Raw genomic sequence first — 135,837 nt, forward strand, 5'->3', positions numbered from 1 at the left:
CTTCCTTCTGCTCCTGCCTCTCTTTTCATTTTCTCTTGCCAATCACTTTCTTCTTTCTTGGAATCAGCAAATTCTTTTCTCTGATTTTGATGTTGAACTGTTTACCTACCTACAGCTGTTTTTCAAAAAGGATAATCACTGCATTTAAATTGAGTATAAATTTCCAGGCTTTGATTACATACAGCACTCTGAATTTTACACAGGCAGTAAAATTGGAGACAGTAGGTTGTTTTGGAGTTGCAAGTGTGGAAAGAAAATGTTAGGAAGCCTACCTGATCAGAGCTCTTAAAATGCAGCCAAAGCAAGTTTCTTATTGGGCTACCCAACTGGAGACCAACAAAAACAAGACATTTGCACCTAACATTGAGATATCCAAGAGACTGGACTAAAAAGGTTAGGAGAGATTTTCCCCTTCCTGCACTGGAGAACATCAAAATAGATGGATATTCAATATAGAAACTTGTCTTGATCACTGTGGTCATTAACCATAGCTGTTCATGAAAATTCTGTGTCCTGAAAGATGAGATAAATGTTTCCTATTATCTCGATCACACAAGCCTGGGGGAAATAAAATCTTTTTCGTTGGTTAAAGGACATTGTGGCATACAGTTTCTGCCATTACCTTGTTGGTGTCTTTTCACATTTTTTGTCAGAATCAGAAAACCTAACACAGGAATCAAACAGTTTTGGTAAACTATTTGAAACTTTGGCTATAAGTAAAGGGATATGGAAATTTAAACTTTTTCTTTAATATTTTTAATGTAGCTAGAAAAAAGACTGAAGTGGCTTTTGAGTTTAGGCTGGACTAAAAAGTAGGTATTGGCCCTCCCTCCAAGCACAATATCAAGTGCAGAGTCCACTTAGTACACTGTCCCAACTCCAGTAATGAAAGGCAGAAAATGCTTAGGGAAAATTTATAAGAAATAGGGTAAATAAAGCATGGATCTTCCCCTTGCAGCTCTTCCAATTCCTTACTGCACACTTAATCTGGTCCTTCATTTAGGATATAATCAGCCAAGTAAGACACCAAAGTTTTGCTGCTCTCAGGGTGTCACATCCAAACAACAGAACAACCCAGCTTTGGAAGGCTCCTCTTTGCAACTCAGTGCTGTTCATTATTCCCTTATTGTCTGCCCAGCTCAGCACACACAAACTGCAAATAAATGATGATAGGAAAAGATTAATTCTGGGACCAAGAAATGCCTTATTTTTCCAGAACTTGTGGGTTTAATCCAACAGCAAACTCTGAGGCTGCATGATCATTGCGTTTTCTTGAAACAGTAACACATAATTCTTCACTCCCTGCTCGATTTATTGACTGCAAATATCAGCCTGTATGCAGGTATTGTCATCTGATACATTTGTTTTAGTAGTAAGTATAAAATGAATTGACTACTAGAAAATGCATATCTGTTTCACAGCCAGGCTGCAATACAAAATATATTCCCAGTTCCTTTATTTATTATTTTTCGTGTTTATTAATATATGATGTCTGAAACTATTAGTCTTACTGAAGCCAGCAGGATTGCCTGGGCTAAGGAGCACTTTAATCTACACAAGGTTATCAAACTGCAGTCTTTGTGACCAGCCTAAATTTAGGAGGAAAATTATTGCAGCAGCCAGAGAGCAAAGCAAGATGTGAAAGATGACAGGGGAGGGTGATGCTGCTGGGTGGCACAGCAGCAGGAGGGGCAGCGCACAGGGCTCTTGAAAACTAGTCCTCAGCTGTCTCCCCAGGGCCCCTCATCACTCAAACCTTACATGATTACTAGCTATTCTGGTCACTTTGGCTTTAACTGCCTTTTGCTCTGGTATCCTGGTTATAAACTGAGGGTGACACCAGCAGTTAATTCTACTTGGTTGTTATGACAATAAGTATATTACGTGTTCAAATACTGAGGTGAGTAATCCAAGAAGTCCATAAGGAAAATGATAAATCTGCATTTAGTCCAGCGCTTAAGCAAGGTGCAGGAAACAAATGAAGGAGCATACTGACAAAGAGCTTTCCTTTGGAAAACAGAGTTGGAGGTTACAGAAGTAAATCAGTCATCGCAAGTACAGAAGTGGAGGCAGCTTTACACACATGTATCTCCCCGCAGTGTCTTAATTATTGTGACATTGTTCTTTAATTTTGTGTCCTGTTCTGGTCAAAATATGCATCTCTACTTCTGTGGCTTCACAGAGATTTAGGAGTATATTGTGTATGTCTCAGTAAAACTGACCTTCAAAGGAACCATCACACCACAGCTTTCAGAAAAGATCTTAAGTATCAGTCTAGAGCTGTTCAGAGCTTGGGTACAATCTGTTCCCTTTGCAGGGATGTGCCCACGGCGGCAGCGCAGTCCAGCTAATCAGCAGTGACAACAGCACATTTAAATCATGAAGAAATTAGAGATATGATGAGGGTGACAGGAACCTTCTAATGACATGGTTGCTTTAGCACAGGGAACTGATGCTGACACTTGATGGTGCTTGGACTAGAAATGAAGCCTTGATGTGGTGAAGCAGCGAACAGTGAGAGACAAACTGGTTGCCAGTTTGTGGAAAGTAGAGCCATCATAGTTGCTGAGTGTAGTACTGACAAAAACATCTTTGTTTCAAAAACTTTGACATGCACAAAAGCAGGAGAGGAAAAAAAAAAAAAACCACTAAATCACCTGCTGTTCAGTCCTTCTGAAGTTAAAGCAAATGAAATTTTTAAATCTATTGCACCAATGTCTCATTGTCAAATGTCTCTGAGATATTGGTATGAATAACACTTTTAACTTCAAGTATCAAACTATTTTTCTATCTGTTTCTGGGTGATGTAAATACCTGCCAGAGAGAGACCACCAGGTAACATAGATTAGCCAAAGTGCTTCTACAGCTCTGAGATACTGAGGCTGAGATGTAGAAAAGAAAGAGTGATAAGAACGCATGAAAGTGAGTACACATAAAACAAACAGAAGTCTGTAGCTTTAATTTTTAAAGGATACAGTCCTTGTTTCTGGCCACAGCATTTTTGCATTCTTTCCTGGCACAGCCAGGGGTAGTCCTGACACAAGCAAATCACTCTTAATTGTAGGAGGTGCCTTGCGAAAGAGAGAAACTTGAAGAGGTCTGAATCTTTAAAAACTGTTTGTGCAGAGTGTAATCTCTCTGAGGAGAAGTCCTGTCTCAGCAATTGGGAAGGAGCTGTTGCAAGACACGTTTAAAGATATTGCATTTGTTTGTTTGTTTGTTTTTAATGTCAGATACCTTTGACAAAATCATAAATAACCATAGGAGGCTCCTGCCTGATTTTGGTCTTCTGAGATTTGTTTGTAGTAGGACAGTAGAGGAACCACTTTATCTCCAGGAGTCCTGGACCCTGGCACATATGTCTAGTAAGTGTAGGTTAGTAACTTAGTGATGCAGCCCAAGTCATCGTGCTGGTTTGAAAAAAAAAAAAAAAGAGAAAAAAAAAATTACTTACAAGGTATTTTTACCAAGTGAAGTATTGCATAAAGAAAGGAATTATGTCACCCCTTATCAACATCTGAAAAAAAAATATATACATCTATATAAATTTTGGATTTCTATATATACATATCTTTATATTTAACAAGAAAAGTGTTACATATTTGTCAGGGAAATTAAGGTACATTTTCTCCAATAAGAAAACCAAGCTCAAAGCCTACAGGAAGTTTATTTTGTGTAGAGCTTAGACACTGTTAAATGTAATGTGAGAGTAGAAGAACTGCCAAATTTCACAGGAGGGGTCATAGCCAGGCATTTTATTATTTGTTTACACTATAAATCCCTACGTAAGTCTCCACAGTTAAGACATGAAAATGCTATAAAAACTTGCTAGGGTTTTAAATGCCTTACTGAACGGAAGTAAGAAAAGCAACAAGCAATCCAGCTCAATCTGCAAATGTGTCCTGTAAAATTGTTGATAAAAGCCATTTCCTCCCAAAGCAGAAGAAAATTATTCTCCCTGGTTTAGGCAATCCAGAGGGAATTCAATGCTGAAACTGAACTCCAGGGATTCACTTGTGGTCCCATGTTAGCACAGCAGTAGGAAAAGAACATCTTAACATTGCAAATGGTGTTTGATACACCTAAAGCATCACCTTGATAGCTGGGTGACTGACACAGCTACCACAGCCAGAATTGATGAGGGACCATGTACTTCTCTGACATTTCTACAGCAAGGGTCAAGCTGATCCCTGGAAGGGCAAGTACTGAGAGCTGGGGAGCTCTGGCAAAGAGTTCTCCTTCTCAGAGGAGCTGGCATCATCTCTCAATGCACCCACAAAGCAAACTGACTGCAAGGATGTCATACCTATTAAAATTCAGGTAGTTTTCAAAATCTCAGGTTCGCCATCAACCCTGTCTTATATTTTGCTTCTGTTACATTTTTTTCCCTCTCTCTCTTTCCCAGTCTTTTAATTGTGTTTTTCCTTTTCCAATTTAAAACAAAGACAGATCACTTACCCATGTTCCCTGATTAATGCAAGTGCTCACTGGGAAAGACCTTTCTGCAGCCTGACAGAGAAGCAGTTGGTAGATTAACAGCCCATCTTTTGACAAACTTTACTGAATACAAAATAAAAGGAAGAGGATAACTTTTCAAAGACATTTTAATTTGTGTATTTAACTTTCCCCAGCATTTAAAAAGGACTCTAACAGCAGAAGTGGGTGAGAGCTGGTTGGTGTCCCTATGGCAGAAAGCCCAGCTAATGAATGGGGTGTGCTCTGTAATTATTTCATCTGAGCTCCACCACCACCTTTGGATTTGATCTTGCACAGATCAAACTGATCTTCTCTTGAGGTGAGAGGACAGAAATTTGTGTTCTTGCTTTTTTTCCCTTATTCTCTGGTGTAAAGAACATAATCTAATATTTTCTTACTTCTAAGTTTCCTTCTTTCTAAGTGTTTCAATCTGCTTCAGCCTTACATACTTACCTATGGTAATTTGTAATACTGTTTTATACTGTGTGGTTTCAGTTCAATTAAATGCCTAAGTGTTTAAGTGCTTTCCCATACAGCAATACCTGAATACGCTAATACAAGCACTTGTGTTAGAACTTCCTTCACTGAACACTGTAAGCCAAACCAACTAACCCAGAAAAGTAATTTTTGCATAGTTAGGCAATAAAGTACTTTTTACCATGCTATTAAAATACAGCTAAAAAGCAATAATAAAGAATCATAATCCAATTACATTTTCTACAGTATTTCACTACACTGCTACAACTTGACAAAAATAGTTTGTGTCATGAAAGACACGTCTAAAGGGAAAGTAATCATATGTTAGTTTATTTTATAAATAATATGCATTAATTCAGCCAAGGACTGCCTGATAGACCTAAATAAATGGAATACATTTTTCCCCCAGGTTATCCTCCTGTAGATAAATCTCAGTGCCAAGAACAGGACTGACAAGTAGCCCTGATTTCAACTGGTCTACTCACATTAAAGAAAATTATTTTCTTACACAGCACTTACTGCATTGGTTCTTCAGGTATCAGGCTGTGACAATGACACAGGAAACTGAAAACTTCACTGCCTTTCTTGCACCACTGAGAATTGCTACATACAGAATCTGAAAAATTATACATATATAAATCCATATACATAATTTGGAAATTTATAAACCAGTTCCATACCTCTGTAGAAATACCTGGCATAGTGGAGATTAATTATCAAGATACGTGTATATTCCCCTCACATCAGGACTGACAGAGCTTGAAAACCCATCTGTCAGCAAACATTGTGGTGGATTGTTATTGTAGATATTAAGCCAAGATGACCATATCTAGTCCTGTTTAGAGATGAGGTGGAAAATATGATGATCACTTTCCTGATAGGCAATAACTTCTTGTTAGTAAAGCCATCAGAACCATCAGGTAAATATGTAGTTCAGTACATAGCATAATTTAAGGCATGCATATTATTTACTCAATTGCCTGTTACAAGTCTGGTTTGTTTTAATCTGTTCTATCAGTCAGTGGTTTAGAAATTTCATTACATTGTTTTTTTTGGGTTTTTTTCTGAAAAATAAATCTCATCTCTGTCATACTGACACTTTTTTGAACATTGTTTTTCAGATTATGTTAAAATCCCCTGAAGTTTCTAGACACTCCGAAGGTGATTACCTAACAAGCCATTTTATATACTCAGGTGTCATACTTCTCTTCATTCATATACACAATTTTTTTGACTTCCCAGGGAGAGCAGCTGCATAGCTGCATGAGAAAAGGCCCTACATCAGTAAAATATTATTATTCAAATACTGATTGAAAAACATCTGATCAACCTGTCATTTTATTTAAGTTCTGAAACTAAATCTTCCACACAGCACAACAGTCTGACTTTCAGGAGAGTGAATTTATTTCTAATAACAGAATCCTTTAGCAGCAGAGAACATAACTTATATTTTTATGAAACTGAGCTAAAAAATAACATTATTTCTGAACTGAAACCCCATGTGTTGTGTTTCAGCATAGAACAAATGGTTTTCTCCTAGTTTGAGAGAGATTAGCATGCAGTTTACAATAAGCAAGAAGGGTCAAAACATATTTTAGATTTAAAAGAATCTCCTTTTCCATTGCAATTTATGTAATATCCTGGCTTCTGATGATACACCAACTTGTTCTTCTCTGTCAGTTATTCTTTAGGAACCTGCTTCCTTGTAGGAGATTTATAATGATAAAATTTAACTCTGAAATTTAAAAATACCTTAAAGTATTCATTAAAATTTAGAAGACTGCCAGTACCATCATTTCTGATTGAAATGGTCAAAATCAGAATCTGTTAATGAAAGGTAACATGTAATTTATTTTCTTCTATGATAAAACTTCATGTGCTCTCATTTTTATACTACAAGAGGACTTCAATTAAAAGTCTGTCTTCTTTCCTAGACGTAAGAACAAAACACTTAAGTGCACAGAGGAAATGCAGCCCTGAGCCCACCTTTTCAGTAGCAAGATATGTGGTTTATATTTTTCTAATATTCTCATCATGAATTAGCTGGAGTCAGTTAAATGTGGTGATCAGTGAAATACTGCTCTCCACTTGGTGTTGGAGGGATTTAGGATGTGGAAATTAGAATCTAGCAGAAATTCAGAACAAAACAAAAAAAAACACAAACCAAACAAGTAAGAAACAAACAAACAAACAAAAAGAGTCAAATCCCACAGTTCTGTGTTTCAGTCTCCCAAACCCACATGGAAAGAAAAGCATCCGCAGGGAAATCACCCTGCAAAGTCACATTATCTTGGTTTTATTCTGTGACACTGAACAGATCGATATCTCTCTGCCTCCAGCGCAGTTCCTCCATTTTCTCTTTCTAAACTGTCCCTTCTGTAGTCAGTATGTCTCACTACATGCCTCCAAAAATAACATCCCCCATCCTCTTTGGTAACTTCCTTCACAAAATAAAAATAGCTCGCAATTAAATACTAAATGAAACACTCCTTAAAGCATCTTGGGATGCAGAGGACAATAATATCACTCTCCTGTCAGTGGTATGAGTGATGCAGAAGAAGTCAACAGCATTCCACCAGAGCAAAATAAAGTACCATGGAAGAAGTCACAGGCTTACAGTGTTCCCCTGTATGCTGCTCTTGACGTTCATCAGCTAGTGATACCCCCACCCCCCATTTCTCCCTTTATAAGAGGGACATAAATATAAAGGCTCTCATGAGAGTTCCTACTAGACCTGCTTATAAGTGTTGCAGAAGAGCTGGACTTTTTGGGTAGTTCTTGCTTGATTTAATAAGAAGTAAGAATTTAAAATAGTTTAATTTTTTTTCTTAAATTGAATTTTCTTTGAAAGGTGCTAAGGACTACAGCCTCATTTGTTCCCTTTACCAAGCAGAGTACCTGAATTCACTTGCAGTCCACTCACTTGAAGCAAAAAGCCAGGTTCTTTTTGTAGTTCTTGATCTTGTTTTAAACCCAATTGTTTGCTTCTGCCAACTCGTAATTGCACAGAAATGTTGATGCCTGTGACTGTGAAAGGAGGTTTTTTATCATTGCATCTAATGACTGTTCTGCTCTGTTGGTGATTATTCATTTACCTCTTACGTTCACAGCTCTTGGCAGCAGTTGCTAGAAGACTCGCAGCAGTTCAGTGTTATTTCCTATATGTCTTTCACAGAATCATTTGTTTACTGTTCCAGGAAAACATCAACATCATAATGCAATTTATTTCTCTGATTAATGAGAGAAGTAAATCCATCCATTTTTCTAGCTTACATTCATTGTATTCAATAAGCTACAGTTGTAGGTATTCAAGAATATTTGACTTGATAACACACCTTGAAATTTTTATCCCCATGTGGAAAAGAAAACATTTTTACATTATTAGTCTCACTTTTACCTACCACCTGCTACAGGAAACAGAAATATTAGGGAAATAATTTTGCAACAATAAAATACGTTTAGCAAAGTGATATTTTCTCTTTGTGTATTCACTGTGACCCATGAGGAGGCAGCCAGCTTCTGTCTGCCATGGGCAATAGGTTTATCATTAGGGAATATAAATTACAACACTCTCTTTGTGGATCCCAAAGCTGTGCCCAAAACACTGTCATCCACTTCAGAGACTAAAATTTGCATTCCCTAACTAGTCCATTCTGAAAGTCCATTTAGTCAAACAGTCTTTCTCTATAAGGGCTGTAGAATTAAATGATTACTTAGGAAATGTGAAACTGCCCAAAATGAGCCCTGGTATTTCTGAAGGCAGTGCCATGGACATAATTGGAAAGATATGTCTTTGCAGAATATACATTTGATCCAATCAGTACTGGTGTAAAGTATGAGACTGAATTTTAACTGACATCCTGACACCCTAAATACTTGGATGACAGTCTGCAGCCATAAGAGGCACTCATACCCCTGCCTTTGTTTTTACCAGACAGTTTTACACTTAAAAAGAAGTTAATTTAAGCCTTAAAGATAAAGCTTTTTCTTGAATTTTTAGAAGGAAGAACTTAACTGCTTCTTACTGAATAAGTAATGATTCAATACATCTTAATCAGAGCATGTGTCCTTCAGAGAGTGAAGGTCTTGTGAAATTTTACCTGCAGCCCATTTGTAATGTCAGTTTGACAAAGTTCAGCACTTGTTTAGTACCACCAAATATGCAGACTCATTTCATCATCTTCTCCCTTACGCTTTCGCTGAAGGACATAAAGTTACCAGCCCAGATCTCTTGTCTATTTTGAATAGGTATCAAATATATAATTTCTCACAGCACTTACACTCATTATTTACTACCTCCTTTCTTAAATGGTCTGATATGGTACTCAGTCACTGTTGATCAGTGGGACTGTTTTTATACTGTTCTCCTGTATAACTTACATGGAGCTTGGCATCTTTGGCCCTGGTTTTCCACGACAATGGAAATACCTGTTCAAGTACAAACTCTACTGCAAAGTGTTTTAAAAGACAGTTGTTGAAAGATAACTCAATTTTCATTGTTTAGTTTTTTCTGCCTAAAGAACTTTAGTTTTCTTCTTCAAGGAGTTAATCTGTTAATTAGTTCAGCCACCCATTCTTCTTCAATGAAAAATAATTGATTCCCCAAAAGCATTTCTCCACAACACTGAAGGATTTTATGAGATCCTCTCCATTATTATGGGGTGCTTTGATGAGAGTCTTGTGATGGGCAGATGTCAGCATACCATGGATGTGGTCATGAGCAAACTCTGAATCCAGAGTGCTGCAACAGAAGCTGAGAGCTCAGCAGCCCAAAATCTTCTCTGAAAAATAGCCAGTTCCGTATAGCAAACAAAAACCCAGGATTTTTATTAGGAAAAAGTAATAGATTTACTTCTCAATGAATATTATCATCCTGTAAAATGTCTCTCAGGACTGATTTCGTGGGTGTGAAGAGAAGGTTCAAAAAGACAAATTTTGCAATGCAAGTGAATAATCGGACACTCACCCTCCCTCAGTTTTACTCTTCATAGTGGGCCTCATATGGGTTTTGCTGGCATGTGATGCAAGGTTCTGGTAATTTTAAGTAGATTTTTTTAAAAGGCTGAATAATTTCATGCAATCATTAACCACCTCTTGCTGCTTGGCATGCTGAAATAATAAGGGTAATTGAATATCATGCTTCTGGGTGTAAGCTAATTGCCTGCAGGGCTCTGGAAGGATATTTCTTTCCTGTACACCACATAGTATAATTGGATAGGTAATAGGCCGTATGGGAGCCTTCCACCTTCCTCAAGAATATCAGTGCAGAAGGTAAAATGTCAATTTAGATGAGCAAATGATTTAATCCAGTATGGCGAGCCCCCTGCTCCTATGGTGCCATGGTGAGCAACTATTTGGATTACAGGATATACACCTGCCATTGTGTAATGAGGTCCCGAGTAACCTGGGTTATTATTTTTAACCTGAAACACCAGTAAAACCACCAAACTTCTCAAAATTTTCATTTCTATGGCAACCTCCATACAAAGTATTGTTCAGTTGTGAAATAATTTGTATTTATGCTTAAATGAGAACCAAGGGTGACTATTCCTGGTTTTATAAACATACCATCCCCTGAATCCCTTTAATCTTCTCTATGTGCTGTTAAATATCAGGTAATGGAGAGGCACAGTGTGAGCTCAATTAGGTTAAAATCTTATCGGTGTAATTGGGCAGGATGAGCTGTATTAGCTTGCCAAATAGGACTCAACACTGAAGTTATTTACTCAGTTTTATATTCTTCCAAATGCAATTAATTGCATAATTACTAGCAACTAATATTTATTAATTAATGGGGTTCCAACATAATTGCATGCGATGGACACCACCAAATGAGTCCTTTGAGGTGACTGGAAGGTAGGGAAAGGGATCATTACCATGAATACCAAATCTCCTCAGCAGACTGACTCACCTACAAATCACATTCAGGAGCAACTGGAAAAATGGTCAATGCTAAAGAGGACTCCAAAGCACACACTGCCATACACATGGCCTCAGCATGGGATGCTGGGTCTTATTAAATCTCAATAACCTTGGTAATAACAGGACTCTCAAAAAGCTGTCTACAAGCTGCCTTAAACAAACAAAATTTCACAGACTTCAACAGATTTCTGTTCCTTTCAACTCTTTTTTACTAGCTAAACACTCTTCCCTACAATTTCAGCTAATTGGGGTTGAAATCTCTCTGTGTAACAAGGCCTTTACTCTGGCGGTTGTTTGCCAAGAAGCCCTGGCCACGCTTTTCAACACATCACTGCTCTGTTTTCCTCCCTTCACCACTGGAACAGCCTCTATCTGAGAGAAGCAGGCACATGGAAGGCACACTCTGCACTGCCGTGCTTGCTGCACTGTTTTCTTGCAGACAGCAATGCAGAAGCTACACAAGATCATATAATTAACAATCCAGTTTCTGAATTAGAATCTCAGAATACTGTTGCTATTATGCCATTAGAAGTGGCATCTTTCATAGCAGCTATAACTCTGGAATGTCTGTGGTTATCTCGGGTCCTGAACAGCCTTATTAGCTAGAACAGACTGTTATGATCCTGACCAATATCCTAATGTGTCTATTGTGCATTAGCAGGATACTGTTGTTATGATCAAAATTTTCAGCAGCAAGGATTCATTTGACATTCCTGACTTGGGCTATCTAGGGAGCCTGTGTTTTGGTGGAATGAGTATGTGAGCTGGGCACCTTGCTTTTATGCAAGGACATGAGCACCTCTGAGCCTCAGAAAGAATCTTCTACTTAAGAAATTCAGAGGCAACTAGGAATTAGTGGGTTTTGTTTAAAATACTAACTACAGGCTGTGACAGGTAGACCAGATACCTTCCACATGATATCTCTAATACAAATAGGCATAAAACAGGTAAAGGATGAGATGAAATGAGTTGTATTTTCAGAAAATCATATTAATTGAATATTCTTTTTTATCTACATTTTATGTAAAGGTCTCCTGCTGTTTCTACTAGATTCTACTTTGCTTCTGTCCTTCACTATGGGACAGTGCTGTTATACACAATTAAACACATTTCCAATTTGTGCTCCTGAGACTGTGGCAGCTGTACTTCAATAGAGAGTGAAGGCAGACCAGATGGATGGAAGGTGAACTGCTGTCAGTCCTTAGAGACTGAAGATGCCACAGAAGCAAACAGAACCAATGGCTTATAAGGTAAAATAATATCCTGGCAGTTTGATGAAAGACTAATTCACAAACTCCTAGTCCTCTGAAAAATTAAAATCTCCAGCACCATCAAGGGCTCAGATGAGAAAGGTTTGTAGGGAGCAATGTAGGTGCAGTGTTGTGCTCCCCTTGGCATGCCTTTTGCAGCCCTGGTGGCCCTGGAGCTGTCAGCTTCGTGGCTCTTGGAACCCTAACCATGATGGCGGCTTGATCCTGATCCCAGCAGTAAGCATCTCTTCCCCTCTCCACTTCTAGCCAAGCCAAAAGCAGTAACATTTTTTGAATATCTGCTCCTCTGTCAGGTTTACAGATCTGCCCTTTCTGTATATATTACAGCAAAGATTTCCAGTCAGTCAGCTTGACATTATTCTATGAACTGACCATGAAATGATACAAATAAAGGGCAGTGTGCCCCAGAATGCCCAATTCAACCATGATGAATATTGACTGAAACAGAATATTTTGGATTATGAGAGGCTTGCTTGGATTTTTGTGTAAGCACCTGAGACATACTCAGTGTTTACATTCCCAACATCCCCATCTGCTTTACAGACACGCCACCCATACCCAACAGCAAGGGGAGCCCATTGCTGTAGATAGCTCAAAAAATTGCTCTTCCGCAAAACCATACAAAGAAATCTATACTTTTACAAGTACATATTTTTACCCCATTTTGGAGAAGTAAAAGGAACAAAGGAAATAAATACTGTGTGGCTGAGGTCGGTGACCTGAAATCTCCAGAGAGAGAGGATGAGCAAGGATGAAGGAAACCTGCTCGCACACAACGTGGTGCCCCAGGACACATAACCCTGGCATAGCTCTACTCTGTCAACCAAGATCAAGATGAGGACACTTCTTGGTGGGTCTCTCAGGAACTTTCTTTTTCCACAGTGGAGTGTTTTCCCTGCAAAATGTTCTCTGAGTTCCCTGGGGTCTCTTGTCAACATGTCCCCATTAGACAGTTAATCACAGGAATTATGTGAAAAGGAATTAGGTAAACTGTAGGGGAAGCTCATCCTTCCCCCCTTTCATAGTAACGTACAGATATTATAACATGAAATGTTATGCTACAAGAATGCATTATTCCCCTCAGGAATATCTTGGGTGGAAGTAGAAGAGAATATAGATGAATTTAAGGAAATTTGCCTGTTACAATATGGCTACTTGCAGGGTAAATGGCTGCCCTTTGCCAAGTGCAAAAATATTATGATAGAGTATAGAAGAACAAACCCCATGGCAAAGGCAAACTATAATCACCACAGAAGGTAGTATTAAAAAAAAAAAAAAAAAAGGATCTTCTGTAGTTTTCTATATTTCCCAGATATGAGAATAAAATTAAAAAAAAAAAAAAAAAAAAAGAAGAAATGGCATTTTGTGTTTGGGCCCATATGTGATGTGGGCAAGAGGCTTCAATGTGTATGTGGGTGGCAGACTTTTTAGTTAGGACCCCACAAACATCAGGATCTGTAAAGCTAGAGCTTTTTTCTCCCTACTTCTTGGGGATGCTGGGAACATTTTGACAGAGTTACTAAACCACACACGCACACACACAGGTGTTTGCATAGTTTCTTCTCCTGGTGTGCTTGGCCTCATTTCCTTTTCAGGTTGGTTTCTCCAGCTATCACATTTTTATAAAATTAAATAACAATTTTCCTTTGCATTTTTCTTTGACTGCCTAGATGGGCAGCAGGCTGGCTTGGTGGGCAAGCGGGAGATCTGGGCTCCCCATTCGCATCCAAAATACACTGGCAGGAGTCTGACCAGGATTTAATTGTGATATCCCAAACATTTTGTGACTACTCTCAAAACCTTGCTTATACAAGAAGGCTCATCCAGGTTTTTTTAAGCCTTTATCTGTCCTCTGGTTTTGTGCCAGACTGCAACAGCTGGCATTTCTCTAAACTCTGCCTAAGGCTAATCCCTGCAGAGGGATGCAGGGGCATGCCATGGGAAGCAAGGGGCTCTGTTTTTCTCCCCTCCATTCTCTCCAAGGAGAAGAGGTGCTCCAGATGAGGAGTCCAGACCACCAGTGCCCATAACACTGCTACAGCCACCACTCACTATCTTGGTCTCAGGGTATTTAGAGATTGTTTATTGCTCTCAGGTGAGGGGCCAGTCCCAGCTGTAAGGCTGCCATCAAATTTTCTTCTCTGGCACATGCGTACTTCCCACCAGAGGGCACAGCCCGTCTGTGCATGATGGAGCTCTCCCAGATTGCAATGAACTCCCACAGCAATGGGAAAAAACATCCTTCACCTTGACATCCACTTTTGGGTCATGATTTCGTGTGTCCTGTTTTTCATTAATGTATCTCCTGAGGGGCTTCAGCCTAGTTCAGAATTCCCCAACTGCGGCACAAGCTGTCTCAGGGCAGCAGACAGTGAGTGTCGGAACGGTTGCAAAGCCACATGCCCTTTCCCTATTCTTCTTTCCCCCATAGCTACCGTTTTTAAAAAAACACCTGAAAAACTGCAGCTGAAGATATTGTTTTCCTCTTTAAATTTTTATTTAAATGGTTTGGTCATTTGGGGAAAAGAAAAAAAAGGCAACAGGAAAATAAAATTATTTACATTATAAACCTATAATGTTTCTCCATTCTGAACTATAGTTTTTGCTGGCCCTATTTGAGTATGTTGTATGGGCTAAGAAAGGGAAGAAAGGAAATATTTCCCATTTGGTGAGGCAGCACCCAACCTTCCCTCTTCTTCTTTTTCTTTTCCAGCAAATGTTTGCAAGCTGTTGAATAAAACAGTGATTGCACATACACTTTTTCATCTCTCACAACAGATGACAGCCTAAAAATGAGCTGAAATAAGAAAAATGCCTTAGGTTCTGGAGCTCCAACAGTGTCAGCACCAGAGCACTTCCACACCTTGTATATATCAGCCACTAGAGATGGGATTCACAATACTGTAGACACCACAGAGAGTTTAGGCTCCAGAGCACAAATATCCCATACTGGCTGTGGATATCTTAAATGCTGGTGTGAGCATATGCCCCCACTTCTCTCATTTCCTCTATGCATCAGGATTTTAATAAAGAAAATAATCCACCAGAATTACAGTAGTGCAAGTGCCAGAGGATCCGCACAGCAATGCTAATGTAATAATTGGTTTCACTTGGTTGTTTAATCACTCAGAAGCACCATTTGGTGCCTGCAGGATTTTTACGTCTTCAGGTCCCTGTGAGATGGCCAGATGAGTGCAGGTGCTCACTTCCCCCTTCATGCTGGTGGGTTCTGACCAGGGGCAGTGAACAAACAGAAATCAGAGGTAAGCAAGAGTTAAAAAAATGAAAGCTATGTGGAAATGGCATGCCCACTTTACTTAATACCTTAATAAACCAGAAGGTTTTTGAGGTAGCAGGTAACAAACAGGGATAGAGGGAAAAAGATTGCCTCAAAGAAAGCAGAGTTTTAGAAGTGACCTTCTAAATGTCTACACCTAAACAAAGGCCCTGAGTAGGGAGTTTCACTTTAAAGCAGAACAAAATGAGTTTACCTCTGCAGCAATGCTGGTGGAGCCCTGATGCTCAGCAAAGCATTTGCAGATGAGCTTGTGTTTAGGTTTGGGCTAAGGTTTTGTTTATTCCCATTGGACTTCATCAAGCACTTAATATTCTGCTATGTGTGTGCCTAACAGAGCACATGCTTCTCTGATGGAGAAAGTGGAGAAGAGATTAATTATACACTGAATCTTCCAGTAAAAAAAATAGGGGATATGAAGTGCACCGCAAAACAAACAAAACAATGCGGTTATTCCAGTGTGTGGCAGACTTGAGGAATTTCTTGCCAGAGGCCACTGCGAATGCTTGAAGCTTACACCCGTAAGAGACAGTGCAAGCACTTGAATTATAAATTATAGATTATTAAACAGAGAAATTACACCAGCTATGGAAATCCCTCGAGCTCCAAATGGTCAGAGCCTGGGGGCAGTGTAGTACCCTCTGTGTTTGCCTTGGTCTAACTCTGCCCTTGGCTTCTGCTTACAGCCACTGTCCAAGTCAGGGTGTTGGGTTGGATGAACCCTCAGTGTGACCTTGTGCAGCTGCTCTATAAGTGAACTGCTCTGTGCAGGTATGGTCATTGGGAAAACAACTTTATTAGCCTTGCTTTAGAAACACAGAAGCCAAGATTAAGTCTCAGACCCTGTTTCTAGGATATCCCCAGGCTACAACTCACGTTTTCAAGCTGAGCAAACAAGGTAGGCATAAGGATAGTCTCAGAAATTACAAAATAAATACTATTCTTACAGACTCCTGGGAGACACCAAATATAAATACAAGTAATCTCAAACTATCAGTGATCCGTTTTTGTTGACTGTTCTCGTTTAGCCACCCACTGTTCTGCCAAATAACCACTGCCAAACAGAGATCCTTGGTCTTCTGCCACTTCACCCCCAGGACAGATAACTGGAGTACAGAGCAAACTCAAGATAGTCCCCTTACTGTGCAGCATTTTGAAATGCCTCTCGGAAGTTTCTAGGTTCTAAAATGCCAGTGTACCTGCAGTAAAGGAGATTGCTTGTCTTAGCATTTGTCATATTAACTGTTAAAAATCTAAGTTAACATTGTATTAAATTAAACAGCAGAATAACCCTGAGCTCAATTCCATCAGGCTCAGGTACTCAGTTACACCTCTACTTGTCAGCAGCTGGGAGAATCCACTCCTGCACTGCTGAGGCATTCTGCTTGTCACCAAACTCCTGCTGGCAACAGCCATGAACACCAGCTGAAGGAACTGTATTACAGGCCACGAGCAGAGGGGAATAATAACTAATGGTAATCAGTGCACAGCTTCAACACATCTGTGCCAAAAGATAGGCAATGAGAGAACTAGATGTAGAAAAATATAAAAATAAGCAGAGATTCATTCACAGGAAACTGTTGTAGCTCTGGTATCTACTATGCAGCTCCAAAGGGCTCTGTCTGAGGCACACATCAGAATTTGGTAGTATTTGTGTGCTGAAGAGACCAAAAGACCATTCATAACCAGTGCAAGTTGCCAAGTGTTCTTCAAGACCAGTTCTGTTCAGTGAAGGAAACACATAAGGGTTTCCTGAGTAGCAACTGATATGGGAAAAAACAGTGTATTAGTTGAAATTATTTCTAGAAGGACTGATGGAAAAATCATGCTCAACTGTAGTTTTCGGATTCTTCAGCAGGGAGATTTCTATCTATCTGCTACGATTTCTCCATATCTCTTGGAAGTAACTCAGAGCCATGCAGAATCATTACATGGTTTTGTGCTTCTCCTCACTGGGTTCAAGAAATACAAATGAACAGGTGAAAAGAAGGAGCTGTGGCACTGAAGCAGGTACAGCATTACTCTGTTATTTGGCAAGTTTGGAAGGAGCAGTTACCAAGATACGGTAAGGAAGCCCACAGAGAATAAAAATTCCACAAGTCAAATAATTTTCCTCAAAATTTCTGTAGTATTTGAGTCTGTTTCAAATGGAAGGAGAAGCAGAGGCAGAGACCAAGAAGAAAAATTCAAGAGTAAATGTGTACAGACTAGAGAAAACCGCAGTCATGCATAACATATTAGAAATATTGCAAAAAACTGCAGGTTGTCCCCAAGACACTGCAGCGCTCATTTGTGTTTCCAGCCACTACATATCTGACATGTACACATTCTTTCTTTCAATTTGCAGTCTTGAGAACTCTGATCTTTGGTAGGCTTCCTCCTAATTTTATTTCCTTTCCAGGTAGGTGTGTGGCACATGAACACAGATGCTCAGACAACTCCACTGGTGTGCACAACATAATTGTCAGATCCTGTATTTGTAATGAAGTTCCAAGACCTATTATCACCCATTCCCTTGAAAAATGAAGTGATTTCACTTTACCACCTTACACAGCCTGTTTGAGTCACAGAGACATGTAACAAGTGAGTGCCCTTATCCTTTTCTAAGGGCTCACAACTTGTGGCATTTGCTGCAGGCACTTTGGTTGCAGCAATCCACCAATTTAGAACTTGTCTCATCAAAAATCAAGGTGAAGAATGAAGCAAAGCACTAAGGCACCAAATGTGAAGTTTACAACTTGAAATCCCCAGGACTACTCTCGTACTTAGATTTCCACAAGCTGTAAGTGCTTTGTTAGATCAGTTTCTATCTAAAGAAGATGTCTTCTGAGCAGAGCCTTTCAGAGCACAGAAGAGAATCAGCAGATTGTCTGTCCAAACCCATTGCTAGAAAAAGGGAGGAAAGGTATGTTGATGGGCACAATCATGTCTTCTGTTGGACTTTAATAACTTTTTCCAAATCATTTTCTCTACTACCCTGTCAAATGAAATGCATATAATAGCAGGATTAACATTCTGGTAACTATTGCACTACTCAACAGTTATGGTTGTTTTACTGGTGTGGGGTTTTTAACACAAATTGTAACACTTCACAGAAGCACAAAAACATAACAGTTTCAGAAACAGGTTCAAACCTAGCTATTTTGTATATCTTCTGTGCTACCCGACATATGTTTTAGTCTGGAATGTAAGACAGTAGTTGAGTAAAAGGAAGATAACAGCATATTCTAAGCTCAGTAATAACCAGACAAACTAAGATGATCATTGCCCTATATATATATATTTAAATCAATTTCTGATGTGATTCTTTGGGGGGTTGGTTTTTGTTTTAGGTATTTTTTTGTTTTGTTTTGTTTTGTTTTTTTTCTTTTTAAATCAGGGTGTCATTGAAAGACACCTTGAAATTGCTGTTATTCAGAAAAGCAAAATAAAATCATGCGTACAGCTAAAATTAAGTTATTGATTTTAGTTCCATAAGCAGAAATGCAGAAATACGCAAATGGCAGAGCTCAGCATTTTCCCAAGTGTACTCAAGTCACGTGTCCAGCAATCAAAAGAGACCTAATCAAATTTTTTTCTCTCAAAAATAATGATTCTGGCAGATTTTGTTAAATAGCTTGTCAGGCTTTGCTGTTCCTGTGGATATTGTGTGCTTTCAGTGATTGCTGGGTGCTGAGATGCATTTGTGTCCCACTGCCACATTTCCTCAGTCCCTGTGCTTGTGTCTGCCAACTGCTGAATGGGATATTTCCAAGTCAACTGACATAAGATTGATGATGTGGCTGTGGCGGTCACACTGCTGCCCCAGGGAGCAAGTCCCACTCACATCTCATCTCTGAGCCTTTGGCCCAGCTCCTGGCTGTTTCCCAGCCGCTCTTGGTTCACACGGCTCTGCCTGGGCCACCTTCCCTCCCCGTCCTCAGCCTGCATTGCAAGCACCCACTTTCTCCTCTGCTTCTTTCCACGTGACATGAGACCACTGGAAGGAAGGCCACCACTTGCTCTGCCTCATCACAGCAGACCACTCCCTTCTGCAGTTCTTGTAGTTTCCTATTCCTGCTTCTACATCTTTTGTTGGTGGTCTAGTATATCTGGTTATTGCATTACAAAATGTTTTGTACTCCTTTGCATGAAAATTGCTGTAGAATAATGTGTTTATTTTGCCATTTAGGAAGAGTGGAAGATGTCAAAAATCAAGAACAGCATATTCTATTTTAGTTGCACATAGTTGGGTATCTAAATTAAGTTAAATTTTAAAAGTACACACTATCATGATTGCTCTTTATATTTTCTGAAGAGAGAACTTGGACAGAAAGTGCCATATAGCCATATAAGACACCAAGAAATCTACAAGAATCTGACTGAAGATTATGACATCTGTTCATTTCAAGGTGAAATTCCCAGTTGGAATGAAGGTCAGATCAGAGTCCTGGTTCTTATTGCTAGACCACGTGTTGCCTGTGAGTGCTATCAACTGCAATACTCACACGTGTGCCAGGAAATTATGTTGGGGTCATGGACAAGTAACTCTCAGTTAAATTTAAGCTGATAACTTAGACCATTATAACATGCAGTTGCAAAGCACTTAAAATAATGTCTGATCAAGTGCTGACACAGCCAGTGTGGACGGAGGCACTGAGAACAGGAGTTGTCCCATCCAGTTACTGGTAAGGGACCAAAGTTAAGCATCCTTTATGTCAACAGAAACAGAATAACTCAAGTGTAGAAATTGAATAACTATTTCACGTGCAGAGTCTAACTGGTGTCAGGGCCACTGCTACTCACAGTTAAAATTGCCCTGTCTGGTGCTGTGGCTATAAGCACAGGTGTTGTGGGGCAAAAGACCTTTAAGAGGCTTTACTGTTTCAGCAAGACACAAGAGAAGAGAAAGACTCCATCAAGACATCTGTTTGTTTAGACTTCCATCTGGAGCTATCATTTAAACATATTTTAAGAGATGTCCTCCCCATTAATTCTTTTAAAGCATAGCCTTATTGGTCTTATTTCAGAACAATACATCACTATGCAATGGACTTATTTGACTGCCAAGCCATAGTGCATCAGCAACTACTTTTGTGCTCATAAAGCTTCACTGACCTGAGAACACTCCATGAGTCAGTTGCTCAAGAAAGGGTAGCCAACTGATCTTGAGAGCTTACCTGTCCATATTTCTTTCTTTATATAGCTAAATATTGTAACTGCATTTTAAGCCTAAATAGTTTGGTGGTATACCTTTAACTGGTTGGTGAACTTTACCTACCAGCTGTACTTTGTCTAACACATTGATTACATTTTAAAGTGAGTTGTGGCGTTTGCTAACCCACTGCAAAATATTTTTCCTTTGGACATTAGATAGGATTGTATTGTATATACTTTATATATTTTTGCCTTTCTTACAATCTTTATATTCATTTCTTAACCTCTGTGTTTATGTATTTTATTGAATTTTTGAAGATTGGATTCATTTTCAGCATTTGATTTGTTGCAGTGGCTTTGGGCTGGCTGCCCAACTTAACCATGGCTGCTGCACTTGGATGATGGCCTGACTGTTAATTATTTCCCTGCTGAAACTGCATTACCACAAAACAAATTTTGTTATAATGACATTAAGCAAAGACCACAGAAACCTGCCAGGCATTAGAAATTTTTTCTTGGCAGCTGTTTTGTGCTTTTTCCTCACATCATCTAAATCAAGAATGAGATATCATTTAATATTTTACCAGTTCATGAATAAACAGGCCTTCTGTTTTCCTTGATGTAAATATAAGAACATAAGCATTGAAGTAATTATCAAATCACAGACATTATCCTGCAATCTTTATAAATTCAGTCTCCTAAAAAAGACAACATATTTAAGCACAAAAAGGTTGAATTATATATGGCTAAGGTTCACAGCGTCACCATTCTTGGTTTACAGCTATAACAGTTCTTAGTTCCTTATCGCCAGACAAGCCTTAATATGTAAAAAAGGTTAAATAAAATACTTATTACTCATCTTTACAAATATGGCAATTTTTAGTCACAAAACCATTTCTAAACCAGTCAATACTGGAAGGAAGGATCTTGAGGTGAAAGGGCAGATTAAGAAGAAATTATGTCTAATTAAGAATGAATAACCTGTAGGTTCACTGGCGGCATAACTGGAGGGCCAACAACAGGTATGTTGGTTGCCTATATCAAGAACACGCAATCATGCTAATATCTGGTAATGTCATTGCCCTTGAAAAATTGCTTTCTTCTGTTAATTTAGGAAGAAGATCAGTTATGAAGTCATACAGTTTGTTTTTGCGGTTGGTGATGTTGTTGTGTTGCCAAGCAACAGAAAAAGCATTAATTCCTTTATATTTCCACCATTCCAAAGTCTGGTCTCTCAAAGCAGCCCCTTTCCCTCTAAGATATACACATGTGAAAAATGAAACTTTTTTTTTTTTTTTCAGCAGAATATTTTTAAAGAAATAACTGCAGAGGTGCTCATTTACCACTACAAATGTAAACAGAGTTGGAGACAGTAATCCATATCCTGTCCTCTGTTACATTAATCCAATTCTATTTCAGCTAAGGGCAGTCTGATGCTCATTATCCTTCAAGAAGGCAGGGCTTGCTTGCCAAATATATGCTTTTGTGGTAGTTATTATGCTTCCAAATGTTTCTTCATAGTTTCCTGTTGCACAGTCCCAGTGTATTTTTTAAAATAGTCTTTTTTTAAAAAAAAAAAAACTTTTTCATTGCTTTGAAACCTCTTACTGCAATTTAATGATGAAGAATAAAAGAAGCAACAAGGTAATACAGTTATGGCAAATGTCTTTGACTCCTTTAAATCGTTTGTTTTTTTTTTTTTTTTCCTCAATTACAGTCAGTGGGTTTTATAAATTAGAACTGAAAAAGGCCATCATATTAGATCGTGGAGTAAGTCTGACTTTTTGCATTCTTGTTTTAAATAGTCATGCCAGCCAGCCCAGTCTCCTTCCACCAGGCTGCTTTGCCCAGCTAAAAATGTCATGCAGAAGATTCTCGTTAGTATTCTTCTGATGTCTGAAGGAAAAATATTCATGAAAATATACCATTCAAAGCCTGAACCATCCCTCAAGTGGCTGTGTTTGTTACAAAATCACTAAGTTATCAAAATATTTCTTCCTGGTTCTCATTATTGTGTGTGTATTAGTTTGCTTCTTTGGCCCACTTTAAAATAACCATTACTGTTTATCTGTTTCTAATTCTTTCTATAGTTGTTGTTCTTCTCTAAATTTTGTAGCACTTTTATAACTAAAGCAGCAAGGAAATATATAAGTTTATAAACAACAGACTGTCTTCATCCTTTCATCCAAATTGCATCAAGAGGCTAGTCTGTGGAAAGAGCTAATGATCTAATCAGCATAAGAACATATTACAAATTGGAATTCTAATAGATAATCTCTAGATGCAGACTTATCACGCAATTATACAGTTGGAAAAATCAAATATTTTTATATGATTGCTTTTTCTGTTGCTGTAGGCTCCTGCAACAGTATCACAGTATCACAGTATGTTTGGGATTGGAAGGGACCTCAGAAGATCATCTAGTCCAATCCCCCTGCCAGAGCAGGAATGCCTAGATGAGGTCACACGGGAACATGTCCAGGTGGTTTTTGAATGTCTCCAGGGAAGGAGACTCCACAGCCTCCCTGGGCAGCCTGTTCCAGTGCTCCGCCACCCTCTCTGAGAAGTTTCTTCTCAAATTTAAGTGGAACCTCTTGTGTTCCAGCTTGAACCCATTACCCCTTGTCCTATCATTGTTTGCCACTGAGAAGAGCCTGGCTCCATCCTCATGGCACTCACCTTTTATATAGTTATAGACATTAATAAGGTCCCCCTTTAGTCTCCTCTTCTCCAAACAAAAAAGACACAGCTCCCTCAGCCTTTCTTCATAAGGGAGATGCTCAACTCCCTTAATCATCCTTGTTGCCCTATGCTGGACCCTCTCCAGCAGTTCCCTGTCCTTCTTGAACTGAGGGGCTCAGAACTGGACACAATACTCCAGATGAGGTCTCACCAGGGCGGAGTAGAGGGGAAGGAGAACCTCTCTCAATCTACTAACCACCCCCCTTCTAATACACCCCACGATGCCATTGGCCTTCTTGGCCACAAGGGCACAGTGCTGGCTCATGGTCATCCTGTTGTCCACCAGGACCCCCAGATCCCTTTCCCCTACACTGTTTTCTAATCGGTCATTCCCCAGCCTATACTGGAACCTGGGCTTGTTCCTGCCCAGATGCAGGACTCTACACTTTCCCTTGTTAAATTTCATCAGGTTATTCCCCACCCAACTCTCCAGCCTGTCCAGGTCTCGCTGGATGGCAGCACAGCCTTCTGGCGTGTCAGCCACTCCTCCCAGCTTAGTGTCATCAGCAAACTTGCTGATAGTACACTCAGTTCCCTCATCTAAATTGTCAAGGAATATATTGAATAATATTGGCCCCAGTACTAACCCTTGAGGCACTCCACTAGATACTGGCCTCCAACTAGACTCCGCACCATTGACTACCACTCTCTGGCTTCTCTCCTTAAGTCAGTTTGCAACCCACCTCACTACTCTATTGTCCAGACCACACCTCCTCAACTTAGCAACTAGGATGTTATGGGAGACTGTGTCAAACGCTTTGCTGAAGTCAAGGTAGACCACATCCACCGCTCTGCCATCATCCATCCACCTTGTTACATTCTCATAAAAGGCTATGAGGTTGGTCAAGCATGACTTACCCTTGGTAAAGCCATGCTGACTGCCCCTAATGACCCTCTTATCCTTGATATGCCTTGAGATGGCACCAAGGACAAGCCGTTCCATTACTTTCCCAGGGACAGAGGTGAAGCTGACAAGTCTATAGTTACCCGGGTCCTCCTTCTTGCCCTTTTTGAAGACTGGAGTGACATTTGCTTTCCTCCAATCCTCGGGCACCTCTCCCGTCTCCCAAGACTTGGCAAAGACGATGGAGAGCAGTCTAGCAAGGACTTCAGCCAGCTCCCTCAGCACCCGCGGATGCATCCCATATGGACCCACGGATTTATGGATGTCCAGACTACTTAATTGCTCCCTAACTCAGTCCTCATCGACTAGAGCAAACTCCTCTATTGACCTGGCTTCATCCGGGGTCTCAGGGGTCCGGGGCTCCTCAGGACAGCCTCCAGCGGAGTAGAGAGAGACAAAGAAGGCATTCAGTAATTTTGCCTTCTCTGCATCTTCTGTCACCAGGGCACCCACCCCATTCATCAGTGGGCCTACATTGCCTCTGCTGTTAGTTTTATCTGCTATGTATTTGAAAAAGCTCTTTTTGCTGTCCTTGACCCCTTTCACCAGGTTTAATTCTAAGGAGGCCTTGGCTATCCTAGCTGCCTTCCTACATCCTCTAACAGCAGCCTTATATTCCTCCCAAGTGGCCAGCCCCTGCTTCCATGACCTGTAAACTCGCCTCTTCTGCTTGAGCATACCCAACAGATCCCTATTTAACCATGCAGGTCTCCTGGCTCCCTTCCTTCCTCTTTAGTATTTAAATTCCTAGTTGCATTCATCAGAGAAGGCTTTGAATGAACATTCCTTGACAAGGTGGCCTTCAACGAGGCAGGCAGGAAGGTTGCAATGAAGAAAAAGAGTATGCTACAAACAGGTGCAAATGGACTGCAAGCCATGCGATTTCTTTGTGTTCTTTGTTAACATGTTAGCAAGTTGTTTTCATGCAGTTCATCAGCTAACGCAATCTGTGTATGATACAGTCCCCTAGCAGTTCAGTATACAAGCAAACTGAAATAGCAATAAGCAATGAATCAATACCTGCCTGCTGAAATTACAATAAACAACAAATTAACAACCTCTTCTTAGGGCTTCCTTGAGTCTGTGGCTTCTGTATCATTTGAATTTCTGCCCTCCAAATGAAGCACCAATCTGCTTCCATTGCTGATAAAATCAGAATTAGGAAGTAGCTGGTGCAGCATTACTATATTTAGTCATATACTTATTTGTTTGTGCCATGGTAAGCACTGCTCAGTCCCAAGTGCCCTAAAAGAGAAATACTGTAAAACACGAACAAAACCCACAGGTACTTGTCCCAACAACTATTACAAGTTGCATCTGATGAAAAGGCCTGTCTGTGGGGGGTGTTTGGAAACACATTTTAAGCCTGAGGTTTCAAATATATCTTAACAGAAATGTAAAACTAAAGCAAGTTCTCCTCTCTGCTTCTTAAGCTATCCTCCTCTCAGCACTTAATTTTGAGAGGCGCACAGTAATAAAAGCTCACCATTTTTACTCTAAACTCCATCAAAACAAGGTCAGCTGTAGCTCTGTACATTTGCAAGAGCCAGACAGAAGCATTGACACACTCCCTCTGCTCTCTGCATTGAGCCAGGAGAAGAAACCCCTTTTTTGTCTTTGGAGGTACCAGACAGGCCGTATCTTCCACACACCTTTGCTGGGCTGCTTTCTGAGATTTCATCTTCAATAGCCCATCAAAACTGACACAGCATAGGAGATAAGAAATGGGCTGGTCCCACCTTTATATTCTATATTCCAGTCATGACTCTTTTTGCTACTCATGAAATTGGGTGGCAAAGACATAAGACGAAATGGGCTGGTGGAATTGTCATTATGTTTTTATTCGACAGAGAAATTTTCTTGTCCATTTTCTAAACAGGTAGTGTTATTTCAAAGAATCAGAAACAAAGTCATGATCAAAACCACACATATAGAATAACTTAAATAAACATTTTTCCTTTCAAACAAGATTGAAGTATAGGATAAATAAAATGTATTATATTATTCTGGAAATTCTCCATGAGTAGTTCATATCTAATAGTTTCTCCATTAAGTATTCAGATAATCAATATATATCACCTAAACTACTCTGGCACTGACTGGGTCTTTATAGGAACAAGTCAGCTGGAAAAAATGAGATTTCACTTGAGAATAAACTTATAGAAATTAGGTTTCTTAATGTTTACACATCCTTAATCCTCTGTTCCTTAGGAAGTGGTTTTTTCTCCCATCTCTCTTGGACTACAGTGAATTGGTTTTACCTGAGCAGGGTTGGAAGCTGTTAGTGCCACCACTTAGTTTAGCTAAGGAACTAAGCAGCACTGAAAAACATCAGGGATCATCCACAGAGCCAACATTAGCCTACTGAGGCTAAGCTCCTGCGAAACCCTCCTCAGAGGGTTTCTTTGCTCCTATAGAGAAAATTCACTTAATTCACCCCAGAGATAGCCCAGTATTAGCTTCAATTGGCTAAGTCTAGCATCTGTGCACATGCACGCACTGCTTGCACGAGGAGGGACCTTCACTACAGTGAAAGAACTAATCTAGGTCAGCAACACAGAGGCTGTGGTGTCAATCATGTGCAGAGGCTTATCACGCACTTTCTACAGGCCCTGTTTTAGCCCAGTGGTTACAGCTGAGGTTGCCTTGGCAGCCAGGGAGCCCTTTGTACAGCACTGCACAGACCAGACGAGCAAAATGTGTTTTTGACTTGGAGATCTCACAGCCTGGGATAATGTAATAACCAGTAGTTCTTCCCCACAACATAAGTAGAACTGTTTCCTCTCTTCATGCTACATCCCAGTATAACCCCAATGTCATAAAAAAGTACAGCTGTAGCTCATAATATTTAACATTAACAAGATAGGCAAAGAGAGAGAATTTTAGTTCAGTGCACTAAACATTAGCTTTTTGTTTAAGAAACTGAGTTGAAAAATCAGTTTCCTTTTGGTTTTTTTCTCATTAATACCCGTTGTCTACAGAATTATTAGAAAATACTTAAATCATGTACACTCCACCTAAAATAACTGAGCAGCTGTCAATGATCAGCTTCATCCTAACCTGAACCTTAATTCAGTCAACCTTTGTATCTGTTTTTTTTGAGAATGCCTTCTCTTTCTTGTCACTGGAGTATTGCCAACTCTAACTATTTCACCTCACATCTTATTTAGTGTCTGCCCTAAAACCTCAGTTCCTGTAGGCAAGCAGTTAAAAGAAAATTTTAGTTTCCCTTTGCAGAGTTTCTAGGTCTCATACTTGCAGCAAAAGGCTTGAAAACATGAACTATATCAGCTTAAAGAAAGAGAACAAAAACCCTCAAAGGCACTTTTTAAACAAAATTCTCACGACTTTTATGACAAGCTTATAATCTGAATAATAGAGGCAGGCATCTGACTCATGATTTCTAAGTTCTTGAGGTGCAAATGTAAGGATTCCTCTTCAATTTCCCTGCCCTCTTCTGCTTTTCTACTCTAGTATTTTGCATGAGGAACGGAGATGCCCAAATTTCTGGTAGAAATCAGGTTCAGCACAATTCAGAGCTTCCTCATCTATGTAGACAGCTGGTCTCCGGGAAGCCAAAAAGTACTGCACTTTCCGCAGGCTCCATCCCATCACGTACTTCAGCCAGCCACTGACAGCAGCTGTAGACCTGCCAACGCCAGCGTTGCAATGAACGTAGACAGTGTGTCCATTCTCCAGCAGCCCGTGCAAGAGGAAGACAGCTTGTGGCAACATCTGTATTCTTCCTAAGGTTAAAAAGAAGGCACGTTCATTTGCATTTGAGAAAGCTAGGTTCACGGATGAGATTGTCTGTACAGTTTGATGAACTGTAAATCATAATGGCAAACCTGAAATATTTGGATTTAATTTTTTTTTTTTAATGACCTTCTACTTTAACTTTGTTTTTTCTTGCAACATAGATTCAGATCACACAAAATCTGTAAAATTCACCAAGTCTTCTCCAAATATACATTCTGATTAACACTGGATGTGTGTGGTATATTCATTTTCAAAGGGACTGAGACAAGGCAGCAAATCACATCAAACAGCACATCTTGCATAGCGTTTAAGTTAGTAAGCTAAATATGAAATGTTTTTAGTACTGGAGGTTTGTGAAGCTACCTATATACTGCTGCTTTCAAAAACATTGTAATGAAGACCATTATGTCAATAATAAGTGAGAGAGGGAGAGCAGAAGAGTATTCTCCTATACAACTTAATAGTGCTATGATTGTGTACTAAGTATATGGTTCAACAACACGGAATAGCCTTTGTCGCTCCCAAAGGGATCAATATACCTTATTTCCTGATGCCTTTCTCCTTGTTACCTCTGTTACCCTGGGAACTAAGCTGCATCAGAGGCTAACTTTTCCTCATGGCACAGATGAGGACTGACATTAAGCCCTTTCAAATCCCTGTTTTAAGGTGTCCTGTTTTCCCTGATGTCCTGTTACTGATACGACAGTTCTCTATTTGTGGCAGCAGTATTTCACTCTATGGAAAGCACTTTCTTGTGCTGGTCGGCAGGTAGCAAACCATATCCTGGGCTGCATCAAAATAAGTATGATCAGTAAGTGGAAGGAGATGATTCTTCCCCTCTACTCCACTCTTGTGAGACCCCACCTGGAGTACTGCATCCAGTTCCAGGGCCTCCAACATAAGAAGGACATGGACCTGCTGGAAAGGGTCCAGAGAAGGCCACAAAGATGATCAGAGGCTGGAGCAGCTCTCCTATGAAGACAGGCTGAGAAAGCTGGGGTTGTTCAGCCTGAAGAAGAGAAGGCTCTCAGAAGACCCTGTAGCAGCCTTCCAGTACCTAAAGGAGACCTGCAAGAAAGCTGGAGAGGGACTTTCTACAAGAGCAAGTAGTGATAGAACAAGGGGTAATGGTTTTAAACTGAAAGAATGTAGATTTAGATTAGATATAAGGAAGAAATTCTTCACCATGAGGGTGGTGAGGCACTGGAACAGGCTGTCCAGAGGAGCTGTGGATGCCCCATCCCTGGTAATGTTCCAGGCCAGGTTGGATGGGGCTTTGAGCAACCTGGTCTAGTGGAAGGTGTCACTGCTTATGGCAGAGGTGTTGAAACTAGAGGAACTTTAAGGTCTCTTCCAACCCAAATCATTCTATGACTCTATCACATTCACTTGAAAAAATGCACACTTTCTAACCTACTGGTTGGGAACAAGATTTTGAACTGAGCATTCCAATGGAGGAATTAAAAATAAAAATAATTTATGTTCAATATCAGGTGCTATGGGCATTCCAAATTAATTAAAAATAAATATATAAAAGAATCTATGGAGATTGAATAGCCTGGGATACTATAGTCACAGAAAAATTATTTGTTGGGGGAAGGGGATAGCAGAGACAGACACACAGCACTGTCTCTCCATTTTTAACCAGCAAGGCTGGTAAGCTGTCCTGGTGTGCAAGCTTGCAGTCTTCCACCTACACAACATATTTTCATTATACAGGCTGAATTCAAGCCGAAAGAAAAAACAGCCAAGCAGTTATCAATGTGGATGGCTTTAAACTCAACTACACATATACTGCCAGGCACAAAGTACTTTTTATGGCTTCTCCGCCTACAAGAAAATGCGAGTAATTTGTTAGAGACAACACATAGAGAAATTATACCTTGTGTGTTAGCTATATTTTTAAGCAAAATTTACACAGGGGAAAAAAAAAAGCCATGAAAGTGGCAGATTAGTAACTCAAAGTGTTACTCTTCATTTACTGCAAGACTGATCTAAGCATTACCTTCAGTGCTCATGTCTGGGGTTGGCATCCAGACATAGGCAAGACCTTCCTCTTTATACAGTTTAATGAGAATTTCAGGGCTCATGGGTTCCGGGTAGCGGTTGCAGCCCCAAGAATTCTGAACAATGTCCCATTCGGTCTGGAAGTTCATCACAGCCGTAACACCCAGCTCGTGCTTCAGCTTCACGGTGACATGCTCCAGCTGCCGAGGACAACTTCCCAGCCAGATGTTTGGCAGAATTCTAGCATTGAGAAAACATTGCAGTGGGATTGATTAAAATATCTTAACAAGGAAACGGCCAACTTCCAGCTCCAAACCTGCTTAGCATCATCACACAAACACTGCTAAGAGAAGCTTTTTCATGTCATGCAGTAAGCAGCTTCTTATTTCATTACAGTTGAGTTGGTAATGTTTGATGATGGGGATCAAGTTCCTAACCTACCACAAAGAGCCAGACAGCCTGAGAAAAAACTCAGAGCATAATTACTATCACAGGTCTCCAAGGCATCCATCATTAGGCCTGCAGTAGAAGCTTACTAACATCACAGATTAGAAAACTCTGAAGATTCAAGCAATTTGCACAAAAAAGGACCTAAAAGATTGGCATCTAGATCTGAATTACTCTATTAATTAGTCAAATACATAGAACTCTTCCAGCTTTGCAGCTACCTCTATAATAAGGAAACCAGACAGAACAAAAATCTCAACTTAAACTCCTCTGTGAGGAAACTCAAAAATGAATGAGTAATTTTCTTCTCATTTTTCTCTGATCTTGTGGAGTCTAGTGGGAACCAAGTACAGAATTACAATACATGTCTAGCTTCCCTTAAGGCCTGAAGAACCAGCAATTTTGCAAGAACACTTGAGAGATATGCGTAGCATGGATAAACATCCATATTCCTGGTACTTATCTAAATCAAACTTCAAGACTTCTATGGTTTTCCCACTGTTAATTATCAAAAAAACTATTGTATGTCTCAACAGATTTTGACTTGAATATAAACTGAATATTAAGATGCTTGTTTTCAAATGACAATTTTTAATCTGCATATGCAATTAAACTGATGGTATGTACAATGGATTATTTATATACAAAAATTGTCAGTGATCTACTTTAATTTTTTTGTTTGCATCAACTTTTATTTTCAACATGCAATCACATATTACACAAAATATCCCTACAGTTGAACATAGAACTGTAAACATTATTAACTGCAAACATTGCAAACTTTATTAATTAAAAAAAAAATCAAAGCCAATCTATAATAAAAGCAAGATCCTCAAAAATAAAACATCTGCCATGCATTTCTTATGGTCTTTTCCAATTTGATTCTTAGAGACAAATAAGAAAAGTTTTATGTTTATTCAGGAGCAGTTGCTCCTATAAACAGCCCTCAAATCATCATGTAGCTATTTACATTCCACTATCACAGCAGTAAGTGCTTACTAGCATTTAATTAAGACCTACAATTGACGATTATTAAATCTTGCTATGTTACTACTGAAAGATTGTCAAAAAGAAAAATTCAACTCCAGGTAGCACGTGTTGTTTCCTGTATTTTAGCTGCATCTACAGTGAGTTACATACCAGCCACACAGTCTTTGGCCATTTTAATGAGACAACAGACTTGATCTCAGTCTATGATAAGTGAGTCAAATTTAGACAAATATATTATATTGCTATTACATAGCAAATAATAATTTCAACCATGTTTCAACAGTGAGATTGTTTGAAGACATTTTACTTGATTTTTCTTTCACATCCATGTTCTGGTTTTGATTGCAGTGAGAGTATTTCCTGCTGCTAATAGAAAATGCATTTGTTCCTGAGCAGTGAGCAAGCTTGAACCCAAAATTTAAGAACCTTGAAGCTGTTTGCTTTGTCACTTTTCTCACACTCCTGAACACTACCTACATAAAGAAGAGAACACATGGAAAGAAAGAAGTTCTAATACACAGGTTCTGGATTTCTTAAGCTACAAATTAAATCCAGTTCGCACGTTGAGAAATATCACTACTCAGTCGATGGCGGACTCCACCGCCACCTGAAAGAGATAGAATAAAGCACTACAATTGTGTATTACCATTATGTTCAAGGCACAATCCCACACACTGGTATAGGAACGAAGCTTGTCAAAATTGCCCAAAATCCAGCATAACCAGCTTGAGCAGTTCGATCAACCAGAGGGGTTAGCGAAGGTCCACTGTAAAAACTGCTTCACTGCCTTACTTCCCCCACATCAGTCCCACAGCAAACCCCAGTCTAACTTGAAAGAGTGATCGCTGTCAGGCTTCTGCCACAGAAATTCTCTGAATATAAGTTAAAGTGCCAGAAGAGACACAGATGAATGACTGCAGATGAGCAATGCCCGCAAAACTCCATATCCAGGAAAGACAAATGGCAACATCACTAATACCATGTGACAATATAAGGATATTCTTTCAAGAACAAGAACATTAGTAGCCTTCCTTCAAAGGCTTTCCTGGAGACTTATACATATGTAACTCTCTCGATATTTTGGGAAACATCTAATACAGTAAGTTACGTTGACAGGAGAGCAAAAGGGTGTTTTCTAGCATTTGACTGAATCAGGAGTGACTGAAGTGTTCCTGAGACAAATAAATTTCTGGGTAGCATTCTTGCTTACACATTAATCAATGCTTTATAATTTTTCCCCAGTGATTATTTAGCGGGTGAGCATAATTGCTGTGCTATCTGCAAAACCATTGGGACATACACCATTTGTTTATTTTCTTCTTATAGCCTAAAGAATCTTGTTCATGACAAGACCTCCTGTATTGCACAATAATAATTGCATTTACTAAACAATCTGATGGGTTTATCATGTTTTTATCATTGTCTTTCCCTGTAATTAACCAAACTAGTGGTGGCATTCAGAGAATGACCAAAGCAAAGTATTTAGGACAGTCAGTTCTTGTGAATTATTTTTTTCTGATCAGGTCCTAGAGTTCAGCCTTCGAGACAACCAAGATGCAGCCTCAACCTTGGTCTTCAAGCCCCTTATTTACCCACCTCCAAATAACTGTAAAGTCTTGTCTTGCTGGACAAAGCTGAACCACCGTTTTACCAGGAAAACAGTCCATGCAGAAAACAGTACTGCAGAGTTGTCTATCAGCCAATTTATGTAAAAGTTCTGGGATTATCCTACTGCATAGTACCTATATTTCCATTTGGCTTTGTCTGCTTCATACCTTGACTTTGTCTTATATCAGAAGGAAAGAATAAAAAAGGTCAGTGCACATGCGAGTACAGAAACTGATGGAGAGTTTAGCAGCTGTATTTTATGTATTGATTTTGGATAGCTCTACTGAGGGCTTAATTACACTGAGAAGCAGGGAAACATACAAATTGAACACAAAAAGAATATGGCAAGTTCATTTTCACATGTCTTTCCTTAATAATATGACTTTCAGTTTTCCTTTTCCAATGTGGCCTTTCTTCTTTAAGTTGCTACTGTACTTCAGTAGGTAGGTAGATTTTAGACTCCAGAGATTTTGGCAAGGGAAAGAGACCTCTTTTACTTTCCCCTTTCAACTGTCACGTAATCGTGCTCGGAGCTCTCTGACAGCTGCTGTCTTACAGCTCACATGTAGTTGTTTTCCAGCAGCAGATTAAGCGATTCCTATACGCAGTTCAAAAAACATTTAGGGATTATGTGTGATCAATAAACCTATAATCTTTTCAGCCATTAACCCATGTCATATACTCCAAATATCACAACAGGGTTGTTTTTAAACAAAATTCCACTTAGAATTATGGTTTAATATAAATATAGGACTTTGTCACTGTACATGTTAACTCCCTGTGTTACTAAGGATAGTAAAGCATGCTGGGTCCCAGAGGAAAAAGTAAATTCAGTCAGAGACACTTTGTCAATGAAGCTATCACTTAGAGTAACATGAAAAATATTTGACTAAATTCTGAGATTAAGACTTGTAGATTGTCTGGAAGACCTTTCTTTAAAGCTACTTTCTGTAAAGCTACTTTCAGCCTGCCCTACACTTCAGTTCTCCATCAGTAATATGGAGAAATATTTACCTACCTTAAGAGGACTTCTGCGAATTAAATGAATGAATTAATATGAGAAGCTTGAATTTGTGGTAACAAGGACTAAATAGTAGGCAGGTGTTTGCTCAGTTTACTGGATTTACAGAGCCCAGACTGAAGGCTGACATGTTAAAAACCTGCTTTTTGACTTGTCAGCTGGGAAAACTAGCAACGATTTATCATTACTGGGGAATAAATATGGTACACCCTGAAACCATTTATACAGTTATTTTCCATCTACCATCACACTTAAATTATTTTTAATTATGCAGACATATACTGCCCTTGGTTGCTTCCCCCCCAGGACCCTGCACAGCCTAGGTTAAATTACACCAATTCACTACGAATGCATCTGAAACAACAAATGCATTCTGTTTAACCAATGCACATGCAAACAGTCTTCCTATCCTTAAAGAGAAAATAAGTCTGAGGCAAAGAAAGACTAGCATTCTGACACTTCTTTTTTAATGGAGCAGATTGTAATTTTCAGGCTAGAGGAAATGTTCCCAAAATCCGAGGCACTGTACCTTTCAATCTTAGACTGCCACAGGTAGTAAAAAAACAATCCAGCAATTGTAGGTGTATGGATCTGGCTGACAGGGAGGGCAATCTGCCCTAGGGGAAGATACCAGGTTACTGCATCGGGTGGTCAACTCCGCCTTCACAGCTTCTTAAGCAGCTCCTGTGTTACTTTGTTGATAATGGTTTAAGGAAAATGGGAGCCAAATTCAAATTTCCTTAAAATGTTGAGCTGTAAGCTGGGATGACCCAGGTACTGTTTCCAGATCTCTTCAGTCATCAGTGTACTAGTGGCTGGCATCTACATCCTCTCCTGAAATCTGTCTTCCCTTCGAAGGAGTCACAGTTCTTACAGATAAGGGTAGGATTCAAGCCTTTGGGGAACACACTTCATCAGAACATCGATCAGGTACAATATTTCAGATGTCCTTTTATCCCTACAGTTGCTTTAATCAAGAAAGAGGACTTTGCCAAACTAAGGAAAAATCCTAAGGTAAATTTTCACTGGTTATTAGCAACAAAGTGATCCATCCACCACACCATTTGTTTATATTGGTAATATTTTTGACCAAGGTCCAGCATATTATTTTAAATGAAAAGTGATGGATCAATACATCCTTCAGCACCAGGCCAAGATGCAGCCCGATGTTCAAGCTTACAATTCACTTCAGTTGTCTGCACCAGCCTTCCTTAGATCCCACTAAGCATTTGCAGGCTGAGCACTAATATATACATATAACAAGACAGGGCAATTTAGTTGAAAAAAACAAACAAAATAACGATTAAATCAGCTGTGTCCTCCCTTAAGGCTTTTATTTGCTAAAGGTGTAGCATGCAACTACAGCTACATGTAACCTGCAGCAAAACTTATTCTGCATTCCCAGAAGAGCAACATATATAATTCAGTGAATTTACCCCCAGCATTTTGTGATGCTCGTATGCGTGTGGAGCATTTTTTGCATTGATGTATTGCTATTACCCTGACACCACTATAAGCAAGCAGCCCAAGGGGAATGCAGGCCTGAAGCACAACTCAGAGATGTTTTTTGCAGCACTGTAAAACCAGAGACTGCTTCCAATTGCAGTGCATTCCTATTTCCTCTCCTGATGGCACTGGAGTCAGAACTGGTTCCGAATTTTTTTTATAGGATGGATTTTCAATGGAAAATTATGATCTGTCTGAATCAAAAGCCTGCAGTGACATTTTCTACTTTTAACCAAATTTAAACTAGTTCAAAGACCAAATGTGTGATAAGAAATAAAGGGAGATAGCGGGATGGCAGCAAAAAACTCCCATCTCTTTCTCATCTGACACAAAAGAGATTTCCAAAAGTATTGCTTTGGGCATATTCAAAATGAGAACAGAGGAAATCCTACCAGCTGTAGCTAAGATGCTCTTTTGTCTTTTCTCTACCCTCTGCCTTGTGACAAGGCACATCACTTTAAATGGTGATACCACTCGATTTTGATGACCCAGAACTATCATCCTGTATGTTCTCCTTCTTTTGCCATTGGCATTCTTTTAACAACATATAGCGGCTTATTCTTAGGTACATGCATGTCTTCCTTTTAGTACCAAATTAGACATCTCTCTTCTGGGCCTTCCTTGTTTTTTCTCCTGAACTTGAGACAATGAAAATACTAAGAGCACTTGCTAGAAATCAGATGAGGTTCCTGTACCTTTGTCAAAGCAAAGCTATCTAATGTCCTGAAATGCATTTACAAACAGAGAAGGATTTTCAAATGACCAAATTCTGCTCTCCAGTGGAAGATCTGAACACTTTCAAATATCGCTTGATATATAGAAAGCACACTGATGACCATCGTCACCTTCAGAAATATTTTCCTAATATCCAATATGAATAGTGCAGTTCCAGGTCACAGCGACAACTTTTTGTCTCCATAATGGACACAAAGAACAGATTATTCCCTTCCACTCTGCAAAATACTTTTACCTATCTGAAAATTACTAACACACACACCCACATGCATATTCCCATATGCATGCATGCGCACACACACAAACACACTTGCTTGTCATATATTAAAAGTATCTGATGATTCTTCTTTGCCTTTGGACTCTCCAGTTGGTCAATATCTTTCTTAAGATGTTATGCCCAGTACCATTTCTGAGAACTGAAGATTAGTTCCTTCTTGTGGTTCAAAGGCTATAACCCTCCTCATAGTTCCCTGACTGTCCTTTTTACAGCTTGACATCGTTGACCTATATTCAACATGGAATTCTGTTTTCAAGTTAAGATCCCTCACAAGAGACAAGCCTACTCAAGGAGAGAGTAAAATCTGCCCCAAACAGGATTATTTAAGATTTTATTAGTTACAACTACTAGTGATATCAAATAAAACTAAACAAACATGCAGCAAAGGAGCAGGTAAGATTCAGAGTTGATTAATACATCTCAGTAATACATCTTGGAATAATCTCAGCCAGTCACACAAACCACTGGGTTTTAGGCTAACTACAATCAATAAGAAAGGGAAACAGTACATGCTTGCAGTGATGCTTGGTGAAAGTGTTGCTTTATAGAAAGGTCAAAGTAGTAATACTAGCCTATGCAAAAAAATGAACTGAAAATAACATCAAATGTATAGTAACATTCTAAAAATCAATGATGCCATTCTATGTACTCAAAGTTTGAACTTTCTATTAATAATTTATTGTAACAAAAAAGAAATAGAAAAAATTAAAACATTCAAAATACAGTAGATGCCAGCTATTTCTTCTGAAAATACTTTCATATAAGGACAGATTAAGAATCTGGGTTTTTTAAGAGATCACTGGAGGATTGCTTAAAGCTAAAATACTTGGGAGGGACAAATCAGCTGTCTCTGTCTACATAAAAGAAATAAAGAAACTCAACTTCCATACAGTTTCACTTATAAAGCAACTACCAAGAGATGAAAAAAATGGAAGATTATTATGATTATTTTTTAATTCTTGCATCTTCCTCCAAAATACTAACACAGGCAGATATCAAAACAGAGGAGTCCTTGGTTTGATCTTGTACAAGAATTCTGGTTTCATTACACTCCCTTTGATACAGGACAGAGAGATCTCATAGCAAAATGCCTCCTTAACAGTGAAATAATGAAGTAGAACTGAAGGGTTACGACACTGACATTTCATTGCACATTGCACAGGGCACGTGGGTAAATGGCTGTGGTCTTAATCCCTTCACCTGCTGACTTGCTGATAAAGTCTCCTTGCAGAAGACAAGCTGATGGAGGCTTTGTGATGAGAGGCTTGACTTAAGTAGGATTGACAGAACACAGTCTGATGCCCTCAATTGCCCAGCACGCAGATAAAGCACTGCTGGCCAGAGCAGGAGAGCAAGGTTTAATGATACTATGGCCTAACTCACGGAACACCAAGATCTAATAGCTAGGCTTAATAAGATCACTCTTACCAATGAAGATGGAATAAATGGCCATAACCTTAGCAGAAGTCATCAGAAAAAAGAGCTGATTAATGATTAAACTACATCCTACTGAAACAACACAACTGCAGACCTGGTAAAAACTACTTATATTTTTGAACAAAAAATTGCTTTTACCTAAATACCAAATATAGAAGAAGCACAAGTCATTGCCTATAAATTTGTTCTGCTTTATCACTGAAAGAGTGCAGTTTATTGTGAAGTCAAGAATTCTGCCTCAGGGCTTTAAATGAGGAGAAATAAATAGACTACAGTGTAGTTCCAAGGTGTTTTTTTTCTTCTTTTTCTTTGGCACTGTGAAGAAAAGCAATTAAGCTCTGGCAAATTTTCTTCTTAGATGTAATTTGGACTACTTATCTAGCCTCTCACATGGGAGCAGACTTGGCAACTAAAAAGCAGCACCTGCTTTTATCACTTTAGAACAACACTTTGTCGGCTTAGCAATATGCAAAGTTTCTCAAACCCTTGAATTCTGAGTGTTATGCTTAATAGTATCTTGTTTATTCCATGTTCACAAATTTATGCATGAATGTGGCATCAAACTACCTCATTTGCTGCTATGCAGAGCAAATAAGCCATTAAGATTTGACCTCAAGCTGACAATGCGCTAAAATGAAAACAGGTAAGAATATCAAACCAACAACTGAAATATAAGGTTACCTAGACAGGCAGCTAAAAAGCAGTTCCAGTGGTACAGTGCCCTCAGGTTCTGCTGTCTTAGGCGGGAATTTCTGCAGCACCAGGTTGGTAGCACAAATCTTCACACACCAATCTGCATCTACAGCAGGAGGTATAGTGCACTCTTCAGGTTACAAGACAAGAAGCAACCATGCTACTGCCTAAGCACAGCACAGCTCTCCTTCTCATCCATAACCTTCTGGTGCATTCTAACTCTGGGGAGGTTTGTAGCCTATGTCTGCTTTATGGATTGTCCTGGCTTTGAATCCAGCAGAGGTACAGGATAAGCAGGATCCATGTGAGTAGATCTAAAGTGAATCATATAAGAGAAGTTTAGTCTAGATGAATCTACAAAGCTTTTTGTTTATGGCTCATTTTCCCCTCCCACAGCAATGCCAAACATTCCCTTGCAAGGAGCATAAGAACTTCTAATAAAGAAGAAACTCAAAAAACTCCCATTTCATAAGGGGAGCTGCAGAGATCAAGGGCAGTTTCTAATATCCTATACCCTGCAAAAGCAGGGAACGTATTTGATGAAAACACCTAGACAACCGGGAAGTAAACCACATTCCACACTGCAAAAATGACAATAATACTTGGATAAATAAGCAGTAGCGCTATGCATGAGAGTCACCAAATAATTCTTCTATTGTATTCAGTACTCGAAGATCATCACCAGAAGGAATGGGAAGAAGGAAGAGAAACACATAGAGAGCCCAGCAGTGAGTACCAGAAGAGTTTTCAGAGAAAAGACTGAGAGAACCAAGGGTTAATATTAAAATGAAAATAGTCAGATGTTCCAACCTCAACTACTCTGTGATTCTGTGAAAAAGGATAAGAGTTCTAAGCATATGAGAGACAGCTAGGGATACTAATTCATTCTCCAAGTCTGCTGTGAAGAGGACAAGAAAAAATGAAGTTAAATTGCACTAGGAAGACTTAAGTTGAGATTAGGAAAGCTTTTTAATGGTAGGAATAGTGAGGTAATTGAATGGAAGAGTAACAGGCTGTAGAGTCTCATCTCTGAGATGCAATCTGATTTAAGATCAGGCTGGATAAACCTGGAGTGATTTAAATCTAATAGCAACTAAGTTAGAACAAGGAAATGGACTGGATGTTTTCTGAGGTCTCTTTGAGCCTATGATCTATGATGATACTATAATCATAAGCTTTAATTTCCATCTCTGGCATCACTACCTATAATAATTTATCAAGATCCATCTTGAAATAATTTAGGTTCCATGTCCTCCCTGCCCTATTTGAAAGGTCATGCCAGAATTCAGACACTATTCCTTTCATGTGAGAAGCCTTGTTCTAATTTACACTCTAAATTCATTCAGAAGCAATTAATATCCATTTGATCTTAAAGCAGGTTCAATTTCAGTAATTCTTCTTCCTCCTTTGTGCTAATTCCTGAATGTCTTTTACAAATAGCAATTTATCTTCTTTCTCAGTCTTCACTTAACTGTGCTGCCTGCCTCAGACACCAGAAGTAGTCAAGCTATAGTAGCACAGAATTCCTTGCAAGCCTATTTATTTTGCTCCAACTCCAGTGTAATAAAAGCAACAAAGCCTGCAGAAAATGCCCTCATTCATTCCAACTTACTTCAGGTATCTCTGCTTTTCACTGTGGGTTATGTTGAAAGCTTATCTTGTATCAGGGAACCTCTGACACAGAAATAAAAAAGATTGTTACATCTTTTTGTATTTTAAAAAGGGTTTGCAAAACCAAATTTGCTATTCCCATTCCGCTCATGATGCAAAGAGGATGTGAAGTTCTCCTAAGAAGAAACCTTGGGGATTCTTTTTGTGGGATATCTCCTGACCACAAAGTTCATGTGAAAAAGGCAACACTGTCCCCATCAACAGGGTTTGTACCATTACCTCAAAGTCAATTACTAATAAATGAGATAAACCAGCCTGATATAGCTGAACTCTTCCATGTCAGGACTAGAACATGTTCCAGTCTTGTCCCCCTTTGGGAAATGAAAGTCCCAAAGGGATTGTAAACCATCTTCATTCTTCTGACACAATAACAGATCAAATTTATCTAATTTTGCCTCTATGATAAGTGCGCATGCTGCAATAAATTCAATGGAATTGCTCTCATTAAGTTTGCAGTATATTTAAACCTAGACAGGGAGAAAAAAAAACCCAAACATATAAACTCTTATCCCTCTCTTTCACTACACTCCATTAAAAAGTTTAAAGTAAATTAATTTATAACTTAGAATTTTTTTATAATCTATTTTATCTCTGCTTTAGATACAATCTAAAATAACTTGGTCACACAGGACTTTAAGAACATGGCCAAAACTAAATTGTGGAAGATAAAATGTTATCCTCCCTGTAATCAAATGAAATATCTTCTGTCATATTTCACTATGTATTTGTACTATGAAGATAAGAAAATAATCATTCATAAGCAGACCAATGCCTTGTGAGGCAGGGTGTCCAGATCTAGCCTTATGCAACTTAGTCAGACTTTATTTTCAAACATACCTGCAAGGTTTCTAGTGATGCCTAAGGAGCACACCTCACGCAGCAGAAAACAGGATTTGCCTTTGTAGGGAATTACTTGTCTTGCACTTTCATTTGTATAAACATTATCTGAAGCAAACAACATGCCAATTACAAAAATATAGCCTGAGAAAAGAATCAGGTTCCAAGGCTTGTACTGAACAACCTGGAAAGGACTCCTCTGTTGGCTTGTGAGGATTAATACTTAAATGCTCCAATTATAGAATCTTGTCTCATGCAACCATGGTTGCCAATGGTTACTCCCTACATATGTCTCTGTTAGGTTGCCAACATTCCCATTTGTTTTGAATTCGAACAAATACTCGGAAACACAAGAACAACAGGCTACTAAACTAAGCCAGATCGGAACGAGCCGTGAATGTCTTGGCATTAGGAATGAGAATTTCTAACATTAATGCTTAGCAATGGGAATGATGCCACTGCTGGCACCTTTAAGTTAATGCATCTTAACAAAATTGACTTAAACCATTACAGAAGAACTGCAGGTTAGTGCCCAAGAAGTTTCAGGAATCGTTGGTAAAAGCATCTTTTCTTTCAGAGTTTACTTGTTAGCAGCTGCTTAGAAATCTGGACTGCAAAAATAATAAAAGATAAATTGACTTTTCAAAATACAGCATTTCAGATCCAATGGAAATGCTTTCCAATGCTTCAGAAACAAGCACATGTTCATGAAAATTACATAATTGCACAGCACAGTTTACTGCAAGGTAGCCTTGAGATCCACATGGCAGCATATGCACACATGCAAAATGCTGGAATCCCCTCAGAACTACAACAGTCAGAGGAGGAAGCACATCCATCCCTTGTGGTACCATTCAAATACAACAGCTCTGTCTGAGCTCTGTATCTGTGTTCATTCCAGTTAAGATATTTATCCAGAATTTCTAAACCCATGTCAGTTCATTTACACTAATTTTGAAGAAGGACAGACACATTCTGTCCCCGCTAGGCTGGGGGACAATATCTTGGCAATACTGAGAAAAACTGAATTAATGCATTCCCCACAGTCAGCTACATAAATACCTAAAATAATATGTTCCCACAACAAAGTCAAAACAAAGGGACAACAGCTGCATGCTGCTACCATAATAAAATTGTGAGGAAACTTCATTTTGCCAACATACCTGGTTACTAGATTATAAACATAAAATTAATGACACGGTGGATGAGTTGACAACCTCAAAGGCAGAAGCTGACACTGTAATGGAGCTGCTGAGAAGCCCCAGAAGGATCTTTTTAAGTCTTCCCAACACAAAACTGCAGAGTGGGATCTCTTGCAGAAGTATTGGATGTCAAAAGGGTAAAAATTATTTTACTTAAAGTTCATGAACGAGCAATGCTGCAGGTTTTATTGAACTCCAAGGACTGAAAGGAATTACCAAGGGTTGCCTATTTTCTTTAAACTGCCTTTTTTTTTTTTTTTTTTCAGATGTCTTTCTTTTCCTAGCAATATCATCTGCTTGGAAATTGGAACTGCAGGCATTTGAACAAATGTATTAAAGTGATCTACTGTGCTAAAGTTTATGTAGATGTGTTTACATTCTTGGCTGAAGCTTGACTTTGTAAATTTGTAAAACATTACTCATACTGGATAGCCTTATTATCTAGACCGCAAATATATTTGAGAAGCTTTTTCTGCCTTTCATCTCACCAGATTGAAGCAACTCAGTATTACAGAAAGCTGAGCAATTCGGCCTTCTGCAATGAAAGTAGTAGTTAATGCTGTGTTTAGGAATGATCTGCACACAGCAAACCCTTCAAGCTGGCAGCCAGACTGCAGAAAGAAGGAGCACTAAAGAAATTATTTTACTGGGGAAGCTGCAAATTCTCCTTACCAGACCTTCACCTTAGGAAAGTGAAGGCACTGGATATAACTGTTAGGAACAGAAATGAAAAAGCAATCCTGGAGAAGCCAGATAAAATGTAAAAATAGTTTAAAAAGGAGAAAAAAAAAGCTCTAGAAGCCCACCGACATATATACTAGCACCCAGCATCCAGCCCCTGAACTGAAAGACACCAGGGAGAGTCTTGCTGCTGACCCATGGCTGATGAATGGACTTTCTGCATGATGCTACTGTCCTATTCCTGCTGCTCTTCACTCAAGGAAAGAAGGAAAGCAAGCAAGCTTCTAGTTCATTATTGATTTCATCTGTATTCTACATTTTCTTGTCTCTATATTAAAACTGAAATGCATATTTCCCCTTTTTCCTCTTCTTGCATGTTTTCTATTATTAGGTTTTTACACAGCAAAGAAAAAAGACATTTCATTTAAACTTACAAACCATGGTGCCTATTGAACCAATAAAGAGGAAATCCATATTTTTTATACCTTGGAGACACCTATGACACTTGACTCAATTTTTATCACAGTTCACAAGAGGACAGGCATTAAATCGCTGAACAATAGCACGGATTATGTATCTGACTCCCTGAAATTAAATTTCCCAAAGTACAAGCATTAAAAGAGGGAACAAGAGATTTTCAGTTCAGCCTCTTAATATGCTCCCTGGGAAGACAAACACAGTGCATTTCTTTGTTTTTTGTTTTTCTTGCAGAGAGAAAATTATATATGGGAAGATACAGCAGCAATTTGATAATCTCTATTTACTCTTGGGAAATGAAATACTTATGTTTCTGAGACAAACTTCAAAGAAACTAGAGCTACATTCAATTTTCCTTTCTAATAAATCTTTTTTTTTTCCTTTATATCAGATTCTCCATATTTTTATACGGAGGAACTTTTTTATTATAAAATTATCCTGTAAATATCTAGAGCATTAAGCATGAAAACTTGCATTTATCTCTCTCAGCATTTATAAAAGAGGTAGGATTCATAACTTAATAGCTTCAGCTTGCTGCTATTTTAAATGAACTACCTTTTACACTTTTCCCATTTCATTTGAGTTGAAACAACTAGGCAGTTGTTTATTTCAGATTTTCCTGATTTACAGCTTACATGTTTCAGAAATAAAGTATACACTGAGCAAGCGAACACCAAACCAGCTGGTGGTTATGAACTATCTGATGGCCTCACCTTTCACATCATTTGGGGGCTGAAAACTCTCTTGCTTTAATGCTTTTTTTCTTTAAGACTCAGCTGCAGGCTGGCTGGGCTAACCTGCCCTAGGAGTTGTGCCTGCAAAAAAAACAAGGGAAGGGTGGGCAGACTGGGTCTACATTGCAAACACAAGTACCTGCTTCTACAGTTTCACCAGTTGAAAATTATGGAGTTCTCTTATTGAAGTTCTTCTGATAATGACCCAACATCTGAATTCACTCCCTCCTGGTAAACTAAATAGCAATAAGGTTGAGTGCACAATCTCTGCTTTTGAAAAAAAGCTTGTTATCTTTAGATAAACTATTTTAAGAAACTCCAGTGATTACAGGGCACCTAATAAATGCATGTAAAAGCTAACAGGAAATAAATATCTGCAAGATAACTGGAACATCACCTTCAGTGAAAAAGTGATGCTGCCCCTTCCCCGTAGGCCCAGCTGTGAGCTAAATTGCCCAGGATTTCACAATCTCAGTCAATTTTGTTCACAGCCAGCAGTGCCGGCAAATTGCTTTCCAATGGAGACAGAACTTTATTCTCTCGCTGACAGCCTGAATGTTAAAGAGTAAAGAGGCGGGAAAAAGGGCTGAAGACTTCCAGAACAAATACGGACAAGGAACAGGGAGGCCTGGTAAAAGAAGAAAGAGAAATTAGAAGCAACAATAGTTTTTGCTCCCTGTGATACCCCACATAAAATTTATATTTACTAGACTATCAACATTTGTCTGTTATATCCCACAGAGAAAAACAGATCAAAGAAGTATGTTTACTCCTCAAGGTTTTCTCATTAAGGGTTCCCAGTCTTCTTTCTGGTTTCTGCTACCAGAATGACTCAGAACCGTAAGTTTTTCTCAAGAAGTTAGGAAATCATTGTGTGCAGTGACACACCTATGAAAATACCTATTTTAAAGAGCAGCAGTGGTTTTAAGTAAATATTACCCATTACCACACAGCTGACAAAAGGTGTTCATCTTGCCATCAACAGCCAATCTCTGATTGCTGCGACTTTAATAACAAAATACTCATTCTTGAACAATCATGTCTCCAAGTTAATAATTCTCAATCCAATTCCCTTTCCAAATGCCACATATCAATGGCAGAATGGTAAATAAAAATCCAGAAAAAGTCCAGATAAAACTCACAAGACTATCCAGACAGCATGCTAAGCTCCCCTTTAGCTTGTTGTGTCATGTTGCCCATTTTGAGTATGATTCAGATTGTGATTAGGAGGAAAAAAATTTTTTTCCGAAGTGTAACATCCAAAAGATTTAATTCCTTTGTCTTTTTTTGCAGGAATAAGGAAGGGAAAGAACATTATAACCCTACTTTTCCTCATGAAGAGTAGAACAAAGGCAAACCAGATGTAATGAAGGTGCCATGGAAGCCATTTCTTTCCAGTACAGATGAGTGCTGGGCATCACTTTGGGGGATTCAGAAGCTTTTGAACTGTGAAAATGTTCTGTGTTTCATTAGAAATAGATAGGGTTTCATCAAAAGTGAAATCCACACATCAGTGTGATATGCTCTTCTTGTGCTATCAAGAATTATTCTAACTGTTCTAATAAATAATTTATAAAATGTTATGCTATTTAAAATATATATATGAACTGTTCAAAGATATTAGTTTATCAATAATGCTGACAATATACATTGTACCTTTATAGAAAGAAGAGTAAACAGTCAGCAAAGCTGGTGAATATTACTGATGTCTGCCATTTGAAAAATACCTGACATGAAAATATTAATAGTTCACAAGCTTGCTAGTTTTCAGTCCCGTTTGCTGCCAAAATTACTCCCTCCCACAATTTTATCATATCCACATGTATAATTTACCATTCATCAGCCATTCTTTCAACGGTGTCATCCTAATGTCTCGATGATATTTTGTGTCCCTCAGCCACTGCAGTACACAACAAACCTGGCAGCAGTCTGGTCAGTAGCCAGTCATCAGATTTAACAGACCAGTCACTGTAGGTAGAAGTAGCACTGAGAATTCAAACACTGATGACAGCTATACAAAACTTTTTAATCTAAAAGCCCTGTGATTTTTTTCTTCAGGCAAAATTTACATCACCCATTTAAATGCCAGATTTTGCTTGTTACTATGGCTCATACAAGAAAAGCAATTAGAAATGAATCACTGAGATCCAGGAGTTCCAGGAGTTCCCATTTCAAGCTTCTTTCGAGTGCTCAGTTGGCAGGTCATGGGAACAAATAGCAACAGCTATTTGCCAATACTCAGAAAAACAAAATGTGAAAAGTTCCCTCGATACAGTTTATCCACAGCATTACACAGGTACCACAGCTTGAGACCGCACTGCTGGTACATCCTGACTGTATTCCTGTTCAAGGTGCTGGGATTTGCAGCTAAATCTCTCATAGCGTGGCTTAGGTTATCCCAGCCAGAAGCCATCCTGCCCGTGCAGAGTCACAAAAACTTAGAAAATGAGAATCACTTTTCAAGTTTTTTGCCATTGCTAGGGAGGGCACAGCATGGGAAGTTCATTAAAGGAGAAATTTTTGTTTGGATGGGCAAAAAATGTGGAAGAAAAATGCATTTGTTACCCAAGACAGAGATATATACAAATTCAATGAATGTAAGAAAATAAGGACTTTAAAAACAGATAAAATTCTGACCTCTGACCTGTTTATCTTCTCATTCTTGTTCCTATTTCCTCACATTCTCTCTTCCAAGAACATAAATAAAAAATTGCTCAAAAGTCACCTCTTACACTGATTTGAAACCCATAGTCTTCAGAGTAGACACTAGTAAAAGCATTTCACAGCTCCAGTTGAGGGTAATATAGAAAAAAAAAATATATTCAAGGGACAAAAACCAGTTAATCTTTAAACCATTCTATAAAAGACGATTCCCATTGGTAAGGAAACAATCGCTCTAATTTAGACAAGTTTAAGGCTATAGCTCAGCATAATAAAACGATATTTGAATGCGCAGTCAAATATCCCAGTTTATGGGATAAGCGTATGACAAAATGTGGCTTAGAATATTTTCATTACTTAATGTATAAAATGGCCAGATAACTTAACAGTTAGAGCCCTAAGTACCGAGATCAAAGGCCAAACTGCTATTCATGTTAAGTATCTTTAATCAGGATTATTTTACTAGAACACAATCAAAGACGTTTGTTAAAGAGCTCATTATTTCTTATTCTTCTACTCTAATACCACAAGTACTCTTCAGGCACAGGGGACAGCTAGCTTTCAGTTTTTAATGTTAATTATGTTAATCTCCAAAGACATCATCACCTCTTCTCTTAATTCATAACACAGGCATAAAGCATCAGTTCAGCTTTCTACTCCAGTAGCACAGTTCACTGCACTCTAGGGGGTTTTTGTGACAGCTTCCTCTGTAAATTCCTCTGTAAAGCTTTTTTGGTAACTCAGTAATAAAATTAAAAAAAAAAAAAAAAAGGTATTTTATTTTGTGAACGAATTAAAAACAGTAAGTCAGAAGAGAAGAGTAAAAATAAAGTGCGCTCTCTTGTATTTTTCCCAGTCATGTAATTCAAAGGTAATTTTGCCATCATACTGAACTGAGATGAACATTATTCATTAATACAGGCTACGGATGTGATATAAGGTCAAGATGAAGACACCTAGCCCTGGCTATCTACAAACAGGTGTCTTTAGGCACAGCAACGCTCAATGCAGTGCCAAGGACAGCTTCCCACTGACTTCTGAGACATCCTATAGCATCTGGAACATCTGGATGGGGCGAAAAAGATATGGTCAAAGCGCTATGAAAAACCCATGTTCTTGTAGTGCAGCAGATGGAGGCCAGACAGTAAACTGTAGAGCATGTCAAATGACACTAGACATCAACAGCCAAGCAAGCAGACAGGATGTTTAAAGTGTCATTATAAATCAATAGAGATCTCATCAGCATCATCAGTGGAATTTGGAGACCAATTCAATTCTTCAATTTGCTCTAAAGCAGACATCTAGCTGCCAGTGAGCTGAATTGCTGTAAACAGACATATGAATTTAGTGGTCTTAATCTCAAGCTGAGGCCTACCACAGATGTCTTTAAGTATATCTTTTAAATTCATCAGTCCCAGCAGAGCTCTAACATTCAAATAGGAATAACTGTGACTCATTGACCCAAATAAGTTAAAAGAAGTTACATTATTTCCCTTCTCCACTGATTCTCATGCAAAAATATACTCAACCAGCTTCTTGTTTTCCATCCCAATGAAAGATGCATGTCAATCAAGTAAACGCTCATTTTCTTCACAGGAGAATTACTACAGACAAAAGGAAACTCTGTGCTCATCAGCAGAATACTTACTGCTTTAGTGCCTTGAAAAGGTAAATAAGGAGCATCTGGATTTTGCCCTGGATGATACCCCATCCACTCACCTAATCCACATTAACATATTAGTACAAGTCAGGAGCACACTTTCTATGAGCCTGTCCTCATCATCCCCACTTGACACTTAACTTGGGTTATAACCTACATTACTATGGCAGTGCTGAAGGAAACTGTCTTACCAACAATCTACAAAGCATTTGTAAAGACTACATCATAAATTTAGTTTAATTTGTAACCATCAAGAAACAAACAAACAAAAAGAGTATGTCCAAGCACAAGGGTTTATTTTCTTTTATCTTTTGCTTTATTTTGTCTTATGGAAGAAATTAGGGACATAAACACTGATGACAGCAACACATTCATCAACTTCACAATTTCTTGGATTATATCCAGTTACAGGAACATACCACTCACTCCATAAACATTAAATATTAATATTTAATGTCCTTAAAATCTTAGTGCAAAAAGCTACCACAAAAATTGTACCTCAAAAAGTTGTTGTCAGGACCTATGGCTACTCTCAAGTAGTGACTCTCCTGTCACATTATATCACATTTAAAATGTATTGTGTATTTTCCTCTAAAATGTTTAGCGGCCATAACAATACTTACCTAAATATTAGCTCTCATTATTGTCTGAGGAATTCACTTACATAACCCAGTTTAGCTGCATTGTACATGCAAAGCATGTAAAAATATATTTTTCATCATATTTAGGGGATATGACCCACAAAAAGCACACACAATGAATAAAACTAGAGTTATGAAAACAGTAAATTTGAAACACATTTTATTCAAAATTAGACACCGTAGCTGACATCAAAGTATATGTCCTAAAATGAAGAGGTGATGGTCATACAACATATTCTAATGAGTTGGTACAACTATGGGAACTCACTACTTATCAGGGGTGGATTTGAGAACCAAAAATCAGTCTGAAAACAGAAAACCATAATTGGATAGCTTTTATTCTCAGTGACATTAATTCCCATTGCACCTAGTTCTGCCATCAAGCATCATTGTCTCCAACATACTATTTAAGGGTTTTGTCATTTCGGATGTCACTCCCTCTCTTGCTCTTACGCAATGCCTTTCTTCTGAGAACTGCAGAGGTTTTTAATATAAATAATAAGGTATATAACACCTATGAATTAGGAAGTTCCACCTTTCACAGAGGGAACTGAATACAGCTAACAAGCCCCAGATTTACACATTTTCTGAAGTCATCTTCTCCTTGAAAATATTACAATAACTCTAATTTGCTTTGGAAAATTACCCTGTCCTAAGTGAGCTCTCCTGCAATTTGAAGGCATCTTACCACAGTAATGTCTCACACGAAGGAGAAAGGGACTGTAACTTTTTTTCCCAAATAGATTTTGGTGATATGTGTCATTATATGTCCAAAACAAGTGAATATTAACATCATGGAGGTATCGGACATGACTGTGTCACTGCCTGCGAGCTCCATTTCACACTTTAAAAAGTGAATTGAAATCCTGCTGTGCTTAAAAAACGCATCATATACTCTCTGATCTTCATGACCAACACAAAGTGAGTTCTGTAAATATATGTTTAAACATAAATTCACTGATTCATGAGCAAATACATCCATACTGAATAAGAAAAATCTGATTCCTCAGAGCATTGCCATCAGCCTCAGCATGACTCAAAATGATTTTTGGCAACAGCAGGAAGCAGGTTCTTCTTATCCTGCTGCAGCCCATTTAAAATTTAAGCACATGTTTTATGAAGAATTAAGGTGGTAGCAAAGCTTAGAATAACTATTTCTAATTTTTGTGATTAGACAGATGACAGTCAAGTAAAATGGGTCCAAGGCCTCATGTGGGAGCCCATTTTGACAGAGATAAATTTTCCTCTCCAGCTAATCTGCACATGGAACCCCTATTAAGTGGAGCAACTCAGAGTAAGGGGCTCACAGCAAAAGTTTTCACTGACAAATCACTTCCTTCCAGCTGCCACCATTCTGTAAGGATCCTACGGCTCATGACAGGACTCAGAATTCGTGCTCATACAGCTCCCTGTGGTACTGCTTCCTCCATTACAGCATGGAAATAAGTAATCTTAGCTGGATAACTACAATTCAATCCTACACTGAGCTTTCAACCATATAGGCAGGGGGACTGGCTCTTTGCTTCTGTTTTGGTGGGGGTTTTTTGTGTTGCTGCTTTTTCTTTATTTGTTTCTTTTTTGGTGACATTAAACTCCATAGTACTCTTCTGAATCAATAAATCCACTACAAAATAAAGGCATTTGCATCAGATCCCTTCAGTTGCCCTGCCAAAAAAAAAAAAAAATAATAAAAAAAAAATTTTAATTAGCCAGTATTTTTGGGCTGTTGTGTTATAACCAGTAGAATGGTGAATATGCCCCTAACTGTTAATAATTAAAAAGTCATTTAAGTCTGCATATCTTCAAAGTATTAAAAATAATTATGCAACGGGACTGATATGGGATATGCTCACTTAATATAGCTCAAAGAAATGAGATAAGAATTACTTGCTGAAGATGTACATATAAGGTTACCTTGCAATGAAGGTATGTGTGTGTGTGAGGGAAACGGAGGAGGGGATCCTCATCTGGAAAAGACCACACAGCTCAGAAAATTTTCTCCAACTATTCTTTAGCGGAATCTGTGCTTTTTACCTAATCTTAGAAACATATAGTCACACAGATAAGGCAATATTAAATGGATCACTGCTGCCACTGGAAAGGAAGATAAGTTAGCCTTTGGTGCTTTGATATTCACTTTCTGACAGCTGTTCTCTCTCACAGACTTCCTCTGCCAAGCAAAATGATTTGCGATTGACAAGTCTGTACTTTGGAATAAACAAGATCTTTTCTCTGATAGGGTGCTGGAAATGGATGCTTAAGACAAGAAAACAGTATAGTCTGTCAGGAATATTATATAGCTTAAGGCAGTCCCAGGGAAAAGGTACGAAGCACACAAATACCTAAAGTTTATGGATTCCTACTATTCCAAAAGATACCAAGAGAAAAAAAATCTTTCCCTCATACACTGCAACTCTGATTAGAAAAAGAAAAGTCTGCTTCTTACTCCATGAGAGGGTGGAGACAAAAGGGTAGAAAGAGGAAACAAGATGGTGAGGTTGGAGTACCTGAAACAGTAATCTGGAGAAATTCACACAAAGCAATGCTAGGACCTAATGAAAGTACAAGGTGGTTTGATTTCCTAAAAAAATACATATGCCTGTGAGACCACTAACTGCTGGGTAAGCAACACCAGCTGCACATGGCATATTGGGGCTGCAGCATCCACGCAACAGTTATCAAACAACAAATTTGCTGCCACATCCATGACTGGAGATGAGGAAAAAGTTACAAGTGGTCCCAAATTCCTCAGTGCCACTTCGTTAACCACCAGTGCTAAAGGTGTATCTTTAAATACAGCCTGTGCTCTATTGGCAGCCCTAACGGGTGGGTGCCGTCTTTAAGCTTCACTGTCTCCTAAGTCAGGCCAGGATGCTTCACTGGTGGGGCAGTGGACTCAAGTGAAAACCAGATCAGTACAAACATTTTAAGACTCGCTTAAGTTTTAGTATGTTTTTAAAATGCACGCACAGAAGCAGAATTAATCTCTAACAGCTGTCATTAATTGCAGTTGCTGGCACACATAAGCAATAATGTGATGCCCTAAAGTTCTGGTGCTGCAATATGTTCTTTTTGTTTCCAAGGAGATGTTCTTCAGCAAAATAATCCCAAACCAGACACATTACATACATGTTTATTTACATGTGTATGTGGACAAGAATTTGAAAATAACAGTTCCTCATACATTTATCCATAAATTACCACTAGTCATTTTCAGATGTGGTGCAGCTTAACACACTTGTACATGCTGCAGGTATCCTTAAACTCAGAATCTCTCCTCCTTATTGCCAAAAGCGACATTTAATTGCAAAGAGGTGTCGACCATGTCTTAAACTTTACCGTTACATACATACTACCATTCACTTCAAACTCAAACTTTGCTGACATCATGTCAGTACAGATTTTCTCTTTGAATACTTGACAACAGCCAAGTCCTGAACTTTTCTTTTACCTGGAGTAATGGATAGCTTGATGTCCTGCAATATTAAAATAGAAGTCAGTTGTATGTTTCATCTCATCTGTATGTCCAGAGACTTCAATCCAGTGTGCTATTGGGAGGCAGTAAACTCCATCTACTACATTGCTCTGGTTATAAACACAAATTCGATCATGATGGGGCCCATTACCTAGAACAGAAGAAAAGACAGTTGTGGGCTGCATATTTGGAAAATCTTCCAAAAGATTTACAGGAGCTGTGAACTGAGTATTTAAGGCCAGGAGTGATGTTTGCTGCCTGTTCAAACTGCATTTCTCTTGACACATTATTAACACCTGAAATAGCTCTAACAGAACCACTGACACAGAGCAAATGTTCAACATTAAAATAAATTTTTGCAAATTATTTAAAAAAAAAATTAAAGCTGTGTAAGTCTCCCAAATCATCAGCTGTGGCACTTAAAATTTCAAGAATAATGAACTTCATTTAAGTTCCTCATTTGATGTCTGATAATCTGTGAACTCAGCATTTAATGTTCCTGGTGCGTGACCTCCCTCTTGAGGGGCATAGCGTGCTGTGGCCTGAGGCCAGCCCTGACAGGGCACAGCCAGTGTCACTGTCCCTAAGGCTCACACTAAGGAAATTGCCCAGCTACGAGAAAGACCTTGGAGAAAGCACAGAGTACAGCCCTGCAAGATCAGAAAGGTCAAACTGCAAAGAAAGATTGGACTGGGAACACTGGAGTTGTTACCAGCTTAAGGATTCAAAAACACCAATGTGGAAAGGCATCAGATCCTGAAAAAGAAAAGCAAGCAGGAGACAGGCAGCAACCTGGCAGCAATGAAGACCTGTTTCAGGGAGAAGGATGGTCCTCCTCCACCTCACCCACAGCTGCCTGGCCAGCAAAGACTCTCTGGGTGCTCTGCTGGGGATGGGATGAACGCTGATGCCCAGCCTGGGAGCTCATTAAATCCCACCTGTCTTTTATGCTTGCTAACCAATAAACAAGCACTTTGTACTCTTCAGATGCACATGTCTTGCTTAGAAGGTCTCTTCATATACAGTGAAATTGCCCAAAGTGACCCAGAGAGACAGTCATATATATAATGCCATGCAATCATGATTACCTAAAATAGCTTTGTCTAAAGTAAGAAATTTTTCTTACATTTTTCCATTATTTAATATCCATTATCCCTTCTTCTCTTACAGCAATAGTGTGAGCTTTAGTACAGAGAACCGATTTTTAGTACCATGCCAGAGTAAGCAGTTTGGATTGAACCGGGTCACGTCATCAGTCAAAAGGTTATCTAGCCTCCAAAAATTCAGTACATGTATATTCTCCACCCCCATCATTTTCACATACTTATTGTAATACTAATTGCCATGTAGGAATTATTGTGCAGATTAGAAGTGACCTGGTCTATGCCTTGCTTTTAATGTAAGCCTGCTATACATTATTAATTATATTAGAACATTTCTGAGCAGAATTATACCCGAAGGAATATCCTCTATTTCACACTGCACGTAAATGCATGAGCAGCTTCTAAGCACCACATTTAGAGAAACTTGCAAGAGCAAGAGCATTCTGAAAGATGTATTAATGCAATGATTAGAGAATAAGATTAACATTTAATAGTAAAGCTCAATCAATCTCCTTATTTCCAGATGACATGCAGTACTTTCTATCGTAATTATGAAATATTATTTACCAAAAAGAAAATCTGAGGCAGAAAACTATTTCCTCCTTCTATATTGCTGAACCATGATGCATCAGATGCAATGGTATGACACAGCTTTTGATACAGCGAGAAAGATCAGCTCCTGAAGCTACAAATATCACCACTGTATTTTCACCTCACATTTCTAATTGTTTACACATTCTTACCACTTTAAAAAATATTTGAAGACAACAGTACACATCAACAAACAAGACAGCATAACAAAACCTATGGATGTTTATGACACTTAATTGACTTCATGTATTTAACAAAATCTTTACAATTACAAATAACGCATCTGGCCTCCCCCATTTTACCCTGTGACAACTGTCCGCAGTGGTGTACATCACCATGGCCCTGCCTGGCCATCACAAGGCTGTGTCTGATCCTGACCCCCACCCAGCCATGGACTGACATCCCATCCCAGTCTCAGCCTGTTCCCATCCCCAGGGAAGTGCCCAATGCCCAGGGATGGGGCTGCCCCAGTGCCCCAAGCTGCTCCTGGCTGCCACCCTGTGGGGTGTCCCTCCCCCAGCACTCCAGCGCTCATGGAGTCACCAGCCCTCACTGCACACTGGTGGTTTTGGGCCATATTCTCAGGATCTCTAGCTCTTTTTCTTCTCCCAGCCCCATGCTTTCTTGTACATGGGCACCCCATGCTCCTGACCCTTGCTAATATCATAATTCTGCCAAGGATCCCTACAAGAACCTGTCTTTCCCCTTAGTGCTGGGTGACACCTTAACACACACACTGGCTCCCTCAAAGGCTGCCCCTCCATTGCTCACAGCTGTTCCTCCTCTCCCATCAGGGATTCTGTGTGAATTTTTGCCATCACAATCTATGATATCCCTCTCTTGCTTAATTTCTCCTTTCTTCAAGCCAACAGTCAGTCCTATAAGACAACGAAGCCTCACTCTTGTCTTCATGATCTCAGTTGTGTACCTCCTGCTTTCCCATTTCCAGCTGCTGCTGCTGCTTGAGGCACATGTCCCATCATTCACCAGTTTTACTGTCCATCTTCTCCTCCAGCTTTAATTCTTGGCTCTTTTTCTCCTTCCTTTTCTATCATCTGGCTTCTTAAACGGCAGTAACCCCCTTGCCTGGTAACCTTTTCACCTTCACCATCATTCATTCCCTTACCTGGCCTGCAACACACATGAAGGCAGGGCCAAGTGTAAATTGCCATGAGACATTTGTTTCATTTGCTCCCTCAAACAGATTTTGTCAAATCTCATTCTGAAAAACTTCCTTCTCTAATTGTTATTTATCGCTGTTGATTCTTCTGCACCACTCAACCTCACCTTCCCGCTGTGGCGTACAGTCAAACTGGAATCTCAAAAGGAATGTTTCCATTTTGGCTGTAATACTCAGGTAAACAATAACAGCCTGCATTCATAACATTTTTCATGAGAATTGCACAGCTCTTTACTACTCCTCACATTTTATAGTGGCCTATGAATGAACAACCTTCTCATTGAAATATGAAGTCTGTGCAACAGAATGCATATAAATATATATTCAACATATGTATATTCATGTGTGTATATATATATATTCATGTATTTTTTGTTCAACAAATACAGTGATATAATTTCAGACAGGAAGGGAGAGTGCTACCATCTCTAAGAAATACTGATCATATTGAGCTGTTCAGAAAGCTGAATTCTCTATTCACCTTGCAAGAGTTATGAAACAATCAGGATCTCACTACCCAAGTAGTATCCAAATGATACACAAGTGCTTCTCACCACAGTCTTCTTCACAAGACACATTTAACAAATAATGTTCTCGGAGAGTTTTTCTATCAGTTCACATCATGCTTCTGCTACCGCAGTATGTCACAAGAAAACCGTAATATTTTTGATTCCATGAAACAACACCACAAAGAAAGTTTCAGAACTAGAGGCAGATGACAAATTGGAGGAGCAATGTAGAACTCATCTATAATTTAAAGTTGCTATAAAAGAACTACAGACTGAATTCTTTGAACTTTTATCTTTCAGAATCATTTAATACAAAAAAAAATAAGTCAGCCAATTAAACTAGTTTTCATTCAAGGTAACTGTTCATAAACTGTTTCAAATAGAAAACAATTTGCATCACTTACATGTTCTGTTATATATTTGCAGAATGTATAGGGCTAGGAAAATAGGCATAGCTTGGGTGATGAGCAGAAATCATTAACTGGATAACCTTCAGTTCTTCTTTTTCCATCCCTGTCTTTTTAAACCTTTTCTCATGAGTTTCCTCTGTCTGAAGTAAGGTGCATCAGCCTCATGGTATGAGATAAATGCAGGCAAAACATGACTTAGTCTCATCTTAGCCCCTCTATCTCTGCTGGTGGAGCAGGCTCCTTGCATCTCCTTTGTGGTAGTCACAAACCTCTGCCAGACTCAGCTGAGCTGGCCCAAGGCTTCTCACAAGTACGGGAAGAGTTCACACGAAGAACGAAAGTGCTTCCAGTCAGAGCCAGATAAAGATCTGGCACACCAAGTGAAACATTCACCCTTCCCTCCCTTGCAACAGGCCAAGCAAAGTCCTTTCTGGACTTGGATCCCCAGAGCACAGGGACTTTCCCACGCCCAGCACGCAGCAGGGTGTTAGCTACAGGCAGCCACCAACAGCACCACAGACCAAAGACCAGCACTTCTTTGGTCACTCTCCAGTCCAGGGCTGCTGGTATGGTGCAGCTGGTTAGTCTGGGAGGAAACTGAGCACCTAATGAAGGCAGTGGGATCAAGCTCATCAGAATCTGATCCCTCTCAGTGCACCAGAAATGTGGTGCAGCCCTTTCTACTTTATTACCTTCTGCTCAAGCACCACAGACAAAAAAATAGAGGCCAGTGCAGAGAGACATGCCATGAGACTGCATGTATGCAGAGCGTGGACATGTCTGCTCATGACTGAAGCTGTTCATACCCTCACAACATCCTACTCCACTTGGATTTCCCTCACGGGTTATAGTTATCTGCTTTATCTAGGAGGCCACCGCACCTTTGGATCTTCTCATTGACTTCCTAAGAAGTTAGACTCAGCAGCCTTTCCTCACAGAAACTCAGCTTTATTAGCCACTTCTTAAATGAACAAAGCATTCCAGAAAGTAAATCACCAAAATGGAAAGTCTAGCGCTGAAGTTTAGTTTCCATATCTGAAGCTCAGAAAGGTCCTATCTACAGCTGTCAACCACAGCTGTCACGGTGCCTCAATATCACCACCTGGTGTGGCACAGAGAATGCCCAGGGTTTCATTTGCTGCAATCCAACATGCTTCCAAGTCCACAAGTGCACATCATATCTTTACCAGCAACAATGTGTGCACCACCAGCCAGCTCCCTGCACACACCACTCACACAGAGATGGAACACCTGGAGGACTTCGCATCCCTGTGACAAGGTAGGTGCTCCAGACTTGACGAGGAGGGAAGCAGCTCACAGCACATCAGTGCTGAGCTACGAGGCAAATTCTCACCAAAAGGAACTCTTCAGGGCAGAAATTGTTCATGTAGATGTATCTGTCCCCTTACACTAGTCTCTCCAAGTTTACCCAAACCTTGTATGAACACTTTGAGGTGTTTTGAATCATCCCCCCTGATTCCACCAGCCTCCAGAGTGGTGGAGTCACCACAGCTTCCATGTAAGCACCCTGCTCAGATAGCAGCTGGGTGTCCCCTCACCAGCATTTGCAAGGCAGCAAGAGCAGAACTCCCACGTTGCTCCCAGCACACACCACCAGACCACTGGGTAGGCTTCCAGGTACTTATCATATGAAATAAACAATTATTTGAGGTTTTTTTTTTTTATATAGTCATGAAAACATAGTGCAGTCTTAAAGATTTGGGGGATTTTAATAGCATTTCAACATTTGTGTTCCTAGAGGCAGCAGTAGAGCAAAGAAAATCAAATCTGTTTTCCGCTCGCCTGTTCATCTTTGCAGAAAAGAAAACAAGCACAAACGCCCTCTGAGACGGGGCAACACACAACAGGAAACACATTCTTACAGTCCAAACCACTTCTAAATTCATATTTTTCTTAACCTTGTTTTCATTCATATTGTGCCAAGTGGCAGAAGACTGGTTTAATTATTTATTTTGGGGATGCAAACATGCAATCATGTGAAAACATGTAAAATTTAACCATAAAAAAGGTAAGTTAAATATCTGAACAGTACTGATCTTCCTGTTAATTGATCACGTAGAATGTCCTAATTAAAGAACAAAAGGAAGAGTTTATTAGAAGATACAGGTCCTATTTTAACCAATAGGGTAACACTCTTTCCTTCAATAAGGTCCAGAATAATTTTATTTAAATTCCATCTTTGTGCCTCTTCACAGCAAAAATGCTTATCTGAAAGAGAAAAGTAAAAATAAGTTTCTAGGCATTAAATTACAAAGTTCACCATTGCTTTTGCAACCCAGCTGTTGCTCTCTTTACCATGGATGGTTGTGCAGTGGAATCCACTGATGCAGGTAGGGAACTGCTGGAGAACAAAGCCAGCAGCATCCCTGCTTACAGCTCAAGCCTCACAGAGGGCTCTCAAAATCTGCATGACTGCACATATGGCTCCTGGTTTAATGCATATAAAGGATGATCAAAGTGGAATACGAAGGAACCTGGATGCACAACCTACCAAAAAAAAAGACGAAAACCAAAGATCTACATATAACTGACAAATGGCACTGGCAAAAGACAGACACAAGAATGAAAAAAGGAAAAACAGATGAAGATACAGTAAGCAAGAAAAAGACATCCAAAGATCAAGGACTGGAAGAAGACAAGCAGAGACCAGAAGAGGACCTTCTGCAATTTGATCTAATTACACGCAGTAACAGGATACAAAGAAAAACCTTCAGTTACTATTTTATTATAGCTGTACTGAAGAGATTAAAGAAGTACAATCCAACAGTCTGCCAACAGCACAGAATCATCTTGACACAGAGGACAACTGCACACAGATTGCATAATGTTCTGGAAGAGTCACACTGGTGAAATTATCAGCTTGATCTTAAAAGGTAATGAGCAAAATCTGGGTCAATGAAATTTCTCAGTGCTATTAAGTGTGGTGAACAAAAAAAACATGAATGAATGAAAAATAATAAGATCACCTCTTTCACTGTCTCTGCAGAGTTCTTTGCAGCAAAGACACTTGGTGTACTGCTCAGCCACAGCTCTCCCAACCACCAGGTGACTGCACAGCTAGCTGGAAGTTTTCATTTTGTTTCTGTTTTTCCCTGTGTGAGGGAAGGTATGTAGAAACTCCAGGGTACGGCAGCAGTTGTCAAGGTGCTGTGTGTCTCATCCCTGCTTTACCCAGACCCTACACCACAGGCGTGCAACTTCCAAACCTCCAAACCCCAGCAAGGTCAGCTTGTTTCTCAGTTTGCTGCTGCCTTTGAAGAACCACAGGACTACTTAGATGACCTTAGATACGCACATTAGCTTCAACAGCAACAAATAAATCCAAACAGCAAGCAGATTACCTACTTACAAATCAGTAAGGGCGAAGACTTTTTTAATCTTTGTCATAAATTTTGCATGAACCAGCAGGCTTTATGTGTCATGTCAAAATTTTGAGTATGCCTAAATATTATAAGTAATTACATTTGAAATATTAAACAAGGTCCTTTAACAAGGTAAATGAACATCTTCCCCTGGACGATTTTAATAACATCATAAGCGCTATAAACACACTAGGGGCAGAGGAATGGGAATGGTTTGGGGAACAAAAGATTTTTTTCTAAATGGTAATAGAACAACATGAACCAAAGGAAAACATGAGGGAAAAAAAATCTCCAAAATGAAGCATTCAAAAGATTAAGTACTTGCTCACTTCCTAATCTGCCATACCAACATGGCAATAAAGAAAAGTCTCAAGTCCTGTTTTGGATCTGATTCTCACAGGTAACTGAATTTGCTATCGCTTGATGTCATTATCAGACATTACTCTAATTGGACTTCCATCACTACATTTACAATTTTCAAATTTACTTACCCTTTACATCAGATTTTGTCATGAAAGTTTCCCTGATGCCTAACTGGCTAAATGAAATTCAATCTCTGATGCCTTGAAATAGTCTCAGTCCCACCAAGCCTGAATTGTTATTGATTGTTAAAAAACAGAGGTAGGTAAGGCTGAACTCCCCTCACTGGAGCTGAGCGAGGTCAGGTATTTTGGCAGTTTTAATCTGCCACAGGCTCTTAGACTGGAGTCCCACCTTTCTGAAGTCTCAACAAAACTGCTGAATAACTGCCCTTTGTTCTTACACCTCTGACAAATAGTGCCAAATAATGCATTTGAATTCTGTATGTCATGTATTTACCCCTACCAGCATGCTTAAAAAAAATATAGTCTGCTTTTTAATGCTGCTTTTTTTGCTGTCCACAAACCGTCTTCCCTGTAGATTCTGAAAACAGTAGATTAATTTGTATTATTTAAATACCTAATGTAAGAAAAATTGTTAATTTACCACACCTAGTTCACTAACTCCTTCTTCATAACTGCTCTGATTTTTCAGAAACGTTTCCTTACATTTGCCAGACCAAAAGAGATCTAAGAAGCAGAAGACCATTTGTATCATACACTGCATGTTTATTTTCTGAGACTTAAACCAGCCCATTCCAACTCCTCATTTGGTAGGGCTGATATATATATATAACCAAGGAAATAAGTTTTAATTCTATTAAAATTTGGGTTGAATTTAACATTTGTTAGTATATTAGTCTACTTCTAAGAGGATTTTTTTTTAATTTTTTTTAATTATGGCAGAATTAGAACTAAATGGTTTACAAGAAAGCCCTCCTCAGCACTTAATGCTGCTAATGAACAAAGCTTTTTTCAATTTTTTAAAATCAGATATGAGAAAATAAGAATTTTCAAAGGCAACACTAAAAAATGTGTTTTCTTTCTCTCTCCAGGTCTGCTTAGGCACAGGTGTTTCTCAGTGGGACCTGCTACTGTACTAAGAGTTTTTAACCAAATGCCCAGTCTAATGGTGTAGATTAAGCCATAGAAAAGCAACTAAAAGGGAATTCAGCTTATGTAAAAAAGAGGTTATTCTCAGACAGATGGTGGAAATAAAAATAAAGGAAATGCAGATGACAGAATAATGGCTGATAGCAACAAAATGTATAATGTAATAGTCTTCCTGACTGCTTTGAAACTCTATGACATTGTACTGTGTATTACCAATTGTTACTTTCTACCACACCAGAAAAGACTACTGAACTACAGGCAGGAAACAAGTTACACCAAAACAGTAACCATGGAAAAAACTTAACCAAATTATCATCCCAATTGCTTCGCACTATTGAAAATAAATTCTTGACCCATACTGCATGCTGCTGTCACTGGGAGGTGAGGGCAGGGAATGAAGTAGGGGATGGGAAAAACAGCAACTAAAGTATCTGCATAAACAATGCATTTCTTGTAACTTCACCATTATAACCACAAATGCTTTAATTAGGCTCTCACAGCAGCCAGAGCTGGTCCCTGATTACCTGTGGGTTGGAAATGACACATATTAATACCTGCCGAGTCCAGAGGATCACATGTGTACATATGTGGTTTTATTCTTCTAATTTTGCAGCTTCATGGGCAACTCTCTGTTGGTTTATTGATCTCCAGTAGTCTGCTCTGTATAAGTTAGTTAATGCTGACATATACACAGAAGTAATGAAAAACTTGCTACTAATTACTTATATCATAATTCATGCTAATTATTGTCTTGTGGGGGTTGAAGAACAAAATGCCAGGAGCTATTACACAGAAGTTTCTCTCCATTCCTTAAACAGCTGTAGATTTCAAAGCTACCACCTTTTACTTGTAAAGATTCCTCACATCTGAAAGGAGTTACGGCATCTAGCGTCATCTAGAAAGCAAGAGCATTGCATGAACAAATTCATATTATGCACAATTATTCAACTAACAACATCCAGTTGTGCTTTATTTTCCTTCCTATTTCCTACCTACTTCAGAACAAGACTGGGATGGGGGGAAGCAAGTAAAGCCCGGGATCGTTTTCAAAACCAGAAGAGACTACTGTAAATACTGATAAAATGTGCAAGTAGGTATAAGAAACTCAGCAGCTGCTGACTGTACACAGGTTAAATGGCGACACCCAGTGGGAACAATCCTACATAAAACAGCTGCATTAAAAGAGATACGAAGAAATGTTATCCTCTCCAGGTTTGGTTGTTTGTTTTTTTGTTTGGTTAGTTGCTTTTTTTTAATAATAGAACTGCTACCTAATTTGGGAATCCGTAGATTAGCTTTGGGAAAAAATGAAAAAGAAATTAATCTCAGTTGCAGAAAAATAATGTTGCATACAACTGTACTTCTGAATGGCCTCAAAGAATGTTTACTTTGCTTTATCCTGCTATGGCTTAGCCCCAAGTATTTTCTATCCTGTTACAATCTCTCCAACACAAACAGCAACTAGATATTAACTTCCCATACAGCCTTTAAAGAATCTTCCCCTTTAAAACAAGAAATTAAATCCATTTTGTTCCGAGGAATTGAGGCTAAGAAGTGAGATTGTTTTAGGTTTCAATGCACTGCCACTTTAAAAACAAAATTTAAATGTGCCTTACTATCATCAGCGTTTTCAGTCAATCAGATGCTTAACCTTTGAAAGCTATGATCAAGTTTTACTTCTGATATTTTCATTAATTATATTACAATATTATTAAAGCCTTTATTACTCCATAAATGTAACAGTCTTTTAAAACTATCATCAGAAGTGTATCTTCTCCAACAGAAGGCTTAAACTGTAACTAACAAGCTCACAGGAGCATGAACTGGAAATACTGGAAGGACAACACACCGACCAAACTCTGTTGTACGGGCCCCCAAGAAACTGCAGAGAACAGCAGCAGGTAAGTGCAAACAAGACACCCCCTTTTCTCTTCTCTGCTCTCGCGGAGACTAGAGATGGGATTTTGTTGGAAGGAATAAAGCTCTGCGCACCTGTGCAAATTACTAGAAAGTAGGCTGATGTGCTTTTCAGCTTTAACTGGCAATATTGTATCTATCAAGCTTCAAGCAAGCACCAACTAAATCAAACTAATGGTTATGTGAAAATGGACCAACACTGCAGAATATAAGCTTATACTTTATATATATATATATTTTCTTTTTCCCCCCCACTTCTCAAAATGTGTCAACAGACTGTATTCCGTAATCTCAAAATACGGTGTGGGGCATGCCCTTAGTAACTCCTCTACCCTGTTATGGAACACATATCTTGTACAGTACCTACAGTTTATTAAGACCAGAGCAAAACAGATAAAGGCGTAGATGAGTGTTCAAGCATAAACTCACAAAAACAAATCGAAGCATTAAGTTTCATCTCGTATTTATTTAGTTTTGACAGCAGGCACAACATACTTCTTCTCCCTGAGCTAAAAGAGAGACATAAACCCAGTTCTGAAGAATCTACATCAAAAACAAACTACATTGAAAGACACACAAGATACAGTTGGGTTTTTTTAAAAAAAAAAAAAGTTATCTATGTTATTTTTTTTCAGTGGGTAAACCTATTCCTAGGTTCTAAAGCTCAACATAACCAACCTGTTTTCCACAGACAGAACAGGACAGTTAAAAACTCTCCTGGATAACAGGCTTTTCAGCTGAGCTCACAGCAGGTAAGCAAAGTACCAACCCTGACAAAACTTCACTTAGGCTAGAGCGTTTACAGAAATCCCATGATTTGAGCCAGAGGAGCCCTATGGCTTTAAGTGACAGGCCCTGGATGCAGACCAGCATCATCACCCCGGGACAGCAGAGGTAAGCATCTGACCCTTCAGAAGCACAAGAGAGTCTCCTCTCCCACCTCATCCTCCAGAGAGGGGAACTAGTTCCCTCCAGACACAAGCAACAAGCCAGCAACCCTCCTGCTGGCCAAGCCTGGCCTGAAGGCTTCACTTCCTACCAGACCACCTGGCAGAACCCAAAGGCCACAGAACACTGGCCTGTGACTTTGTCTCTTCTAGCCAACAGAAACAAACATCCTCACTTTATCTTTCAGTTTCCCCAGTGCATTGGAATGGCTGCAAGGATTAACTAAATTTATACTCAAAACATATGATGCAACATGTACTGTGGTATTATAAAGATAATACACATCACTAGGGAAATTCTCACATGAAGTATACTAATAAAAAAATAGGGAGTGATTTTTTAAAAATATGGCACATTATTTCCTATCCAAAATATGTAAACATCTGACATCCGTAATTGGACAGGAGTTTCTCTGACTACAGATGAATGCCTCAACTCAAACTTAGAGCAAGTATCATTCTGCACCTTCCTCTATCCCTTATAATCATGTCATCAAAACTGCAGATGTTCTCCAACAGCTAAATGTCTCCCAAAGCACATTTTAATTCTAAACACATAGGATACTGAAGAGCCATAGTATAGCATTTACTTATCACAAAATAAACCTTTGTTCTTTTTTAAAAAAAGGTAGCTGTCTATTCCGGCTGTGACTTTTACAAGAACAAAGAGATGACAGACAAAACTTTTGTTGATTGACAGTTGAAAAAAAAAGTCATTAAAACAAATTACATAAAAAAGGACTGCAAGATATTGCTTAATTATTGGATAGAAAAACATCTTTACGCTCCCTTCATGTAACACATGAAGAACAATAAATTTCAGGGTTTAAGCTAATTTAATTCTTTCCTGTAAATAACAACTTAGAAAAAAAAATGGTTTATATGAATGACTAATTTTAAAAAAACCCTCTGCATTTGGATGATATGCTTGGTTGTTTTTTTATCATTCTAGCTAAGCAATAAGCTCAAACTGCTGAGCATTCTCAATGACCAGAATGAAATCCCATGCAGGTTAATCCTAAATCCAGTAGCATTACTGCCAAAACAGAAGATGTTTATTACTCAACAGACTACATTTACTAAATGTGCTCCCATGTATGGACAAATACCTTCAGATATCATTACTTCCAAACTAGATAGTAACCATCACCTTACAGCTGCAGATTTTCTATAGACTGAAACACTCTACTATTATTTCTATATTCACTGTGATGAGGACCTCTTTATATACCAATATCATTGGCATATTATCTAAATTTGGCACCTTCAAAAGAGACCCATTTCTGCTTCCTTGGACAGCTGCAAAGTTTTTTATTCCATAAATGCACTTTTCCTGCATTTCTGCAAAAGAAAAACATGGTTAAAACACGCAGAATATACTACTTATTTCAGCTCTTAAATAAAACAACTACTATTAAATGGTGTACATAGTATTCCATGACACAAATTTCAGCGAACGTACTTTTAACATGTAGGCTTTTATTAGTATAAAGAAGAAAAAACAAATGCAACAGTTATGACAACATGCATGTTTTAGTCTGTATGACAGTTGTTGAATGGCAGTTTAAAAGTGTAATATGTCTTCTTGAAATAGGTGAAGAGCAACTGCTATACAATGTGTTATTTCAGTATATGGATTATGAAACCATTCCATAAGTTAAAAAAACCCTCGCAAATTACCTAGTCATCTGTCTTCCTTTCACTGAGTCAGATCCATTCCTCAGTAACAAGAGGTATATTTAGAGCTTTGACTCAGCACACAATTGTATGAGTGTTCTCTTTCATTTAAGATACTTAAATTAAACATACTGGAACTGCGCATGGAAACTGACTGAAGCTATTGAATATTTGACAACATGGGAGAAAATCAGGGTGGAAGTACTACAGCAAGAAAACTGGAAAAACTCTAACAGATCTTTTCCTTATTTTTTTCAGCAACACTGATGGTAAAATTTACCAGCCTGAAAATGCCATCATGACATTTCATCTTACTGAAATAAAGAAACAAATCACACCTTAATGCATAAGTAGGAAATTCTGAGTTCTTTACTTCAGGGGAAAGAGAGAAAACAAAACAAAATATCATGACAACTGATGCCTAAAGTAAGAAAAAAGTAATGAAAGTGTTTCAAATAACTTTTACCAACCTAGAAGAGCAGCTTCCTTCTGCATTCACTCTCCTCTACCACACGGTTACAACATGTTTTTGCTAGCAAGTGCTCGTGCCATGTCACGACAGTCTAGGAGGTTCTACCTGCAAGCACAATTCAGGCCACCCCTGCACAGGAGGCGGCCGACACCCGGCAGCGCCTAGGTCAGGGTATGGCCCGTTTGACGGTCACACCTCTCGCTGTCCCCGGAGGATGCTCCGGGGCACCGGCCAAGAGCCGGAGCTGCCGTAGCCGCAAGCAAGACAAGTGATCGCTCAAGATGAGCTCCCAGCACTGCTCTGCCCCCAGAGCAGCACCCAGAGACGTCCCTCGACAGCCCCGCGCCTGCTGAGGGCCGGGCGGGCTGCGCCGGGGCGACCGGCTCCTACCGACCTCACTGCAGCCCCTCACCCAGGCGGCTGATCGGTGCCTGCCCCACGGCGCGGGGCAACCGCCCAAGGCGCCCGCACCCGCCGCTAACGGCCGCCCCCCTGTCCCTCCCGTCGTCCCTGTCACACAAGGCGGGCGGGACAAAGGCGGCAGCCCCGCCCCCGCCGCGCGGGCACGTCCTGGAGGTCCCAGCGCTGGGGGGTGTGGGGAGGGGCGTTGGCCGCCGCCGCGCGCCCGTCCATTACCTTCCCAGAGAAGGTCGCCGCCCCGCCGCCGGAGGAACTTGTACCAGAAGGGGCTGGAGGCGTCCTCGTCCTGCAGCACCACCTCCGCCAGCCACAGCGCAGGCTCCTGGGCGGGCAGCGGGGCGGCCGGCCGCGCCGGCTTCATGGGCACTGCGCGCTGAGGGTCCCACTGGCCCAGCTCCGGCCGCGAGCCGGCCACCAGGAGCCCGCCGCCCTCCGTCATGCGGCCCGGCAGCACCACGCCGAAACGGAACAGCATGGCGGGCAGCGGCGTCCGTCTAAGGGCGGCTTTGCCCCGGAGGCCGCGCCGCCGCTAGGGGGCCGCGCCTGGCCCGCACTTCCGGCCGGGGGCAGGGTCACCGCCCCCCGGGACCGCTCGGGCTGGGCTGAGAGACGGTCAGGCGGGCAGGGTGCGGCGTGGGTTTTCTGGTGCCTGAGTACACGCGTCCACGTAGCGGAGGGGATTTCCTTCTCAAAATGCCATCTAGGAGTTAATACCCACCCCGGAGAGCCTTTTAAAATTGGGACTGGAACAATTATCTCTGCTGGAAAATACTTCGTTTGCAGGTTGCAAAAGAGTACGTGTCTTGTGTACTGACTGTAGGAAATGAGTATTATTGCTTCATTAAATGAAGCTACTGCAGTTACTCCTGAGATCCCAGACTTAATTTAGTGCAGCAAACACATCATTAAATAACTGCCATACATGCAGCATTACAAAACAAGGTTTAGCCTCAACAGAAGTGTCCACAAGTCTTCCCCTGAGAGGCAGACAGTTGTGGCAAGACCAGAAATGTGAAATATTGAGCGAGGTTAAAAAGTTGTTTTAAAAATTCTGTGGCTCCTGAAAGCATGTATTCTGTTTTGCACTTCTGGCTGTAATTTGGCAACTTCTGCATGTAGCAACATTCAGGGCTTACAAAGAATGACTGAGAAAGAGGATGCAATCCAACCATTTATAGCACAGTCCTTGTCTGAATAGACCCATTTCAGAAGCGTTTAAGGACAGAAAACAGAGGAGTGGTCACTTTATTTAGGTCAAGTTCTGGGAACAGGATGAAGGCCTTTCAATGAGTCAAAAGAAATCCTGCCTTAAAAGATGGCTGCTTGTTTCCTGCATTCAGGGTGATGACATGCTGCAGTGTATGTACTGCCAAATTTGTTTTTAAGAGTGCTTTAGTTCATTTTAGCTGATCCGCATTGAACTTGTGTAAGTGATATGCCTCCACTTTTCCAGACGACCAAAGCTAATGGAATTCTGGCTATCCTCCTTGTGCGTCTGCTAGCACCAGCCCTTGCTGCAGCGCTGCTGCCTTTGTGGAACAAAGCATTACAGTTTAATCTTTGCTTTTGTTCAGCCTTAGACAAGTTACCAAAATGTCTTTCAAATATCTACCCCTTTCCAATACACATTCATTTAATATTATGGGCAGTACAGAATGTGACAATGAACTTTGGGGTTTTATCCCAAAGTACAAGCTAGAGAATAGCCCTAAAGGCACTCCAGCATCTTATGTCTACATAAAACCATATGCTTCTGTTCATTCCAGTCACAGTCTCAGCTAAGAAATTGCAGGATCCAGCAATACATCTGATGGACAGTTCAGTTCCTGGCTGTTGTCTATGCCTCAATATAAAGAAGAACCAGCAACAAACTGCAACTTTTTGGTGGCCTGGAAATACCGAGTCCTCATCTTAGACATGTAAGCCATGTGGAGCAATTAAAAAAAAATGTTTCTAGACTCTGATGTGCCAAATACTAGCTTTAAAAATAATTCAGTCCATTCCTTCTCCAGGTTCTGCCATTGTGTGCCTGTCAATACTGGGTGTTAGATTAAGGTTAAAGATGACAGAAAGTTACAAGGTTGACTTCCTGCTCTTTCCTCAAAAACCCAAGTTCAGATTAGGGTTAGCTCTGAGAGGTCAAGAAAGGCTGAAAACCTGGATTTATTGCTGGATCCTGCAAGACTGGGATAAAAACTAGAACTGGAGATCGGCCTCTGAAGTCCCATGGCTTGGAGAGAGTGGGAACAGAAGAGGAATTTTTATTGATGAATAGTACCATATTGTGGACTCAGGGCTGTAGCCAGGATAAAATGGACTCTCATTAGATCTGAGACTAGTGAGCTATAGGTACCATAAGGTTTGGGTTTAAGTTCAGAAGCTGAAGCAAATGTGTGTTTTGCCATTGTTAGGTTTGTATTATCTGTGGATTTGTCATTTCTAAACTGGAGTTCTAGCTAGAGTAAAGGCGTGGAGGGGAACGGATGTTACATTTGCTGTTATTGTTTGGGATTGCAGGAGTTGAAGAAGTACTTCAACTCTTGGGCCATTGCCACAACCCTAAATTTAGTTTTAAGTGTCAACTTAAGCCTCCAAAGGAATTAACAATAGATTATTTTCCTGTGCCAAAATGACTCCTTATTCTAGTACTGCCTGACCAGTGCTCTTCCCCTGCAGTCCTCAACACTATTCTCAAACCTAAAAGCCTGTCCTGTAATCCAGTCATCTTTTACAGCCACATGATAATTTCATTTTTTTCCCCTATATTAAGTCCTCATTCCAACTTGTCAGCCTTACAGGTCCCATCAAAAAGGTGTCAAAACTCTAATAATCAAGTTGCTTTTACCTGTCCCTGAAACTACTGTTAACTGTTTATTCCCATGGGAACAAACTACCATCCTAGTAGTCTGTCTGAAATGTAATAATAAATGTTAAGCCTTCGTGTCCTTACCAGCTGTTTAGGATCTAGCAATAAACTTAACCTACAGCATATTCTGAGCAGAAGCCTTGCTCTACCTCAAATCTAACAGTAAGCTAGCAACACAGTGATGCTTAGTGCCAAATTTATTTTAAAGCTTTCCGTTTATTGTAACTGGTACCATTACAGGTGTTTGTCAATGCTGACTGGTTTTCTAAGTGGGAAGAACTGTATGAAAAAGAATGACTATTTTTTCTACAACATTAATATCCAAAAAGGGGTTCTGGGAACCAGAGTTTCTGCAATAACCAATTGCTTTGTGGGATTTCTCTGAAATTGTACTGATAGGTCTAACCTTTAGTAATTTCCAGGCAATTAGCCTGTATGTCTGATTTATTATGCAAAATATGGGCAGGTGGTGGAGATTTCACAGGAGGAATCACCAAGGCTGTGTACAGCTTAATATCAACAGCTATGTCTTCAGTTTCTGCCTAATTGCTGTAGCTAAAAGGGTTCTAAGGAAAAGTTTATATGTCCAGAAACTAGAGCTATTTTTGTATTTATGTACATGTAAAACATGTTTAAAGGCATTTTCTGTTGCTGTGCACTAAACTTTTGCAGAATCACAAATCTTCCTATGTAGGGCCCTACTGATATACTAATGCTGAAATGTACTATAAATCCCATTGTTGTGGATGATTAAACAGTCAGGAAATATATGTTTATGGTTTTCTTATTGTACAGATGTCTCTCTAATTTCTTATACTGTCTCCTCCTGGCATAAAATTGTTCTGGTATTTTTGTGATCTCAGAGTTTTGAACCATTTGTTACATTCAGGAAACTTGGACAAATCATTACTGGCTGAAATTATAACAAAGACACTAATGAAGTTTGACAGTATACAGCAGTCCAAAATTCAACTTTCTAAGTGGAAAGTCCTCTTTTTCTTCACCATTTTCTTATTTGAAAAGTGTCTGCTAGGTATAGAAATAGCACACAGCTATCTGAAAAATGTGAACACTACTAAACTGACAGATAACTTAGTTCCACATTGGGGTAGTTCTTTACTGATTGCAGACTTTTACACTATGGTCCAGTTTGTTGCTTGGCACAGCTTTATCTGCTGCTGCTGTACAGTGCTCTCAAATGATAATATTACCAAGTAGGGAAATCTGTAGTGAAGACAGAGATTGAAAAACAAAAACAAAGCACAAACACTGAAAGAATCTGGTTGGAGAAGGCAGGGCGGGGGGGTGTCCCTAACTGGAAGTTGTAGGTGATGTTTAGATTAGCTGTGCTCCTTCCTAGACTAGCCTTTCTTCCCTTTTTAGGTCATTTTCTTTCTTGTAAAGATGCGGATAAAGTGCTATTGCAATTTCCAACTGTTTGTGCTAATTATAGAAAAGAGAAAGGCAGCACACTGTACAGTCTCGCTTGTAAAAGGGAAAACTTTTATATTATGTGGTAAGCTGATTTAAATGTATTAGTAATTTGAGTAAAATGTCAATTGCCTATGCTTCTTCAATATGAAAGTGACAAACACAAAAACCACCAAAAAATTAAGATCAGTTTTAAGTGAAAGTTGATTATGTTGATTAATAATCTGAACTAACCAGTGATCCATGGATGCAACCCTTCTGATTGATGTCCCGCTGTCCTCTTTGTGATAATTCTGATAGAAGCATGACTTAAGACTTTCACTGTTTGTTCTAATTTGACAGTACAGCAGCTAAGAAAAACTGAGATTTTTACCTTTATAGTCTGAAGACTGCAAGAAGGCTAAGCAGTTTAAGAACCAGATAAGCACCAGTATCCTCATTTTTTACTTCTAGGTGCTCTGTCAGAGCAGTGATAACTGCATGAACTGCTTAGTGCTAACCATCAGAAGCTCTGTCATGACTGACCATTTTAGGATTTGTGTTGGTGAACTGTAATAAGAGGTAGGACACCACAGGAGATTATTTTCACTTTTGCATGGTGTTTTGTGTAGCATATATCCTTAACTTCAAAAAAAAAAAAAAAAGATTATTTTTAGAAGTAACTAGGCAGCATAAATATGCAATAACATTACAGTAAATGTTACAAGGACACACATAGGAATCACTGTTCTACTAGGTTTGTTTTTTACAAAATCCTATTAAAATATAAAGCCATTTCTGCATCCTCTCCAGCCTCAGATGTCTTGGGAGCTGGAAAAAGTCCCAACATATTTCAGCAGAGGCCCCTTTCAGTGTGCTGGATCAGCCCCGTCAGTGCCCAGCCACCAACACCTATCGCAGATCCGCCCAGCACACAGCTGCTTCTCAGCTCCAAGTAAAGCAACCCACACAGTTCTTGGAGGGACACTCCAGGCCAGCCTCACATATCTGTGGAGCATCTGCACCAGGGTCCTATGTCCCCAGGCAAACTAGGAGTTCTGATAGACTTAACAGCAACATGGCCAAGGATTTACTTAAGAGGGGTTGTGTAAACTCCTCTAGGAGAGTAGAGATCTGCTGATTGCGAAGTACCTTGAGCTTCTTGAGTCAAAAGCAGTAACAGTAAATTGTTACAATACCAACTTATTATAAAGTACATTGTTTGAAACCAGTCTTTTACCAGCAATGATATGTCAAGTTTCTCATTAAAATACCTACCTTGAGGGGGGAAAAAAAGTGTTTCAGCCCTTTCAAACAAGGCACAGTATAAAACCAAACATATGACTGTATGCAATACCAAAACTTCATTCTATTAGTTAGGAGAGTGGAATCTGACCCCAAATTGTGTGCAATATGACTGATGAATTTTTAAGTAGAAGAATGTGCCTTTTTTTTGTGGAGACATACATAATCCTTCCACTTTGAAAAGCTGAGGCACACAGACCCTATTAACTGTGCTCCAGTCTAATACACCATCTGTAACCAACCACGGTCCAGTGTTCTGAGGACCACCACCAAATTAAAGTACAGAAACTTTCTATCAATCAGTATACTTCTGTGATCATTTTAAGAAAAAGTAACCATTTAGTTTTCATTATGCAGACCTTTTCTTGCAAGTGTTTTATATATGAACAACAATATTTCAAAAAGTCGCACAGTGTTAAGAGGGAAAAATATTTGGCTCAGTCTTTAAGATCATAGCATCAAGTATTGTAAGTTCTGTGTAATTTACTATGTTCACTAAATGATTGATCTTGAATTCAGGAACATTCAAAATCCAGTTGCTGTTGTGTAAAAGGCGAGGCAACAATGGGAAAGTTAGGTAAACACAAAAAGTTTATTCTCAAGATGCTCTTGAGCAATACACTTCTAGCTCCAAAACTGGGTGGAACTTAATGTACAGCATTAAAAAAAAATGGAAGTCCTGCAGAAAAGTCTTCTGACTAAATTTTAAGGAAGTTAGAAATAGAACTGGTTTATTGCTTTTTCCCTTTACTATTTTTAAAAAAGCAAACACGGTCTGAGGGATGCTATTCCCCAAATCATGACCCATGTAACAGAGAACAGAGGATGAAATGTAGAGATATTGTTATTCATTTAAATATACAATTCTCAGTGGTTATTATACGCTCCTCATAATACAAGAAATCCAACTTATTGGTGACTGATCTTAGCAATCAATTTCTTTCTCCAAATGTATAAAAATATAACAACTTAGAGCCACCTTCTTAGGCTGAAACTGGATTTAAAAAAAAAAAAAAAAAATCAGAAATTATCTTTAGGGCAACAAATTATCTTTAAGGCCTAAATAACATGACAGCAGAAAGAAACAATTCCAGAAACCACCCTGCTTCCTGCCTGACAGTCCCACCACACACAAAAAGTATTAAAAGGTTGTATCATCAGCCAGCTCCAATCAAGTAGATTTAATTCTCAAGGGGATAATAGTGTACTGAGTATCTCTACTCATCATCGTCTTTCCTTGTAGGAACACGTTGCTGTACCAGTGTATCAATCCAATACGTTGCTGCTGCTTCCTCATCTTCTTGGTATCATGTACACACAATTTTTTCAACTGTACATTTCTTGTCTCTCTTTTAAATAAACTTTATTTCAGCTGATTTGGCAAGCTTCACTCAGTTCAGTTACCTGACACACAAATAATCCTTGCTGAGGAGCAAACACTCTTTTGATCCAGACATAAAGAAACCCTTGAAAATATGAATTGCAGTCTAGAATCAGTGTGTAAACAGCCTGCAACTTAGCAACCTTCCACAGGTCATAGCAACAGCTTGCAGCCACAAGCCAGAAGATGTGTGCGACATACTTTGGAGACTAGGTCATAGACAGGGGACTTCTACTACTTAATTTGGTGTGTGTATGTTGCTGTGTACCATAGTGACCTGTTTCCACTTGAGCCCAAGTTCTTCCACAGATGCCTCCCCCATTGGCACAGCCAGGCCCTCAAGGTAATTCCAAAGTAGAAGCCACAGCTGGCTGCTCAAGAGCTCTGCCTGGCCCCTAAGTCACCAGATGACCACTTCTTGGGTTTTTTCTTCACCTGTTTTGAAGGAATAACAGTTTGGAGATCAGCCTGAAAATGGATCCGTCGTGTTAATGAACAGTATTACAACAGCTTTTGAAGTACAAGAATATATACTTCATTACAGGCACATGAATAGTCTCTTTGTGGAGTTACACTTTTATTACACATTACATTTTCTTGAACAGTTATGAGCACACTTCCATTTTCAAATGACATTATCTTTCTCAGTACTTACTTTTTGCTCCTTACATCATGGAAATATTATAGGTGTCTGAAACTTATGATTTCTTCCACCTCCAAGTGGTTTTAAATTTACTGAAAAATAGCACCTAGGTCTAATTGTCCTACTCAGAGTCCTCCTTGCTTTACTTATATACATTAAGTCATCTGCACACTTACATAGGCACAATGTTCTCAAACTAAGATTATAGAAGGCTTACTGCTAGACAAAATTTGTTGCCAGAAGTCCTTCCTAGTCTGAGATAAAAACCTAAATAGACAAGTTCATAGATTCACAGATTAGTAACAGGCACTAATTTCACCAAAATTTAATAGTGCCTGAATATGCCACCATGGCCTCAAATTCCAGGTAAGTGTAACTGTTTTCTTAGATTATCAGAATTACTTTTTGCTTGACAGCAGATTCGTTGCCTGGGAAACTTACAGAACAAATCCTGACTTAATGTTTCACTTATCAGGTTCCTACCCCTAAGAGAATAAAATGGAATTTTAAAAAAGTATCTTTATATATGAGTTGTTGGAATTAGTTTGCATGGAACTAGGCCCATGCAAGCTTCAAGCCCTCTCTTGAGTTCCTGCCAGCCAACCAGCCATTCTTTGTGGTATGTAATTCTTTAATAAACCCATGCAGTAGAATATTGTCTTCTAAGTCCTCAAGAACTTGTTTTTAAAAAGTTTTCACACTGCATACTTTTATGAGTATTTTTAATTTGTTACTAACTACAGCTATCCCAGTGGTTAAGACAATTTTAAGGAGAAAAAGGGAAAGAGGGTAAAGCTTTTAGGCTGGTGTGATGGTCAGCCTGGACTGACAGGGACAGCACAGTGAAGCACATGATGAGCGGTTACCAGATTTCCTGTGTAAGCATCCACATGTCAAATGACTTAAACTGAAAGCAACAAGTAACCTCTGTATTTACAATTCTACTGTAAGTATGAATATGCAAATAAAGTTACTTTTTTATGTTAATGATCAATAGTACTCATCTTGCTGCCCCTCATGCTGCTACTCGTACTCTCACTGCCCCAATTCCATTAAACAGCACATAAAATAAACTGTATCTTTAATTTCGAAAGGATTCAATGTGATAACTCAGACTATTGCTTCCACAATTAGAACTTCTGAAAGTATCAATCCTGACCTAGTGAAGATGACCATTGCACCATTGCCCCTCACCAGGAACGACAGTATATTAAGTGAGGTGCTAACTGCGCATTCCAAGTATAACAGGCTACTTATTTTACCTTTGCTCTCTGAATTACCTCATTTTCAGCTATACACCCGTTTCTTCCAAACTGCATAGATTCTATCAATATATAATAATAAACAAGTGTCCTGGTTTTGTTAAAAAACAAGTGTCTCTTTTAGTGAATTTTGCCTGTCAGCTAAAGCCTTCATATTAGCTGCATTTTCCTGGAGAACCAGACACATGTTTTGGTAAACCTAGCAATGGAATGCAAACTTATTGATAAGCACAGATGGACATCTCACAAGAGGGGCAACGAGAAACTGGTGACCAAGAAACCAACCATGTATAACATTCCATTCACGTGAATACTTCATATAAAAGTGGGAGATCACGAGGATCTCGACCCTTTTTTCCTTTTTTTCCTCATGGCCGACATTAGGAGAGGACCTTGCTGGTTGTCCCTGCGAACTGAGGCCTAGTGACAGACTGAATCCAGCTCCGGTTGGCTGCAGAGTCCAATCCAGGACTTTGGGTGCCGGCTCTGCAGTTGCTGAGACTTACAAGATTGGTTTTGTATATTTTGTATTATTTTCTCTATTCTTATTAGTAGCATTAGTAAAACATTCTTAATTCTTCCAACTCTCTTCTCTCTGTCCTTCTTTCCCTCCCGATTGCCTGTCCTCAGTGGGAAGGAGGGAGAGGGAGGGGCAAAAGGGGGAAGTGGGGGGGAAGAGGAGTTTAACAATATATCTGCCAGGGTTTGATTGTCACCCCGCAATCTAAACCCTCAACAACAAGCTAAAATAATTGACAAGGTTTTCTTTAACTGTATTTCTAAGAAGTGATTATGCACACAAAAGGGACATTTAATATTTGAATGTTGATCTGCGTGTTCCCTTCAAAACTATCCACAGATACTTGTTTGTCTGTATCTGCCATGCTACTGTGGGATGGAGGTAAACAGTCTGGCAAAGTTATCAACATCAATACCTTTAAAAAACATATATATATATATATTAAAAAAAATAATAAATCAAGCTTGTCTCCACATGTGACCAGCTGAATAATCCATCCTACAGCATACTCAAAGCAAAGTGCTACAGGTGAGATGGCAATTGCAGACCATCCACATAAATACACAACAACCACCTGAAGAAGAACTTGAATATTATTTTATTCCAGAAAGATCCTATACTGAACAAGCACAAGACTTACATCTTTTTAGACTTAATACTGCAAAAGCTGAGTCCACCATTGTTTGCCTGCCAAAGTAACTGAGCCAATGTGGTGTATTCTTTTGGAACAACTAAATTAGATTTATCTTCTAATGCTTTTCCTTTTAATATTTTAAGGAGAGCGCACAAATCAGTACTTGTATCTTTCTGGTCTCCATGTCTTTGTATGGAAAATTTAGCCAATCTGTCTTATCAAATGAGGTCTTCTGACATTTTTAAAGCCCAAACCTTAGAAGGTAGGTGTTTCTTCATATTTAAAAAATGTGAACTAAAAAAGTTAGTGCTTTCACTTACTAGTACAAGATTCAAAGTGACTCTAGCAAAGTGTTGCAATTTGTAAGTCTAAAGCTAAGACTTTTAGAGATAACAGATAAACTAGTAACCTCTATTGATTTTTAACAGCACATAAAGGATTAAGCTCATCTGGAAATAAACCTTTCATTTACTATGCTTTTAAACCATACATTTGGGTATTTAACATTGGTGCAAGTTTCAACTTAAGACTTTATGAAAATAAAATTATTTGCTATTTATTAAGCTATTAAATAATGGTCTTTTACATATGTAATTTAGGCTAGTATGACTGCAAATTAGGAGTTTCACTGTGGACAGCCAGGGGGATGTTATTTTTAGAACAATGAAAGGATAATAACAGAAATTAAGAAACAGGGAATAGTGAAAAAAAAATGTTCACTGTCTGGACCATGTAGACTTCAAGGGAACTAATCATTCTGCTGCTGCTGTTCTCAGCCATGCTTTTTGCAAAACTCTGTGGATTTCATTAAGGTTCACATACAATCCACTCAAAATGTAAAGGGGCTAATTCAACTTCAGCTACTGATTTGGATATTATATAAATTTTTTGAACACTGCAATTCTTCTTTACCTTTTAGAAATGCTTGCAAATATAACCAGCGTTTATTTAGGAACATGTCATCAACCAGACAACTATAGAAGGGAAAGCTACTGAACTGTTGTTACTTGGCAGCTGACGAGAGTGATGGATGGATTGCACAATATCACCTAGAACAGTTTATTTCAGACATGGAGAACTAGTACTTTTCTCTAGAATTGAGGCATATTTTAAGCAGCAACCAGTAGGACCTGGATTAGAACAGTCTGAAAATTGCATGAAGTCAACTGAATCCACTCACTTCCTCGAAAACACCTCTTTCCTGTACATTTAGTAATAAGTGTTATCATATGCCAGAACATGAATATGTACAGCATATTTATCCCTGTATCTCACAAACCTAAGACTGTTCTACTGAAACAAAAAAAATACACAAAAATATGTTAAAAGTTGTATTTACATAATGCCAGCTGGCATCACTTTTCAGTTAAGTGCTTCAAAGTCAGATAAACAAGTCTTTTCTAAGTAAACAAGTTCTGTTAAGGTTTCTGTCCATACTGCTAGAAAAAGAGTAGTTTCGTATTATATTTATTATTCTGCATGTATTAATACTCATTTTGCTGCAGCATGACTTTGTTCAAACATTGCTACCCACATAAATTCAAGGAAACAGAAATTGACTTTTTTGACATATAAATCCATCTAAGCATAAAATGAACTCTGCATGAATTTCACAGAATTACTGTAGTCACAGCTTTAGCATGTCACTTCAATGTGGTTACAGCTATGTGATCCATAGAGAGCAATAAATAAGAGATTTTTTTTTTCCCCCCTCATCCAAGCTGCATTATGGATGTGTTTGTCAGAACATCCCCTTAAAGCCTAACAGCAACTTAAAAGGTCTCTAGTATTGGCATAAAACAGTGTTTTTTTAAAAATCATTACTTCTGTTGTTAATTCCACTTACACTGATGTGAAAAACCAGTAGACTAGCATTTAATGCCACAGAGGGAAACAGAAGTGGCAGTAAATCTGCTGGGAGAGTGCATTTGGCAATGATGGGATCACTGACAGTACAGGCTAGATTTTAGCTCCTGGCATATGCCATGGCAAATCCTCAATTCAATTACTTGTGAAGTAACATGTTACTAGCTGGGTTGTGGTCAATGACCAGATAAATTCTCTCAATCTGCTCCAGTTGCAAAGCATAATGCATCTGCTATATTAACACTATTGTGATGTCTCAGCTGATTAATGGGTAACTCATTATACCACAGTAGCTTGCAATTATAAGCTATGCAGTCACATGTGCCTGAGAGCAGGTAACTCCCTTATCATGGGCAAGTCCCCAAATAATGCAGCTGGTAGTGTTCTCCAGACTTTCTTCAGTCTCTGCTCACATGAGATTCAGCTTCAGCACAACTTCAAAATTTTACCTCCGCAGATGCAAGTAGTCACTCTAACCTGATAAGCTGCATCAATCATTGAAGAAAAACATTATCTTACTATCTCCACATATTTATCAGGTACTTGCTTGAGATTCAAAGTAGCACAGCATGCTCCAGTTGGCCACTTGTTAACTTTTCCCTATACTCTGTCAGGTCACCACAACTGACAGAATACACAACCACTTTGTGTGGTGTTCTCAGTAACTAACCATAAGTAACACTAAGCTGTTCATCTAATTTATTATTGCACTGTTAAATCAGGAACACCCTACTTGTCTGCATATCAAAAACCACGTGCACAGCAAGATGCCATATAAAACTCTTCTTGCTTAGCAGTAAAGCCACCTGACTTGGGCAACAAGGCATCCACTCATCTCTTAACTCTTGAAACACACAATGACATCAAACTCCACAGCCACCTGATGCTCATGAACAGCTGCCACAGTTCATAATGGTCATATTTTACCTTAACCAAGGTTCAAATCTCATTAAGCAGCATGTTATTTCCTGTTTGCTGCAAAGGCCTCCAGAATTACATGTGAAACACAAATACTAAAGAGGACACAATATTAGAAGATTACACAATATGTAAAAATCAAGCGTTAACACTTCTGAACGGAAGTCCAACACATACTTAGGCCAGGTCCTGGATTGTTCATTTCCTAACCAGTCACATAATCAGATGAGTTTTATTCTGTGGCCTATCACTTTGTTGAGATATTCATGTGAAAATACTAATGCAACCCAATTTTCATCTTGATAGCAGAATTCTTTCCATTTAAGTCACAATAAGCTTGAAGATAGCTCTTTCACTATATGCTTGAAAACACACCTTAGGGGGACCAAAAAAACCCCTCAAATCTTAAATTAAAAGCATATGTTACAATCTATTTTTTTGTATTCCATTTTTTAATATTGTTAAAATATCTATGGTGGTTTAACCCCCGCCTGCAACTAAAACCACTTTGTCACTACCTCTCATCACCCCCTCAAGTGGGATAGGGGAGAGAACCAAATGGGAAGGGAGAAAACTCATGGGTTAAGAACAGTTTAAGACATAATAATAGTAATAATAATATATTACATTAAATAAGTCATACTCAATGCAATTGCTCACAAACTCCAATTGTGCCAAGCAGCCAGTCCTGGAAAAGAAAGTGCCTCCAGTCCTGAACAGCTGATCCCAGTGAGAGACTGAAAAAGCAAAAGGGAAACAGGCCAAAGGCCAACTGCGAAACGGCAGAATAGCAAAAAGCCAAATTCCAACAGAACTGAACAAGAACAGAACTAACTGAACTAACTAGCCAAAAAAGCGAACTTCAGCTTTATACTGAGCATGGTGTTAACAGTAGGGGAATATTTTCCTGACAAACCTGGATATCGATCTATGTACTGTCCTGCTGCTTTGCACTTGCAGTTGGACAGTTGAGAAAGTCCTTGGTCTCCTTGGCAACAGCCAAAATGTCTGTCAGTTCTTACATTCTTTTCATACCAACTCCAAAACATATCCCAGCTACTGAAAGGAAAGCATGGGAAGCTCAGTTGTTATCACATTATTCTTATACTAAATCCAAAACAAAAGACCATGCTAGCTACTAAGAAAAGATTCTAACTGCATGGAAAATTAACTTGATTTCAGCTGAGTACAGTTTGATACTACAGTATGACACTGTCAAATTGAAATAATTTTGTAAGGTCATCGTGACTTTTCCCATTTTGCTGCATTTCACTCATTTTATGATTTACAATAAGTGTCAGGACAGTCTAGGATGAAACTAAGCACCAGAACACTGAAACATCCTCCAGGCAGAAATCAGAGTTTTCTGACTGATTCTAGAAATCTAGTTGTGTGTAAATATATACCTCATGAAATTCTAGTTTTTTTCCTACACTTTGCAGTTAAAATTATACATGCTTATTTTGTAAAAGTTTTTCTACTACCTGAGGCTATAACCAGCCTGCTTACCTGCTACTGCACATGTTGCAGAATTTGGTTTGTCAAAATTGCAAAGGTGTGGACTTCTGCTGTCACATCTCATAGCCTACCTCATGATGATGAATACTGTTATCTTGGCTACAAGCAATTAGCAAGCCACAGTGAATGCTACCAGTCTTCTTATTTTGCTCTTTGAATTCCCTAATACATTTGTTCCCTTTTTCTGGCGAATACTAATGGAAACCAAAGAGATTAATTCTCCATATCCAAAATACCTTATTTTTAAATTATTCTTACCAAATATTGCCTCTGACATCACCAGCATGTAGGACCTACACTGAATACATACCCACAGTCAGCAGAGAGGACTGCACTCAACTAATACTTGATTCAGGAATACAGGTAGCACTTGGAGAAAGTTCACAACTTAAGCACATTAGGGCTCAAATAGCAGCAGAATAACTCCCATTATCATGGCAAGACTGGTAAGTTATCAGTGAAACAGCTGCAGCATGCACAAGTCAAACTCCCAGCACACTCACAAATACAGTCCCTCGGAAGAGTCCCTATGCTGGGACTGGATGCCTTTGTTATTTTAAACCTACTTCTCCAGTCAGTTTTCCTCTCCAGTTTGGAATATTCTCTACAGGCCGAATGGTCACACTATGAAAATGCCATTCTTCAAACTGCCTCTGCTTTATATGCCATAACTTCTTTTATAAACACCATCTGAATGCTATTTTTTCCTCAGCGCTGTAACCAGCCACTGGATTTTGCTCATCTGAAGATGATCAAAGGCGCCTAAACAGACATTGTGACTGAAAGAATTTAAATCAGCTTTCTGATATGACAGCAAGCATCAAATTTGCCACTGAACTTAAATCTCTATTTAGGAAAGTACATTCAGCAGATAAGAGCCTATGAAGATAGTTTCAGCAGTAGTATTCTCAGAAAAACAAGCTAAAACATACAAGTAAATCCTCTAGAATACTTTAAGCATCAAGAAATTTAGACAAAAAAATATTTCCTTACACAGCAGAATATCTAATCCACTTATGGTGGGAAACAAAAGGCTAATGTGGCCTGTCTAAAAAGTAAAATAGCCACAAGTTTGTAATTGCTGAAATAAACCATGAGTCACACCATGTTACTTGACACAGTTTAGATTAATTTATTATCAGATTGATGTAGTATAGGTACACTTTTATTTGTAAAGACTATTAGCATACTCATATTAGCAAATGGAAGGGCAAAAGGTCAACTTCTGAGCAGAGTCTTCTATTTTCATGAGGTTTTCATTCATGTTTTGCAATTCCAAACAGTTTGAACTGAGACTTATCTAAAAAACACCCTAAATTTTGCTTCTGTACCATTTTAAGCAACAATTTTCTACAGAAAGCTTTACCCATGAGACCATACACTGAAAATGTTCTTCACAAACCAGCAGAGTATCTTATTGATCAGATCCTTCCAAATTATTACACAGAAAAAAAAAAAATTAAAACAAACCTATGAGGCACAATATGAGTCTTCAATGTTATGTTATGTAGTTAAATCTTTAACTGTGGATGAAAATCTATGCAGCATAATTGACCAAAGCAATAGAAATGGGTATATAGTCTAAAAAGGAATGACCTGTCTTCATGCTGAAGTGAGTGTGAATACATACTAATCACTTCCAAATTATGCAATGTTTAGATGTTTGTAAATAGATTCCTTTATGTAACTTGATTTTTTGAGTACTTACTGGAATCCTATAGGCAGACATTGAGCACCATGTTTGAACACCAGAAGGCTAGTGATAAGCTTTTAAAAAAAGTACAATCATACTAAAAGAGAAACTCCAAGATTTTATTACGATTTCAACAGACATTGCAAAAAAAATATTGCATAACGATTGAAAACATAATGTTTTAAACAAAGTAGCACTGTGGTATCAAGTAAAAGAAAGACTGCAACAGCTGTCTATATATGCTGTAAGGAAGATGTACCAGGAACAGTATACAACATTTTTAAAATTCAAGGGCAAATGTGAACAAGCCACATTTTGATAGACTGACTATACACCATAGATGTTTTACAAACTGCATAGCAGTGTAAAAAAAGTTTTCATCCTAACTATTTGTATTCCTGCATTTGGAGCAGTTTACAAGGCAGAGATTTTGTTTACAACATCAATATTTTAATAGCTCTGGATTCTCATAAAAATAAACTAATTTAACAAAAAAGCCTGTATCTACATTTGAAAACAAAAGTGCATGTATTGAGAAAGTGTTATTTCTTAAGAAGAACACAGAGTACTTAAAATGTTCATTTTAATAAATCAACAACTGATGATACTTTAGATGTAGATCTGCACTGTGCTACAAGCAAGATTCTACCAACACCAGCTCCTCTAATTGAGCACCCACCCTTTTTTCTGAAGTGACCAAGACACGTGCCTGCCTTCTATACTTCTCAGGGTTCTGGGTAGTTACAAAGAATGCCACATTACCAAAACCACCACATCACTGACTAAAAAGAAAGAATACTAGGAACCCAAGACAGATGTTTTAAAATAGACTTAACCATAAATGCAAGCATGAACTCCTCAACATTCAGGATCCTTTCAGTCACACAACTAGTTTTAAACACTGGAGAGCAGCAGCAAGCAGCCATTAGAGCTAAAAGACAAGAACTGATGAAAGTCTGTCTCCTGCCTTGTACTGAAGAATTTGTGGGTAATGAGCATTTCAATGCACTCAGAGAACATGTGTGTGTGCGTATTAAAATCCTTATCTAAAACCCAGTTGGTATAGTCAGATTTGTACATGAATCTAGATTATTCTTTCCACGTAACTGTGGTAATAGCTAAGAATTACTCCAAATATTGCTAACTTCTGTAGACAGTTTACTCTTTTCCTCTCTCCAAACAAAGAAGTGTGCAAAGAGAATATGTCCTTTGAAGATCCAGGCAGAACTTCTGTTTGAGCTCTTGTAATTTCAACTCATGGCACTGAAGAACTAGATTATTTTTCTGGGCACCTGTAGCACTCAAGATAGAAAAAGGCAGTGAATGTTTAGCTGGACTGGATCCAGAATGGGAAATACACAGACACCAAAGTTGTGAACTGCAGCCAGACTAGCCATAAACAAGTGTCCAGTACAGAAATTACGAGTAATAAATTTAGCCATTTTTGTAAACATCTCCTCCTTACTAATCTCTTATTTTTTCCTATAATGGAAACACATACTGTATTTCTTTGTTCCAAGCTCTGGTCTGTTTCTGTTTTAGCTTTGTGGCACAGTTGCTAAGTGCAACAGGCTAGAGACACCAACATTAATACAAACAAGTTGGAAAGTCAGTTCAAGTTATTACAGTTTTGCTATACCAGGCCATTTTTCATAGCATGTATTCTCTGTTCACAAATGCTTTGTAAGATCTTTTATTATGGAAGACTGGAAGCAAACTGGAGTTGTTCATTTAACAGATGCGGTTGAACATATATTACTGATATTCATTATGCAATTAACTAATCATGTCTCATCTTATGAAGATGATACATATGCTATACATACCAGTAATTTAAAATGCTCCTAAAAAAAGCAGCATTTTTATAGACAAATTAACAGAAAAGGAGACAATACATCTCACAATCCCATAAAACAAGTAAAGCCCTTTCATTAGCTGCATTATAAATTCAAAACTGTTCATCACATACTTTGAATTTCTGACTGCTCAAGCCATTTAACCCTCAGCCCACTGCAGGACAAGGGAAAACATTTTAAGCATTTCATATTGATGTCATTATAGGTGCGAGAATAAAAACCAGTATTCCATGTTTTCAGCTCTAAATGTTTTGCTCCCAAAAGTGATGTAACTGTTAATAGTCCAGAAGAAAAATAATCATTGTTGACATGTCAAAAGAAAGTTGTCGTAAAAAAATCAAGCTGCAGTAAATCTGAGTTCACTTAGATAATTGCTAAAAAAAAAATTTTAAAAAGCTGATCCTAGATCACCTGTTAACTAGGAAGAGCACTAGAACACTGACTTCATAAGAAAAGATGAGCTTAAAAGCTGTGTTTGAGACATCTACTATAAAGTTTTGAATTCTTCCTTATCATTCCAATATTTGGAGTATAATTTGTTAAAAAAATAGACCAAACACAGAAAGTACATTTGGTCAGGATTTTGTCTCACTACAATTCAGTGTTTCCTATCTAAATGTGCATACCATTTAGAGGCCATTTTTGAAATGTTATCAGTCAACAGCAACATGGGCACCAGTAAATCAAAAAACACACCTTAGGATATCGTTCTTAAATTATATAAGTTAGATAAAACTACCCTGTCCAGCAAGTTCCAAATTTTTCAAACATTAAGGCAACTTTCATTACTTTCCAGCTAAACAGTATTATAAAAAATAAATGTCACTTCAAACCCTATATACACAGTGACAGAGTAGATTTAGCTAGAAAGTATCTTTAGTACATTAATAAAGTGTCACGTAATATTACCGAGGTTATATCAGGTGCTTGAGTGTATGTGCAATTGGAGTGGCTGCAATATTTAAAGTACTGGTTTCAAAACGGAGCGCAGTGAACGTCCTTCTTTAGTGAGTTCTCGTGTTACACACATACATGGCAGCGGAACGGCCTCCTCTCTTCTCTCTACAGCATTATAGCTACATTTCTTCAAGTGGTCAGCCATGCTTACGATGTCAGCAAACTTCCACTCATTCACAGTACAGAAGGCTGTACTGAAGCGCCAAACCTAGAAAATAAGTTGCACTTAGGCTCAAAACGTTTTAAGATACCGAAACTCAGAGCAGGAAATGAAATGTTTGTGCTATAATACTTTCAGGCAATGTTTTTTGTCTACTATAAATCATGCTAAAAATCAACATGACAAAACCATACAATGTCAAATTTTGTGCAGTCAGTCCCAGGTTAATTCAGATTACAAGTCAACTCTGAACACAGGGAAGAAAGATATGCAATTTTTTTTGCATCTACAAAGCAGACACAATCAGAAGTTAAATGATGAAGTATTGCATGACCCATCACAATGGGCCATTTCTGAAATGTTTGACTTCTGCAATTTCAAATGATTGCTACAGATATTCTGCAGTTCTAGGTAGAGGGTTGGGAAATGGTGAAAACTGTACTACACAAAGATCACCCATGTATTTTAAGAATTATTAACATACTTAAGGCACTCGATATCATGACAATGGATAGGATCTCAACAGATCAGCCAAAATTAAAATAGCTGTAAACCATATAAAAGCAAGAAAAGCAAGCTTTGTAGGCAATTTTCCCACTTTCATGGAGTATCAATATTAAAGCAAATAATGAAGTAATCACTTTAATATTTTAAAATCTTGCAAAAAAACAGAGGTTAATAAATTTGCATCAAGTACAAACTACACAGACACTACTTCAACTTCTGCTTCAAGTGTGGAGAAGTCTGAACCAAGCTGCTAGCAATTTTCACCAATTATTGTTCTGTATGACAACCTGTTTCTTAAAGGGATATTGTATAAAAAAAAAAAGAGTAACAACAATAGTGATCAGGGAAAATATTAAGGTAAAAAGGAGACACATGACCAAATTAATACTCTCCCTTTCACCTTCAAAATAAAAAAACAACTTACCTTTTCTTTTATCTGCCAAGAACTTCTTCCATCTGGGTACTTTCTCTTCTCCCAAAGCAGTATCACCATTCCACGTGCTTGCAGCAAGCTTCCACACACATCTCTCATTAAACGTGACACTCTTGAAAGCTGACATAAACTAAAACCATCTAGAAAACTAGCAATGTGCTGCAGAACCTCAAAAGGTAGACTACTCAGATGGTCATTGTGTAGTCCGATTATGCAGCTTTTGGCTGGTTCTACTAATGCTGTGGATATACAAGGCTGAACTCCAAATGACCGCAAGTGGCGGTCATGAATAACTTTTGCCCCTTGTGTTGAAGGACAAAACCTTCGTTGAGAATATGTGCACCCATAATATGCCAAAGGACACCTCTGCTCCATCCAGCCATTAAGGCCAGCATGAATGTCACCATGCACGTTCTTAAAATGCGATGAAAATTCATTCCTCCTAAACAACTGTCCACAAACAAATGTAAACATTGAACGCTGTTTGGTTTGGTATCTAGCCACATATTCCAATACCAAATCCAGTCCAAGGGTCTGGAATGGACTTGGATTTGAGAGCTGTGGGTTGGCATGATCACATGCAGAAGCTGAAGCTATTTCCCCCACCATTGTATTTGTGGCCAGTATAGCAGATGGGAGAGAAAAAGTCTGGGTCCCAAAGTCAACATGATACACATCGACAGTGCGACTTTCTGATATCCCCCTACCTCCAGGAGAGTCTCCTAGGCAAAACAACAGAGCTGCAGTGATTAGATCGATGCCCTGAAGACCCATAGGATCTTCTGTTATCTCCAAATCTGATGTATCAACAGCTTTATCTTCTTTTGGTGTAGACCAAAAGTGGCCAACAAGGAATTTGGATGAGCGATGCCGTAAAAGTGAAAATGCATTTATGTTTCTCAGTCTTTCTTGCTCCACTTGTCTCTCTAACACTTCTTCTTCGTTGGCATTATGGGGAAGTAGTACATGATCAACATTGCCATTAACTAAGTGATTAGCTGATATTACTTCCTTAAGTTGTGCTGTTACAGGGTAGGAGCTGCAAGACTCTAATGCTTCATCACCATGTGATGCAGTACATTCGCCATTTGCTACACCGGCTGATTTTGAATTAGATACACCAAGATCTTCATTCTGGTCCAACACGTTTGAACATTCATTTTCTACATGGAAGCCATTACACAAAAGTGAGGAGTGACTGAGGTTTAGATTTAAGTCATGTTTTTGCATTACATCGTAACAAATATCACTAGAACCATTTTGCTCCATTTGTGAATTTTGACTCAGGCTGTCAAAGATAATTCCCCCAACCGCTCCTACATTATCTTCATCTGAATACTCATGGTCAGACTTTTTATCCTGAATAATGCCATTAGAAGCTTGTTCTTTAATCTCAGGATCTTCTTTCATTTCATGTGGTGAAATGCAGAGCCTTGAACTTAACATATTTATGTCCCTTGTAGCAGTGTTCAGGATATCCAAAGCAGCAGCTAAACTCCTCGTCGTTTCTACAGTAGCTTGATAAAGTGCACCATAGGACTCTTCATCTACAGGCATCAGACCATTTGAATGCACTGTATCAGGGGCACTTGATTTGACAGAGGTTTGCTCTCTGGAATCTGGTATCTGATCACCTGCTTTTGACATCATAGTTGCTACTTTAAGTGACTCTAATAACATGCGCTGGTCTTGAAGGGCTAAAGCCATATCTAGCTGCTCCACTTCATCAACATCTTTACTTAGATTTTCATAGGATTTTCGGTCTGCATAACTGACTGGCCATCTATTCCACTCCATGGTACAACATACCACACTTGCAGGACAAACTTCTAGATGATCAGCAATTTTATTTCGGGCTACTATGAAGGGGCATCCAAAGCCACTATTCAAACAAGGCACTCTTTCAAGTGGACATAACATGCGATGTTCTTCAGCTTTACATGAGTGAAAAACTGCTCCACAAACCAATGGGCAGCCAATCAAATCACAGGAAATGCCAGGCTCTGGTCTGGTCATACAACGACGGCTGACACAGTTCACACAGTGTAAGTGTTGTTGAAATTCCTCCATGACTGCAAATCCAATTCTGAGTGAAGAGAAAGGAGACAAAAGCATAGTATATTAACTCAATATTGTTAATATTTACTAACTATTAGTTGCAGTTTTGCATGCTCTATGTCTACAGCTAAATAAACAGTAACACAATGTGAACTGATCAGCAGCCATTTTAAGAGAACAAGTATGTGACATTTTATCTCAATGAAATGGTATTTAAAAGTTCATCTGAAAATTAAAGCTACACATTTGTATGAGATTTCAAAACAGTCTATGCATTTATTCTCCAGGTCCAACATATGTAACTTAGGTAAATGTGTTGTATAAACGTTCCCTCTGGAACAGCTCTTTTCCCCTGCCCTTTGCAAACAGGTGATTCAATGAGAAGATAAAAAAAGGAAAAAATATTACCGTTGACCATGACCTACTACCTAAAACCATAAACCATACAACTCTACAGAGTAGGGAGATGAAATAAAAGAAAGCAGATTCATCCTCATATCCAGTTCTCCAAATTAAAGAGAGGCAACCTATTCCCTGAGCTTGCTTGCTAAAACCTAAACTTCTAACATCCTCTTCATGCAGTTCTGTTTAAGGCAATCTACAGCCCTCACCATGTATCTCAATCCCCTGTCCCATCCATTCTGACCCCTGAATACTTCTGACAGAGAACAGTCCTTTACAACAGCTCTTCACTATTTTCTTCATCTATAGCCTATAGCTCCTGCATTATTTTTATAGCTGCTGTTGCATAAGGGTAGTAATTAAACTACACATTATGTGCCTTTACTTGTTTGAAAACTTTTTCATAGATTTTACTACCCAACATGTTCCTATCTATACCTCCAGTTCAACCCACAAACAGTATTTTTTTTTAATGCATGCTGTCCTGATTACAATACCAGCAGTTCAAAGTGTAAGGGCAATGCAACAAGGCCAAACGGCAATAAAAATGGAAATAAAATTAATTGTATACTCTACTGTAAGACATTGACACAAACAAACTCAATTCTTTGTTGTGGTATGAAGAAGAAAAAAAAGGAAACTTTGCAGCTTTGTACCATACTTCGAGAAGCTCTGGAACTGCTCACTAGTAGCAGTGCAGGCCCACGCAAGTGACCAAGCTCCTCCCATTCTCTGATAAACTCCCTCCAGTTCAGACTTATCAGAAAATGACTTACACAGAGTCAAATCTCAAAATACTGTGTCAAAAATACATCAGTCAGCTCCATCTTTTCCTCACTTCTCATCCTTCAGCAATTTTCTTGGAAAAAAAAAAAGCTTACAGAATTTAATATCAACAGAAATGGTTCCTTATCTTATTCTACTAGCTAACAAGTGCTCTGTCCTGGTTTTGTTAAAAACAAGTTTCTCTTTTAGTGAATTTGCCCGTCAGCTAAAGCCTTCATGTTAGCTGCATTTTCCTGGAGAACCCAACACATGTTTTGGTTAAACCTAGCAATGGAATGCAAACTTACTGATAAGCACAGATGGACATCTCACGAGAGGGGCAACGAGAAACTGATGACTGAGAGACTGACCAATGGTGTATAACATTCCATTCACGTGAATACTTCATATAAAAGCGGGAGATCACGAGGATCTTGTCCCTTTTTCCCTTTTTTCCTCATGGCTGACATTAGGAGAGGACCTTGCTGGTCGTCCCTGCAAACTGAGGCCTAGTGAGAGACTGAATCCAGTTCCAGTTGGCTACAGAGTCTAATCCAGGACTTTGGGTGCTGGCTCTGCAGTTGCTGAGACTTACAAGATTGGTTTTGTATATTTTGTATTATTTTCTCTATTCTTATTAGTAGCATTAGTAAAACATCTTTAACTTTTCCAACCCTCTTCTCTCTGTCCTTCTTTCCCTCCCAATCGCCTGTCCTGAGTGGGAAGGGGGGAGAGGGAGGGGCAAAAGGGGGAAGTGGCAGGGAGAGGAGGTTAACGATACATCTGCCAGGGTTTGATTGTCACCCCGCAATCTTAACCCTGGACATGCTCTCACACACTGCCTTCAGACTAAACACTTCTGTGTTAATGCATCAAACTTCTTAAATTAAAAATACTCTAAATTGTAAAAATAAAATTAGTATTATTCCCTTTTGTTCAAACTGAAGAGGAAACAAAACTGCCTTTTACACATTTCACTTTAAATAATTAAAAGCATTTAAACAGAAGTCTGTGTGACATTTCACTCGTATTCTTTTAATGCTTTGAAATTCACGCCAACTTTAAGTAGCAATCAGTCCTCATCCCCCCATCCATCGTAATTTGGATAACTCAAATATTTTAGCCACCCACTCTCCTGAACACTTCTAACAAAGCAGCATATGTGCTACACTTAGCAGGCAAAACACAGCTGAATTTTCCCCACCATACCTTAGTATTTATATACTGAGTAACAAGAAAGTTTTGAATAAATTGTCAAGCGCATCAGTCACTGAACTCAATGACTGACTTGCTAAACATTTTAGCAAACCTTTCTGGCACAGAACCTGCTTTCAACTTGCATATTAAGTCAGATAGTATCTACTGTAAAGAGCTGAAATACGTTTAATAAAGAATGAAAAAGAAAATTATTTGACTTCTCTGAAATATTTTTAGTTCTTCCAGCAAAGCCCACTCTAAGTAATTCCTGCCAAATATAGCAGCCTACCTGTTGCTAGACAAAAGAAAATTTCAGAGTTTTGCATTAATACTGGAACCAAATGCTAGTTCTCCTCAAGTCAACAGGTGAGCAGAGAGCAAAAGGAAGCTCTCAGGTTATGCATGTATTTTGAAGTGCTTAAGACAAAATGGAAACAGCCCTGGAAAAGACAATTGCTAGTTTATAATGCAAGAGCCCTCAGGGCCCAGCATTTGCTGCGTTTATCTAAATACAGTCCTGCTCCCAATAAAACAAGCAGTCTGGTAGCAGTAAGGCTTAATTTAATCAGTTACCCACAATTATGTTTAAAAAACAATTTAAAAAAAATAGTTTATCTACTTTGCAAAAAGCTACGCACTGTGCTGGCTTTAAGATGGCCCGAAGTGAGCCACATCTAGAGCGGAGGGCAGGTGCACCAAGCAGCACACACTGCTGTTCTAGCACAAGCTGCAGCTGGCCCACAGGCACACAGCTCAGAACGCAGCCAAAGTGAGCTTGGGTTTGCGTGCACCATATCCTAAATTAGTCCACCATCATTAAATACTGTCTTTAAATAGACAAAGTGAGCTTACACAGAAGAATATTCTATTAAGACAGTAAAACGTTCTCCTCCCTAGCACACTATCTTGGTCTTTACAAGTCAGATAGTGAAACCTGAGTTGCATCATGAGACTGGCCTTCCTCAGGCTCCTGTACTCCTTCCACACATAAGCTAATATTAATTGAAACTTAATGATTTCATACAAGCAAACGAAATTTTGAAGTAAGGAAGAGACAAAAGCTGGTTAAAACAAGAATCACTAACAGACAGTATATGAAAGCCAGACACCATGATTTACCAATAGGTAGATGCTAATTTAGTTCTGTAACAGATGTTCGCAACTGTTTTTTATAAACAGTTATGCCTGTGAACAACTAAATAGCTGAAGTAACCTATGCTTTCAGTTTTCATAAATAAGAATTTTATTGGTCATTAAAAGTTTGGTATTAGTTGCCATTTCTTTTAAATTGAAATCCTTTGGCTCCTTAACTAAACATATAATTCAGCCTCTTTTGACGTCAGCAGACCATCAGCAGAACATTCACTAAAATTCTGTGTCCTGTTTATAAGCCTTAACTTCACAGCACCCACTGCAGAACTTTAGTCAGAATGTCACATTTTATTTATAGCTTACTACAAAGTCCTTTTATATACATGTAAAGTAATTTTTCTGCATTTTTTATTTTAATACCTGGGCTTCAAACTCAACAGCTGTTTTGGGCACTCATCAGCTCCTGGACTGCTAAAACTAGTGAAGGCTTTTGATATAATTCAATTATCAAATTGCAAATTAAGTGCAAAGGAAAAAAAAAAATAGAAAAAAGACCCTATCAAACTGCTGAAAATAAATGGCTAAGAATGGATAAGTCCTCAAGAATTAGCACATGCATTAATCAACAAATGGTCACAACTTGCTCCATTCTGTAGCTAACCATAGAACTTAGCACCTCTTTGATTCATTGATTAAAAGCATCCACATATGAATCATTTTCCTTTGAGGAAGCATAACAAACATACCACTAGTACTACACTGAGAACAAGAACCACCCTCTTCCCAGACAATGCCTCTTGAGGGAAAAAACTGCTGGGTTAAGGGGAGATAAAGAAAATTCACACTGCAAATAACAAAGCGCTTTCAGTTATTCTGATACAGAAAACTGAAAAGGCTAGCATAGAGTGCCATTGCTGACCTGAAAAAAAACAAAACAAAACAAAACAAAAAACCCAAACACCTGTCATTGAAATATGTACCAGTAATATTTACAGTGCTTATACCCCATTGTGTTCCTTGCCATGACTGGTGAGAATATAGAGTGTCAGATCAATGACTGTAGCGAGAGCGAACAGCTGTCCTTTTCTGATAGTGTAGTGTCAGCAACCAGCTTCAGTTCATGTGAGATGCTTAAGTACACACGCTTGACTGTTACAAGCAGAGAAACCTAAAAATACATCCTGTTCCAGTGAGGTGACCACTGCTTTCAGAATTTGTGCAATCACTTGATGTTATTGTACATACTATACAGTCAGCTGACCAAATCAGCCAGAACATGCTTTGAAAATCTGCCATAATTAAAAGGATTAAAATTCCAGCTGCAACAGCCACATGATTTTCAGTTGCTGTTGTAACACAAACGTTAAAATAGCATAATAAGGGTTTCAGTCACCACACAGTACTCCAGTTGCAAGGGAGAGCTCCCACTTTCTTCTGCATACAAAGTATAAGGAGCTGTACTTAGTATTATGAAAACCAAAGTCTGCTTCCTTCTTCTCCCATACATGAATTCTTTGGTGCCAATAAGATTGGAAATCACAGCAACTATTACTGCTGTTGGAACCTTCCATTACTCAGCCACCTTTTATTCACCAAACCTATAAAACTCAGTTATATTTGAGACTCTTCCCTCTATCAAATTTGACTAAATAGGCCAATAGGTTCTTAAATTGCTAGTTCAAGGAAGTAGAAGAATAGAGACACAAGCAGTACTACAGGTTTAAACTCTCAGCATTATCCAAATCCACCCACAAGCAACCAAATATATGCAAATCATTCTAAAAAAATTCCCTTTTGTTTTGGGGACTGTAGAAAAGACTGAATCTTCCATCTTTTACTCAGGTCTCTGGCTAGAAAAAGTGGCTAACAAGTTTGGTAAGAAGCAGAAACTTTGAGAAAAAACAGCCAACCGAGAGATTTAAGTGACAGGTGGTTAAAAGAAGGGGTAAGGAAAAACAGGGCAGAGGTAAAAAGCAACACAGACATTTTTAAAAAAATAATTTAAAAAAGCTTCAGAAAATTCTACCAAAATAGAATTGGCAGTACTACAGGTAATTATTGAACAAGCTATTTTATTTTTCTATGTCCTACCACACATGGGAGAACAACTATCAGTCACCTTGGCTAACGGGTCTAACTATCAAATGCTTTAAATAAGCTTTGCAGCCTCCCAGAAGGTAAGCTTTCTTCTCTTGTCATCCCTGTTCTACACAAAAACTGTAAAAACTTGTGTCTAAAAACCATCACCTCAGTCTGTTACTACAATAGCATGCCTGCATTAACTTTCTATGTTATGCATATTATGCTCTCTTTTTGGGTTTGGGGGTGGTGGTGTTTGGGTTGCTTTGAGGTCTTTATCGGGTTTCAAATAACCAATGAAAGACACGAACAGGAGGTTCAGCAAATGTCTTCAACACCAGTTCAACTGGAAAATGGCAAGTACCAAAACTAGTTGTCATCCCTACTTGAGGATACTCTAATTATACTCTTCAAGACTCCACCAAGCCCAAGGTTAAACATCCCCATCCTGAGGCTTCTCCAAAGCCAGTGCAGCCACTGTCCTCATATTAAGGGATCTGGGTATCTCAAATCCTGCTTAAATGTCTCTCCATAGCATTGGAAAGGCAGGAAACAGGGACATAGTACAAAGTTAATCTCATGCTACACTCATTTCCAACTACTCTTTTAAAGTAAATTCAAAACAACAAACAACATTACAAACTGCTAGTTAAACTGCTAGTGAAATAACATGACTCAAAGTTGACAAATTTAAATGTATGTGGTTCAGTTGCACAAGTAATAGATTATTATATGTGGCAATACTTTAATCTTATATACTAGGCAATTGTTCCTTTGTATACAATTTTTCCTATTTGAAAGAGAAGTTCATGACAGGAACTTCATGAAACCTTCTATTTCTTGAAACTAGTTTACATCAGACATACTTTCAGGAAGCAGAATCCTTTCAGATGCCACACTTAAAATTTCAACCTTATTGGATACAAATTACCACCTCCAACCCCTGAATTCATCAGGACAACAGTGGATTCTGTTACAACTAGGCAGATCAGAGAAGGCAAAACTATATTCAAAACATTTGGTCAGACAAGTTTTCACTGCATTCTTAAATAGAAATTCAGCCACAACAAAGAAGAGAACATCTTCCCTGCCTGGTAGGGACTGCACATACTGGACATATTGGAATGAGTCTACATTACTTTTTTATTAATCACTGAACACATGAGAAGGAGCTTCAATTACTAAAGCCCAAACTGCTATATAAAGAGTATGCTACTTCTACCATTAACATCACTGTCTATAGCAATTTATGCTATACATAAAAGAGGCAGCAAAAGGTCAGGCTCAAATCATGGCTTCTTATCGCAAGAAAAAAAAAACAAAACTCAGGGGAATACATACCTCTGGAAAGATTCTAGTTTTGTCAGTGATCTAGCATCAAATGAGTATGTACTAACTGATCTTAGAGGCGTAAAGTTACTATCTACCTCAAAAACAAACCAGACCAAAACAAGAAGTTTGTAACTACAGCAAAAACAGTGAGCATTAGAATCATAAGGAAATGCAACTTTTTTATGGCAGCCTCATAAAGAAAAGCTTTTCCACATCTATTCCAGCCCCAAACACCCGATGACAAGGGCTGACGTGTATTTTGCATTCTTTTGAGTAACACTTCAGGAGTTCCTTTCTCCCTAGTGGCAAACCATCTTCCTCCCATTCAGAGAACTGAGTGAGATATTTCCTCTCAAATCATTGCAGCCACAGGAAAAAAAAAAAAAAAAATTCATGGGGAAAATGACCCAAAGGAAAACACTGCTTTGACTGAAGTAGACTCTCCAATGATGCCCCATGCATCTGGCTTTGTCCATTTTAGAACAGAAGCTCTGGTGGCACAATACAACACTTCCTTATATCACTATTAAACTCTATGAGTGTCAAAAATGAAAACCAAAACTACTAGGCTTTTCCTTAGAGTACTTTTGTGACAGATCTGCCACGCATTCCTGTCTCCTTGACACATTCCCTAAAGAAGAATCCCAAAGGATTCAATGTGCCTTTGACCACACACTGACACAAGATAACCACACCAGGAACAGCGATGCTTACTGCATGGCTCAGGCACAAAAGCACTCTACCTGTTGAGATGGTGACAGGTCAGAATCAGCTAGAGAGCCAGTAGATTTCATGTGTAAAGCACTTCTGAACTTGAACTCAGTGCGACTCCTTGATTGCTGCAGACTCTGCAAGAAATGAGATCAGAAGTAAGGTTTCATTTCAGGTGTACAGATTGCTTTCCATATGTACAATCCTCTGAAAAGGTCATGTGCATACACTTCCTGGAGCTACAAATGTTTAAATATTTTGCAGGTTTTGTGGAAAAATAAAAATTTAACAGACTTAACAAGTACAATCTAAGTTCTGTCATTTTAGCTTATTGCTACCTGTTAGTCACACTAGATGGTTACCTATTTAGATTTAAAGCTAGAAGAGATTACTTAGTTATTATGCTGACCCATTTCACTTAATTCTTTGATTTGGCCCACCAGGAACCACTTCAGGAAAAAATTCAAACTTGAAGATTGCAAGAGCTGGAAAACTGTGGGGAAAAAAAAGCTAAAGCATTTTAGTCTAGTTAAAATTTGTCCAGGTTCAGTCTTCAGACATGAGAACTTATTAAGCAGTTGCTTAATATTAAAAAGCTCTTTACTGTAACAAGCTGCTTCTTCCATGTATTCATACACATAGATTATCACTAACGAGAGGGGGAACCAAGGTGATACACTCAAAGGAACAATGATATCCTCATCCTCAGATATTGTCTCACAAACCCTTCAGAAAAACAGAAAATAAACCATTTCTCAGAAATCAGACAAAAAGGACTACAAGAAAAAATAATGCACTCTCTATTACAGTAGGTAGTTTTAGCCTCCCAAAAGAAGCCAGAAATTAATCCTCCTTCTTAAATAATATTTTAATTCATACAATATGTTGCAGAATTCTTGACCTCTGTATATTTACAGAGATCAGGTCAAAAATATGGCTAATATACTGTTTCAGGTCTTAGTACACAAGTTTAACCAGTTCCCATAGCAAAATAAGAAAACAACTTTAAAGTAAATGGAAAGTGAATATAACTGCTCTCCCAAGATTTCAGACTGAAATGCAGATGCTATGGACTCTGTACATACAAGGTTATTTTTTTTATTAAAAATACACCCCTGCTAATAGAAGACGGCCAGACCACCGTACAGTAAAAATAGATAGTACACAAAAAAAATTTAACAGACCCTCCACTGCACCAAAAAATACCAAAGTAGAAAAGACAGAGTTTGTCCTAAAATATTTTGAAAAATTAAAAGTAGAACAAAAACAATAGGAGAACAAGAACAGAAGCAGTATTAACAATTTGAACCTATTCTATTTTCAGGTATTTCACTTTCTTACCAAATTAAAGACATTTTTTGCAGCACCTGTCACCCTTTTTCCCTTTCCAAGCTGGTTGGTTTAAAAACAAATAAAAACGGCAAAAAATATCCAGTTTAAAAAACCAAAAGACAAAAAAACCACCAAAACAAAACAAAACAAACCCCAAACAAACAAACAAACAAACAACCACACTATTTTTTAAACAAAAGCTCACTTATCTTACATAGTCAATGTCAGGAAGCTGGGAATGTATCTCCTAACAAGTATGTTGTACCAGTTCTTTCAATATGTTTTTAACTTGAATTAAGAACTGGAAAACACAAAGATCTGCACTACACTTCTGTGCAGGGTTTTAGGACATACAATGACTCATCAGTTTCTGATCTCTAATATCCTTTAGACTGCCTTTTCCAAATGTCAACAGGCTTGACGCTATTACTTTTTCCCCAAAGACTCCAGCTGAACATTCCCATCCCAGCACATTCCATAGCTGATGACAACAGTGATTCAGGTAAAACAAGGTTATGTAAGAGTATTACAGCTATGCCAATAAAGCACACCTCTAAAAAGATCCTATTTGCAATGAATCTGTCACTCCAACAAATTACTATGTCCCACGGGACTTTAGGAAAATTACAGTTTCTATTAGAGATGCTTCTGAATAGGCAAATAAATACAAAGCTTAAACTTCAATAAATACCACCCACCTTGTGGCACCTATGTAACCAAGTCTGAGGCAATTATCACTACTCAACCATCAACCTGAACCACCATCTTAAGTTTTATATGAAAAGCTGCAACTATGCCAGTTCGAATTTTACCCCACTGTGCCTCTCATTCTCATGCCTTAAGTTTAAACCTATCAAGTTTTCATCATGATTTCACATTAAGAGCTTAGATCAATGTTTGGCATTCGGTAAACAACAGCATAGTCTACTCAATTAGATGTTCTAGACTGTAAGGGTTCGCAGGGTATTTTAGATTCAAGTAGCATTAACAGATTATAATCAAATTAAAACAAGACATCAAGTGTCACCTCAAAAACTATTAAAAACAGCTCGCAAAGTAAGTCAGGATCTAGAGCTTGTCTGTGACTTTAACTCTTTTGGCCTGTTTTAGACCAATTTACATTACAAGATTTTTTCAGTCTTTTTCCTTCATTCAATGTTGAGACTAGATAGTGCCCAGACACTTCGGAGAGTTTACACACAGTTTCTCTGTAACCCTCACTTAATAAAGTAAATACTTGTTTATTTGTGGTCTAGTCAGGAATACTTACTCCCTATACAATCTAACCATCTCACCAACAAATACTCAAGTTATCTTTATTGTTATCGTGCAGATAAGGAAACTGAAAGAGAATTGTCACCAGTAGAATGATCACTAGATAGATGATTCTCTGTTCCATCTCTATACCACTGGATCTCATCACCAGAGGCAAAGAGCATTTGCCTCACTTGAGACAGAGCTCACCAAAGAAATAGGTCTGCCTATATGAAGGAAATTTTATTTGTTATTTTTGTTTCAATTGGACTGGATAAAAAACACAGGTTTGTTACAAAGCTGAAGCCACAGCAGCTACAAGAGCTTACTTAAAGACGAAGAGCCATATGCTTTCTTCTTTACAAAGGTACCTACCACAAGACACTCTTTATGACCTAGGTCAAAAACTTGGTTGTACAAAACTATGCAGAAATCTTGCCGAGAATGTTTCCAACCAGATACTGCTAGTTAAATTCAGCACTCAGCACTTTTTTTGCCCATGAGACTTCTAACATCAAAGTAGGAGGCAAAGTAAATATAATCCAAATGTAAGAAGTTAATTGAGTAAAAGAAGAATTTAGTGCAAAAGAAAGAACATTCAAGAAGCAAAGTAAAGACACTGTTTTTGTATAGCCTTTGCCCATTCTGCTGGGCTTCTCCTGTTCTCTAACACCTTACAGCCTGGGAAAAGAATGAGGCAGAGACACCACAAAAAGTCTCAGCTTGTAGTACAACCCCATTCAACCTTTCAGTCTATTTCTTCTCTGGATGAAACTTTACCACTATGGAGAAACTAAGCACAGATATTTACATGCATATAGCATAGAAGATGGATTAAAGTTGACAGTGTATTTTTTTGTCTTCCAGGTATTTAACTTGTTTACCAACCAGAGATCTTTGTACTTTCGGGAGATGGGTGGAAAGAAGATTATAAATAAGCATAACTAATACCCTCATCAGCAGGAATGCATGAACCTTAACTCTACAGATAACAGCACAAGTTAAGGTATATGTTGTTAACATGCAGCAGAAGGCAGTGGCTTAACCATCAAGCACTACACACCAGTTCTAAAAGAACAGAGGGAGATCTCTTGACTGAAGTACCAGCACAAGCAAGGTGATGCTGTTGCTACAGCAGCATAAGCCCAGTTTTGGATCAGTATGCTAACACACACTTATTTTGGCACATTGACAACCTAACCAGCAAAAGGGAAAAAAGGATTATGAAAAGCTCTTCAGCCAAATCCAAGTAGAACTTTACAGAACAAAAGAAAGCCGTCTCTCCAGCCCACAGGTTCTCTCCCTGGAGAATTCAGAAGACCTGCTGCAAACAACAGCGGCGCTCGAACTTTTGGAAGTGAGGCCACACAATTGTTTAAATGTGCGTGCCATTCAACAAGCTGCTGTCACCGCCCTGTATGCTCTGGATAGCTAACCTGTGGGGTTACAGGAGTACAGCTGCACAACCTTCTTTAACCTTCCTTCATAGAGGAGGGAAAAAAGGTTCCAATGCACACCAATAATCGCCAACAAAAAAAGGAAAACACCACATCTTGCATGCTCTGAGCGCAGCTACTTAAAACACACAAACACGGAGGATTACAGAAGGATTTCAGCAATACCTCTGGATTATTTGCTCTCTCTCCCTCTCCTTCCATGCACAAAGGAGCTTCTCCGACTGCAGTCTGAACAACACCCGGCAAACCCCGGCCCCAGCCTTTCCCACGTGCTATCGCGACACCTCGGATAACGCTGGCAGCACCCTCGAAGAGAGGAAGCGGCAGGGCTCGCTTCGCCACAGCCACTCGCTCCCGGCGGCCGCCGGCCTGCAGAGAGGTCAGGGGCGGGGCGACCGCCGGCGGCCCTAGATGGCACAGTACCACCGGCACACACTCAGCACTCAGGGCCCTGCAGGAGCGGGCAAGGAGGAGCAGACACCAAGGAAGCACGGACACCAAGCCCACCGCGGCCTCCTTCGCCTCCCGGCCGGGACCTGTCAGAGTCGGCGGGGAGCCACAACCGAGCCGGCGCTGGGCCTCGCACACCCCCGCCCCGCCGCGACCCCGGTCTCTCGCGCCCGCCGGGCCGCCATTTGTTTACCACCCGGCTGCCAGGCAGCCGCCGCCGGCCAAGAGTGGGACGCGCGAGACGCAGCCCCGCCGGAGGCGGAGGCCCCGGTTCGCCCCGCCGGTCACGGACAGCTGCAGCTCACCCGTCCCCGTCGCTCGGCAGGCAGAAGGGCGCGGGAGACTGCGCTGCGCCTCACCCTTTCCCCCGCCGGGCTCTCGCCGCCGCGGCGCTCGCGTCGCTTCGCCTCTCCCGGCCTGGCCCGGCCTCGCCTCACCGCTCCCGCGCGACCCCGCTGCCAGCCACGCCCCCAGCGGCCGCGCGGACAGGCACGCGCTCCAGGACAAGCGAGCGCGCGGGGCGGGGCGGCCGGCGCACGGTCCCCCGGCAGTGCCGAAGGGGCGGGGCAGCAGGCTGGGAGCACGCGCGGCGCCAGCACGGCTTTTCTGGTCTGGCGGCCGAGCGCCCGCCTCGGCGCGAAGGGCGGGGGCACGGAGCGGGGCCACGGAGCGGGGCCGGAATGCCCGGATGTCGGGTGCTGGCCCGTCCCGCCGCCACCGCCCGCGCGCGTGCGCGGTGGGGCAGCGGAGGGGGGAAGGTGCGAGCGCGTGTGCCCGTGTGCCCATGTGCCCAGAGTCTGTTCGTAGAATCACAGTGGCTTAGCATAATTTTGGTTGGAAAAGGCCTTTAAGATAATCGAGTCCAACTGTTAACCCAACACTGTCACAAAACTACGCCCCTAAGCACCACATCTACACGTCGTTTAAACCCCTCCAGGGATGGTGACTCCACCACTGGGCAGCCTGTTCCAATGCCTGACAACCCTTCCCACGAAGAAGTTTTTCATAACATCAAATCTAAACCTCCCCTGGCACAACTTGAGGCCATTTCCTCTCGTCATCTTGCTTGTTACTTACGAGAAGAGACCAACGCCCTCCATGCTACAACCTCCTTTCAGGTAGTTGTTGACAGTGATAAGGTCTCCCCTCAGCCTCCTTTTCCCCAGGCTAAACAGCCCCAGTTCCCTCAGCTGCTCCTCATAAGATTTGTGCTCCAGACCCCTCACCAGCTTCGTTGCCCTTCTCTGCACTTTCTCCAGCACCTCAATGTCCTTCCTATGATGAGAGTCCCAAAACTGAACACAGTATTCAAGGTGGGGCCTCACCAGTGCCAAGTGCAGTGACACAACCACTTCCCTAGCCCTGCTGGCCACACTATTCCTGATACAAGCCAGCCTGCTGTTGGCCTTTTTGGTCACCTGGGCACACTGCTGGCTCATGTTCAGCCGGCTGCTGACCCACACCCCCAAGGTCCTTTTCCACCAGGCAGCTTTTCAGCCACTCTTCCCTGAGCCTGTAGCGCTGCCTGGGGTTGTTGTGACCCAAGTGCAGGACCCGGCACTTGGCCTTTTTGAACCTCATACAACTGGCCTCAGCCCAATGATCCAGTCAGTCCAGATCCCTCTGTATGGTCCTTCTACCCTCCAGCAGATCAACACTCCCACCCAATCTGGTGTCCTCTTCAAGCTTACTGAGAGTGTACTCAATCCCCTTGACCAGATCATTGATAAAGAGATAAAGCAGAACTGGCCCCAATACTGATCCCTGGGGAACACCACTCATGACCAACTGGATTTGGCTCCATTCACCACAACTCTTTGGGCCCAGCCCTCCAGCCAGTTCTTAACCCAGTGAAGAGCACTCCTGTCCAGGACATGAGCTGCCAGGAGAATGCTGTGGGATACGGTGTCAAACGCTTTACTAAAGCCTAGGTAGACAACAATTCACAGCCTTTCCATCATCCACTAACTGGGTCACCTTCACAGGAGGCCACATGCCCGTGTCAGCATTCACGGGTGTGCATGTGGCCTGACAGCCCTTGGTGTGGGGAAAGCAGGACTGCTGCCTGACCTGGCCCAGGAGAGACCAGTACCCTCAGGGGTACCTGAGGCCTCCCTGTCCTGCCCTGCCTCCCTGGCCTGGGACCAGGGTCTACTGGAAGTAGGGTTATTGTTGCCAAAGATTTCCTTAGCCCAGATGGGCCACCACTGTGAGCAGTGGAGCAGGCAGGGCAGGGCCTGAGTGGCGGGCATAGTTGCTGCTTCATGTCCAGACAACCCCCTTGGCTCCCCTAGTGCAGTGGTGGATGCTGCGGCACTGGGTCTTGCTAAAGCCATCACCTCAGCAAAGCGTTTCTTGCCAACCAGTTTGAAATATGCCTTTTGTTGTAACTAGCAGTGCCAGTCTAACACCTTTCTTGGTGTGGCTTTGGCTTATGGTCACCCTGCAGGCTTCTAGAGTGCCAAGCAAAATGTGTTGTTTTATTTCCTCTAAACCTGAATGTGCTCCCAGAAGTGCAGGGTGTTGACCTGCCTTTGCAGGTTCTGCTCTTCAGACTATGAAAGCCAGCTGTTTAGGGGACTGTAGCTAGGTAGGAATTATTCAGGGTGTTACACTGTAGGGGTCCTTATTCCTCATATCCATGTCATCTTTTAAGGGGATACAGTGTGCCTTGTGGTCCTGAGAGAAGAGTAATTGTATTTAGACCATACCCCTTTTTCAGAAAGAACATACTAATGTAAACACTATTCTGTGGCCACAGAATATACAGATTTAGAAGTTTTGTTTGTTAATTCACAAGAAATTGTATTATTTCTTTAAAATTCCCTTTGAAAGCCTTGTTTGTCTGCACCCAGTTTCCAAAGACCTTGTTGCACTGCTATTTGTGTAGATTTCTGTTTGAGAGAGGCTGTAGATTCTCTAAATCTCTTAAGACTTAACCCATGTTTGGTGGGGAGTACATAAAATATGTGACTGTTGATCATTTAGCATCTTGGAAGATTCTTACCTTTTCTTACTCTTATTTTTAGAGAACATGAAAGAGATGTAAACCATCATCTTCATGCTAGGTGTGTAAGACAAAGCACAAGATGACCTTAATATGAGGCACTGTTGCCAGCTCTTCCTATAATAAGCACTCTCAGGTTTGCCCCACCCTTATACTATGGCCTTGATCTTCCTTGATCCTGAGGATAGGCCCTTTTCCCCTTCATAGGTTTGATTATAGGATCAGGACATACTCATCTAGCCAAGTGAGCTCCAGAAGGTGGTAGGGATTGGCTTCATGACTCACAGAAACCAAGCAAATAATATAATCTGCTCAGCAGGCAATTATACAAATTGCTGGGCAGAATTCAAGTATACAGTCATTGGTTTTCGCAAATGCCTCTTATTGGAAATGTCTTCTGTGGGACCGGTGAAGTTCGCTGTGCTGCTTATTCTCACCACAGGCTGACTGAGGTCAAGGTGCTGCAAAGGTATTAATTACACGGGGTGTTGTAGAGCTTTTGTCTCTGTGTGCTGGGACTGGGCTTCTATGACAGAATTTGGGCTTTTTATTTTAATTGCTTCTATTGAGTGAGGACAATGAATTTCTGTGGCTTGGACTTCTTTTCCCATACCTCAGCTGAGACTCCTCTGGTCATTTGGTCACTCAGGGAAGAATCTGCTGCTTCTCTATTTCTTCAATGCATATACTTGCTCACAGACCCTGAGCTATCCCCTTCTACCCCACCTGACAATCATAATCATTCTCATTAACTGCTATTTAAGGTAATCAGGCAAGTTATAATGGTACAATTTGGCTTAGTACCGTTGATCTACAAGCCAGAAGGTTTTTGAAGATTCAGTGGGTGAACAGCTGGAGGGGTTATTTTCTACTGGCTTAAATCCGAAATGAGTGAAACTTCATTCTGGTTACTCATAAATGGAAAATGAGTATCCGTATCTGGTCTGTTATTGTTCTGTACATGACACTGTCACTGAAGTCAATGGAAGAGTGAAGTGTAAATTGATTCTTGAGGCAGTGTAATTCGGGTCTTTTCCCTTGTCTGAAGCAAAGCCTGTGTCAAATGCCAAGACAGTTGCTGAGGTGTGCAGAAAATCTTCTGTAAGCTGGTAACTGTATGTGAAAGAAAGCACATTTGTTCCTAAGGCTGTAGAAGGTGCAGTTTGATTGCTGTCACTTGCTAATAAATGTCAATTATTTAAGCACTTTTTGTTTTTGAATTCTGACAATCACAGTTGTTTTTCACTGACAGGTATTTGTGTCTGGAAATTCTTTCTACATGGAGACATGTGGGGAAAAAGTTGCAAATGTTTCTGAAATGCATTTGCAAGTAGATTTACTAATGCGTGTGCGTTCGTATTTAGCAGTGTATAAAAATAAACAGCTGAGATCTACCCACAAAACCGCACACACAATTTGCACTGCACAGCTTTGAGAGCAGGATGTTTCCAAACAACAGACACCTCAAATTAAGTTTTTTGCATCTCCTGGGTTTGTGTTTTCAGCCTAGGACCATCAAGAGATCTGATAGTTACTTTAATGCCTTTACGTTTATCCCTTTCCAAGCAAAGCCTCTCTTCTCTAACAAAGTACCTCTTAAAAGCCTGTAAATAGCCTGAAGAATTTGAAGTAGCATAGTAATCAGATTCTCATTTGTAAAACTTTTTGATAGTAGTAACATTTGAGCTTTTTGAACATCTGGCACTCGGATTATAAAAGAAGCCGTTAGAGAAGCTCATGTGAAGTTTGGGGTTTAGTGTTGTTTTGTCATAGTTCATCTTTAATGTGAGAAGGTTTTTTTTCTAGGAAAATCTACCATAACATCAGGTCAGATGTCTCAATGTCAGCATAAATGCCCACATACATACATAAAATTAGGAAAGCTGTGGTGGGTGGGTGCCACACATGTTTTGTGGGAATTTTTGGTGCTCTGACCCAAGTACTGGGCTATAAATACGTTCAAGTCAATAAAGTATTAATCCTGCCAAACTCGACTCCGTTGGTTGGTTACAGACCTATAAAGTTGCAAGATAGAATGGATCAATGGCCTCTCTCAGAGTGGAAAAAATAGTGTGCTCTTGTATGAAGACTTGTCTATAACTCTCAGAAGTGGATATTTTAATGAATACTTCAATATGTTGTTATAATCTTTGAAACATAATTCCATTAATGGTTTGAATCACTATCCCAGGACTTGCAGCAGTCATTCAGCATTGACTTCACACAAAACTACCCTTGTTGAAGACAGAAGTGAAAACTGTCACATGATGGTTATGTCTGGAGTACTTTTTCATAGGTAAAAAACCAACATGACAATATACCTGTAATAAATTACAGTGTTTATACTTCAGCTGTTCTTAGTAAACTACACTGGTCTGAAAGTAAACAAAATATTGAAACATTAGTTTTCTGCCATCTTCAACTGTCTCAACATGAAAACCATAAACTTAGTGGTTAATTAGATGTGGCATCCTCTCATCTTTCCTGATAATTTAGACCAAGCACTGTAAGAAATTACAGAGAAATCTGCAGATCATGAGTTGTGAAAACGTCATAGTTAGCTGCATTGGCGTAGAAGGGTTTGTGCTTCTTAGTTGAAATAAAAGTTCTCAGAAGATTCCAGTTATGATTAAAACTGCCATCAGTGCTCCCTCAAAGACTAAACTTTCAACTGGCAGAAGTTTGGTTTTATCTGGAGAGAAAACAATAGGCAGTGTTTGTTTACAGAGCAGCCTCTTTCAATGAGATCTAACTGAGCGTAAATTCTCTCAGTATAGGTCAGGTTTCCCCAATTTGAAATAATTTATAAAAGAACATTTCTGTAGTGAAATGACTGTACAGAAACAGCGTGTTCCAGTTTATTTAACTTGGAGAGGAGATACTGCACCTAAAACACTGAGGAAGCAATTTATAATATAGGATGGAGGGTGAATTGGTGCAAAAATTATTTCCTTGTAACTTAACCACATTCTCTTCACTTTTTGCTTTGACTCTTGGTTGCCATTCAGGCAAGAGGAACACAGTGTAACTGTCAAAGCAGCTTAGCAAGGAACAGTGGTGGTCTTCTAAATAAGAGTCAGAACGTTTTTGTGCCATAGGCACGTGCAGGATGCAACCGCCTGGGGTATGATACTGCCTCTTCAACTCGAGGGTTACCTTTGTGGGGAGAAGGCTGTTTTCAGCCCAGAGCGTTTCTCCTATTGTTTCATAGAGGCTTTTGTATTTTTAAAGGCAAAATGTTACCTAGCATTAACTCAGGTGGTTGATTCAGAAGACTTGGCAAGATGCAGTCAGCCACTAGTGTTTTTCATTTCTTTTCATTTTTCCCTTATGCAACTGAATTGGTGGTGTGATAAATGCTACTTCAGCATTTTATCTGAGGGAGGAAGGAGCTGAAGGTCAAGTGATTGAACCTTCAGAGTGCCATGGAGGGTTGCAGAGGGAAGCAAGGGTCAAAATATCATCTGCACTCTATTGCCTGCTGTGCAACCCTGTAGCATATTTCTGGCTTTGGCAGCATTGTGATAGGGGAGAAGGGGAGTTGGGACTAACTCAAATGAAATTAGAGCTGGTTGGTCCCCCAGTAAACTATCAACCATATGTGCCTCAAGACTTGTAGCTCTAGTTTTTATCACAGCCTACTGACAGGAAGGCATGGTAGCTGCCAGTCATTAGGGCTGATCAGGAAGCAGTGTATTCATTAGGAATATCCGGTTGGGTTGTCTATATATGTGCTAATTCAAAAGAGTATGCTGGCAAGGAAATCAAGCCCTTTCATGACATGGGTGCATGAGTACATTTGGGGTTTTTTGGACTACAGTAGATTATAGTTTTAACATTCTCAAACAGTGATAAGAATGCAACTTCAAAGCAGTATCACATTTTTTACTTTTAAAACATACTGATGGGTTGCACCAGGTTATATAAAAATTTTTTGTTTGTAATGAACCACTTTATGAATCACTTACTTGGAATTGCTTCCCTGTTGTCTGTTAGCTTTCGCTTAATGGGACCATAAGAGGCCATGTGAGTGGGGAATTATGTCGAATCTCTTTTAGGTCTGGTCATTTTGCCATAATTAGTACGATTCTGATTAAAAAAAATAGCAAATTATCAGGCCTGTACATGCTTCTCAAAAAAAAAAAAAAATCAATTAATTCATACACAAAACTGCTTGCTTAGAAACAAAAGCTCACCAAGTAGAGGAAGGAACAGCTCTACCAGCTCTGTGAGGCCTTGTATAGGAGCTGCCTTCTTTCAGGAGAAGACTCTGACACCTGTATATACAAATCAATACATCATGTACTCCAGAGACACAAGACACAGCTTGTCCTGCAGCCAAAGCAGGAGCATCTGCTACTCAGAGGACTTGCAGTGAAACACTTTTTTTGTAGACAGGCTCATTTAAAGTCATTTGAGGTCAACAGTGGCCTGAACCTTCAGACAAAGACTCACACAGACCTGGGACAGACCTGGAACAGCTTGCACAGGTATAGCTATAGCACCATTCGTTTTCTACCACTGAAAATCAATGTAGTTCTTGCAAAACTTGTGGGGTTTTGTTGGTGTGTTTGTTTTGTTTCGTGTTTTGTTCTGTTTTGTTTTTTTCAAGAGTATAATTCACAAAGAAGTACCAGCAGTCTGTCTGAGAATTAATTCCTAACCACATATGCTTTTAGTCATAAAAGGGATAGACTCAGCAACAAGAACAATGAAAATAAGTTAATGGGGTTTAATACTGGATATTTCAGTCTTACACCATGGGGTTTTTATTGACTGCCCCAACTGTACATGTGTTTCAGAGTTATCACCAGCAATAATGGTCACATCCAAAATGGGAAAGGTTACTTGTATATGTTAGAGTATGAAACACTAAGATGATAAAAGGTATGCTAGAAGATAATTTAGGAATTGAGCTGAGGCTTGAAACACAGACTTTCACTTTGTGACCTTGAAAGATTTCTGTTTCTTGGTCCCTAATATTTGCAGATATGACAAGAGGAGATGTCCGTATTTGCTTATTTAGGCTTACATTTATGTCTATATTATATAGATATTGAATATAATTTAAATATATAGTATTGTGTATATATAATATTAGAATATACATATTTTATATACATGTTATTATTCCTCAAAACTGGACACTTTTAAGATTCAGCTGAACAGGGTGCTCGGCCATCTTGTCTAGACTGTGCTTTTGTCAAGACAGGTTGGACCAGATGGTCCTTGTAGTCCCTTCCAACCTGGTATTCTATGATTCTATGTTCTTTATTATATTTCTGTACTATGTAGAATTATATAGAATTTCTGTATATTATATAGAAATACAATTCTTTTCAGGGATTACTCGCTCATATGGAGCAACTTTCAACATACATCAGAAATTCTCAGTTATGGATTAAGTTTTGGTGACTGGCAGATGCAAGGAAAACTACCGTGGTTGTTTCAAAGAAAGGTTAGTATGCTGTTGGCTCGTCATGACAAAATTGGCAGATGTATCATAAGCAGATAAATTAGAGGCAGTTTTGTCATGGCAATGAAAGACAGAGGGCTGGCAATGTGATACTGAAGAGAACAGTAGGAAGAGGGTGTAACCAGGAGACCAATATTGCAGTGAATGCTCAGATTTAGAAGTACGTGGGCAAAATGATGTGTACATATGTAGTAACACTGTATTTTAAAGCTATTTGTAAAATTGGCTTTTTATAGTAATTTCTCTGTTTCTGCGCTTTCCTCCCAAGCAGACTGATTCAACCAAGACTCTGCAAAGAGACGATAGGCCACTCCTTCATATTAAATGCTTCTGCCTGTAATTACAGGTCAGATCTGGTATCCTGTACACTCCCTTTTTCCAAGGACAAAGCCTTCCCTCTCTTCAAGACCTATATATAGTGATCGAGTTCCTCTGAATGATGCTGGGGAACTCCACTGAGCAATGCTAGTGAATCTCTCCTCATCTTGGCTGGAACAAGGAAGGGAATTCCCAAAGTGTTCAGTCATCTGGGGAAAGATTTTAATATATATGGCATTGTCCTGGTCCGGTTCTCCAAAAAGAGTGAATTTCAAAAACAAGACTGAGGATTAAGGAAGAACTTTCACCATCCATAATAAAACAGATCAGGATTCAGAAATTCTACCCCTTTCACACCCTTGCAAAATACCCAGAACTGAACATCCAGGTCAGCTGCAGAGATGAAAATAGAACCTTGCTTCACCGATTGGGCTCTCAGCCCATAATTCCCTCCAGTCACAGCTGTGCAGGGAAGTTACCAGGGCTGTAGCTATCTCTTCTCCTTCATAAACATATGTGCTGGAGGTTTGGGAATGTCCAAGTTAAAGATATTGTGCAATACCAAAGAAAGAGGTATGCAGGAGGAATCAGTAGGCAGGACTTCATTTACAGTCATAAGATTTTCTTACGACAGGCCAGTTTCTTGCCTGGAAGCAGGAGACTGAATCCTCTCCAAGTTTATGGACCTTGGACATTGTAAATGCTAACAACTGGGTAAGCCCAAGGAGGGCCTCTGCCCATACATTAGACAAAGAACTCAATGTCGTTTTGTTCACCTAAAAAAATTGTGTGGCAAATATCTACATTAACCAACAAAGAGAAAATGGACTCTTTATTAGGCCAGACGTTTTGAAAAATATCTAAGGTCAGAATGCATTTTTAAGGCTTTCTTACTTTCCTCCAGCAGCTTTATTCCTGTGGATGAGTAAATGCAACACATCTATCAGGTATACTAATACAAAAGGAGATTCAAGTCTTTTTAGACAATCACTACTGGATAACCAACCCCTTATGATTACATCAAGACTAATTCTGCAGATACATCCTGAGGTATCTTTATTTCTCACATTAGCCACGGTCAGTATGGAATATGCCCTGCTCTTTATGGTGCATTAATCTCCTTTTCCCCAGCAGTAGATGAGGCTAGGTTAGATCCTATTAGGAAAAATAAAATAAATCAGGTGCATAGGTAAATTACTTATTTATGCCCTTCAAAAGTATTTTATTAATCTTATGACATTGGATTGTGACGTTTTGAATAGTAAGATAAACCAAGGAAGGATTTGATAGGATCACAAGTTGCTAAAGGTTTTAGGTTTTGTGTTTTTAAAGGAAATCAGTGCTGCTGTGTGGACAACTTACATAACAAGGTCTGAAGCAATAAATGACATTTATATCTGGAACCGGAAGCAAACCCTAGTATTGTTCTGTCAGATTTTGCCTGTTGGGTGCATTTGCAATATTGTGACTTTCAGACATAGCATCTGGTTTTGAGTCCGTTTCCAAAATGTCATACTGCCTTCTGCTTTGATTTCTTCCCTTGTTTAATGTCAGTATGGTGGCATTTCAGATATATCTTTAAAGAAACAAACCGGTTCATAAAACCTTGTCATGAAGCAGCTGCCGTTAATATCTAAACCTCTACCACCTTCAGCCTATCAAGTAGATATTGTATTTGTGTCACAGTATCTCATAAGCTCTGAGAATATGATATAACATTATCTCTTCTGATCTACAAAAATATTTCCCTTCTGGGCCTTGAATAATAAATCTTCTTGCTGTTTTCATAATGCTATAGGATTCCACAGCATAATAGAATCTGTTCTTCTGGGTGCAATATTGTAGTGCTCCCATTAGAAAACTCCTATTTCAAGAGCCCATAATTCATTTGCTGAATGCTTGTAAATGTCACCTAATTCTAACTCCTCTAGGAACAAGTAATACTGCATGCTTTCTGGTACCACACTACATTGCCTGATCATATAAAGACAAATTCCTTGTTGTTTGTTTTCCTCGGGACTACAAGTCTGTAACTTAAGCTGTAAACTATCATCAGTACAGATTTTTTTTTTTTTTGATGCACAACACTGGACAGGCTGCTCTAGAAATAATATAAAGTATCAGTCCAAATAATGTAGGGAAAAAAACTGATTTTGACGAGACTTTTGCCTCTTCAATCACAATTAAAAAGTTTATTATCTAGCTGTAAATGTAAGGTTAAAATTAAAACCTTTGCTGGTTGTTCCTTGGTTTCATTTCTGCTGAGTCATTGCACAGGCTTGCAGGAAGAATTATCCTTGTAAACAGGGATGCTAAAGCCCCATGTTTGAACACCTTGCTGGGGGCTCAGCACCTGCTAAGTGACAGCAGCTGGGATGCAGAAAATCCCTTGTAAAGAACCCACTCTCGACTTTTTAAGTTGGCCCAGCAGTAACAACTTGATCTTTATCATCACATCACACACATACAAACAAAAGAACTTATAAGCTTGCAAACAGCTGCAGTATTGTGACAAATCTGAACATTTCCATGCAGAAGAATGTAAGAGACACCATCAAATCTGAACATCTGGATCCTAAATATTGCTCCCACTCCTTCTCCATTAATCAATAAAGACAGGGTTTCCACCTTGGCCACCTGGGGGTAACTGTATAAAATAAAAGGTATGATGCAGTTAGATGCAAATATCATAAATCTTTTGCTCTGTGGAACTCATTATATCAGACATTGAAAAGATTTAACTAAACAGCAGGATCCAGTGGCTAGACTTGAGATTCATGCATCCCACAAAATAATCAAAATTAGAACTAAAGGAATCAAAATCAGATTGAGAAAAGCAGAGGTGACTGATGTTTTTGCCAAATTTTATTAATCAGAAGACTATTTAGAAAAAGATACTAACACCACTGTAAAACGTCCCAATTTCCACTTCATTTTTAAATAACAATTTTCAATTTTCACATCACTTTTTAAACATTTTTATTTTTTTACAGACTTGCCAGAAAATAGAAAAAGTGAAGGACTGCAAGGGAAAACATATCACTTATTATTTGGTCTGCAATTTCTTCTGTGAGCGCTAGAATAAGATCAAAAAACAAAAGTAAAGAATTCCTGAGGCAGGATCACAAAATCATGTTTTAAAAACAGGAAGGCATTTACATGTACACCAGTTCAGGCCTAGGATGGAGGCAGATGTACTTTGGAAGTCAGACCTTTCAGGTGGAACATCTAAAAGGAATTAAGTTTTAGTGCCTGCCTCTGGAAAGGAAAGCCTGAGGTAAATTAAGTAGTGGGGTGTCAGGCTTTGAGATTAGTGGTATTTAGACTGAAGATGGAGGAGGGGTGGCCTCTGTGGCACAATATTGTTTAACAGTGTTGGCCATTGGGTATCACACAGGGAACTTCTCTCAGGTGTGTTATTACAACATTAGGGGCCTCTAATAAAAATGGGCACGGACTTTTTAGCAGGGCCTGTTACAACAGGATAAGAGGTAATGGTTTTAAACTAAAGGAGGGGAGATTGAGGTTAGATATGAGGAAAACATTTTTTACAATGAGGGTGGTGCAACACTGGTACAGGTTGCCCAGAGAGGTGGTAGATGCCTCATCCCTGGAGACATTCAAGGCCAGGCTGGATGGGGCTCAGAGCAACCTGATCTAGCTGAAGATGTCCCTGCTTATTGCAGGGGCATTGGACTACGTGACCATCAAAGGTCCCTTCCAACCCAGACTATTCTATGATTTCTTGCCTCCTCTTTGCATCTCATTTGCCAAGTGCTCAGAGATCCCTCCCAGGGAACTGGCCCTTGCCTCGTGGCAGACGGGGAGACTGGAGCCAGTCATGTCTCCAGTGTCATTCCTGAGGCTGCACTGCTGGGGTTGATGTGATTTAACACTAGGAGTGAATAAAGACCTCAGGAGTGGGATAACGCATGTTAAAATAGCGTTCAAATGAAATGTTGAGTTCATTTCATCTGCAATCAATCTTTGTGTGTGACTTGTTGCAAATATTTTACTTTGTGTTAAGTCATGTTTGACATAATTGCATACATTTATTGCATTTTAGAGAAGAATCCAATCTTGTAAGCTCTCAGTAGCAAGGAAAAGACTTGTTTGTCTTTATTGTTGGGGCAATTTGATGGTCACAAAAGAAAATAATTGTGTCATGGAAAATATTGGCAAAATAATTTTTACATTTTGTTACTGGCACACCATCAGAAGGTGGAATACTGAGAGTACTGATCCTTAAGGGGAGGTGTAGATCCACTTTACTCTGGATTCTTTGGCCACATTGCCAATTTCATTATACTTTCCATATTCCAAATAAATATAACATAGACAGAAAATCTTGTCTGTAAGGGAGAACTGGATCACAAAGTAAGCAAACTTTAGCTTCAGGGAACACAGTGCCATCTTGAATCAAAATGGTTTGGGTTTGAGGTTTCAAGTTTTAGAATTTTTAATGAAATATGGAAACAGGCAGTATATTTGGAGAGGGGCATGGAAGAATGACTCTGTTGTGAGTAAATTTGCCTCAAATAACAAGTTTTTTAGTAGCTGAAATGTTTTAATTTCCTCTTTATTTTTTGTTTGGTTTTTTTTAAGCCTACACATACATTAGCTTTCTTGCACGCTGTAAAATTTAAAATTGCTCCTCAAAATGAAAGCTATAATGATCATTTTGTTGGAAGATTTAAGAATAAAATTGAAAGACGGGCCACCCTAAAATTACTGGAATGCAAGTACTTTCTGGAATTAATCCAGAAAATACTTGAGAGCTCTCACTAAAACGTTGCGTGAAGGATTACATCCATGCAGCTGCAGGCCCTAGGGGAAAAGGCATTCATTGTATGAAAATCTGCTGTGAGGGAAAAGCTTCTGCTAGCTGCCTGTTTGGCTCATCAGTCTATAACCTCCAGGGTCCAGTGGCCCAAATTAAGACCGGCTGCTGTGCAAGATGCTTGTTTCCCTTTGTAACCCAGAGCTCTCGGCTGAGCTGGTGAACTGGCAGAATTTGGAGAGGAAGATGTGATGAGCAGCTGGGGTCCAGCACTGTAGTGATACCATAACCTGGCCCAAGAGCAGCTGACGGTTTGTCAGATGGCAGCCCATGTCCCCATCCCCACCATCTGCAGCACCAGCTATTGCTCATCCCCGGCTGCTCATTCCATTCATTACTGGCAGATAAACACATTAGCGTGGCGTTTCCGCTCAAATTAGCATCAGTGAAAAGGTAATACATTTAAATTATTATCAATCTTTATTTCACTAATTCATAGGGATGAACTGCAAGCTCCTTGCAGAAGTATGTGTTTTGTGTAGGTTTACAGAGGTATCACAGTGCAAATCTACATTTACTTAAGATGTTTAAAGTTTTGTTTCCTGCCTGCATTCGCTAGTGACTATTTTAGTGCATTCTTAAATTCTGGAATAAAATTACATGAGAACTTATACGAATATATGTGTGGCTGCATGGTCAAACTGTACATATAGTTCAGCTAATGATCTTATAAAAGAACTGGCCAATATATAGAATTTCTCCTTTATGGGAAATAATCTATACCTTGACTTTTCCTTTTGCCATGAATTGAAAGGAAAAGTTAGATTTTCAAATTTCCTTGAAGTAAGAATTCAAGAAAATATTATCTGAAAGTGTCAAATGGCTCTTTTTGAAGTATTTAATCTCATAAGGTAAGGACCTTTGTTTGGAATAGTTTCAACTTTATTCATAAAGTATTGAGTCCAAGTGAAGCACACTGTATTTCATCAAAGCAATAGTTCTTTCCACTAGTTTTTTTCTAAAAGGCAATAGATTCCTGTGGAAAAATATTCTATTCCATGGCATGTTTTCTTTAGCAAAAAATATGCTGTTCAGAAAAATTTGGTCAACTCTGGTTTCAGAATAATGTTTAATGTATGATATAAGAATACAAAACTTTCTTCTATAAGGGGGTACTGGACAGCATGGGAAGGGTCTTTTGTTGGTGTGGACCACCAGTTTTCAATTTGAATTATAAAATGTCCTGGAACACGCATGGAAACAGATATAATTTTGTGATGATTGTAAATCTTTAGTTCTAAAGCTAAAAGCATGTTGTTTCGGCCTTCACTTAATTGATGCTTGTGATAAACCCAAAAGCAGAGAGGGTAGTTAGGTGAAAATTCTTGTAGTATTAACTGATTCAGACTTTCACTTGAGTTTATATATTTTTAAATATGACAGTTCTTTACAATAAATTCCCTTCACATATAGTTTGGAAGGAGGCTGAACCTAACTCATTTCAGTTAAGCAACTTGTTTTGACTGAAAGGGAGAAAGGACTTTGTTGAAATCTGTTTCCAACATTTTTTCCAACAGCTTTAAAATGAAAAGTGCAAACTCTCACATTTAAAATAATACTTTTTTTTTTTTCGGAAATCTAAGTTTCACTGAAAGTTGGAAATGGTTAATAACCTGAAGCTAACGAAAATGTTTTCTTCTGAAACAGATTTTTTTTCTCAATGGCTTCATCTTACTTTGAGAATAAGAAATCCACCACAGAAATGGCTCATCTTTGGCATTTGGATGCCACAGGGGCTGTGGCTGGAAGCAGGCTGCTGGGGACAGAGAAGCAGTGGGAACAGAAGCACAGAAGCAATGCTGGCAGTGTGTCTCCAGGGAGGGCAGAGGAGCAGACCAGAAAAAATACACAGTAAGTACCAGGTATGAGCACAGGAGAGCAAACCTGAGGTCTTCTATGTGGGAACATCTCTTGCTCAGCAAGCAGGAACTCTTACCCAGAGAGCAGGAGAAGCTTTGCCCTGAGGAGACAGACAGAGAGCTCCAGAGACAAGAGAAAATACAACTCAGGAGGGAACAGACCACAAAAGTGAAGAAGATGCTGTTTGGCCTGACTCCACTAATGACTCCTTGCAGCGAGGATGCCTGCTCCATTGGTCAGCTGTGGTGGCTTTGTAAGGTGAGGCTCATGTGTTTCTTAAGCCTCCCATTCTCTGTGATCTCCTCCCTTTCCAGAAAGCCATGCATTATTTACCAGCTAGGTGAGGACACAACCTCTCTGGAGGTATCCTTTATGTGTAATACCTCTAAAATGTATTTCTTTTGTGAGCAGTTTACTCTCCATCTTGATCTCCATCTCACTACATCCATCATTATGGGGACACAACAAAGGGTGCCTTCCACCGAGCTACCTGTGGAGTAATATGTTCCATCAGGCTAGGAAAGATGTTAAATCTGATGCAAGCCACATCACTCCATCACTCATTATGCTTATCTAAAGCATGTAACTTCCTAATGGATCTTTCCTATCGAAAGCGAAAACTGTAGGAACCAGCATGATGTATGAATAGGAAAGCGTGAACAGTAGAGAAGAGGACAAGGGGCTGACAGCTCTGGGCAGTCATAGTGTTGGTCATCACTAGAACAGAAAAGTGCACAGGACCCTGTGGCAGAGCTGTGTCTTTCATAATCTTCTCTGCTGTCTCATTGCCATCTCAGCACTTTGGCTTCACATGGTTGCCATTGTCCTTCCAAAGTTTTTCTTCAATTCACTCTTATTGAGAATTTTTATTAAAAAAATACTGTCCCTAACAACTGAAATTATTCCTTTGTTATATAATTTAACTGTCTTCCCTGATTAAATGTTGATGTTGACTAAATATCAGTGAGAATTCTCTTATGTTCCTTGTGGAGTAAAATGTTGGTGATATCTGTTTGACATCACTGTGTATCTTCCAGCCTTCACCTCAGAAGTATTTGAAAAAAAAATCACATAACTCACCAAATTGATTTTAACAAAAATGAATAGTCCCTATATCCTCAAACCTCAGATCTTTGTATAGCAGCACTGAGACCAGAGAAGTTCACGTCTTCTGTATACAGTGTAATCATTCTGTGAATGATTCAGATTGATGACAGAGTTAAAATGAGACAGTCCACGACCAGATTATAAGCAGCATGTCTGAACTGAAAAATCCCTCTTTTCATTCATGTTAGCAGCAGCATGAGTTCAGAGCTTTGCTGCATTGGGGTCTGTGGTGTGAAAGGCTGCACTGAACTTTTCACAGAAATGTGGAAGTTGGCCCACACTGTCAGAGCTGAACACGGAAAAGGTAGCGTATCCTGCTATCCCCAGGTACCTGCTCTATGCAGGCACTGCAGGGTCCTTGGGTTCACCACTTCCAAAGCCCTTGGTCCATGCAAGTATGCATCCTCTCAACATTGCAGGTGCATGTAGGTCTGACACAGACGGGTGCCCCCAACACGTTGTACAAGGGCTGTACAGCAACATCATGCACATTCTGTGGCCATTTGTCCAGCACATGGCCCAGAAATTCTCTCATCAAAACCATGGGGCAGCAGATTACCATGAAAAGGAGAAGTGGCCAGTCTGTGAGCCTGAGTCTGTTTGTGGCCAAGATGCTTGACCCAGCTCATGTCTGCAGCCCAGCAGTGGACAGTGGGTATGTGCATTTCAACAGGAGCCATGCTGAGGATGTGAGGGAGGCTTTTGGCTGTGGGGCTTGTGTGTCCTTCTCTGGGGGGACGTGTCTGACCAGCTGCTTGTAGGTGTTTGTCATAATCCATGCAGCAAACTAAGGCATTAACTCAAGAGCTTTCTGTCTGCAAGACTTTGATCTACAGGATCACAGTAAATATATTGAAAATTTGTAGGGCTTGATGGCCTGAAGAGAGACCACAACTGAAGCTAAAACCACACTGCAGTAAGCATCATATGTATGTAAAGCAATACTGAGATCTTGCAATCTGAAGCAGACCAAAGGAAATTCTGCTAGACTCATTCTTTATTACAGTAGTCATGTGAACAGGGTCTCTCTAGGCAAGGAACATCCCTAGATGTAATTTTGCTCGTTTCTCTTAGTCGATCTTTAAGCAGAACAGTTTATTAGCTATGGTTAGGTGAAAAAAAAACCTACTTGATGTCAACACTGATCTTATTTTCCCTCTCAGGCTGTAGTGCCGTGTAGCTAATAGGCTATTGGCAAGCAAACACAATATTGATAAAGCTTCTTGCAACTATGCTGGAGAAGTTACTCTGTATTGTGTTTGCAAAGACAGTATGTGCATCATCGGAAGTCTGAACGTTAATAAAGGAATATTAGGAGACAAGAAGACTTGTCAGCAGTTGCTGTTTGTAATGGAAACATTTTATCATTGTGCACCACATGGCTCCATTAAAAGCAATTATCATTAATACCAATTATGTTTATTTTGTTAGCACTGAGACACAAACAGAGACCTCTCCTTCCCCAAGCCAGGCATTACAACCACTGCTCTGGAGGGTTCCCAGCCTTGATGCATGGCCTATTCGTGGATCTGCAAACAGAGACTGGTTTTCGGAATAGGGTAGTTTGAGGGGGCCTTAGGCAGGCTCCAGGCTTGCTTTTGATCTTACCCTAGTACATCCAAGCTGGTATTTCAATACATTGCAGTGAGGTACCCAAGGAAGCGGACAGGAAGTGTAGGGAGTTATCACAGAGCACCACAGTATCTATCTTCCAGCAAGGTCCTGGCAGCTTTTGAGCCTACAGCCTCCCCTCAGCCGCATTTGACAGAGCTGTAGTTCCCAGGGACAGTAAGGTTTCACATGTCTTGTGTAGAACAGCACCCAGACGGAGAGGGAAAACATTGTCAGTGCTCAGAGGGAGAAGGACCACATCTTTCCCTTCTCTCTTCCATCTTGAATGGGGGCTGCTGGCAACCCTGTTGGGACGTTGGCCCAACAAACATGAGGCTCACCAGCCCACAGACCATGGTGGGGTGGGTGGTGAATGTGTGCAGAGGCTGGTGAAGGACCAAAAGGGACGTGAGGGAAAGCCTAGGGGTGAGCTGACTCCAGGGTTGGCCTGATGAGGTCCTGGATAAGCACCAGCTTTCAACAGAAGCTGTGACCAAATGATCTCCCTTCCAGACTAGGGGCTCTGGGGTAGATTCTCTGAATGCCTGGCAGAAGGTTGAGGCTGTAGAGAACCTGAAAGGAAACAAAACTTTGTGGTGGCGGCATTGACGGAGGCTGGTGCTACGGCAGCGGAGTGGAGGCAGGAAGTGACATGCAAGTCACTAAGGAGCCAGGCTTTGGTAGCACTCAAAGTGGAGCAACTTAAGAAGAGAAAATGAACATTCATTAATTTCAGACTAACAGTCGGTGCCAGACATGATTAAACACACACTGCAGGAGGTAGTGGAGCCGAAAGTACACATCACCTTTTTGTGAAGGATGTTGGTGTTTAAAACCTAAAACTCAGCTAGTCTCAAATGCCCATTCTTTCTGCTTGCAGAATGCCCTGGCATCTGGGAAAGTTTTTCTCTTCTTTTCCATAGTGCACATATTGGTTTATCTTAAGTTTTTGCATATTTCATTAATTCACATTACAAATTGTAATTATGGCTATTAATCCAATTAATTAAGTGGAGAAAGCTGCTGTGCCTTGTTTGATTTTTTTCTCCTAAGTTACCCCTATGGTAAATCTTCTGAATTTGGCCTTTTTATAGCTGTGAGATGCTTTCTTTAATGTGTATTCTGAAACTGCACATATAGTGATGTTTTGTTCTTGTCTATGTAAAGATCTATTCCCTTGGACTTTGAGCAACACCCATTTTCTTAAGAAAATTTACAGTTTTACAGAATAGGGATACTTCCTTTCATTGCATAATGCTTCTAATATCTTACTAATGATATTAGTTATTCAAATGGTGCATTAAGTTTATACAAACTCTTCATTGTCATAAATTTTCTGGAACGATCAGCAGTCCTCACAGGTGTTCGAGTAAATAATAAGAAACTAGTACAGGGCAGCAGCAGCAATAAAAGACAGAGAAAATAAAGAACTGTGTGCCTTGTCATCAAAAACATGTGCTATTCTGTAGTTTAAGCCACCCCAGCTGCAGCACCAGAAGAAATAAACACAGCATTTAGGGAAAAAAAAGGTTCCTTTTCAACAGCAGGCCATTGCACATATTACCACTGTACTTTCACAGTCTGTCAAATTGGTTTTAATTCTAAACACGTAAACAATTCCTTTTTCAGTACCATGGCTTTCAGGGTTGTTCAGTATAAATCAGAGGTCTGGAATGAAAGGATCATTTTTAGCTGTTTGTTATATGTTTGCCATCAGCTCATTCTATAGCTACATGATTATTGCCTTATATAAACATATTCCAGACTCTGAAACAGAACATTTCATTTCTAAATAATAAAATAAACAAGGAGCTATTTATTTTAGCAGTGCATTTCAGTAGAAAGAACAGAGGTGCAGAATCTTGCAATGGGGGTTTGGGTCTTTTCTAGGAATCAAACTCTCAGCTGTAGTATGGAGAACACTGACTTGCAGACCAGAGGATGCACAGTTGATGGCTAGGAGCTGTGTTGATGGAGAACGTGAAGTAATGGGAGATTTATATCCCCATTTACCCAGAATTTCCTTGGTAGCTGAGTAGAGCTCCTGTTTAGGGTCCATGCGCAGCTCTGGAGTAATGCAGGCAGAAGCACCAAGGTCTTTTCTTGCAGAGTTTTACTGTTGAATCGTGAGGGGTGGAATATTTTTGTCTAATCACCTGCCTGGGTCATCTGAGTTGGAAGGAAGCCATAATAAAATCCTCTGAGCTTGATTTAGGGAGCTCCAGTATAAACCTTGCTCCTTTTTGCAGTTTATACTGAAAAACGCAGTTTTTTTACGTAACAGATGCCTTTTCTGATAACTTCAATGCTGTCGGCATGTTTGGAAAATAAAGACTTTTTTGAATCAATTGACAAACTTAAGTAAGACAACAACAGCAACAAATTGTGTGGATAGAAATTAAATGGATTTTTATCTCTGATAAAACAAGCAGACCAACTAAAAAGATAATTTTGAATCAGTTCAAAGGTCCACTTTTTCCCTTAGGTTAATTGCAAAATGAGAAATATGATTTTACAGCCAACTAACATATTTCTTTCTGAAGGTATTGGATTTTTGTTTAATTTTCCAACATGAAACAAGTCATTAAAATGTCAAAGCAAAATATTTCACTATTTTTGTAATTCTCTTCTCCTTGATTTTGACTGGAGCACGTTGCAAATGTCAACCTAAAGTTGTGTATTTTTGCCCCCCTTATGACACAAAATTTCATTTTTCAGCTATGTGTTGTTGATGGGCTAAAAGAATAATAAATTGCCCAGCACTAGGTAAGAGGTCAAAGCAAGATACTAAACACCATGTAGAGACAGTAAACACCATGTAGGTGTTTACTATCCATACGCTGTTGACTGTAGGCAGTCAACAAATAGGAATGCAAGTCTCTCGCAACTCAGCAAAATACGTAGTAAAGTGGGGAAACAGCAGCCTGTTATCTACCATCACACCTTCATTTGACTCAAGTAGATAAGACAAGAAGTACCTTCACGTGACGAACTGACCCGTATGTATCACTTGTGATATTGGATGTAAAGACTGTACCTGTTTATGTGAAAGAAAAAGACACAAAGGAAATACTCAAGTGCAGGAATTGCAAAGCAAACCTTTACTCTTTTAGAAGTATTAACAGAACTACAGCAGGACCAAGGTTTCATTGCAGGCTCTCATGTATTTAAAGGCTCATGATTTTTTTTTATCATGCTATCCATCACAATTCACAGTGAATAAGGGAGGTTTCCCAGCTACTGCTGGAGGGGACAGTGACAAAAGCCTGCTGGCTCCTCCTCAATGCTTCAGAAACTGATGACTGAACAACAGGAATAACCTCTCATCATTGATTCTGGAAAGAGCCATTAGGGAAGATCTTCCTCATCTGACTTCTCTTGGCCTCTGCTGACTTATGCCTGAAGGGAAACAGGTTGTGCTGCATCATGTAAAGTCCTTGAGATGATCAGACAACATTAAGCTGAAGAGGTTTGCAGCTGAACCCAGGAAAGTGATGGGATGGATGCTGGTTTGTCTTTTTTGTTCTGACCTGCTTTGGTCTTTCCCCATGTTGATCATCTGTCTCTTTGTGCTACTATACCAATTCCTGTTTTCTTTACTACTGCAAGGTGTAATTAGAATTAAAGAGAAAATGGTTTATCTTTCCTGTGAGATGAAGATGTCTAATGAGACACCTGAATTCAGAGTAAAGTCTTGAGAGCCCACTGTAGTGCAGGGGCAGCTCCCCCATGACATCCATACTCTAGCATCACCTGTCTGTCCAAATTCAGGAAGTTTTACATTACTACAGTGAGCCTGACTACAGGAATACGTAATTGTCAGTGAGATCAAATGAAATTATACCAATTTCAAGGAAAAAATCCCACAGTTGAAGGCATAAAAATAGCTTATGATATACCTCCTGCCACTCGCTGCAGCTTTCCCATAAATCTTGTGGTGCACCGTGAAGTAAAAAACTTGGCCTGTGGGGTATGTGAGGCATTTAGATTAGCATTCTCAAAGGAAAATTACTTGAGAAAAACTTTTACAGAACTGGATATTGTATTTAAAGTATGTTTTGCCTAGAAATCCTAGAAACACTATAGAAACAGGAGTAGAGTAACAATTCTGCTCTCATCTTACGGTTATGCCTTATGAACCTCTAATTATGTGTGATGCTGTATGCAGTACAGAACAAGTCCAGCTCATACACAGTGGTTTTTTTTTAAGGAAAAAATTATTCTTTTTGGATCATGTTTGCATCAATCTCCCACCCCAAGTGTGGGCTTTCCTGAAGCATTCTGTATTGTTCTGCAGAGGTAAAAGGTATTTAAAATCTGTATGTGCCTAGCCCTTAGCGCTGGTGTAACATGCATCCCTCGAGGAAAGCAGGCAGCAGGTTCCCAGGGATGTTTCCTTGGGTCTGTTTTGCCAATATCCTGGCAGTCCTTCCTATTCAAGGAAACTGAGGCAGGTGGGGATGGACACCTCAGCAGACAAAGCTTGGTTTGGGAGCTGTCATCCCACCCTGTTTGGGTGACTCAAACCATCTTCCTGAAATCTTATCATGCTCTAACCTAATTCAGCAGATCCTGAACTCAGAGATTGCTGAAATAATATGCCAGAAAAACAATAATTGCTGCCTCATACCTTATCACATGAGGGTGGTTAACGATCACTGAAATTAGGAACCAGCCCAGCGCCTTTTTCACTGGTAGCAATAGAGACAATAAACCTTTTATACATGGCAGCAAATGACTTCAATCATTAAAACAATTCTGTTACTTTTTTTTTTTTAACATAAGCTCATTTTTAAGTTGTGAAATACAGTGCAAACTTGGAAAACTTTCTTTGAGAAATAATTTAAGCAGCTTTTAGGGCTTGATGTCTTCTTTTTCCCTACTGAAGCCACCCACTGGCAAGTTCTTTAATAAATGATATCACATTAAATATTAACAATGCAAACCTCTCTGATGCCAGTCCCTTCTTGAGAAGAGCAACAGTCTGAGTGAAGACTGAGCGAGAACCCAAGCCTGCCCTGTGCTCCAGTGTTAGTAATGCCACAGGTTCCTCTCTTTAATCTTACAGTGCAGAGTTAAGGTTGAGATCAGCAGCCAACCAAGGAATGACTCAGCTGCCATGGGACACTGGAGTTCGAATGAGGGAACAAGTGCAGCAACCTGAGAAATAGTTAAAGGATAAAGAAAAAATCTGTTAAATGTAACCCAAGGTGTTTATTTTCAGTTTTGTTAGAGCTGCTAAATATACACTTTGGGGAACTGGAAATTGGCTTGTCGAGATCCAGAATGTTTATGTCTTGTGTGCAAGACTTGGAGAACCTCTTCCCTCACATCTGTGCCTAGACAGGGACACAGTGTCCCCAGAAAGGAGACGGGAATGCAAAGGAACATGCTTTGTGTTTCCCTGTCAGATGCACCACCCTTCAGCTCAGATCTCAGCAAATGGTGCAAGGAGCAAATCCTATTGTGAAGTTCATGTTACAGAAAGCTTGTGAGTACTGACAGCTTGGGATGGAATAGAGAAGAGTGCAGTGTTGATCACAGATGGTGGTACTGAAAAGGCATTCTTACCTCTCAAAATGAAACACTCATTCCAATGAACTGTCTGGTAAGGCCACTGGAAACAGAAGGTTCTGGCTGTGCCAACTCTGACACCAAATGATGGATTGGCAGCACTCCACAGCCCTGAAATACCCTCTTTCCATGCATGGGTCCCCGTGTTTTACAGGTGAACCAGCAGCAGGGCAGCTCATGGCTGAGTGCCAGAGAGCCTGACCTGGAAAACACCTCCTGAAGCACTGGAGCAGTGACATACGGATGTTTCAAAGATGACCAGAGTACCCTCCTCCTGCTGGCAATGTGAGAAGAGCAGCCCCCAAGCTGAAAATTAATCTGGTAGAGGAAGATCCTGCTGTGTCATTCCCTTCCTTTAATACATACATGAAGTCTCTAGGAAAAGTAACAAGGAAATATGGAGCATTGCATTAGTAACAGAGTATATTCAGTTTCACATTGGTGTCAGGGCAAATCCTGTTGGTGATGTGGAAGAGATAATCTTCAGCCACAGGAAATTTTTGCTTGAATGTGACTCATCCACTGGGGCTCAGTTCCCGACCAAGTGAAACTCTGCTGGTAGGGTTGCTGAAAACAGCATCTGCAAGTGCTGCCATCCTTTCCCGCTCTGGTAAACGGGGCACAGAGCTCCAGCAACATCTTGGGCTCAAGGCTGGTGCCATGATCCAAGAAGGCAATCATGTCAGGGAGCATTATAATTATACTGGCCAGGGTGAGGAAAACCTTGTGATTTCGATATGACCTTTGCAGTTGTTTATAAAACCTCTGGTATTTTGCAAAATGAAGGAAAGATTATTTTTTGTGCTTGCAGGGTTTGCACAGGGAGGGCCCCAGCTCTCTGTTTACCACTGAGTCACCAACTTAGCGTCAACTTGACCAATCCACGTGAGCTGCAGCCAGCTAATTCCACCCCAGCAGCAGCAGTTCCCTCTCGCTGCCAGCTAACCTCTGACACAGAGACCTGCAAATGCTTTTGCCACATTGCAGTCGGTAAGTTCCTGCCGGTTTATGGCCAGTTCTTACTCTAAATGAAGCAGCTCATGAAGGTTTTTATAACATGTACTAATCGTCTTCCAAAATGTCACGGTGGCTATTGGTTTTAAACTTACATTCCGGAGTGGATTGTGAGCAGCAGGAGGCAGAAAGATAGGCTAAATCAGTTTCGGCTTTGAACCGATTATTTGTATTTAAGAAGGAGCCTAACTGGGGAACAGAAATGCAACCATGCAGCGTAGCTAACTCAGAAAGTTTACAAAATGTAGACTTGGATACAATGGAAGGGTATTTAAAATACAGCTCTCCCTTTCTAAATATTCATCATCTTCACCTTCAGTTTTCATAGTAGCTCAATTACTGTTCACTTGAAAGAGAGGCTGAGCAGTTAATTATCAAATGATGTGTTCCCTGGCTCAGGATAGACCGAGGATACAATTCCCAAGGGGCAGGAGACAGCTGCTCAGCGCCCATTACAGTTTCACTGACACTTCAGGGAATTAGTGCTATTAGCAATTGTGAGACAGGAGATCCTCAAGCCCAGGGTTTTATACAAAAATCCAAGGAAACTAATTTTAATCTTTGTGAATGTAGATCTTCCTGCACAACAGAACACTGGGGGCAGATGCTGTCCTAGAGTGCTCAGATATTTTTATTGGAAGAAACTCTATGCTCCTGTGAAATACTTAGCTGCGGCCTGATTCGTCTCTCATTTCTGTAAACATCCTAGTGTTTACAGCAACATCCCAATGTTAAGTATTACTGTACCAAATCCAGATGTCCCAACTCATGCAAACCTTTATGAAGTCAACAGCAATTCTGCTGTGGATAAAGCAAGCCACAGCTTGCTCTAGATGGATGTAACCAGAGCCAAGGTTTACTTGCAGTTGCGTTGGCAGGAGCACAGAAAAACTCCATGAGGCTCCAGATTTACAGTGGACTGACTGACAGCAAAACATGTCCCCAGATACTGGAACTTTCCCAAAGGAACCAACTTGTTTAAACATCTCCTTGGAAATGGCCAGTGGCCCACCTTAACTTTTGACCTTTCCCTCCAGCTGTGACTTCTGTTTAGCTTTTAGCTCTGTCAGAAGTCCAGATTTTCCCTTTCCCCTTGCCATACAAACACTTAACAACTTTTGTTCTATTAGTGCACCATCCCATTATTTGGGACACCATGGATACCTACACAAAGGGAAACTAGATGTAGCAATGATTCCTATTTGTGTGTGTGCGTGTGTTAGGACGAAAAAGCTGCCCCCCCCAAGCATTACCCGTACACTCCCACTTCTCTCATTACTGTTCTACTTCACACACCCCAGTTTTCTGACCTCCTGGGTGAGGGAGACCCTCCATAATTCCTTAGCACAAGTGCTGGTACAGGTGATGTCGTAAGGTAGTGTAATCACAACACAGTTTTGTGAAACTCTGTATATCACTCACACCAGCTATTTCATTTTGATGCAACAAGACCCCACTATGGACTTTCTGTGAGATCATCTTTTAGTTACTGGACCCCAAAGAGCCTTAGTGCCTTCCTCTAAGGTACTTAACTCTCTGTTATTTGTTTATTCGAGAGTATTATTCTTTTATGCTGGAGTGTAACATATCTGTAAAAAGCTTGGTCAAGGCACGCAGCATTTTTGACTGGTGTACTGCCTTTTGATAGAAAAACTTCATCTCCTGCCTATTTACAGCACAAATATTGCAGCATATCAGGTCATAAAATACTCTGGTCTGTTAATAGATGTGGTGTTTTCTCCAGGGTCACACTTTCTTCCACGTTATTGCTAGAACTGGCATCTCTCGAGGAAGGCGGGCTGGCTGCTGGGTGCAGAACAGCTGTTGAAAGCCGTCAGCCAAGGTGTGGGCAACAGGGACAGGGCCTCCGCTCTGCCTTCCCACTGGGGAACAGAGAGCTGTGCAAGGAAAAACCCCGCGAGTGACAGGAGCCTTTGTGTAGCTGGATCAAGAGTCGATACCCCAGCGACAGCAGGAACAGCACACTGCTGTGTGCCGACTCGTGCTGAGTGGCCCCAGCACTGTCCCTGCCCGTGGCTCTGCCCCACCAAGGCACTGGCTGCGGGGGGGCGCAGGGCTCCCTGCTCCTCCCTACTGGCCTCTGATTTTGGGCAAGTCCCTTCACCACCCTCATGACCCTCGCAGCTTCCACACAGTTCGGTTGCGGGTTCTCTCTCTCTGCGTAACTGGTCCACAAGACCATTTAGCTGGATGGAAAGTCTGCTGGTTTGGATTTGGGCTTTGGATCATATCCCGAGCATTTGTACAGTGCACAGAAAAATAAGGACCTCCTGGAATGCTCAGTATTAAGATACCTCATTTTCAACATAATTTCTCATGTTTGTCATAAAGCTGGGGAGTTTTTGAAACATATCAGCTATTTTCTTCATTCTTTAGGTTCTATCTAGGTATAACTAACTGAACAAATTCTTTTATTTATTTATTTATTTATTTTTAAAACATTAAAAGGCATTGGAGACACTAACAGCTGAACTGCAATACAGCAGTGGGTCAAAGATGACTCCTAATAATACTACAGTATTAAAAATAATTTTTTGTATATTGGGACTGACCAAGGCTGATCTACAGTTCTGGGAAGGAAAATATGATACAGCTGATCTGACAGATGACTCTATCAAGGAGGTGTCACAGGCACAGTCTCTGTGGAGCAGGAGGCTGCAGTGAAGAAGTGCTGCAGGGAAGCGTGAGCTGTTTCCAGAAGGTGGCAGTTTTTGAGCTGGGTTCCACCAACCACACTGAAAAGAGTAATTATGGACCCCTAGGCCTCTCCACATATTGTAATAATAGTTTTGAATAACAATTATTTACATGTGCAGAGCATTCCTATTAATTGATACTAGTTGGAGACTACATTGGATATATTTGGATACTACACTGGAACAGGATGCCCAGAGAAGTGGTGGAGTAACCATCACCTGGAGATGTTTAAAAGGCATGTAGATGAGGTTCTTGGAGACATGGTTTAGTGCTAGAGTTAGATTATGGTTGGACTCGATGATCCTGAGGGTCTCTTCCAATGGAAACAATTCTATGACTCTGTTTAACAGGAAACATCTATCAGACAATTCAGTGACATACTGAGGAAAATTATTAGGAACACAAATTATTAAGCATTCTCTCTCAGTAGAGGCACCAGCTATTCTTCCACAAACCAGAAAGACAGAAAGAAAAGTATATTTAATGACTATTATAACAATCACTATTATTTTAGTAGCAGGGTAATATAAGACAAAATCAAAGACTTTCAAACAGCTGCAAATGTTAAGAGACAGTATGAAATAATTCTGACAGAAAATTGTGAATGCAAAAGAAAGGCTATTGACAGGAATGTTAAGTTACTCAGAGACCAAGAAAACATTAAGTTGCACATTTATCCATCCCTGGTAATTTTCAAATTAAAATTTAGCTTTGCTACTTTCTAGATAAATTATTTAATTGAAATTACAGTATCTATGTAATGCAAGGAAACAGATCAGGTAATCAAAATACTCTTCCTTGGCTTATCTTCCAGGAATTTCAGTTTTGGAACACAATTGAAAACTGCTCTTTTCTCTCCCGTGTGTTGCTTTCTAAAAGTCACTACCTTGCCAGTGCAAAAGCTGATTAGTTTCACTATTCTATTACTACAACAATTCAATAATTCTCTGTTTCATTAGATTATAGGACATCAAACTGTTTGCAAATACCTGATAAAGTATTTATTAATATCTATTTATATAAAAGAAAACATTTTTCTATTAAAAAAGTTGGTAATTTATATACTCCATAGTAATTTGATTACTAAAACAATATTTGAAAAAAATTAAATGTAATTCAAAGATCTATCTTGTATTAATTTGAAAGTGATTTTTAATTTTAACACTATTACAGTAACCAAGAAATAAAATGAATAAATGAGGAACGGGCACAGCTGATGCTAAGGCAACTGACCATTTTATTTTAAAATCTATACCTATTTAGATTTAAAACTTTGCAAAGTCTCTAGTTATCTTTTTGTAAGCAACAAAGTTATAATAGAAAACTAATTCAAAGATTATGAAAGAAATTTTGTTTTGGTAACATCTAAAATTACTCTACATCCCACTGTACATCAGCATGATACCAAGGAAGCACTGCTTCTTGTTATTACAGAACTATGATAGATTCTGGTTTAATCTTAAGTTTTAAAGCTGACAATTACACCCACATATGTTAAGAACCTGGCTTACAGGGTTTCTATGTTGCTATAGTTGCTCCAGGGAAATACCCTTTTTCAGTTATCAGTGATGGTATTTTCTTCAAGAAAATTACACAACGCACTCTCTCCCATGTCAGCATCATCTGCTGAAGTTAAAGAAATCGGTGCACATAGAGCCAGCAAACAATGTGCTGCAAAGCACTGTATCAAACTTCCCCCTGCAGTGCATAGTCAGGGTATTGCTGAAGACCTCTCTTATCTTTGCCCTTCCTACTGCTTGCTCTGGTGGGCATAAAAGGTGGAGTTTTCTTCAGTTCAAGAGAAGGTGAAAGAATCCCTCTAGACTTGAAGTCCAGGGTCATGGTTTGGGGCTTTAAAACTTTTCCACAGAAACAAGTGCCTACCAAAAAAAAAAAAAAAAAAAAGACCAAATAGTGCCCTGTACCCAACAATGGGATTCCTAAAGTGTGGAGTTAGCAGAGACCAAGACGACTCAGAAAGCCTTTTCTACCTATTTTAGCATTGATTCCCCCAGGACAGGACCAGACCCACCCCACTCACAACACTCTTCTGCTCTAGAGAAGCAGCACAGTGTGCCCTTTATTAGGCAGAAACAGAACCCCCCTCACTTCATTCACTTTGTCCACCCCTTCGGTGTTTTGTCCCTCAGTTCTACTTTGGAGGCTTTTAACAAGAACTGTAAATGATTGAGAGGCACCCACCTTTGTTAAGAATGAGTAACAAAAAAGAAATACATGCTCCACAGAGAAAACAGAAAACCCCTGTTGAGTTGTGGTAGCTTGCTCATGAATGAAGCAAACGTTAAGAATGGGAGAAACTTTACAGAAGATCTATGCTTGCAAGACGCCTGATGAATACAGTATACAAAAGGGGAGATTTGTCAGAAATATCTTCTGACACAGCAGGCTCGAAGCTTTGGCCAGACTTCTCAGTGCTCTGTGCTGCCCATCAGGGCTGCTCCATGCTCACTGTCTCCCATCCTCTCTGCTGAGATCTAAGTTTGCTCAGTGCAAAACTTCCCAAGTGGCTGTTACAGAGTCCATGTCTTTTCCCTTCAGAGACGTTTATGCATTTACAGCAGAAGTGATTCATTGTCTTTCCTTAATTAAGCAAAACTTGTCAGTTTGTGTCAGGGAGGTCTATACATTTATTTCATATGAGTTCGAACTGTTATCCTTCACAAATCCACAACATTAATTTGGCTATGACTTATCTTAGGTGCATGCTAAAACTTGCATCACAGGGATAAAACTTCTCAATATTCCTGTTAGCTCAACCACTGCAAAGCCCTGTATATTCATATCCCAATATTTCAGGAAGAAAATGATTATAAACTCAATTAATGAACACGCAAAAATGTGCCATGGCCTTTAGATGAACACTAAGCTCCAATAAATAGGTTACACTTACGATCTTTCACCCTTTGTTTATTCATGGCTCATATCGGTGACTCATTCCTCCCACAAGAAAATCAGCAGAAGGGCACTGAGAAGAAGGTTTTACAACTATTCCCCAAATTTCTTCTCCAACCTCCTCCTCATCCTCCCCAGCTCCATCCAGTGCAGATTTTAGCTCCAGTGCAGCATGTTAAACAGCTTCAGCAGATCGGAACGGATCACCAGGACTTGGAGATATCTCCTCCACGTCTTTTCTGGCTGCTCTGGGCTTTCTACCTCTGTAAGAGGGGCTGTACGACACAATGTCTTTTCATCAGCTCTGCTTTCAAGGCCTAACAATAGTGGCAGCAGTTAGCACAGTATAATAATTTCCACAATGTCCTACATTGCTTTGGCAAGATTTTGTAGAAGTCCACACATATGTCCTTTCCTCGTTGCTGGTGCCCTTCCTGTGTGGACCAGACACACAGCACGCTCCCTCTGGTAGCTGAAGATCAGCATTACAAAGGTAGCATGCATTTAAGAGCATGGTCATACACTATGGAAATCTTACGTCATATTTAGGTATATTTGTTGCAGAATAAAGAAGGTATATATTTTTTAAAGTGCCACATATCAAAGAAAACATTGCAGGGAGGAGCTATTAGCTTTATACCTCTACTAGTTTTGTTTACTTTCCAGTATATCGAGAAGATGGAATAGAAGCCAATTCCACTGCTTGCAGCTGCTGCATACATCCTTATAATAGAAAGGTACATTAATTTACATGGGAGAAGGAAGAATTAGTATAATTATTTGCCATTTTGGGAGCAAATGTCCCTTTGTGAGCAGGAAATGGCCTGTACGGTAACAAGCAGATCCGAATTTTTTTACAACCAGGAATTATTGTTCCAGAGGCCAATACAGTAATGTTTGGAAATTACACAAAAATAATCCCCCTCAGAAAGGACGATTATCTAAACCAGCCTACATTAGCAACTCACATTTTGAGACACCCTGTAAATAGTCAGACCTTACACTTGATAGATCAATTTGGAAAGGTAGTTTCTAGCTGATGTGAAGGTTGCCATCAAACCAAGAGATGTTACATCATGGAAACACACGTGTTCCTAAACTGGTAAAATTTGGAATCTGTCCAGCTGAATGAATGAGGCTGGGCACCTGCTTGTGAGAAATCTAGAAACAGACAAAACAAAGAGACTTGGAATTAAAGCCCTGGAAGGCAGACATCTTGGATACAGGAGGACACTGAGCCAGAGGTTTACAGATATCTCACATTTTAATTTTCTAAGTAGAATTATTCTAGTATTTAGAACGCCTGTGTCACTTACCTCCCCCTCCAATGACTTAATTCCTTAGCTACATTTGAAAGCTACAAGTTCAACTAACTGTCCTCTTCGTTACACAGTGTGTGACTGTAAAATATGTAGAATGACTGTTTGGGACTTGACCTCAATATTACCATGATTCAATAGTTACCTATTCTTTCCTTCTCCTCTATAGAGAAGATGGTGGATGAACCAGGACTGGTGACAGTGGTTCAGGTGCACTTAATGAATTCAAAAACCTACAGACTTTACAATTAAAAACTTGTAAGCTTGACTGATTGCTCAGTAATTAGATTAACAGGTAGTTTCATATGTCAGCTGTATGCTATAAAACCAGAAATATAAAAGTTAACAGACTGAAATTCAACATCTGCTTCTACAGTGGTGAAGCATAGGGTTAAATGAAGACATTACAGGTACAAAGACAGAATTTATACCAGGCTAAAATTCCCTTACCCCTCACAGCTTTCCTCTGACACAATAACCTAGTTTCACTGTAGCCATTTTATGGATTATGACTCTCTTACTCTCATTCCACTGGCCAAATAAATGTTCTTTATGACTAACTCAGCAAGCTGGGGGTGAGTGGAGGATGGGGGGTGGGATGAGATGGCAGAAAGAAACACAGATAGACAGACTGGAAGAGACAGGGATGTCTTTGGCATCCTTTTGTTTCCTCCATTATGACATTCCTGTAGCCTACATTTATAGTATACAATCTTTAAAAGACCGTACTTGTTTCAAGTAACTGAAAAAGGGAGGAAAAGCACAGGCACAGTGGTTTTGCATCTAGCCTTTCAGTCTGTAGAAAACCTTATACAGACTTTAATCAGGTTAAGTTTCAGAAACAGGCTCCATTTATAGCTAGAGCAAATAAAAATTCCTTTAGAAATTCATGTAATTCCTTACTTTGGAGGAACAATACATTTCAAGCTTAATTTTTCTTACATTGGTCAATGCAAGATTGATCAATACAGACTTTTTCCCGTCCAATTTAACTAAAGCACAGTTGCTAATTAAACAAATAATTCTGGGACTCCTGGAAAATATAATGTAGTTGTAAGGACTGCAAAAAAGGATGGGAAAGCACACCGCTGTTTGTGTCAGAAAAGACAGCAATAGAGAGTTAACTGGTCCTCAGCCACTAATCCAGACAGAATCCTACAGGAGGAAATATGTCTATGGTTTTAACTGGAAACAACTACGCATTTTTTCTTCTGTAGGATCCCACTCACATTTGTATTGAAGCACAGTTACTTCTGAAGCAGAGTGTGCTCTGCTGGCAGAGCACTTCAATACATCTACAGATATTGGCAGAAAAGTGGTTTTGCAAGACCTGTCTCACAAAAAGCATCACCAATTCCTATGTCCATTCCTTAATATGCACCTTTAACATGCATGAGAAGACTGTGGTAAATATTATTCTGTAGTATCTGACCTGCATGAAAACTATAGTGTATCCTGGACTTTCACTGAAAACCTTCTCCTGGCGAAGACTGATTCAAAAGAGCAAAGAGGACCTTAATTTACAAACTCATTTAAAGATCCATAGTGAAATCTGCAGAGCTCAATTAACACCTTAAGGGAATCCACTCTTAGTTTCCAACACTATCATACTGTGTGGTTCAAGGAAGTCTACTACTTGCATCAAGCTTTTACAGATCCCCAAATAAGATGACAGCTCTGTTCCACAAGGCACTGAACTTTTATACACAGGTAGAAAAACCTGTCCTGAAATCCTCACTGATTACAGTCAAAATCTCCTAACATTATTTGTCATGGAACTGAAAGAGATGACAGGTCAGCACTGAGCACTTTGGAGTCTGTTGGAACCTCATTTTTAAAGGGACTGACTTCGCTGGATAAACAATACTGTCAACTAGGATCATGTTCACATGTTTTAGCAGGAGAGCATATGAAAATCTGGTACATGACCGTGGGTATGTCGACAAAAATATTATGTAAACACTGCAGTCGGTATTTATAGATTTCTGTCTTCTGTGGAAAATGCCATTTCTGTGAGTATATTGGAACTAGTACAATAAGGCAAAGTTTGTTCTCAGCTAAGATACCGTCTTTCAAAAGAGTGTTCTCTTGATAGAGAGCAAAATCATAGCAACACCATGAAAATAGGCTTAATGTGCTTTGATAAGAGAAAAGCACTGCAGGCATACAAGCTGCACCCTTAGCAGATTTTTTTTTTTAAAAAAAAAGGAGAAAAAAAGGAAAAGGGGAAGAAAAAAGAAGGAAAAAGAAAAAAAAGAAGGAGTTCGCCTCATGAGGTGTCTTAAAATGTCTGAAAGAAAATCTTTGTCAAAGAAACTAAGGGTTGCACAGGATTGCAAAAAGTGGTAAATTACAGTCTGATTACAGTTTGGTTTCTTTTTCAATATTGGTCTTAAGTACAGAGACTAAATTTAATGTGGAACTTGAAGAATGCATTTACTACTGACGCAGGCTCCAATGGTTTAACCTTTCAATTTGAAGAGATGCCTTAACACAACTAGTGCACACATTTTAACATCGTATCTCCAGAGCTCACGGACCTGGTACTCCAGGGCAGTCAGGAGAGCGCCCAGACTGAGCTCTCTGGCATTCCTTGCTGTTACGTGAGCATAAAAGTAGTAAGTCAGGACTAAAGACTCAAGCACTGCTTGTTGAGAAGCTATGCTTTTGCATCGGAAAACCACATTTTTGTAAATAAACAATGAAATCATCATCTTTATATAAACAAGCCAAAAACTTACAGAGCTTGGGAAACCTCTCATAGCAGGTATTTTTCAGTTTGCTTCTGTCTTCACTGACAACTATTATTGCCACACCTAGTTATTTGAAATGGCAGCTATGGATGTAAACGCTATGTGCTTTCACAGTTTTTAACACAGATATATCATTTCTCAGAGTGAACAGCAGCTCCTTGTTCAGTCACATGATGTTGTACAATATTAAAATTCTCCGAGGACGATGAGGAAACTGGAATGTTGTTGCCCTCAGAGTTCCTGGAGTGTGTGTACAGCATGATCTCCAGTACACTGTAGAATAATTTAGACTGGAAGGGATCCATGGAGGTCATCTGGTCCAACACACCACTCACACTAGGGCCAACTTTCGAGCTGGATCAGGTTGCTCAGGGTCATTTGAGTTCCTAATATGTTCAACGATGGAGGTGTCACAGTCTCTGTGCAAACTGTTTCATCATCCTCAT

General features: G+C 39.6%; 2 protein-coding genes across 8 annotated transcripts; both read right to left on the reverse strand.

Moving 5' to 3' along the window:
- Positions 1-26,043: 26,043 nt before the first annotated feature.
- Positions 26,044-67,395, reverse strand: EPM2A (EPM2A glucan phosphatase, laforin). Of its 3 annotated transcripts, none has more exons than XM_071806381.1 (5): positions 67,040-67,103; positions 66,402-66,564; positions 52,719-52,893; positions 29,988-30,229; positions 26,044-27,969 (listed from the first exon to the last, which is right to left on the reverse strand). In XM_071806381.1, exons 2-5 carry the CDS (start codon positions 66,424-66,426, stop codon positions 27,689-27,691), a joined length of 723 nt encoding a protein of 240 aa, XP_071662482.1. In that variant the 5' UTR covers positions 66,427-66,564; positions 67,040-67,103; the 3' UTR covers positions 26,044-27,688. The 3 variants fall into 3 exon arrangements, with proteins under 3 accessions (XP_071662482.1, XP_071662483.1, XP_065691886.1); XM_071806382.1 differs by having other exon boundaries at positions 66,402-66,532; positions 67,040-67,101; XM_065835814.2 differs by lacking the exon at positions 66,402-66,564 and having other exon boundaries at positions 67,040-67,395.
- Positions 67,396-82,254: 14,859 nt separating this feature from the next.
- Positions 82,255-101,404, reverse strand: FBXO30 (F-box protein 30). Of its 5 annotated transcripts, XR_010651149.2 has the most exons (5): positions 101,187-101,404; positions 96,421-96,525; positions 86,744-88,838; positions 85,605-85,860; positions 82,255-84,131 (listed from the first exon to the last, which is right to left on the reverse strand). XR_010651149.2 is itself a non-coding variant. In XM_065834778.2 (4 exons), exons 3-4 carry the CDS (start codon positions 88,820-88,822, stop codon positions 85,657-85,659), a joined length of 2,283 nt encoding a protein of 760 aa, XP_065690850.1. In that variant the 5' UTR covers positions 88,823-88,838; positions 96,421-96,525; positions 101,241-101,403; the 3' UTR covers positions 82,255-85,656. The 5 variants fall into 5 exon arrangements, 4 of the variants coding, with proteins under 4 accessions (XP_065690850.1, XP_065690849.1, XP_065690851.1 ...); XM_065834778.2 differs by having other exon boundaries at positions 82,255-85,860; positions 101,241-101,403; XM_065834777.2 differs by having other exon boundaries at positions 82,255-85,860; positions 101,187-101,403.
- Positions 101,405-135,837: the final 34,433 nt, after the last annotated feature.

This window comes from Patagioenas fasciata, chromosome 3 (genome assembly GCF_037038585.1).
Source record: "Patagioenas fasciata isolate bPatFas1 chromosome 3, bPatFas1.hap1, whole genome shotgun sequence".
Lineage (NCBI taxonomy): Eukaryota > Metazoa > Chordata > Aves > Columbiformes > Columbidae > Patagioenas > Patagioenas fasciata.

Excerpts from the sequence above, each read along its gene's own strand:
- EPM2A (XM_065835814.2), bottom strand. The coding sequence starts at position 67,298 with ATGCTGTTCCGTTTCGGCGTGGTGCTGCCGGGCCGCATGACGGAGGGC. Across the intron at positions 30,230-52,718 it reads CAAGCTATCCATTACTCCAG|AATTCTGCCAAACATCTGGC; the intron begins GTAAAAGAAAAG and ends TCTCAATGCTAG. Across the intron at positions 27,970-29,987 it reads CCCAGACATGAGCACTGAAG|GAAGAATACAGATGTTGCCA; the intron begins GTAATGCTTAGA and ends TTTTAACCTTAG.
- FBXO30 (XM_071806383.1), bottom strand. The coding sequence starts at position 88,822 with ATGGAGGAATTTCAACAACACTTACACTGTGTGAACTGTGTCAGCCGT. Across the intron at positions 85,861-86,743 it reads CTTGGCAGATAAAAGAAAAG|GTTTGGCGCTTCAGTACAGC; the intron begins GTAAGTTGTTTT and ends CTTATTTTCTAG.